General features: G+C 41.5%; 10 protein-coding genes across 13 annotated transcripts; 8 read left to right on the forward strand and 2 right to left on the reverse strand.

Moving 5' to 3' along the window:
• Positions 1-19854: 19854 nt before the first annotated feature.
• On the forward strand, positions 19855-26147 carry ip6k2b (inositol hexakisphosphate kinase 2b). Its single transcript, XM_030051953.1, has 5 exons — positions 19855-20447; positions 23450-23681; positions 23807-23970; positions 24129-24304; positions 24393-26147. The coding sequence occupies exons 1-5, from the start codon at positions 20234-20236 to the stop codon at positions 25011-25013; spliced, it is 1407 nt and encodes a 468-aa protein (XP_029907813.1). The 5' UTR covers positions 19855-20233; the 3' UTR covers positions 25014-26147.
• A 13482-nt stretch (positions 26148-39629) lies between these two features.
• On the forward strand, positions 39630-46513 carry sec61a1a (SEC61 translocon subunit alpha 1a). Its single transcript, XM_030052091.1, has 12 exons — positions 39630-39755; positions 40422-40489; positions 40623-40688; positions 41322-41400; positions 41483-41614; positions 41710-41819; positions 42685-42838; positions 43018-43178; positions 43322-43519; positions 43835-44026; positions 44124-44200; positions 45185-46513. Exons 1-12 carry the CDS (start codon positions 39749-39751, stop codon positions 45369-45371), a joined length of 1431 nt encoding a protein of 476 aa, XP_029907951.1. The 5' UTR covers positions 39630-39748; the 3' UTR covers positions 45372-46513.
• Positions 46514-46911: 398 nt separating this feature from the next.
• Positions 46912-49153, forward strand: LOC115358657 (mitochondrial intermembrane space import and assembly protein 40-B-like). The gene is made up of 3 exons (XM_030050593.1): positions 46912-47149; positions 47607-47705; positions 48076-49153. The coding sequence occupies exons 1-3, from the start codon at positions 47128-47130 to the stop codon at positions 48441-48443; spliced, it is 489 nt and encodes a 162-aa protein (XP_029906453.1). The 5' UTR covers positions 46912-47127; the 3' UTR covers positions 48444-49153.
• A 935-nt stretch (positions 49154-50088) lies between these two features.
• uroc1 (urocanate hydratase 1) lies at positions 50089-56329 on the forward strand. Its single transcript, XM_030052165.1, has 19 exons — positions 50089-50337; positions 51214-51344; positions 51461-51554; positions 51650-51709; positions 51834-51962; positions 52071-52132; positions 52286-52352; positions 52517-52660; positions 52795-52883; positions 53301-53363; positions 53508-53687; positions 53812-53909; positions 54002-54074; positions 54387-54576; positions 54696-54794; positions 54943-55042; positions 55382-55463; positions 55641-55740; positions 55895-56329. The coding sequence occupies exons 1-19, from the start codon at positions 50212-50214 to the stop codon at positions 56033-56035; spliced, it is 2028 nt and encodes a 675-aa protein (XP_029908025.1). The 5' UTR covers positions 50089-50211; the 3' UTR covers positions 56036-56329.
• A 650-nt stretch (positions 56330-56979) lies between these two features.
• Positions 56980-63060, forward strand: LOC115359983 (MAP kinase-activated protein kinase 2-like). Its single transcript, XM_030052697.1, has 10 exons — positions 56980-57664; positions 59845-59984; positions 60208-60272; positions 60383-60462; positions 60593-60719; positions 60985-61060; positions 61195-61319; positions 62001-62086; positions 62413-62493; positions 62615-63060. The coding sequence occupies exons 1-10, from the start codon at positions 57416-57418 to the stop codon at positions 62828-62830; spliced, it is 1245 nt and encodes a 414-aa protein (XP_029908557.1). The 5' UTR covers positions 56980-57415; the 3' UTR covers positions 62831-63060.
• A 1603-nt stretch (positions 63061-64663) lies between these two features.
• Positions 64664-69799, forward strand: LOC115359539 (uncharacterized). 2 transcript variants are annotated; one of them, XM_030052079.1, is made up of 9 exons: positions 64664-64864; positions 66736-66882; positions 67358-67444; positions 67886-67986; positions 68186-68279; positions 68418-68502; positions 68787-68940; positions 69329-69540; positions 69630-69799. In XM_030052079.1, the coding sequence occupies exons 4-9, from the start codon at positions 67914-67916 to the stop codon at positions 69693-69695; spliced, it is 684 nt and encodes a 227-aa protein (XP_029907939.1). In that variant the 5' UTR covers positions 64664-64864; positions 66736-66882; positions 67358-67444; positions 67886-67913; the 3' UTR covers positions 69696-69799. The 2 variants fall into 2 exon arrangements, with proteins under 2 accessions (XP_029907939.1, XP_029907940.1); XM_030052080.1 differs by lacking the exon at positions 64664-64864 and adding an exon at positions 65795-66250.
• A 1070-nt stretch (positions 69800-70869) lies between these two features.
• Positions 70870-89318, forward strand: pfkfb4b (6-phosphofructo-2-kinase/fructose-2,6-biphosphatase 4b). 3 transcript variants are annotated; one of them, XM_030052078.1, is made up of 14 exons: positions 70870-71005; positions 80656-80772; positions 80879-80975; positions 82012-82078; positions 82172-82246; positions 82340-82396; positions 82637-82758; positions 82846-83053; positions 83706-83852; positions 83950-84054; positions 84209-84338; positions 85408-85470; positions 85873-85937; positions 87982-88041. In XM_030052078.1, the coding sequence occupies exons 1-14, from the start codon at positions 70963-70965 to the stop codon at positions 88039-88041; spliced, it is 1356 nt and encodes a 451-aa protein (XP_029907938.1). In that variant the 5' UTR covers positions 70870-70962. The 3 variants fall into 3 exon arrangements, with proteins under 3 accessions (XP_029907938.1, XP_029907935.1, XP_029907936.1); XM_030052075.1 differs by lacking the exon at positions 70870-71005 and adding an exon at positions 78705-78828 and having other exon boundaries at positions 87982-89318; XM_030052076.1 differs by lacking the exons at positions 70870-71005; positions 87982-88041 and adding exons at positions 78705-78828; positions 86288-86467.
• Positions 89319-89659: 341 nt separating this feature from the next.
• On the reverse strand, positions 89660-93913 carry arpc4 (actin related protein 2/3 complex, subunit 4). Its single transcript, XM_030052082.1, has 6 exons — positions 93827-93913; positions 92414-92532; positions 92142-92253; positions 90785-90880; positions 90469-90639; positions 89660-90208 (listed from the first exon to the last, which is right to left on the reverse strand). Exons 1-6 carry the CDS (start codon positions 93827-93829, stop codon positions 90203-90205), a joined length of 507 nt encoding a protein of 168 aa, XP_029907942.1. The 5' UTR covers positions 93830-93913; the 3' UTR covers positions 89660-90202.
• A 1018-nt stretch (positions 93914-94931) lies between these two features.
• On the reverse strand, positions 94932-107148 carry LOC115359540 (ras-related protein rab7-like). Its single transcript, XM_030052081.1, has 6 exons — positions 106774-107148; positions 100537-100599; positions 99915-100041; positions 97868-98086; positions 96561-96689; positions 94932-96372 (listed from the first exon to the last, which is right to left on the reverse strand). Exons 2-6 carry the CDS (start codon positions 100587-100589, stop codon positions 96277-96279), a joined length of 624 nt encoding a protein of 207 aa, XP_029907941.1. The 5' UTR covers positions 100590-100599; positions 106774-107148; the 3' UTR covers positions 94932-96276.
• A 2978-nt stretch (positions 107149-110126) lies between these two features.
• Positions 110127-113116, forward strand: LOC115359263 (fibroleukin). The gene is made up of 6 exons (XM_030051631.1): positions 110127-110408; positions 111181-111376; positions 111740-111817; positions 111924-112036; positions 112162-112424; positions 112774-113116. Exons 1-6 carry the CDS (start codon positions 110127-110129, stop codon positions 113114-113116), a joined length of 1275 nt encoding a protein of 424 aa, XP_029907491.1.
• The last annotated feature ends 621 nt before the right edge of the window (positions 113117-113737 follow it).

A 113737-nucleotide genomic window follows, 5' to 3' on the forward strand; every position in this document is an offset into this window, starting at 1 on the left:
GACTTCTAAGGTACTGAAGCATATTCTGCACATGCTTATGCAACAATTTTGTGATGGACGGAAACGATCATGACTGTTGACTAGAAGTCAAAATAGAACAAGTATGGTCCTGTAACTTCACGCAGCCTTACACAACCTCAGCCCTTTACACATTATTATACCATACAAAGAATTCCTTATCGTGCACCACTGAAGAATTAAATATTAGTTTAAGCCTTTTCGGTCTTTTTTTCTTTCTTTCTTTCTTGAGCCATATGAGAGTCTAGCCACTTGCGATCTGAGAACAAAGGATCCCGCTCTGATTCACTGTGCATACTGTGAGTTGAACTCCTGTAACTTGCAGAGGTGGATCACTTTTCCTGGATCTTATGTAAGCAAAAGGCCACTGTCTGTGGGAAATAGTGACGCCGGCCTGGTGTCATTAGACTTGTGCTTACGTTTGCGCCTTGTGGTGAGGGTTGCAGGAGGCTCCAGGTCACCTAAATTCTGCTGACACGGTGGCTCGCAACGGGAGATGAATAGGAACAACCTGCTCATACACACACACACACACACACACACACACACGCACACACACATTTTTTCAAGTCCATATATTTATTGTCTCTCACTTACAGTATCTTTGGTGTGCTACTGTGAGTGAGTGTAAGGAGAATGTGGGTGTTTTGTCAGTTGTAAGTGGTGACAGGATATCTGACATCTCACTTCTCACATCCATCTTGTGCAAGAGAGAGATGAAAGAACTCAGCACCCACATCTCAGGAGCTCCATTCCTTCCTGTCAGAAGGAAAGTCTGGCATGGAGGGAATGAGGGAAGAGGAGAAGATAGGCACATGTCCTCACATTTGCTCCAGGAATGGGCTTTAAAGCAAACTCTCCCACCTACTGCTTTTGTCTCTTCCACTGTGAGGACAGTTTACTTGAAAGTAATCTGCTTGTTCTCTGTGTTGTCCCATTTTTGCTCCACAAAGTTATGACTTGCTCCTGAATTATTGACAGGTGCCAAAAGTTTTTTGCACATCCCTACTGCATTGCAAAAATATTTATGTTCTTTAGAGTGAATGAATTTTGTTGAATATTCTAGTGGTTGACCCTACAGACGCTCACTTAATATGTCAAAGAGATACTATTCCACTCTCAGACGTTTGTATAATAATTACAGCACATTCCAAGTGGCTCTGCAGTCTTAGGCCATTGGTATAGGTGGAAGCAGGATGAAAAGGCAGAGTGGTGTGTTATAGATCCTGTATCTCACAGCATGACTCAGACATTTAGCTGAGACTGAGCTGGCACACTTGGAGGCAGGGATGGAAAGTTTGCAGAGGAGATGTATGGAGAGCTGCAATAAAGTGAGCTCTAAAGAGCTCTCTCCCTCTCTCTCTCTCTCTCTCTCTCTCTCTCTCTCTCTCTCTCTCTCTCTCTCTCTCTCTCTCTCTCTCTCTCTCTCTCTCTCTCTCTCTCTCCCTCACTGGCTATATTTAAGCTGTTCTCTTTTAACAGTGAACTTGTCCTCTCATTCTCTGGCACAGGGTGTAATTTACCTCTCTTTCTCTCCTATTAAAAGGCTGAGCTGTTTTTAGCTGTGTCTCTGAAGGTTACCTCCACCATCCCTGGCTCACGCTACCAGACCCAAGAAATGTTCTGGGTGGCAGCCTTAATTTCTAACTTTCTCACAGTTTACCTGATGCCTGGAGAGGCCTGTCCCAATTCTCAGTTCTTTTTCTGTGCAAGAACGTCTTATTAAAGACTGTGTTCCCTCAAGGATAATAGATGGGGAGTACTCGCTAACCCATAAAATCCTCTACCTTCTCTATTGCATCATTTTATTATCCTATGTCAATTTAATTCCTGCTGGCTTAATTTTTCACTTGTTCGCTTCAGTCTTACTACCTTTTTCTCACCCGATGTTACTTTGCAAATGTTGGGCACAGTGTTGAAATTTGTTTTCACAGCCTAAGCCTCTCTCTTTCTGGCAAGCCCTCAGTCTGCTGTCCGCAGTGTTCTCACCCAGTCTGTGTTCTCAGAGGAGGGCCAAATGCCCTCCCAAATGCCTGCCAGTCCAACAGCTCTACATCCCTGTTCCCCTCGCTTTCATCCTGTCTCTTCATTCTTCTTTCTGCCCTCCTTTTGTCTGATCCCTTTCTTGATCTCTGGGATTTAGTGGTGGTAGTTGTGCTGGTGGGCTTGGGGGTCAGAGTTATGCAACCCCGGGATTAATCCAGGGGACAAATTGAGTCAGACAGGCTGAAACTATATAGGCCAAATGGCCAGACGCATTCCCGTATCCTGTTGGAGAAAAGAACACACCTATCACTCTCGTGAGATACTGGTAGACAGATCACATGTGTATTGTGCAGTGAATGTCAGATGTGACAATGCTCCATTTGTGTCTTGTGCATGTATAAGATTTCTCTGTCCACTGCATGTTACTTCTAAACCTGTTACTTAACTGCAGGCTTTACGGGCCCCCCTCTCTTCCCTTGTCCTATGGTGCAGCATGCCTCCCCACCCAACAAGGACATATGACTGGCACTTGTGGCATGGCCCGCTGTGGCCCAGATCCCAGCCCCCTAGGGATTCCCACAAAATCTCCTGTGTCACCAAGGCTGACTGGATCTGGTTTCTCTTGGCAGCAGAGAAGAGTGATGGAAAGACAAATGATAGAGGGCATTAGGAAGGAATGACTGAGGTTTGTCACATGTACATCCATGCTGACCGGCCGTCGTTACCCCACCTGACTTTCACGTCCTGCCTGCTCAACTAATTCTGTTAACCTGTGATGTGTGCCTCACCCATCCGCACTCTTGGCCCCTCACCAACATTTGAGATCTGTCCAGTGATTACAGCCTTATCTGGACATATTCACAGGCTGACCTGGGCGGCAAATAATTATAGTAACCTATCCACACAAATACACAAACTCTGAAACTTGATTTCATTACTCAGATTAATGAAATTAAATTTCAGTAGCATTTGTATATACTGCAATTAATTGCTTAGATTTTTCAAACATTTGTAATCTGATGATTGTGTTTTTCACTGCACCTTCAACTGTAGCAGATCACTGATACCATTTTCCAATCAGTCAAAGCTATAGTGCAGATACTACACTTCACTGCTCAGTGATATAGGCAAATGTATTGTTTGTCACTGAGGAAAAGTTTAATTGTTAATGCCCTTCATTTGAACATTTGGACACGGCTGTTTAAAATTATAGTGTGTATGTGCATTTGTGTGTATGTGTGGATGATGACATATACGAGAAAGAGAACAAAGGGTCCTGAACAGGCCTAGCAGTGCAGGAACTGCTGTCACATCCTATACATCACTGGCGGTGACACAGTCCAATGACAAACTGCTTCGAAATACAAACACACTCTCACTCTCCCTTTCTCTGGCCACTATTTACGACGTCAATGCTCTCACACCGTCTCAGTGGGCTGCAGCAAAGCCTGCCCCAGTCATATACCCACTAAATGACCTCAACCACACACACTGACATTCACACAGAGATTCATTCCTGCACAGTCGTCACAATCACACAGCGTCATCAACACATTTCCAGTCACCTCCTCCACCCTCACGCTGAAAATGCTGGAACGTCTGACTATGTCTTTACGATGTTTCCTGTAGATACATTTGGAAGATTAACTGCTCGGTCAGATTCAGTACATTTACACTAAAGGGAATCACAGGACTTTTATTTATTTTTAGTATACTAGGCATCATGCTCAGTAATACTATATGCAATGTGGAATGTCTTTAGAGCTTGAAGGCACAATTGTTGCCTAGTAAATATAGGCTGTGAAAATGAATAAACAAGCAAATTTGTTATTGATTAAATTAAATTCCCTTATTCACTTAGTCAAGCCACCAGGCTAAATATTCAGTATTCAGTATAGTGAGAAAGAGCTTGTGCACATGCAACCCTTTATCTATATCTTGCTGAGAGCTCTAACTCAGTCTCTTTTACTAACTGTCTGTGTTGTCAGTCTGGTATTTTTCCACTGAATTTGTGGAGTGAGAGAGATAGAGTGTCCTTCAGCAGCCTGGCTCAGGTTTGCTGCGGTGTGTGTTAAGTAGCGGTCATCTTCGCCCTGCTTCTTTCTTTCTAATCTTCATTTACGCTATCAGTCCAAGCCCAGGCACTGCAGCGCTCTGCTTGGAAAATTCCACACTGCAGCAGAGAGAGGGGTGGCAGTGGAGAGATGCAGGTGGGATGGGGGAGGGAAGGGATAAAAATATGCCTCTGTGAAAGAGGTAAACGGTGAGATGTGACTTTTTCTATCTTGCACAAAGACAATGTGTGACACTTTGAATGATGCAGAATATGTGAGAGGCGGTTTGCTCATTATGTGTTTTGTGTGTGTATGTGTGTATGTATCTGTGTGTCTGTGTGTCTGTGCAATTATGAATAAGCTCATACGTGGGAGAGTATGAAACGAGACAAGGCTATATGGTTATATTGAAGGGAAAAAATGTGGAGAGATGGAGACATGTATTCAACAGCAAATAGATGGAGAGAAGTGACTGTTCAGGATTCAGCCACAGATTTGGTATTAGGGGCTTTTAAAGCAGCCACTCAACTTTTGGTGCCTCAAAATGGCTCACAAACATGTGAGCCATATGAGTAGGGAGCCTGCCATCACTCCCAGCCAATCAGCATTTAGAGGTGGGGTCACCAGAGGGGCATGCAGCATCAGTGCACCTTACAACTAGTTAGCATCCTACTGAGCACTTGCCATTGGCTGAATATCTCCATCTCACATGCACACCTGTCTATAAATCCAGGGACATTTTTGCACAACCTTCATCTGTTCGCCTGGGTGCAAATGGGAATACATGCTGGAATACATCACCTGAGAGTAAGGCCCTGTTCACACCTGGCATTACATGCATCTCAAGTGACCACTTGTGATCAGATCTCACTTGCCCACTATGCATGCATATCAATATGTGCATCATTTCCGTTTACAAAGACCAAATGAATTGTTGTTTTTAACTGATAGGAGGCAGCTATGCACTTCCCATGCCAAGTCTGCTGGAAATTCATATAGTTTGCAATGAATTATCCATTTTACGTTCCACTGACTCTTCAGCCCAAATGGAAATCAGACAGCGTGTTTCCTTAGCACTCCATCCATGAGAATCGATTTTGCCTGTGGTTGTTGCTTCCTATTGTTGTTTTTGCACTTTAATAAAACACCACTGGCACGTGAATGCACACTTCTAAAAAACATATAGCCAAGGATTGTGGTCTCAGTGATCAGATCTCAATGCATCCTCAATGCATCTTGGGTGCATTCACACCTGTATCTGAGTGATCAGATCACTCAATTCTCAATACTCAAAGATTTTAATGCCAGGTGTGAACAGGGCCTAAGTTCCTTTGCTGCTTGTGGTCTTATTATGTCTATTAGTTAATTATAATTATTGGAGTTAAGTGTGCAGTAATGTTCCACTTAGCATAATGCCATTTCACTTACCCTTTGTCTTATTTATTATTTTTATGGATGGTTCGTTCGCTTATGTTTGAGAATAAAATCCTTCATTTTTGACAAATCTCTGTGCAGTGGTGCTAATAAATACATATCCCCGGCCAGTGTAGGTTTTCCCAACAGTGGATGATAAGAAGATGGGCAGATGTTTCTTTTTGAGGTGTTGAGGTGTTGGTCTTACTCAGGTTTGCAGAAGCATGTGCATCCATGTTCACATGTGCTGGCAGTAGGTGGAAAAACACTGCGGCACCCTACTACTGCTGCTTGGAGCTTGCACCCACATAGACTCACTCATAGAGTTTCAGCCTAGTGCACATGCCCACTCACACACACATATTTAGATGCTTGTTCTTACTCTTGTACACCAGTAGTATTAACATTAATCACATACATATATCTGGAAATGTGTATTTATTATGTACTTGAAAAAAATTAGATGTTGCATTTTACAACAATGATTCTTCCTGTGTTAGTATCTCCAGAGAATATGAAATAGTGCAAATTATAAAGCAGCACACAACTATGAATAATGTACGTTGAAATTCATAAAGAATGCTACAAATAATCAAACGGTAGAGCACAATGAGATATTGACTTGTCCAATATTTGGCATTTATGATCTGAGCAGCACAGCTACTTTGTAGAGTCAACCTGATCAAAATATATACTTAGTCTGCATAAATCATAAAATTAAAAATAGGGTAGAAACTGGATATTTTGCAATATGAGTTCAAACCTACACCATCAAACTATTATCACGGTCAGTGCTGTGTTATTTGAGTTGGTCAAGTGTTCCATGTGCTTACTGCTCTATACAGCACGTGTTTTCATGTAGTGTGATCTTGGTAAAGGAAACGTGAAGCGACCCATTTCTTTTAGTAAGGCTATGTCTGTTACAGCCCTTTACTTAGCCATGTTGGTTTAAACACAAAATTTGCATGATGTGTTATGCAAGCTAACAGTTGTAACAGGTATGATCACCTGGATAAAAAAAAAGGATAATAAAGTAGAGTTTCATTGGCTTCAAAGAGCACATTATACCATAACGTACATATACTCTATCTGCCACAGCTTGTTCTACAACTCTATCAACCCTAACATTGGATTCATATTCATTTATATGAAACGTTGTTATCATGCACTTAACTTAACTGTGGCTCACAGACACTCAAATGGAACAAACGCCAAGGTCATATTGAAACACACTCAGCGTCAAGTGCCACACGAAATTTGTCAGCATGTCACAGATCAATCTGCCTGCCCTCTGGCAAACACACTGACTGATTCAAAACAACTGGCCTAATGCATTATCGATCAGCGTTTGGAAAGTGAGACAGGATCAAGACACGTGAATGGTCCACTTGTGCACCTCATTATATTCACCTCACATTTTTGGCAAATTCTATTTATAATGAGGCTACGTCCTCAGTGCTTCTCATTCTAGTTTCACACACAGCAGTCCATTTTTAGCCCTGTTCAATTTGCATTGCGTGGCTTGTGTGTGTAGCGGTGATGAGGAAGTTCAGTTCTCCTTTTTGAGTCGTTTTGTTCAGGAAATGAACATTTCATGGTAATGGAATTGCCGTTGTGTCTGTATGGGTGCAAAACATTAACAGAGCAAAACACTTTCATGTACAAGTAACAAATTGTATATCATCTCCACGTCTGTGTGTGTGTGTGTGTGTGTGTGTGTGTGTGTGTGTGTGTGTGTGGTCTAGCAGTTTGTGTGCTCATGAGCATCATGGAAATGCTTTTCAACCTCTGGCCTGCAGCTGTGAATTATTCAAACTGAAGTTGCCCTCTGAAATTTAAACAGCCAAGCTCGAGTTACAGTTAACCTTCACAAACCAAACTCGTCTTGTGTGTGTCAGAGGTGCTGGTTAAGGACAGAAGACATGCATGGCTATTGGAGTTAGTGTCTATTGCAACCAGTGGAGGTCTAGTCTGTGGAACCTTTCAGTGCCCTCACACTCTTTTATCATTGGAAATACAGAGATGTTTTAGCAGAGTGGAGTTTGAGGTGGGTTTATAAAGACCCTCTGATACTTTAACACATGTGCATTTACACTGATAACATATAAACTCTGAGGCCTTGACGTGAGGCTGATGACCTCCAGGGCCGCAACAGCATTCCCAGCAATGGAATACCGGGAACTCACTTCAGTTTTGAGATCAGGATCGAATGTTTGGGGAATGTGATAACATCTCTCAAATCACACATGATTTTCTTTCTCTCTCTAATGTAGGTCCAAAACGTGTGTGAGTAATCCCAGGAAGTCATGATACAGGAGTTTTCCTTACTCACCCCAGGTTGCTTTTTAAAGACATGCTGATGTAGATAATATGGCCAGTGAGTCAATAAAAGTCAACAAACTATCTGGACAGTATGTTACAGGAAGTCACTTCTGAGGAACAGTGGTTTCCTTAGAACCAGGGTAGCACTTTAGACACAGAAAGGCCTACACCAAGCCCATATTTTATGGAACAGCAGAGTCAATAGTGGCCTAGTCTACAGCAGTGTCAACAGAGGGAGATATTGATGCAGTCTCACACAACAGCACCAATCAGTCGCTGGTAAACTGGCCATAGGTCAGATGGGAAAAAAAATGAAACTGGTGCGGGGTTGGTTTGGTCCTGTCTGAGTTGCTCTGCCAAAAGGTCATCACATCACACTCATATGGGAACATACAGCTGTGACATCACAGACTGAAGGCTAACTTACACAAGAAGGATTAGTTAAGTACATTTAAAGTTTACTCAAATCCCTGGCGCCAAGGTGAGGGTGAGGATGGGAGATCAGATGGCTACTGACAGTCTGTTTATGGATGTGGAGAACCCTCAGATACTTTACACTCTTACACAAGATCTATGGTTGCAGATGCACTCACTGCCCCACAGTTTGCTAGTTTATAGTATACTTACTCTGCTTAGGCTAGTGGAGACCCTCAAGGCCAACACTGTCAGCCAATTAGCTGTTAGCTGAACTCAGTACCTGACAAAATCAATGCTATCGCTGATACGTTTGCTACATTTATCCCAATTAGGTTTTGCAGCTGCATTGTGACTGTTCAAGTCGGTCAATAACCATTACTCACACTAACAACTCTGCCTACAGTGTTTGCAAAATGTAAATAAGCCTACATCAGAGTACAGAAATGTACTTGTGTAATGTACACAAATACATTGTATAATTTTTGCAAACTATCCAGGTAAAGTCAGGTCACGGTTAAGCTTAAGTTTTTTTCCAACTTCAGTTATAGGGTTAGCTGTCCGCCCCACTCAGTACCATTTGTGATATGATGAGTCAATTAAGGTCCAAAACTTTACCTTTCTTTGTTTGTTAAAATGAGTGGCAAACACCTAGCTGTACTGAATTGGCATCATTACCAGCACCGTAATGTATTATTTATCTCGAACAATACTCATGCAATTAGAAGCTGACACTAAACCCAGTAATTAAAATTAAGCTATGGAGCAGGTAGAGAACATATCTCAAAACACTTTTTGATACGCAATACTTTGAGTACAATCATCATTCTGTGCAAAGACACAGTGACCAATGATTGATCAATCGATGTGTGTGCATACATCCGTTCCTCTGTTCGTCACACAGTGGTGTAACTTCTACACGCATGCTTGGTGGGAGGGTTTGTCATGGGCCAAGGAGGAAGTAGCTGATGTTACCCAGGGGAGGGGGGGTGCCCTATTGGTTGGTGACAACACTTTTACTTGTTTTTGTACTGCGGTATGTCAAATGTTGATATATCCTCTAATCCCAACATCTAGTTAGAAAACTGTTTTCTTTAGCACACCAGAGATGTTTTTTATTTATTTTATTTTATTTATTTATTTAATTAAAAGGGACAGTACATATTAATGAACATTGAATGTAATAACATAACATAATATACAACATAATATGTAATAATATTTACTATAATAATAATAATAATAATAATAATAATAATAATAATAACTGAAATGTAAAAATACTCAGTTTACAGTTTTTTTCAATCGCTTTTTCCAGTATAATGAAACTGGGATCCACTTTGTCATCATCTTCACCTCCAAACCACAGCAGAGGTTTTCTTTTGCAAATGTGTTCATACCTTTTCATAATTGGATTCACACATTTTTCACGCTCTTTTGCACAACACTTTTCATGTGTCATTTACATGGCCCTGACTCTATTGACTTCACTGTGGTAGTCAAAAACAAAACATTTGCTCACAGCTGATAGAAATGACCTGCATCACTGTGAAATCACTAGTGCACCTGCATCACTACTCCACAAATCACCATTCACCAATCAATCTGTATGCACCTTCAAAAAAGGGGCCTATAAATTGTATTCTGTATTTTTTTTTTCAACTCCTTTGAGTTTTTCTGTGTAATACTGTATGTGAATTACAGTATTTCAGTTTTTGCCAACAATACAGTAAAATTTCACTTCAAAGTCTTTCTGAGTTTGGATGCAGTTCTTTACTGTAAGTTCACATTTGAATGTGTAGCTCACAGGAGAACCTTGTTCAAACTGATAGCTGTATTTTGTATTCTGTTGTCAACTGTGTTACAGTACAGTAGAGCTGATTGAAGGAATCTACTCATTTGGGCAGAAGCTGAGTTGTTTGAGGGAAATATTGGCTTTTGCTACTTGCTTTACAATATGTAACCATGTAAATTGTCAAAAAAAATATGACTGCAATACACACAAGAAAAAGTAAGGTTGGACTTGCTCAGACTGAAAAGGGTATGTTGCATTTTGGTGTTGAGTATGAAGTGAGTGAGTGGCTGGATTTACTCACCTGACTGCAAGTTGTATTGGGCGGTGACAAAATGCTGCGTGTTTGAAATGTTTTGTCATGGTAAGAGCCTTTTGCAAACAAAATGTGTTATTTTGGGAAGAGCGCCTCTCATTAGGCCAATGTATTTACTGTTTTGATACCATGGTTTCTGAGTTGACAGAGGAGGTAAAGCGATTGAAAAAAACTGTATAACCTCTCTCAAACGTAACTTTATTTTTAATGTAAAGCTGGAAAAAGTATCTCACCAAAAACACTGTTGCTGGCAAAATATCCAATACAAAATATCACAGTTTGTCCTTTAGTTGACGGTAGTTGCGAAATGGGTTGTGAAACCTTTGCAGCTGTATGTTTTTGTGGTTGCGTATGGGGCTACTACCTCTGAACAGGCTGTACTCCATGTCAGTATAATGTCATGGGGTTTAGATTAGATTGGAATCACTGGGGTGTTACATAATCCAGCTGGAATATACATTGAGCCTACAATCTAGCCATCTTTTCTCTCACTTACACACGCACCTATACACATGTAGACACAGGCTACATACACACATACACACACACACATGCGCACAAAGACATGTGTGCACACTGATATGTGAGGGAACTCCAAATGTCCTCGGGGAGCTCTGCAGCTGAAAACAAAAACACACTCCCTTCTCTCCAGTCAAAAGGGGAGGAGTTTTGGTCCTGACTTTTAACAGATGATGTTTACCCCGTTTGCCTGGAGACGGGAAAGAAAACTGGCATATACCAAACTGCACAGGAATGCAAATGGTCCATGACTGTGTGGGCACTCTGCTCATGACCTTCATACCTACTAAAGCCGACTGTGGCTGCACTTTTCACCAGTTTCAAAGCATAAAAAGAAACACAGCCAGCATTTTTTTTTTTTTTTTTGTCATATTCATTAATCTAAACAATGGGGACAAGCAGGTGTTGTACTTTTTGTCCTACATGGCAAGACTAAAAAACCTGAGTCAACTATTTGTCTAGTTACGAGTTCCTTTAATCATGTGTGATGTTACAAGGTTTGCAGAAAAAAGTCAAAAGCATATTCATCTCCAGTTACAGAAACAAAACTCAGGCTTTCTAGGACTTTGTGTTGTGTTTGTTGAGTTGAGAACATTTTCCAGGGAATGTTGTATGTGTTGTGCCAAGACATGAGTATTTTCATATGAGCTGGACTTCAGCATCGCAGAGGTCCTTGAATGGCTAATGTCTTCTTGCCTTGTTTATTTTGGGCTGGATCTCTTGTGTGTGCATGCTGAGATCAGAAAAAATACTTCATGTGTTTATGTATTGGCCTGTGTGTGTGTGTGTGTGTGTGTGTGTGTGTGAAAAATCAAAATATTTTGAAACACTGGAGTGTGACTAGTTTTTGGCAGTCCTAGGTTCCACGTGACATTGTCTGTTACACGTGGTGCAGCAGGACTGGTTTTGTTTTCATAAATCTCACTCTCTCACTCACTCTCTGCCCATTTAGGTCATATGGAACTCATTAATGTACAGTGAGCTGCAGGGAGAAAGGCAAAGCTGATGGAATAGTTTTGGCTCTCTGTACATTGCTAGTTAAGATCACGTTATGTTGACTTAGTTACTGAGAAGTAGACCACATTCAATCTTTGGCCATGCAAGCTTCATTTGTGACACTGGAGTGTTAAAGGGTCCTCATTGTCGGCATGGAAGTCATAAGCTGATGTATATGCATGTATCATCTTCCTGCAAAGTGTGCAGCTGCTCACGTTTCTTCCAAACAAGGCAATATAGGCCATAAGGTTATAAAGTTTGTTTTCCTTTTTCTCAACAGTCTCCTCCCACCAAGCTTTCCATGCATGCAAGACTGTACTCCATGTTCTCTGTCAGTCCTGGATCTGATCCAAGTTTGGGTAAAACCCACAGCTAAGTTGCATATCATTAAAAAAAAAAGATTAATACTTTCTTTACATTATGAAAGGGTGCGCATCTAACCACCCTGAAACCAAAATTTAGTGTTTGGTCTTGTTTTGCGTTGTGTTGTTGTTTTGTTCTGTTTCTAGTTTTGCAGTGTTGACTAGGCTGAATTGGAGAAGGAGAAGTAAGGACACGGCTTGGGTTTGAAGGAGGTCCTGGGCCTAACGTGAGAGCACTGGTACTGAGAGTCCTGACCACTGGTACTGAATTTGCATGTAGTACACGAATGGGTCTGCATATCAATAAGGTTTTGATTTATCCCTTTTCAGGGAAGTATGGTCCTTTTAAAAATGCGTCTCTGGCTCATCTGTGAAAGTGTTTGGGAGTGATCCATGACTGACCCTCAGCTGTCGTCATCGTGAATGTTAATCTTGTTTTCGAATATTCATGTGGTTATTATATCTAGCCTCAGTTTATCCGTGTCTCTGTGTCTGCCTGAGTGTGCCTGTGTCTGTCTCTCTCAGGAACACTTTCCATATGGTAACTGCAGCCTGCTCTGAGCAGTGGAGGTGTTGAGAGCAAGTTGGCCTGTAGGCACGGTTGGGATATAAGGCTTGTTGATTGAGAAATTACTTTTCTAACTTTGCTCATAAAGTTCCCTGATTAACAGGAGAAAAGTTTCTGACCCCACCTCTCTCTACAGAAACACCTAGACAGACAGGCTTTCTTTACACTGCTAAAAAAAAATAAATAAATAAATAAAAAATGGAATTATCAAATGGAGTTTTCTCACACCACTGTTTGTTTTGAAGAAAATACAGTTTTCAGAGGGACAACTACAATGATAGGTTAAAAATGACTTTTTTTTTTTTTTTTTTACAATGCAATGCTATGTGCAGGGAGGGTTTGAGAGGAGGTGGAAAAGATGGCACCAATTTTTGATATGCTCAGACATTCCCCATAAACTAAGACGTGCCCAGATCCACAAATAAGCAGATCCCATGTAAGCTACACCTATGCTTGCCTTTGACTATAAAGGGATGTGGACGTGCCGGTGGGGCAGGCAGGATGTGGGATATGCAGGCAGGACTGTGGATGAGTATCTGAGGCAGAGCACGTGCAGCAGACTCTGCAGAGTGGTTTGGATAGCATCCAAAGCCCACATACAGTCAGAACCTGACCACCCAGATGCTGGGACAGTGACAGGGAACCTGGCTCAAATTTGCAACCAAATATGGGGGGAGGGGAATCAGCGCTTTGGGAATGTGCGTGAGGTAAGGAGCTGGTATTGTTGTGCATTCCCCTGCAGTGTCGCACTTGAACTTATCCACTGGAGGTCAGAGGTGGGGAGTGGGAGTGGTGTGTGTGTGTGTGTGTGTGTTTTTGTGTCATATGTTGGGATGGGGGTGGTGAGGGGGGGCGTTTGACATGGGCTAAGTGTGTCAACAGAGCTATGACTGATTACTGTATAAGAACAGGTACTATATATGTCAAGCTGTGGCCTGTGAAATCTGTTGTGTATATGTTGTGTGAGATCAAGGAAAGATCATCTGCCTCCAGCACATCATGTGTTCGATGCAAGTGGTAAGAAAAGATGTGTTACACATCATTTGTTGTACACAGATATTATGCTTCGCTTTGGAAACTTTAACCCTCCGCTCCACTAACCAGCACACTTCTGGCTAATAACTCTCCACAAACCAACAAGATCTTGGATCTTTCCTCCCACGCTGCTCACATGCATGCTGTCCTCTTGAGACTGTTCCCATGGTGATGTGAGCGGAGGCACTGATCTATTGGGTGCAGAAACTGAAACTGGGCCACGACATTCACGCAGTCAAAATGTGCCTCATATTTGTTTTCAACACAAGTATGTGATGAGAAGGTCCGCACAATAGACATAAACAAACTGTGTACACTCCCAGGCATTTGTTTGCTCACACACTCAACTAAATCATGATAGAATTTCACCTGAGAAATTCCCCATGCCTCACATTACAGCATGACATACATGTTTACAAACATACTGTGCATCCAGAGGGGCCATACCTTGAACCAGGACCACACACTGCAAACTTACAATCAGTCAGCTGTTGCTGTAAGTGGGTCAGGAACCAGTTGGTTGTTAAGTTGAGGGCTGATATGGGGTGTGTGGTGTTGGCATGGCATCTCCAATAACTTGAATTTAAACCCTACAATCATCTGCTGTCAATCGTCTGGTGACTGCATATATTTACCTCTGTCACTTGGCCTTCCTGACACCTGACAGTGTGCCAAGTATGGCGTGTGCTTGCTAACTGAGCCAGTATACAATGTTGTTCATGTTCTCAACTTTCATTCAAATGTACATGACAAGATGTAGATTCCACAGTCCATTGATGCATACTTAATGTTTTCAAAACAATGTGAGTTAGCTCTTTGTAACAATATTAACTTGCAGGCAGTTTTTCAAGTGTGTGAGGAAAAGGATATTTAGCCAAGATTACATTTACAAGTCTCTCACTGCTTGTAAGTTGGAGGAAGTTCTGAGTTTATAGATCACAGAGGCCAGTCTCTTTCCAACTATGTTTATAGACATGGGCCTGTGCACGGGTATGTGTTAGATTTTAATGGACTAGGTCCAACTTCAAGTACACTCTTGGAATGTGTCAACTGACTTGCTGTATTAACAAGTTGGAGAATATAAGTGATGGAGGGCTGAAAAGTTCCACCAGTGACACAACTAGACCTATTGTACTCACAAAAGTCACCATTTAAGACATTCAGTTGATTTGATTAAAATAGTTGGGCACTTGGGCAGTAGAGTTACTTTCCTGATTCAATGTATATTGCAGTTGGTTTTGTTCTGTTTAAGCTGTTATTATTACAATGAACTCTGTCAACTATCTCTGGCACCCCTGACATTGAAAGGGTGCTGTTTTTAGAAACTATTTATCAGGCTGCCCAAAACCGCCTGTCTGCTTTTCCACCTCTCTCCCCTCTGCCTTCGATAACCCTTCCTTGTGTAAACACTACGGAAACAACTCACCAATAGAGATTTTTGGGTTTGGTTGCTAGGCTGATAAGCAGCACGTGAGAGTTACCTACATACCCTCACTATTGGCTGGAAGAGTGTTTATGGCCAAGCCTTGTGTTTGGATACTCATGAGCAAATACCAGGAAGATCAATGTTCCATCCCGGCACTGGATCACTGATACTGCCTCATATTTCACATTTTATATGGCTGTATTTACTGCGAAATGAAAACAATCTCATTGCCGTCCACGTGCTTATGATCATTCATCATTGTCACTGACTGATAGACACATACATCTGGTATTATTTGTCTGGATTGATGTTTGTCTCTTGAGGCTGGCTATGAAAACATACACCAGATGACAAACAGCTGTTTTGATTGTATTTTTACATTCATAGAGATAGAGGCGCATGATCAGATGATCTGTTTTTTCCATTGCTTAAAGAGGGAAGGAGAGAGGGGATGATATGAGAAGGAGGATGGGGGGATTGGTTCAGGACTAAATATGGCTGCCCTTAACCTGGCATTGGGTCAGTTGCACTCATCACTGTTAACACACTTACATTTGCTGGAACGGCCCATAAGTGAGGTCACATGAGGCTATCCCTCACTGTGGCTCTCTTTATACTCATTTATGTTTATGTTTTTATGCATCACGTTTGGGAGAGGCATGGAGCCAGTGGAATGTCATTTTGGCATTTTCATCATGTTTTCCCCGCACAGGACTGCCAAGACACACCCTGTCTCAGCGCACATTTCACCGTCAGCTCTGCCTGGCTGTGTCATGTCCCCTTGTTTCTTCCTCCAAGGCTCATCCTCTTTCCTCACTTGTTCCTGACTCTGCACATGTACTGCGCATATGTTAGTGTGACATACTGGGAATTGACACATTTTAAGTAAGATAATGCTATCCATTTGTGTGAGACTATCTACTGGTCAGGAGAAGCTATTAAATGCATTGAACTGCAGATGGACAGATGTGTGATGGAACAGAGTGGGTGCTAAGCTCGTGGGGGAAAGAGGCAGATGGGTCATGCTGTCTGGGGCACACTGGCTAATACAGTATGGTGTTGTTTACTCTATGCGGTCATGGAAAATCTTACAAAGCTGTCACATTAAATATTTACATGTAAATCATATAGTTAAATACAGGAAGCTGTGTCATTCAGTCAAGCAACAAAATGTGCAATTAGTTGGTCCACTGCTCTGTATCACAGTGCAAATAAATAGCCTCCTGAATCTTTGTTCTTACTGGGAAGATTGTTCTGCTCATGTAATTGGATTGGTAATTTGTATTCGGTATTCAGCTACACCACATTTTCAAATATTGTAGGATCTGGATCTATCCCACCGCCAGCCTGTCTGGCCACAGAAAAGGCATTAAGCATATGTCAGACAGAGCTGGGTCACTTGGTATTAGAAATGGGCCAGACAAGGCAAGATCAATCAACAGAAGCTAAGCTAGTCACACAAAAGGCTTTGAATAGGCTACCAGGCCTGGTGCAGATAATATACTGGATGTAAAAATACGAATCCTCAGCCACTTACAAACATTTAAAAAAATTATTTTGTAATTGTTCTGCACTTGCATATGCATTTGTGGAGTCTGTGTTTTTAGTAGACTGGATTTCTGGTGACTGCTGTGTTTGTAGAAGACCACACATCATACAATGTGCATGGAGGACGTTGTTAGAGGTTGCATCACTGCTCTGTTTCAGAGCTGGGCTGAAGGCCCTGTGGCACAGCCTGGGCCTTTTGTCCGGGGGCACGAGCGCGTGAGATGAGAGAGGAGGCTGCACTAGGCTGACATAACACTGACGCATCCGTCAGGCCAGGGTGACTTAGCTAAAATGGTTTCAGCTCACATGTGAACTTAGAGTTTCTTCCACCCTTTACACTCACATGGTTATCATGACACAAGCAAAGTGCGTTCCAGGGAACTGTAGTAGATTTCAAAATGTCTTCTCTGAGAGATTTCACTTCCATTGCTGGTACCACACGAGCAGCAGCCCACAACTGCATTTACATTTTTGATAATATATCTAACAACAAAGATTATTATAGAATAAACCTGATGTATGTTTGATTAGGGGTCATTGGTATTCCAAAGTTCTGAAACGCTTGGTCCACCACACACACACACACATGCGCGCACACACACACACACACACACAAACACTTTTACACTTGAGACCATCTATAGACTTTTGCAAGCACACACACAAACACGTCATCCGTGCAGTAATATAACACCGCTGTGCCTTCCTTTCCCGAAAGATGGACTAGCATGATTGAGTCAGCATTGTTCTGTTGATCCTGGGCTGAGCAGGCTCGGGAAACCCTGTGTGTGTACCCCCTGCACACACTCATAGGTACACACACACACACACACACACACACATTGCTATACACACACAGACTCTCCTCCTAGCTTTTGCTTACTGCCACAATTTACACTGACCACTAGGGAGTCCCTGTATCTGGGACCCTGGCCAGAGACGAGCAATGCCCAGTTCAAGTATAGACCACTTAATCCCCTCTCTCACTCTGGTTATTGGATCCTTTCTCAGTGAGCAATTCTTCCCATTTCTAATCCCAGTGCAGAACTGGAACATCGGGGATTAGAGCACGATTAGGCTGTAGTCGTGCACAGTGACCTGCGCCGCGTCCACGTTAGCTCGATCAGACCTGGCACACAAGCCATGTTCACTGGGTCAGCTGCCACTCACAAGGAAAATTCAGGTTTGGTCAGTACTGCTAAAGCTCTTTGGTTGTCTCACTAACACAGGAAAGAGCCTTTACTTCACACTGAAACAGATTATGTGAAGCTATAATGTCAGCCTGTTCACACACCAGACCATGGAGCTTTCACAGTTCCATAACATGTTAACTTCTAATATGTGAACTGTTGTTACAGCTCCCTGCCACGGGTACTTTTGCAATAAATATGTCCTCATAAACCGAGGTTATTTTCTCTTTTCAGTTTGCAGGGTATGATGGCAAAAATGTACTACTACAAATCAGTTTAGGGCTCTACTGTTGAAGAAAAAAACTCCACTGTGAGTAGTGATCCCGGAGGCCTAGTCAGTGGGTTATCTTAGAAAATAGCCGTCTTTGTGTTAATTGCTTAAAATAACCTATAAATTGGTGATCTTTGGGTTTCTCTTGATCTGGTTCTATTTATAGATGACTGAATCGCGGCGTGGAAATTGTTTATCTGCCGCTGACATGCCTGTTTATCTTTGCAAAGGGGTGAGGTTCTAAGAGGTGCTTGCTAATTGATTAGGTGAATGTTGCTTGCTTCTTTGCCTTTATCTTTTGTTTTGCCTCTGGTTGACACACTGCACTGATAGGGGGAGAAATTTGTTTAAACAGTGCTGTGATAATGCAGCATTGTGTGTGCTGTGCAGCCTTTGTTTGTGTTTGGTGTTCTGTACTTCCAGTTGGTGATGAAAGGCATCACAAAGAGTGTCTTAAATGTTCAATACACAGATCATATATATATATATATATATATATATATATATATATATATATATATATATATATATATATTCTTCCAGTGTAAATGCATGACATTAGAATAAGTTAAAGGTATGGATGGATAATACTGATACTGTGATATGAGACTAGATATTACGACTTTGGATACTGTAATATTGCTTATTGTTTGTACAGTAAAGAGATGCAGTTTTCTGAACTTATTAGACTGTTGTAGCTGGTCTATTATTTCCTCTACCTGCTTAGTCATCATTTTCACTTTCCTAATAACTGTTTTTCAAAATCCTGCATGTAAATATCTTAGCACCAAGTTGATCATCCCTACAATATCTTCACAATAGCAAGGTTTTTGGCCAAAGATACCATATTAGATTGTGTCCATAGCCTATAATCAGCTCTGATAAAAGTCCTATGGGAATATAACTTCCAACATGTGACTGAAGAAGCATCACCTCCTTCATGGAGAAGAGAGGAGGTTTTGGGAAATGTGGTATTGCTTTTGGGAAACATCAGCACAAGCCGTATCTTCTCAACCATGTAGTCATTTGTTCATGGTAATTATAAGGCAGAACACAGGTGCACAATACTGATGTTTAGAAATGTTACAAGTAGCACCTTTAAAGTCAGACTTGGGCTATTGACAACCTCTACAGGCTGCTGCTGCCAAACACCCTGCACTCCTTTCAGTTTTATCCCTCTCATTCTTTTACTCACTCGTGAAGCTCAAAGTCAAATATGGGTAAGGAAAGAGAAAGGGGCTGGTGTCAACAATTTCATTTTCTGCCTTGCTTTCAGTTTACACATCATGCAGCACAGTTAGGGCCTGTGTATTAGCCATGAGCCCTATGTTCCGTCTGCAGGGATGATTTCTACACCCGATAAAATATGAGCGTTATTGCAGCATGGGCATTTTGAAGAATGCCTTGAATGTGTGTTTTTGTCTCTTGTACTTTTCCTGTCCCCCTCCCCCCTGTTTGTCTCCTTCCTCTTTGTTTGCTTGATCCGTCTCGTTCTGTCCTAGGTGCCTTGTCTCCTCCCAGCGACAGCCGCGGCTCTCTCATTGGCTGGCTGCGCAGAGGGGCGGGGCTTGGCGACTGCTGTGATCTTTTAGTCGCTCTGAGATCAACGCAGACGTCAGTTTCAGTTACAGCAACGGACGGAGGTAGATCCAAGCACACGACGTTCAAAATCGTTTTATACTGTTTCTATATCTGTGTAAATAACCTTTTTTTGTACATACACGCACGGGGAATATCTCAACCCAAACGGACGACTCTCGTGATATATCCTCGGACAAGGAAAGCAAAGGGAATATAGGATTTTTCTCGCTGTCTCCTCTCCTTCCTGCTCTGTCCTTTGTGTTTTTTTTTTCCACCGCTGCGCTTGAGTAGTCGAGCAGCAGCGCCCCCCTGCGAGCCAGAAGGGAAGAGTCAGAGGACGGAGAGCCACACAAGCGGGCCGAGCCTCTCTCCTCCCGTGCGCCGTGGGTCCCACCAGCTCAACTGTCCGATGCGGAGTGAGGATGAGTCCCGCTCTGGAAGCCCTCATGCAGGCGGACGGGACATCTTATCCCGGAAAGGGGGTGATGCTTGAACCTTTCGTGCACCAGGTGGGAGGCCACTCCTGTGTGCTGCGATTTGGGGAGCAGACGATTTGCAAGCCCCTCATCCCCCGGGAGCACCAATTCTACAAGAGCCTCCCCCAAGAAATGAGGAAGTTTACCCCTCAGTATAAAGGTAAGCGCATCATCCCATCAATTCAGTATGTGTGTTTCTGAGTCATGTTTATTTGGTGCAAATTATTTCTCCGCTGTCCTGTCCTCTCTCTCTCCCCCTCTCCTCATCGTTACGCAGATGTCCATGGAGCGCATCATGCAGTTTTAACATAGGGTTATGGTGCTGCAGCATAAGGATGCTATGTATTTGCTTTTTTGGGGGGGTGGGGTTGGGGAACTGAGTGGACTGTTATAGGGGCCTAAACGACTTGCCACCTCACAGAGCTTGAATGTGTTTTGATAGTTTCCATTCAGCATTGCCCACATGTTGTTCCTTGTGTACAAGTGTCACTTACCTTGGGGCCATTAGTATCACAGGCAGTAGTGAGGCTGTGACCCTCTCATCTGAGGGCGGTGTAAGTGGCCTCCCAGCTGACAATCTGACTACCTGCCAGGATGAGCAGCCAGACGTCCCTGGTTTTAAAAAGGGCTATGGTTTCATATAGGATAGGGTTGCAGGTGGATCAAAAATAAATGGGACCATGACAAGGAGATTTCCATGGCTGTTTTCAGGGCCATCATAGAAACGTAGTTTTGGCTTTATACATTGGGTGGGATATTTTACTCCAGAGAGGACATTGGTGTACTCAGTGTTCTTTTACATTAGCACACAAAAATAATTGCATATAGTACATATTGACACGGTGGGTGTGTGACGGCGATGCGATGCTTTCATGGTAGCTGACTCCTCAGTAATGCAGTGTGTGACTATTAAAAGACTTGAGATGAGGAGTGGGATTTGGAGAACTGGTAGCACTTCTTGTGCCTTAGGAAATGTTCCACATCTTTGACACACCCCTGCCTCTCTCTGTGTACATAAGCTGTGCAGGTGGATTGACAACATGTTTTTGTTAAATAGATGCAAGGTAATTCATGACTTTGTCAATATCTTTTGCTGACTAATTACAACAGCATTGAAAGGTCCCTTGCGCAGCTTATGGTCGCTGTAATTGCCATTAATAAGACTGTCAGAAGATTACACACTGAAAGCACGAAATGTTGAGGTCACTTTCTCTTTTCATCAACTACAGCCATGAAGCAAATCAAGGTAAAAGCCATTATCCCTTGGTGATTTCCTTTCATAAACCATTCACTAAGGAGGAGATGTAAATAAAGAGCAGAGGAGACAGAAGGATTTTTATGTTTTAAGACAACTGAGGTGCAGGTTGTGCAAAAGCGGCTGCATCTCGGTATCAGGAAGATGTTGTATATTGCGTATATTCAGTATATCACACTGCATCTATGCATCTATCATGTTTTATCATTTGCTTTGTATATTTTTCTTTTTTAGTTTTCTTATGAAGGAAATATATTGGAATGTCATCAGTTGCAGAGGGTGAATTTGTTTGGGATTTGGGCCTTGAAGTGAGATTTGAAAGCTTAAATAATCACTCGGTCATTGCTACTGAATCGTATCATTTTGGACTAGTAAAACTCTTACTTAATGCACCTTTAACAGTAATTTGTGAACACCTACTGCAAATAAAATCATGACCTCCAGCAAGTTCCCACACTCACTGACAGTGTGATGACAGTGCAGCTCTCAAAGCAATGCGTGGTCAGGACAGAGTTAAAAGGATCTGCAGGAGACTGACGTCACTGCACATGACATCAGTCAGGGCTGAAGCTGCGGAAGAAAGATGGGTGCTGGGTCCTCAGGGCTGCCATTTAACATGCACATCCACCAAGCTTTTTATTTTATACACAGACTCATCTTATGATTTAGTCTTTTTTTTTTTCTAAGTAAACTCTAATTTGTTGTTTTTGCTGCCATTAGGAGCAGTTGTGTAATGTGAATCTCTTGGAATAGATTTGGACCGCTTGTGTCATTAGTCATGTTTTACATAATGTTCTGAACGGCATGCGGTATTCATATTTCTGCCACTTCCTATCTGGATCTGTTTTCTCTCCATCCCTCCCTCGTCTGTCTGGGGTTTGTCTATATCAGCTCCTGCAGCTGTGATGTTCATTCCCAGTGTGACACCTACCCCACCCCTCACAGACCCGCAGTGCACGGACCCTTGTAGGGACTTTTATTAGATCGAGGGGAGGTTAATGGGGTGCGTGTTTGTGGGTCATATCATAAAATACCAAGGACATTAAGGTGCGGTGTGTGTGCAGTGCTTCTTTAATCGTTGAGACTGTTTTAGAAACATCTGTTACATCCATTGCCCTTTCCCCGGTTTGTTTTTGAATTGTCAAATTTGATTAATAATCCTCATAAATTGGCTATATAAAATTACATGACACACCCGAAAGGAACTGCAGCATGGACTTGATGGACTTGAATGCTGTTTGTGCAAACATGCTTTACTACATTTTGTTGTGTTTGAGGACTGCTTTATTCTCATGTGGGGTTAACAGATTGATAAGTTTATGTATCATGGTATATTTGTGAACATCTGAATTGTGGCTGTGCAACCATTCACAGTTGTATTGGTTTATTTTGCTCTTGTTCCATCTTTGTGGGTTTTGGAAATACTATTTTGTTTTCTCATTATGTCACTTATCACAGTATTGGGAATCTTTCAGTCTGTTTCATTCACTGCTGTGTGGAAGTAGCTTAATAAAGGTCTGGGTCTGTTTCACACATTTGCCTCTTGTGGTATTTTGTGTCTGTTTTTCTTGGTTTATGAGTTACGTACACTCCCTGTGCTCTTATTACTTGACATCTGCTGTTGATGCTTCTGAATGCTCCATTACTTTCTTCTTCCATCTCTTTCTCTCTCTGCTGCTACTTCTCCCACCATACAATATTTGTGTGTGTGTGTGTGTGTGTGTGTGTGTGTGTGTGTGTGTGTGTGTGTGTGTGTGTGTGTGCGCATATGTGTCAGTGGCTGTTAAGGTGTGTCTTTTGGAAACAGTTGTTAAAGGCTGCTCTGAGAGATTTTGGCTAAAAGATGGAGTCGAGAATGTGGCACTAAGAATCTCTGTGTCCTATTTCTCCTTCTTTCCCTCTATTAGGTGTAGTATCTGTCAGTTTTGAAGAGGATGAGGAAGGGAACCTGTGTCTCATTGCCTACCCCCTCCACAACGAACCAGGGGTCCTGGAAAACAAGGACCCCTCAGCAGACTGCGAGCCCAAGAGCAAGATGCTGAAGTGGGGTAATAAGAAACAGTCCTCCTTGCTTTTGGAGAACGACAAATACAGCAAAGACAGATCTCGACAGATCCGCAAGGAAGACAAGATAATGAGGTGAGAAGGCCACACCTACCCTGGCACACTAATGCAAATCATAGACACTGAGACATAAATAAGCTCTGTAAAAGCAGAGCCATCTCTGTATATCTTAAATTTTTCTCTCTGTGCCCCCTGTGCAGCTTGAATCGTGATGAAGTGCAGCAGCAGCAGGCTGAAGTTCTCTACTACAGCTTGGAGAAAGGCAATGTTGTGCCTCAAATCAAACACAACCCCTGGAGTCTCAAATGTCACCAGCAGCACTTACAGAGGATGAAGGAGAATTCAAAGCACCGCAACCAATACAGTATCCTTTCACCGAGCAAATACCAGTAATCAGATTTCACAGTCTGCCTTACAGCGCACATTGGCCGTGTTTACATAACCTATTAATTGATTTATGTACACTGTGTGCTAGTTTATAGTCCTTTTTGTTGTTACTTGACCCTTGACCCTTCATCACAGAATTCATTCTGTTGGAGAACCTGACATGGCGCTATACAGTACCATGTGTCTTGGACCTGAAGATGGGAACACGCCAACACGGGGATGACGCATCAGAGGAAAAGAAAGCCAATCAGATTCGGAAATGCCAACAGAGCACATCTGCTTCAATTGGAGTGCGACTTTGTGGCATGCAGGTACAGCCATTTAGCGCATATCAAATTTAATTTGAGGTGGTTAAATGTTTGGAGCTGCAGTGCTCATGTTTGTGTCTGATTCCTGCAGGTTTACCAGTCGGACTCAGGCCAGCTGATGTTCATGAATAAGTACCATGGCCGTAAGCTGACGCTTGCAGGTTTCAAGGAGGCCCTCTACCAGTTCTTCCACGACGGGTGCCGCCTGCGTCGTGAGCTGCTGTCCCCGGTGCTGCGCAGGCTCAGAGAAATGCAAGCCGCCCTGGAAGCCTGCGAGTCTTACCGCTTCTACTCCAGCTCCCTGCTCATCATCTATGATGGTGACCCCCCCAGAACTCCCACCAGACCCAGACACCATGGTGGAGAAGAGGGTGATGAGGATGAGCCATCAGATGAAGAGGAGGAGGAAGAAGAAGAGGAAGAGGAGGAGGAAGAGGAAGGGGCATTCGGTTTCCCTCGTTCTTCTTCAGCAAGTGGCAGTGCTGGTGTGGCAGGAGGAAGCAGTAACAGCAGCAGCAGTCGCTCATCCCGCAGCACAGGAGAGGCCAGCAGCCCCATGGTAGACGTGCGCATGATTGACTTTGCCCACACCACTTGTCGACACTATGGGGAAGATAGTGTTGTTCATGAGGGCCAGGACAGTGGCTTCATCTTTGGCCTCCAGAACCTGATAACCATCATCTCCCAGCTGGAGGATCATAGTGCTGACTAAGGCTAGACTGGAGCTGCGATGCTCTGAAATGCTCTCAAACCTGGGAATAGCAGGCTGAGCTGAAGCCATGCTTCTCCAAAGGTGCATTGTCCTTATGCCTACATGGTGATCTGATGCTCCTCTGCTTGGAGCAGGACTGGGGCACCTCATGGAAGGATCCATACGGTTGTTCCTGCACTCTCCTTAACCTGCCATGGGACAGGGCCGCCTGTGCTCTTACTTGCACTTTTCCCTGTTTCTGGGACTGCTCTTTTCTTTGTTATCCATGGTAGGAGAAATTTTCTATGAGACGGTCTCTTAACAGACACAGGGACTCCTGTAGCATCTAGAACGCTCCTCTCCCGCTCCTCCTTTGTTACAGACCAGTTTATTTGCTGTAAGTTCTCTCTGAGAGAGAAAGAGTGAGCGCAAAGCAAAGAAGATTTAAGCTCAAGTGTAGTTCTAGGAACTTGGTGCTTTCCCTGTGGAAATGACAAGAGTTTTTTGGGTGAAGTTTGGACTGCCGTTCCCCACAAGCACAGCACATATTAGTGGGGGCTGACTGTACAAGCTGACCTCGGCTGGCTAGGTCAGCGGCCTTGTAGCAACTGACAAGTTAAGTTTCTAATAAGTCAGACGTTTTGAGTTTGTCATGGTGTCTCTGAAGGCCCTAGTAACAACAGTGGTTTGTGTGTCCACTGGGCACTTGGATTTACAGCAGCAACACACTGTGTTGGAAGAACAAGATAATTAGGTGTAGAAGAAGGGATTTGCCTCTTTTCAACCATTTTTTCCCCTGTATTATTTCGCCTCTAAAGGACATTTTGAAAGGGGATTATAAGGGGATAATATCCTTGTTTTGTCACTTTGTTTTGTCTGATTTACTCCTCTTCATTCCTTTAACGGTGACTAAAGAAGAGAATATATTGATAAGAACACTAGATACAAAGACTATATAGAGACTTTATTTATTTGAACTGTTTGTTAAAACAAAAAGAAAGAAATGGAGACAAAGACTACATTCCATTTTACCACTCTTAATGTTCTGTTCTGATATGGACTGATGAATTTTGTTATTGCAAGTGCAGATACCTCTCTTGTATACCTGTGTGTCAACGGTGTCTTGGAAAATAAAGGCATTTGTTTGTGGTAAAATGTACTCTCTTTTTGGTATCCATTTGTATAGTTGGTGTGTGTGTGTGTGTTTTGTTAATGTGGATAAAAGGATGTGTATTTATTAAACCGGAAGTTGTGGATTAATGAAAGTGCCATGATAATCACACATTATGCCTAATAATAAGCACAGGAAATTAAATACAATATTTAATATATTAAGGACGTTTTTTAATCCTACCATTATCTAGTCATTTCACAGAGGCTCCGAGTACCTAACAGAGCATACAGAGTGTATGGAGTCATTTATGTCGCTAACATGTATCTACTATGAGATTTTTTTTTATTATTTTTTTTTTTTTTTTTTTAGCTCCATCAGACCAGTAGACGTAGTGGTCCAAGCATCTGTTTCAAAGTCAAACTGACCCATGATGACATGGATTTTAACCAGGATCTAATTAATTTAAAAGCTACCTTGGAATTTTCTTTATTTACTCAGGCAGCAGAGGAGCGTCCTACTTTCAGTTTTGCTTACAAAAAAGATGGACTCAATTTCAGAGAGAAAACATCATGCTCTCTTGTTGCAAGAAAAAACAATAGAGAAAAGAGACCCATTGAAGAAGACAGTAATGAGAGAAGTAACCTAAGCAATCACTTTAAAGTGCCAAAGGGCTTTTACAGCATAATGCGTGTTTTAAAAGATCCAGTGCAAGGATTCCACCTCAGGAGGGGCTTTCTGTTGATTTCTAACACAAAGAGCATCATTTTATTTACATTTTTGATGGTTAGAGCACTTGTAAGAGTGACGACACCATCTGCTAGACACAAATATTTCAATCTTTTGGGGAACTTCAGTAGCCAGCAACAACAGCGAGAGAGACTTTGGCTGGTATGGCAATTAGCTGTCTGGCTGTTTACACAAGGAATTTGTTTTGCTTATTAAGCAGGAGAGACATGTACTGTGTTAACATTGTATGGCGGACCAGTTTCCAGAGAGACAGAAGGCTAATATGAAGTGACACTCAAAATCACTCTGTGGGCTGGCACAGGTCAGAAGTATCCCACAGTCTTTTGTCCAACACACCTGACACATGTAGTTGACTGTTTTTTATAAAATTGAAATAGAGAACCATTTGGTTCTGAGATGATACTAGCAGTGAATGGGGATCATTTGTTGTGGCACCTATACAGTATTATATGGTTGTTGATTATAAGATCTTATTACAAGGTCTTGTTTATTGTAAGGTCTTATGTTGTGAAAAGAGCCAAATAATACGGACCTGGTTCTGTTTACTCTTTCTGAGTGTGTAATTTGGACGAATGCCTTTGCTAAGAAATAGGCTTTGTTCATTAACGTTCAGAGGTGCTGTATGCTTGAGCCAGAGAGCACATAAAGACCGGAAATCTCACTGTGCGTGCGTCATAGTTACAGAGTTCATTATTAAGCAGTTTAGTTGAGATCTTTGGCCTGTTTGCCGCTCAATGCCGACATCTGTGATTGGCACGCATTTCAGCACTTGCCCCACTTTAGGCTGACCCTGGGCTCTGATTGTAACCTTCAAATATGAAAAACGCCCAGCAGAGCCGTGCAGGGTGCAAAGCAGGAGGCATCATAAGTCAGAGGTGGTGTAGGGGTGGCACTTCCACACAGCAGCTACAGCATGGCAGTTGCCTCAGATGACCATTTAGTTAACATGTCAACCCTGACCTCCGGAGTGAGAACTGTTCAGAAGCGGCAGCTTTGTAGTCAACCCAAATTGGCTCTCCAACAACGGAAAATACGCTGACCTAAGGAGGGCAGGTCCAGGAGGGATTGGCTATGTGGAAAGAATTTCCAGAATGCTGTTTCACTTTTTAACAGCTTGGCTTACCTGCTGCACATGGAAAAGTAGATAAGGGTGGGGTTGAAGTGAGCAGCTTAGGTGTTGATTATATTTATGCCACAGCAAGCTGGTAGGTAAGACATACCCTCTTTCTGCCCTGGGCAGAACTACAAGATGTTTCAAATGGGAGAAGTAAGTACAAAAACCCATTCACAGACAAAGGCCCATTTGTCAGTTTCAGTTCAGGCTTAGGTTAGGCTTTGTGTTTGTTATAATTAAAAGCTGACAGGCTATTGATGAATTTAAATTTATTTAATAGTGAGAAACAATGGCTGGCAACTCTGCAGGTAAAAGAAAGAAAAAGCCTTGTACACCCTAACCCTAAGGACCTCACAATGTAATATGTATCACAATACATGAGTCACAATAGGATTTGTATCACAATACAATGCATTTCTCTGACTTAAAATGTATAAAGGAAAAAACTGACTTGAAATAGATTGATTCAAATTACCATTCCAATTTATCAAACAGATTTAGCACTTGCTTAAAACAGTGTACTAAAGATACATGAATACATTCAGAGTTTAATATATTTTATTTAAAAGAGGCTAGAAAGTTGATACAGTATTATAAATTCAGCTGTCAGTTTTTTCCAGTATAATGTAGGATACATACACAATAAGAATGTAATAGAATGTGATATACAGAGGGCCTCTAGCACTGGATGTCCTGTTAGTATATATATTTATGTGGAATGAGAAGCATTCATTCACAGTGGCATGATGCTTTCACAGTGAATCACTCTTCCTGTGTAGTGCTGCCCAGTAAAGATGCCTGGGGAAGCATCACGCAGCGTCCTGACAGCCACAACCCCCACCCCTGCAGTCCAGTCACAGCTGGTTCAAACAGACTGGCTCAGCCAGAGCCTGCAGATGACTCACACATCCAGACTAACACCTGATTTACTAAAGATTTGCAGTTGCACTAAAGGCACTGCATACATAAAAAGAAACAATTTAGATTTATCACCAGTGCCAGAGTGATTTTGTGAGTGAAACTTAGGGTGGAACACAGGGTGTTTAGGGTATTTATTTAGAGTATTTACATCAACATTTAGAACCTTGGAATTGATAAATATGTATTTTAAGCTGCATCACCCAGAAAGTGCAAAAATTAAGGAGGAGTTTATTAAAATTATTATACTAGCTCTATGCACTAAAGGAAAAATACCTTGTTTAACCCCAAATTGCACACAGTATTTACTACTTGGTGAGAGGATGTTTTAATTTAGGCACAAATATGAAAATTATTTTTAAATCTAGGCCCACCTGCAGCTTCTTTTTCTAAAGTCAAGTTACATGACTTTGCCCATTAATCAGAGGTGAGGATTACATTCCATTTTTATCCGACTGAGATTTCACTTGTTGATAAATACAAAGAGGTTGATGATGAAGGGGATGATGTGGAGCAGGATGAGGATGAGCGTTAAGGCTTGAGCGATAGGAGATTTTTTTCTCTTCACTTTTTCATGGATGGCCTATTCATCACTAGGATTTTAAAAAATAAAATCTAATTTTAATTACTTTGGGCTATCTCTCATTTGGATTTGATTATTCAGAAGCAATAGCGACTCTGTTATTCTGATTGGCTAATTGCGCTGAAATGGCTTGTGAGCTCGTTTAAATGTCAGCTGTTAGTAAATTCCTTGCTAAATTGGTAACAGATATTTATTTATTTTTATTTATTTTTTCAGCACATTCAGTTGGTTTGTGCTTGCCTTGGTAAATCAGGGGGCTAATGTTCATCATGTTTGCCATCAGACAAAGATGCTTTAACAACATTTGAACCTGTGGATCTCCAATATATGTATCTGGGTGGATCAAGCCCTCTATCCAGTAATGGGTAACATAGGTCTCTAAGCAAAATGAACAATACTTCATAGCTTCAGCTGTGTACCAAGCATAAAAGCACAGCCAAGCAGGCTCTGATGTTTTATCACTGTATTGAAAAAAAAATCTTTGTAAGAGTTAAAATATACATGCAGAGTCTTCAATCTTTCTGTCGGGTGTTGCTGGTCAGGTTGGATGATGGGAAGCAACATTGTAACATCAAGGGAAAAAGGGGAGAGTAAGACTGAGACATTAGAGTTAGTTTGGGAGGGATGATAACGTGAGGCACAAGCTGTGAGGGATTATCATTTTCCCTTTTCCGATCTAAAAATAACTGTAAAATCCCTGCGCATCTGGTGGCTGTGACAACAGATTTAGATAAATATATTTTGACTCTGGATTCCAGTTGGATATAAATTATGGCTATTGTTTATTTCTGTATTTTGTATTTGAGCTTTTCATGGAGGTAATTGGCTTTTTTGGAGTGGGGGTAGATGTGTATACTGTGTGTTTGTGAGTGATGGTGTGGGCATAGTCAGTCACCTTGGTGACTGAATTGGCTTTGTAACAGTGATGAATTGCTATGGCAACAGCTGCAGTATTTTTAGCGCTGTTAAGCCAACAAATAAATAAATAAATAAATAAAAATAAAAATAAAAATCAGGAGCTGTTTGGCACTATTCACATAACCTGGATAAAAACACAAAGCAAAGCAAAGAAGAGATCAACAGTATGTTTGGAAACGAAACCACAAGAAACTAGCATAAACCATTTGTTCTCACCATATTAGCTGGCTATGCCTTTACTCTGGCAAAGCCAATTATTCATGTGGCATTGAACTCACAAGTGTCTGATAATCTAAAGTTATAAATCAATCTGGTACATAATCATACTAGAGCTTTCGTAATGAAGGAAAGAAGTAATACTGCCTGACTGGCCTCAATAGGACACGGTGGGTGTAAGGGTTAATGTGAGCAAAACCTCATTCTGACCATAACAGCTGAATGTAGGCTACATGCATGTAGCATGTGTCCAAGAATATATGCATGTGTGCATGTTGCAAGTATGCATAGCACACAAGTGCACATGGAATGGCATTCTTGGCAGCTCGAAGGAAATTCTTGACGTCTGATTGTCTGCTGTCATTCACGTTCACTCAAGACGTGACATATCTACCTACAGAATGATGTCACAGGCTCTTGTGCAACCCTACATTGTTGAACTCTACTCAAGAGACTGATCAGATAAAAACAAGCCTCTACAAGGTCTGGCAGAGTAGAGCTCACACAACCACAGTTGAACATTAGGAGAATTTATGGTGTAATAAACATGAACATACTGTCCTCTGTCCTTACCGCTGCTGCTCTATTTTGATATCAGCAAAGTCATATCACATTTTACTACTATTGCAGTCCCACTGTTGGCAGTGTATCAATGTACTCTACACTAAGGGAGCATATTAAAAAATCACAGCCAATTTGAGGGTCAGATAGGGTCAATATTTATTGAATGCCTTTGATCCAAAGTGATCATTCTGTTGATCAAAATATGTCCTGTCTAAAAATGATGATTCATACACAAATATATGTGTCTTTTTATTAAACAAAACAACAATATCTAAAACCAAACTGATAAGAGTGAGAAATGACATGAAAGGACTCCACTGCATCATTTCATCTTATTGTGTCTGTGAGCCTGCCCTGAACCCTCTCATATGACTAATAGTTATGTCACACGGAATCAAAAATGACCAGATAACTGATATAAGAGAAATCTACACTCATGTATGTTTTTACTCATACATGCACATCAATGGCACACAAATCCAACCAGATGTGAAACTAATAAGTTCATGTTATACCACATGTTAAAACATGCCAAAGTATTTAGAAAAAAAAAATCAAACATCAGAATATAGGCCGGTTGACTTGAAAAGCAACCCCCAGCCTGTCTTGGGGGTTGCTTTTTGGCTTCACGTTGCTTTTGGCTGGCTTGCTAATGAACTAGCTAGCTATTAACAGGCTTGATACAAGCGATCTGCTGGGGTGCTGATCAGCTCGCCAAGAGGAGGAGGGGTCAGGTGGGCACACAGGTTTTTAGTGGTGTGGATATCGCAGGACAATGCAGGGCACATTTGGTGTATCCGGGTTGTGGGCAGTATTAATTTAAATAAAAAATCATCTCACGGGTCGGTTATAATTGTGCCATGAGCCTGATCTGGCCCACAGACCTTGAGTTTGACATATGTGATAGAAGCTCTTAAAGCTGTATCACTGTAGCTTTAAAACACATCAGCTGAAATTTGTAATCATGCAGGGGGGTTGCATGCTACTGTGTGAGTAAGTTTTTATGGGTAGATAATTCAATAGAAAGATAGATAGATACACATGCATGCATATATAGGCTACATGGCAGAGAGGGTTAAGTCCCCCCCAGTGGCAACTGTTGTAAGTGGCACAATTGTACAAGACCGAAGTTCAGAGATAAGTTCTGTAATGGTTCAATGTTCCCTGCAGTTCCTCTGCATGTCGAATACTGGGGTCAAAGGTCAAAAGAGTCATTGCTATGATAAGCTCCTTTAAAACTCAGGCAGGCCAAAGAAGCACAAAAACAGTGCTGTATCTTTTCCTGACATACTCCAACACCACTGATGTGTAGAAATTATCTGTATTTTTGAAGAGGCACGCAATGCGCAGGGGCTCCGCTTGGAGAGTATTTGTTTTCTCTCTGGCCGGGGCAGAATATGTCAGGACTGTCGTTATATAACTGCTCAGTGATTTTACACACACTGTTTAGTTTTATCTTTCATTAGCTGCCACCACCTTGGGCCCAGGCCAGGACAGCAACAGCTGTACTTAACAGTTTTATCCATGTAATCTAGCTGTCATTTACCAGGCCCACACAGCTCTCTTATCTATTGAACAATATGTCACATATTTGTGCATTTTGATTAACAATAAATGGTAAGGGAGTTGGAATCAGTAAATGCCATTTAATGGATTCCCCACCAGACCAAGAAAAGCTGCAGTCAGCAGGGAGAGTAAAAGAAGATTGATGTGCGATGCACAGATAGTTTTCTATCTCTGATCCTGATTCCTGAAGATGTGCAACTGCCAGCAATGACCTGTGCATGGTCAATAATCTAAGGTTATTATTGTGTATTATGTATGGGAATGAAGGAAAGAGTGAGAAAGTGAGTGCAATAGAGCATGATCGTGTGGTTGTATTGGGTGTCACGTCTTATAATAGCAAACCCTCTTAAATAAGATGTGAAAAAAATGTCTTCATAATTGGACAGGCACACTCACCCTGCAGCAACAATGGTGACGCATATGACTATGTGTCCTTAAAAATAACCCAGACGGAACAAGAAAGGCAGGCAGAGCTATGAGTGTGTTTAGTCCAAAATAATCTGGATTAAGCCAGTTAACAGCAGTGTGGTTGAGGAGTGTTAACTCTGCTGGAGATGTATTATAGCTTATCGGCTGCGCTACTTTCTTGCGTCAATGGAATAAGGTGTTGCTTGGCTGTTAATTGTTTTGATTCACTGCTGGTGAAAACATGTTGTTTTGGTCCTCATCACATAAATTGTTTATTTTGTGCATGCCATGACCCCTGGGTCAATCCCAGAACAAACAGAAGAAATAGCAAAGCCCACAAATGGTTTAATGAGTGTTTCAGTGAACAGTGCTCATTGTACTCCCATTCACTGGCTCTACATCGATGATATAATCTAGCTATGGAGAGCAATTAATTATCATTATTGTAGCATACAATGACAAGACTTTCTTGCCATACTGGCCAATTCACTCATGATGCAGAGATTTTTCAGCAGACTGTCTTTTATTTTAATAACTAATAATATTAAGGTCTGCTGTGATTTTATGTGGCATTGTCATACAGTGGTGCACTTTGGAGTGCTACATTGTCTTGTTTAACGTTCTATAAATGTTCTGTTTGTCACATGTGCCTTATATTTTCAACCAATTTGTATGACCCTTAGACCCAGTCTTTGCCTTGTTCGATGTGAGTCTGAAACAGGGCTACCCAGGCTACGCATTTCCAACGGGATCTTCTCTTTTCCCTGTCCTGTCTGCGTTTATACAGAGTGGTTGGGGAACCTTTTGCATTAGTTACATAAGACATTGATGGCTATGCTGAGCACAGCTGTTATGGTGAGATTAGCAGGACAACAGCACAAACAGTGTATACCCCTCCCTGCTGCCCCACTCTACACTTTCAAGGTGATATTTACAGAGCCTTATCTCTGACAGAGAATCCCTTACCCCATCTGTTTTTCTTGAAGTCCACCTCCTATTTTCACTCGCTCTCTATCTACACAGATAGCGACATGCTAATTAATGTTTTGGCTCCATAGCTGATACCAATTCTGTGTGTGATTCTTGAAACCTGATTCAATACCATGCCATGGCAAAAACAGATATCACATTCAGCACACACTTCTTCATCTGTGTACATATACACGTATATATATATATATATATACACACACACACACACACACACACACACACGCACACACACACGCACACACATATATGTGTGTATGAGTATATGTGTGTCTGTGTGTATAGATAGACAGATAGATGAAGAACAAGTAAACAACAGAAACAGAAACTTGATACTTACATGTAGTTCCTAGACTAAGACTGAGTTACTAGTGCAACATCGGCCTCTATCCTTCAAATAGAAAACAAACTGGCTCAACAAAATACTACCTGAACTGTATGAAGTGCCCTGCTGTAACAATAAATACAATGGCATGAGGTATCATGTTAACTAAAACAGCAGTATTAAAAACACTAGCACTGGTATTGTTTTCAAATTATTGATATTGCCTTGTTTCCTTTTTGATTCTTGTGACATCCCTATTGTATTCATTGATTTGGTCATGAGCTAATACAACAACTCTAGGTGTAATGTGCAGATGTCCAGGTTTACTTTGAGGGAATTCTGTGCCATTTGAAAAAATACACCTGTGGTTGTTCACTGTTGCCCCACATAGCCACTTGGAGCAGATGAGTCAAGCTGCCTTTCAATAATGCTCTAATGCCGTGTGAGAAACAACGGGAGACATAGTGAGGGGTCTTTGATCTGTTAGATGTTTATGTAACCCTGGAGCATTAGGTCGAGGACACCATGTTCCTCTGGCTGCCAGATCACTGCTGTGGATTATGTGGACAACTAAAGCTTTCATTTTAAACTGTACCAACCTTGACCCCTGACCCTGAGTCTAACAGATACATGATTATCGTGATGAAATGAGGCAGGAATTGTGGGTCACTATGGGATCAAAATAACTGATTACTACAGAAATGTCTCACTCAGACATGTGAAGCCTGTTCAGACAACAGAACACCATAAGCTGGTAATCATTCATCTGCCACTGTACATAAACAACTCTGGCTGTCAGGCAAATTTGTACTCAAACAAAGCTCATTTTGTATTTGAGTTAGACAGTAACTTAAGGGTGATAATAATGGGTTTTTATATTATCATATCTTATTTTGACAAAGTATTTATCCATCTGCATTTTATTGGGTTGATATTATAAACAAGGTGGAGTGTATCATTTACATAATATGATACAGAATTTAATACAGTACACCATCTCAAATCTGAAAACACGCAGGTTAAAGAATTCAAACTACCATCTGCGTAAGTCATAATAAGTCTATGGGGCCAAAACCTATCAATCATCTTTCAGTGCAAAAACATATTACTAAATACTGCTAAAGACGGTGCACTATATAACAATGAGCAGTAGTTTACAGTAACTGTTGCTCCAAAATTGCCTCTTTGTTAGGATAATTTGTACAGAGCAGGAATACCTCCATGTAAGGCCTGCCGACTTGTTGTTAAGGAAGTTATTATAGCACTGTGCCAATTATCCTAATAAAAAAAGCAACAGTGACTATAAACTACCATTCGATTTTGTCAAGTTAACCTTCTGTAGCACCATATTGTCTTTGCTTGCAAAATACAGTGGGTTTCGAATTGACAGGTGAGTAATGTGTTTTTGCCCCACAGACTTGAACTGAGCTGCACTTTTTGAGCTTGCATTATGCACGAAAATGTAACCTCCATTGCCCTCCATTGCCCTGTGACTGAAATAAAAGTAATAGACTCCAACAAAGCACGAATTCACCATAGCTGCAACCAGGTACGCGCATGCATTCACGTGTGCATGCATTCACACACACACAAACTCACAAACACTTGACTTTCTTGTCTTCTTGACTTTGCAAATTTCAGCCTTATAGGTGGAACGTTGCTAAGAGTGAGCACGACTTCATGAACGATTGAACAAGGAACCGCTGCTGAGTCCAGTGATGCCCCCCACAAGAGTCCATGACAAATTATATGTAAGTTATAACAGGAGGCGTGGTCTAAAGTATAGGGGCGGGGCTAAACAACCCCAAAGAAAAAGGGACTCTACTGAGCGCAATGATGCTTCACACAAGTGTCTATGAGCAGCGGCTCATGAGTTATGAAAGGGGGCGTGGCTAAAGTCCAGCGGCAGGGCAAGTGATGACCAATTAAAGTGCCTGTGTGTCTGTCTATCTGGCTGTGTGTGTGTGTGTGTGTGTGTGTGTGTGTGTGTGTGTGTGTGTGTGTGTCTACAAAGTTTAGCCATGGTCCGTGAAATCATTTAGAAGTTATGTGTCTTTTTGCGATAGGCCGCTCTCATTGCCACACCCCCTTTTAGCCAATTGGCATGGACACAAACACTCACCTTCACCCACACACACACGCACACACAAACACACACTTGACCTCTGTGTCAAATTTCAGCCTCCTAGGGTGAAATTGTGGCTGTCAAAGTGTGAGTACATTTTTGTGGACCGACGAACCAACCCACTGACTGAGCGAGCTGTAGAGCTGCTGGTCACAGCTAATGAAAACCCAAATTTAACAGTCATCGTTTGGAAGTCTTAAGAGACAGAAAGAAATCTATCAGAGTTGGCTCACCATGGTTCTCCCACTAGCAGCAGACAGAAACTAGGAGAAGCAGAATAGCACAGCTGAGCCGGCAGTGACTCACACTGCTCAGTCTCATGGCGGTCTTGTGACTTGTGGTTTCACACTGCCTCTTCTCTCATGCTCATGGTGCTCCCGCCCCTCCACTAAGCACACACACACACAGCACAGGCGGTGGTGGCACATGGGGCTGAAGGTAGCATCATTGTGTCACTGCCAACATCAACATGGCCTTTACATTCCCCCTGACATCTGCTGTCACCTCGCCTCTTCAGTGGGCATTTTTCCCATTCCAATCATCTTTCGAGTGCTGCTGCTGATGTAATAGAGAGCTGTGCATGCACAAACAAGTGCCCAAACACACCTAGACATGTACACACAAAAACACACACACATTAAACATCTGTAATTTGAGGTGAATGTAAGCCTCTTGATCTCAACACTAGAAACAGAAAGACATTGTTATGTGCTGTGAGTGACCTGGTTCAGATGGAGAGCGGATTGATTGATTTGGGTGAGAAGTGTGTGAAATGACGTCATTTATGTCAGAGCAATTGACAATTAAAAGGAATAATAAACATTAGAAAACAGCAGGAATCAAAGGAATAAAAGAACAATAGCAAGAGAATAAAAAATGCATGACCCACATTCCTTCCATAGTCAAACACCATTATGTAATCAAGGTGTAGAACAAATGCCTTTTGGGTGTGCGTGTTTGTGTTTGTGTGTGTGTGTGTGTGTGTGTGTGTGTGTGTGTGTGTGTGTGTGTGTGTGTGTGTGTGTGACCTACTGACACCACTGCAATTGCAAACAAGACACACACAAAAACAAGACTATCATAAACTTTGAAATAATGCTGTTGTAAAATGATGTTTTGCAGCCTTATTTGGACTCAGAGGCTTTCACACAGCTAAGCACAAATATGAGCTAGATAACCCCAGACACTGCATCTAAGCTTTGAATGTATTAAAACCAAATGCACAGGAGCTATTTAAGGTGAGACGCTATAATAGTACCCGAGCTTGGGTGTTAGAGAGGTGTGACGTGGGATGGGGGGTGTCACTGGTGTGATTAAGTGATGGCTTCAAGAGGCTTAACAGAAAATTTAGTCACACAACTCATATGTTAAGATTTACAAAGTTAAGTGAGGATGAATGTAAAAGCAGTTTGTTTATTGTTTCTTAATACTTGCAGTTAATCTTATTTAAAGCCAGCAAAATGAGAAAACAGAGTGATAATGCAAGTCTCCTCCACAGGGACCAGGGAGAAATAAAGCCTGCTGCTGGATGCTGAGGTGGTGGTGGGAGTCAAGGAAAAATGCACAGGCCGGGCAGTGACTGAACAGCAGTGCTTGCAGTAGGAAGACAGCAACAGAATGGTATACTTGTACATATAAGCCACGTTGCTGTTGAGAGGAGACCTCATGGGCAGGAGGGACATTGCCAGACGGTGATGTAGTGCCACTCAATTTGTCCGCCAGAAGGCTTCGCTTCATCCCTGGTGTCTAATCCTGCCTCCTCCATGCCCAAGCTCAACAACAATCATGGCTGCCTTCAATTTGAATTTTTATATTGAACACATAAATGTCAGGTCTTGAAACATTTCTGGTTGAATGTAATTGGGTCTCTGCACTTATTACTTACTGATATGGTCATACATAACTAAGGTGTGTGTGTGTGTGTGTGTGTGTGTGTGTGTGTGTGTGTGTGTGTGTGTGTGTGTGTGTGTGTGTGTGTGTGTGTGTGTGTGTGTGTGCGTCTACCTCTGCGTTCATGTTGACAGTCAATATGGCATGAGAGGAGCTCTGTTTCAGCTTCCAACTGTTTATCACGTTTTTGATCTTTGAGATCATTTTCAAGCTACTGCTGCCCTCTGGTGGATAAATCTTCATATGTGAAGGAACAGCATCACCTACATATGTGAAGGAACAGCATCACCTACATAAGTGAAGGAACAGCATCACCTACTGGTCAGAGTGGTTTTGTTGTCCTCTCGTGTTGAAAATGCACTTGGTGCATTATTTGATTTTTAGAAAGATGCTCATGCATGCATGTAGACAATTCAGCGGCTAATAAAAAACCTGTTTCCCATTATTCTGAGTTTCTGAGATTCCCAACATAGTGAAATAAACTACATGCGTAATTAACACTGGAGGCTGTATAGGTCAGTGAGCAGTCAAGTTGTTTTACTGTATGGGAATGAGAAGTGAGGTTTGGACCAGACTGGCTTTATAAACCTACACAAGTTTAACATTTGCATTTTTATTATTTGACCATCAAACGTGATCACTCCAAATCCACATTTGTAGGGGAAAAATAAAACACAGAAAAAGTGAAATGCACCTCCTAACATTTTAACATAAGAACTGATACTATAGCTGAAAATAAGTAAAAGTCTAGCTGAAGATATTATCATCCTCATTTAGTAGTAGCCTTGTAGCTACTGGAACCGTAGTAGCAGTGGCAGCCCTGCAGCAGTACTAGTGGTAGTTGTACCATCATCATCATCATCATCATCATCATCAACATCAACACCATGAAGCAGTTTTGTTAGTTATCAGCTAACAAACTGATGAGTGGAAACGTGATTCAGTGATTCAGTGGAAACGAATGAAAAAGAGTAGGGCGGGGTGAACAGGCTATGTCAGGGTATCTAACGTCATTTACCATATGAATGAATTAATGTATGAACGAATGAATAACATTATATTATATTATATTATATTATATTATATTATATTATATTATATTATATTATATTGGTACGGGAGTGTAGGGTCACGTCACATAAGCTTGTGTAGTGGTGACGTGTCTTTAAAGTTTCTCCTCCTCCTCCTCCTCCTCCTCCTCCTCCTCCCTCCCTCCCCGGTGGCACAGAGCTGCTCTGGTCTTGTCCTCGTAGTAAAGGAGTACACACTTGGAACATCATGGGGAGTGAGTATTACCTTTGACACATGTGTTATACGAAGCTGCTATGCGGAGCCTATTTAATAAGACCGGAAATTTTTGTTTTTTTTATTGTTTGTTGCAACTTAGCTCGGCAGTGGCGTGAGGTATTACCGTTAGCTTTAACGGTAGGCTAGCTTAACGCTGTTAGCTAGCCAGCGTTAGTTGCTAGTTTGTTCTGTCGTGTGAGTGTGTGTATCAAGAAAAGTGGCGGTGACTGAAAATCCATACTTAAGTCAACATGTTAAAAGCTGTGTTTCTCACTTGTTGTGCGTTTATGGAGGGTCTCGTGTCGTTGGTGTTTGCTGGGAGAACCGTCTTGTAAGCTAACGTGTTAGCCATTCATTCAAAGACTCACTGATAGTCTAGTGATGACGATGCATAGCAGCCCCGGCGTTTTGTTGACCCCGCTTTTCCTAAACCACGTACCTACTGATAGAGGGGAACATGTGACCGTGAAAAATGTTGCTGTCTGTGAGATACACTGGCATAAAAGATGCTTTCTCCCCTCTACAAGTGTATTTGGTGTCCATAATAACGCTAAGTTCATTTGAGTCCGCCCCCATTCAATGCCACGTCCTACTAGCCAGTGGTGAGCCCATGTTGAACAGCCACCAGTAACTAACTTGTATGTACCTGTTTGCTTGTTTCCAGTCAAATTCCTGGAGGTGATAAAGCCCTTTTGTGCAGTATTACCCGAAATCCAGAAACCTGAAAGAAAGGTGTGTATTACATGAACGTGCATCCTCGCTCTGTATTACAAAATCTGTATTTGCGACTAAGTTAGCCCTCAGTGGCTACATCTTTGCTTGAGCTACCTATTAATAAACTTTCACTAATGTGTTTGAACACCAGATTCAGTTCAGAGAGAAAGTACTATGGACAGCAATCACCCTCTTCATATTCCTGGTGTGCTGCCAGGTAAGTGTTGGCAATATTATTGTTTTCACACATTTACTGGTTTGTTAAGTTATGCTGCAATCAGCGTTGTGGTGCCAGATATATTTGAAACTATGTTTTCAGTCAGGAAAACAGGAATACTTCAACAAGGTGATGAAATTGGGGGACTGTTATAACAAAACACTTACAAGACAAATGCAAATCCATAGCCTTCCACTTATTATTTAACATTTGTCCTTTAATTTCACTATACAACCTGTTGTATAATGACAAATAAACTTCCTTGTATCCTTTATGAAAACCCAGGCCCCTAATGAACTACACACCCCGTGTTTAGTGTCAGTAGTACTACCTTTGACCGTATCGGAGGATCCAGGTTTCACTGCCTACAGTAAAATTAACACAGTGATAGGACTATGTAGCCTGTTAACCATGTGTTTTAATACAGTTACCACAAACTGAAATGTTATTGATTTGCAGTACGTTTTTAATTTGGCTACCTTTCGTTTTAACTATCCTCCAGTGAGTTGTTTACATTTTTGTGTCTGAAGGACTTAAAATAGGGTGTAAACATGCTTTTCAGTACTTAGCAATTTATAGGAGCGTAAGTGTGAAAATCTTAACCTCTTTCACTGTATTAAACCTTTTCCCCAGATCCCACTCTTTGGCATCATGTCGTCAGACTCTGCAGATCCATTCTACTGGATGAGAGTAATTCTGGCTTCAAACAGAGGTACTTATTCAACTACTATTAGTGGTAAGAAATACATGTCTCCTGTCCCCTGGTATTTCCTAATTTCAGACTCTCTCTCCAGGTACTCTGATGGAGCTGGGTATCTCACCCATTGTCACCTCAGGCCTCATAATGCAGTTGCTTGCTGGAGCTAAGATCATCGAAGTTGGAGACACCCCCAAGGACAGAGCCCTCTTCAACGGAGCTCAGAAATGTAAGGAAACTCTCGCTGAGTGGTGCTTTGTGAATGTCTTTCTAGATTGTTTGGTAATCTCCATAGGCTGTCTAACCCTTGATAATGGTTTTCAGTGTTTGGTATGATCATCACCATCGGCCAGGCCATTGTGTATGTGATGACTGGCATGTATGGAGACCCCTCGGAGATGGGTGCCGGGATCTGTCTGCTCATCATCATTCAGGTGAGAACAATAATGGTTTCCTTTTGTCTAAACTTTGAGATTTGAAGTATGGAATTGGGACACATGGGTTTGTGAAACTGGCTCTTACTAAGCTTTGCAGATTCAAAGTATTAGGATGTGACAACAGAAGGAAGTACTGGATATTGATTCCAGCTACATCTTTGCATTTTTGGCAGGTGGTATAGGCAGTTTCCTGATTTGAGCTTAATTTATGTTGTAGGATAAAGAAACATCAAGTAAAACAGAGCCACTTAAATCATTGGCAGTTCCTCCTCATTCTCCTTTCTTGTTTTTTTCCATTTTCTCTGACTTTCTTTTCACACTTTAATTTTTCTCTCTTTCACTATTGTCATTTTCTCTGTCGTGACTGTAGCATAACTACTAAAATTATCAGTACAATTAATATCCATCTGGAATTGGAAAGTCTGGACCAGAGTTACCAGTTCAGTGGAATCACCCATTGTGTGACTGGGGAAACCTGATTTAACAATCAAAATTGTGAATATTGATTTCTCTACTAGTGTTTCTTTCTTTTGCATCTTTATTTCTCTCTTGACTGCAGCTACCCCTCAAAACATTCCAGTGCAAAATAAAGAACCATAGACTGATGCCATTCTGCAGCTAAAATCCCACAGCAAAATACAAGAAGTGCATGTAGACCTTATCAGAGAATCTCAATGGAAGTTCTGCAAATGTAACTCTTAATTTTTCAGTCAGAAATGTAAAGTCATTAAGTACACAGTCGATTTTAAAAAAAGTTTCACATGACTGTCTCAGTACTTTCCCAGCTGACTGTACGTGTGAATTCCTGAACTTATCTCTCATCTGTTTTGTTGTTGTTCTTGTTGTATTTTTTTTTAAATAGCTGTTTGTGGCTGGGCTGATTGTGCTGCTGCTGGATGAGTTGCTCCAAAAGGGCTACGGTCTTGGTTCTGGGATCTCCCTGTTCATTGCTACCAACATCTGTGAAACCATCGTCTGGAAAGCCTTTAGCCCCACCACTGTCAACACTGGCAGAGGTAAGAGACTGCAGAGTGGCCTCAGAGAATCTTGAGTTGGGATTGAGTTGAAAAAGTTTGAAGATGCATCCTTGAGCACTGCCATGCATGGCGTGTATATTTATAGATGAAAGTATGTTCCATAGCCTCTGCACACATCACAGGAATATGACTGATTCTTGTGACTTTGTTATCTCCAGGCACAGAATTTGAGGGAGCAGTCATCGCTCTTTTCCATCTGTTGGCCACAAGGACAGACAAAGTGCGAGCTCTGAGAGAGGCCTTCTACAGACAGAACCTGCCCAACCTCATGAATCTCATTGCCACAGTGTTTGTCTTTGCTGTTGTCATATACTTTCAGGTTAGTTTCTGTCCCCTCTTAACATGCATCTTTGCTCAAAACTGCAGGGGTTTCAAATAGTTGCTAATGGAGGACATGATGAGATGTGAGGTAATACACACGGCTAAGCTGAATTTTAAACAGCTGTGCATGTGTTTTTACAGGGCTTCAGGGTGGATCTGCCCATCAAGTCAGCTCGCTACCGTGGCCAGTATAACACCTACCCTATCAAGCTCTTCTACACCTCCAACATTCCCATCATCCTGCAGTCTGCCCTGGTCTCCAACTTGTACGTTATCTCCCAGATGCTCTCCACACGCTTCAGTGGCAATTTCCTGGTCAACCTGCTTGGGACCTGGTCTGTAAGTATAAATCTAACCAGAGCTTTTCCCACAAAACTTTTTTAAACCCAGTTTCTGTAGCCACAGCCTATGAATGGGTTTCCATAAACACTTGCTTCATATTCATATAATCAGAATTGTTGTGCCATTCATTAAGGCACCATTTTTCTTCCTGTGCTAAGCATCTGTCCGGGTTCATTTCTAGTTTGATGGCTTTTGGGTCTGAGCCTTCAAATTTTGCTTGACTGGTATAGAGGAAAGTAGAAAAATCATAATTTGGTCAGTCAAATAAAATTTTCATGCCTCTTGAGGTTTATGTTTTTTACCCTCCTGTAGGATACATCATCTGGAGGCCCAGCCCGTGCCTACCCTGTGGGTGGACTCTGTTACTACCTCTCTCCTCCAGAGTCATTTGGGTCTGTCCTAGAGGATCCAGTCCACGCCCTCATCTATATTGTGTTCATGCTTGGATCATGTGCCTTTTTCTCCAAGACATGGATTGAAGTCTCAGGCTCTTCTGCTAAAGATGTAAGTCTTAACTCTTCAATCCAAGCCATCAAGCTCTGTTCCCTGCTTCTTTCAAAGGGACCAGTGTTTTAAGAGCTCTGTTGTCTCAATCCTCCAGGTGGCGAAACAGCTGAAAGAGCAGCAGATGGTGATGAGGGGACACAGAGAGACCTCAATGGTCCATGAACTTAACAGGTACACAACACCCTTTCTCATTTATTGGTCATTAGTGTACAGGAGTCATGGATGTACACGTCATTAGTTTTTCTTTATACTTCATCTCAACCACACAAACCATAAACGACAAAGTACATTGATACATAAGCATGTGAGAAACTAAGGCATAGCAAATCGCATGCTCCAGAGATTAAACAATTGTCAAATTTGTGCAAGAGAAATGTTTCACTGTTTGACCTTTTTCTGGGTATAAAAAGGTTATAAGCTTTTGTACACTGAGTCAGTCAGAGATTCCCTCTTAAAACACACATTTGACTTATCAAATGCACAGCACAATTGGACTAATTAGAGAAGGATTTTGTGTATAGGTTACATGAGACACAAGGTGTGGAAGAGGTGTTTAAACAATTGGTTGTATGAAGCTTGAACTTGCTTGTACTTCTTCCGCTTGCCGAATGCATGTGGAGAAACTTCAGTTGGGAATCTGCCTCGGCACAATGGACCCGCGCTTAGGACTCTATGTAGGAAGGAGGGAGAAAGAGAAAGGAGAAAGAAGAGAAATAGGCAGGAGGGGTGCAATATACAAGAGCTAAAGAGGAGGTGTGGTCCTGCTCCTGAAACTCAGCTGGAAAGCTTCAATATAAACATTATTTAGTTGAGGTGTTTTCCATAAATGAGTGAAGAGGTACCACTTCTTTTTTACTGCCTGAGGAAGTGTCATGACTTTAAAATGCATCACCTAAAGTCTGAAAATGCTGTGTAGGTATCTGTAATATTCCACAGCTCATGTATACAGTTTTAACTTGGGGACTGTATTGGCTTGAATAAATTTATGTTCTTTTGGATTAGAGGTGCTTCTCCTCCCTTTACTTTGCTGGTATTAAGCCTTGGACACTCCTCCCATCAACCAGGCTGACATTTTAAATATTTCTATTGAATGAGCTTAAGCTGAAATTCTGTGGACAAATATTTATTTCTGTCTTTCCCTATTGTGTGTTTTAGGTACATCCCTACTGCTGCTGCTTTTGGCGGACTCTGTATTGGCGGTCTGTCGGTGATGGCTGACTTCCTAGGGGCCATCGGCTCTGGCACTGGTATCCTGCTGGCCGTCACCATCATCTATCAGTACTTTGAGATCTTTGTCAAAGAGCAGAGTGAAGTGGGCAGCATGGGGGCCCTGCTCTTCTAGGCAAGCCAATGTCCTCCCACCTCCGTTTAATACACATGGGCGAGCACCAACCCAAGCCTCACCAAACTTGCTGTTATTTTACATCTTTGTCAAACACCTGCATATTTGGCTCTCCAGTTTCGGGATGTTTCTGGGAATCTCCCGTTCAATGGTCTTCAGGAATCGCAGCTGAAGCAGGATGTAGCAACGTGGTGCGACTACATCTTGACATTAACCACCGCTTGCTCCCTCCTTAACTTTCAAAATAACACTTAGCCCGACATCTCCGTTTATACTTGATCAGTTGTTTTTTTTTTTAACTGATTTGAAATCGATTAAGCTCCCAAAGATTCACTCAAGAGCTTCATTTGTGTATGAATCTGACGATGTTAACGGCAAGTGATTGAAACAAAGCGGGAGCCAGACCAACAAGAGAGCTCTTCAGTATGCAGGCATACTAGACTTGGACGAGGGCGGACCGCCTCCCTCTGTGTGCATACAAGCATTTGATTTTCTGCTTGTAAAACATGATCACCCATGCTTGGTGTTAAATAATTTTAGTTTATACCCTTACTGTACCTTTTCAACTCTTATCTCTTTTTTTTTTTTTTTTTTTTGGATCAGTTAACCTGCATATCAGGGGTAGGTGTTGACCAGAAACTGAACTGTCATGAACTGAATTTTTCTGAATTGTGACTCTGTTTTCCGATTGTTTGAACCGAGTCTGTAAGTAAAGGACATGGGGTTCACATTAGAGCCCACCTGTCAAATAAATTGTTTACTTTATTTTGTGAATGTGTACAATGCTACAGTCCTCCAGCGAAGCACTGCAAACAAGGGTGCTCACTTGTTTTGAAATGTGGCATTCCCATGGAGAGACAGTATTAACTAGCATATGCCGCATTTATTCTCGTTACCCACTTTGTAAGATTGAGTGAGGTTACTATTTTTTATTATTATTATTAATGGTCTGCTTTAAGCATAATTGCAACGATCACTTTTTTCACACCCCATACATTCTGTTTTTCTGTATATAGGCCATGCATTAATGAATTCCACTGAAGTGTAAGATATGTCTTTTGAATATGTAAAAAGAAGAAATGCAGTTCTGAACAAACTTATTCTAGAAAAACATTCTCAATAAAACCTCATTTTGGGAAAAATGTCTGTCATTTGATTGTTGTGCCTACTCATAATGGTTGAAATGAAACTTCTGTACACTGTAGGCTGCACAGTGACACTGATAAGACGTGCGTACCACCACACACACTTATTCTATGCTTCAGTGCTTTTTAATTGGTGCTGCAAATTACAGAACAGCGCTGCTGGGATTATTTCTCGTAGCGAAGGCAAAGGCAACATGTCAATTTGTTTATTTTAATGTCCTGCGCAGGGACAGGACTCACTTTTTTAAACTAGTTTATTTCGGCTACAACAGATGCGCTCTAACACCAGTCCCCTCTAAGGAGAATATTAGATTTCACCAGAGTACATTAGATTTTATTGGAACATTAAATTTCCTCTTTCTCCCGGCGACATCTCCGATCAGGAAACGAGAAGGACGTCTAATGGGTCCGTCGTACGCGCTGACGTCACGCCTCCAATCCAACGTGGGTTGAATGATACCAGAAAGGATAGTTGTGAAACAGGCTGTGGCTGGATTAAACTAACCTTTTCGGCCTTCGTGCTGGGTTTACTAAAACGTGACATCTTTTGTGCTTTGGCGACGGTCGCGGTCTGTCGGAGGGAGGAATTTGATCCGCCACAAGCTGAGGAAATGTCGTCGGTCAGGGATGAAGGTAACTAAACTGCACTAGCATGCTATCTCACATGGCTAGCACTGAAGTTTGCTTGTTTTAGTTTGAATGAAAAATAAAACTGCCGGTGGACCAAGAGTCAGTCGTTGAAGTGGATTAACACGCCTTTTTTGACAGAACCAGATAATAACTTGCTCCATTGACAGTGAATGGAAATCTGACCTATGGGCTCACATCATTTGACCTTTTGCTTTTGCAACTAAAGGTTATTTTAGGCTGTATCGGTCATTGTGTGTTATGTGAAAACCCGCCCATATCCCTAAAGATAACAGCGTGTTGCTACTGGATCTGTGTCTTCTTGCTCCTAAAATAATTCAAAACTTGTCTCTTGTTTTCCACAGGGAAATGGTCATATTCACAAGTCTCAGCTCATTAGTTCATAATCATAGCAATAACACGTTAATGTCTGAACATCATACTACCACATGTTTCCCATCAGGTAAAGACCGAATCATCTTTGTAACCAAAGAGGATCATGCAACACCCAGCAGCGCTGAGCTTGTAGAGGAGGATCCCAATGACCCTTACGAGGAGCGAGGTGAGGAGCAGCCTACAGCAAGCAGCTGTATTTTGTATCTCTATAATTCAGGATTTTATGTCTTTTGACCTTTACAGCTCCACTAACATAGTACACAGCTAACAACAGAATAAGAAATCTGACAACAATATTCAAATGATGAAACAACTTCCATAGCTGAAAAATCTGATTTCTCCTGGAGGAACAACAAAGTACAATAAAGTGACTCATCTTAATCCCTGACCATTAGTAATGTAGTACTAATATCAGTAGTGCGAAGGTTAGCCATTGAAGACTAAGGAAAGTTGTGGCTATCATAACATGCAACCCTTCATCTCAACATGACTGTCAACATGACAAAAGGAATACTCAGCCTCATGTCTTGTCTTAGGTTTGATTCTTCCCAATGGTGAGATCAACTGGAACTGCCCCTGCCTCGGTGGGATGGCCAGCGGCCCCTGTGGGACTGAATTTAAGGACGCCTTCTCCTGCTTCCACTACAGTAAGGAGGAGGTGAAGGGCTCAGACTGCCTGGAGCAGTTCAGGGCCATGCAGGAGTGTATGCAGCGTTACCCTGAGCTCTACCCACAAGAAGACGAGAAGGAGAAGCAAGAGACCTCACCTGAAACTGACTCTGTCACTGCAGAAACATCAACTCCTGACCAAACCTCTGCCCCTGTGCAAGACTCTAATCCCACCACTCCACCAGCCCCGGACGAGCCCACGCTGCCCCCTACAGAGACCTCAGTGGAAAGCTAATAATGACTATCATCACCCTTTCAGCAGCAGTGTGATTAACATGTTATTTATGGATGTGTTGTGTTGATATTTTTTTAAAAAAACTTTTTCATGTGAATAATACAAAAGTGGACTGTCTTCAGTGTCACAGTACAGGCCCTTCAGTCCTGCCTTTGAGCACTGGGGAGTGTGTAAGAGCAGATGAGTCTTGCATATGGTCAAGGGCTGAGAGGACCAAGTTTAATATACATATGTGTACACATATACATATGAGTAGCGTGCAGGCTCTTCCTTTGATAAACAATCCATAAAAGCCCTGAACTGTACTGTACGTTTACAGTGAAAACCATTTTTATGCTTCATAATCAAATCATATTTCATTGATTTACATTTTTATTCCCTCAGTCATCTGTGAGGTGTTGTTCATTACAGATAGTTGCTATATTCACAGAAGCCTGAGGGATGAACTGCAGCTGAGCATACTCTGCAACTTTGTGTTGAGGACTCAAATCCTGAATAGTTTGTTCCCACAGTCGCCCTCTGCCCTATGGGATTTGATTTCTCCTGCTAATTTTTGACTAGGGCTCAAGACTTACCTCAACTAAACTCAACATATCTTGAAGACATCTGTGGATTTGATTATTATTTGTATGCAAAAAAGACTGATCAAAACACCATAACCTAATGTGCATAATGTTAAAATTTTTTATAATAAATGTTATTATACCTCATCTTTTCTTGTGAGACAGTGTTGTTAAAAGCCCTCTTTAGCTGATAGGACTAACCTTGCAATGAATGACCTTATAATGACCTTACACTGTACTGAGGTTATTGTAAGTTTACTTAACCTAGAATAGCAATTGCATCATTACAACTCATGAGCACTGTCAAGGTAACTAAGTTGACTGCGTGAGTGGTTACATATGAAACTCTGGACATTATTGCAACATCATCCATTGGCAACCGCATTTGTAGAAGCTAATGGGGATCCATCAAATCAATCTGTGTTAAGAAAAGAGGCTCACACTCAGGAGAAAAATCATGCCACAGGATCATTTTTCTGACATAACACAAAACATGTTCCGCTATCCGGCTTTTATCAGTGTGTATAAATGCAAAGGTGGTACAGTCCCTGCTCCGTTCGCATTCAATCCCTCCCTAAGAGTTGTATCTGCATTTGTATATACTTATGAAGGCTGGATGGCCAAAAAACTAATGGTTTTATATCACACAAATGATCCAACAAATCTATGGCATGATTTAGATACATGCATCTAAGATAATGCACCAGTCAGTCATAGCACAATGGTAACCCTACAAAGAGGATCCATCAAATAAACAAATCAGTCCCCCCACTGTTTCTGGTTCCAATTTCAGTTTTTGAATTTCATTGTTATGAAGGGAAACGCTGACCCGGCCAAAGGTTCTGAAATGCGTTTTTTGTTTAACTGAGTTACATGTCTAAGCATCAGAGGTCAGAGGTTTGTGGCGGTGTTTGTCCACTGAAGCATGTGCCACATCAAGCTCACTCAGGGATCAATAATTACCAAACACCCTTTTCTGTCTGTGATTTACCATTGGTGGACTATGAAGGGTAAAGAAGGCCAAAGAGCCAATGAGGCAACAAGGACATGAGTGATCGCCCTCAAACTGTCACACACCGCTGCCACACAGTCTTTCTGGTTAAAGACTGTCCTCTGCAGTGAGGGTTAGAGCTTCCTGCCCATCTCCACTGTGATCTCTGTCTCTCCAAGTCTCTGCTCAAGTGTGACAGCACATATTCAGCAGGATGTCTAGTTTAAAGGAGATATGCAGTGGTTTGCCCCTGAACCCCTTGCCCCCTAACCGAGGAAGAGATTCCAGAGTGCCACACGCACCTGTCCGGACCCCCAACCTCACAGCAGAGGAGGAGCGGGTGAGTTTACACAATAAATTGACTATGTATTACAAGTGACATAATTTTATTTACTCAAAACTGTGTAAATATGTAATGGCATAGATACAGTATGAAAATTTCATCCACTTAGATTTAAGACTTTCTTAAAAAGCCAGATAAAATGAGAATTAGTAGTGTTTCATTACTGAAAAATATGAGAAAATAGACACTTGGCATTGACAAGGTTAAAGTCTCACCTGAGGAGCAGCACACCAAGACATCACAATATTTTTATGACTCCAAAAACCGAATTTAAGACTCAAAATGCTAGATTAAACTGTATTCCAGAAAATTGGCCTTGAATTTTGTCAAAATTTAAGACCCTGATAACAGATGCATCCCATTATCTTTTTATGTGCACTACAGTCATGCCCAGTGCTTCATGTTGAATTCAGAATCGCTGATCTGCAGTGAAAATCTAACCATCCAAAGGGAAAATGACAGCATATCCAGCTACATGTGTACATTATCATAAAACATAACAGCGATCAAAAGTGGCTTAAAAACACAAAAGAATGTCACAAAATTACTTTTAGGTCTCAGTCACGTGTGGAAGCACGATTGATATTATGTCATGCTAGATCTTGGTTATGGTGTTACTGTTGGCTCATGTGCTGTCCCAAAAAAAAAAAAAAAAAAAAAAAAAAAAGATTTTGTCAGGTTCCCAACTGTTTGCCCAGTCTCAGAGCAAAGGCTGCAGTCAATAATTAAGAGAGATAAGGGGAGTGCTCTTACAGCTGTGCTTTTAGGGAAAACAAAACAAAAAAAAAGTAAAAGATCTACTCACGAGCTTCTTGCATTTTCAAAACATTTAGGCACATTATGTTCACTAACCCAAATTTCTCTTCCTTCTAGCTGGCCTTGAGAAATGCCTTACGTTATTTCCCCCCTTCCCATCATGCAACACTAGCACCTGAATTTGCTCAAGAGCTGCGGCAGTATGGGCACATCTACATGTACCGCTTCTGCCCCGTGTTACCCATGAGGTGAGACAACCTGGATGTATATTGTGAATGCCAACTTGGTCTTTGTATCCTCTCCTGCTGGCGTCCAGTGTCTGTGTTTCACAACAGTGGTGATGTGTGTTCACTTGCCTCCTCAGAGCTTACCCCATAGATCAGTATCCATGTCGCACTCGTCAAGCAGCCTCCATCATGCTCATGATCATGAATAACCTGGACCCAGCCGTTGCGCAGGTAAGCATGTATCACAGCTCCCTGAACACCTAAGTGAAGTCCTCTGTATAATTTACCGTTTCTGTGACGACAGCTTCATTATCTTCGACCTTCAGTTTCCACAGGAGCTCGTCACCTATGGAGGAAATGGGCAGGTGTTTAGTAACTGGGCCCAGGTAAGCCCTGAGCTACTATGTGGTTCATGTAATACCTTTGGTAATGATTTGGAGACTAAAGAGTCAAAAAATAATATGTATATATAAAAAATGTGTGTGTGTGTGTGTGTGGCTGTGACTGCAGTTCCGACTAGTGATGCATTACCTCAGTGAGATGACGGAGGAGCAAACTCTGGTCATGTACAGCGGTCATCCCATGGGCCTGTTCCCCAGCCTCCCGTCCTCGCCCCGTGCCATCATCACCAATGGCATGGTAGGTACACAACACACATCTGACTTGAGAAAGTGAAAGTTAAGTACATATGTGTCCCACTTTGATCACACTTTCACTTGGTTTGTCCTGTTTTTATGCTTTACACAGGTTATTCCAAATTATTCCTCCAGAGATCAGTATGAAAAGATGTTTGCTCTTGGTGTATCAATGTAAGTCTCTGAGGTGTTTTTATGAAGTCGTTCAGCTTCTCCATTGATGATGAATCCTGCAGTGCTGAATAGACAGGACAGTGTTGCTGTCCTACTATCTGCTAATGAAATCTTTTTTTTTGTTTTTTTTTTTAATTGTATGTCCATGTCCAGGTACGGTCAAATGACTGCAGGAAGCTACTGCTACATTGGGCCTCAAGGGATTGTTCATGGCACTATGGTTTGTCAAAAACAAAAACAAATGTGTTGTAGTGTTTCCTTATGGTTTGTGCACCATTTGGGCGACCTTACATTTTGATAATTAGTCAGCAATATCTGTCAGATGTAATTACTTTCATTAAATAGTTGTTTGTTTCATCTATTTGAATGTCTTTTTCTACACAGCTGACTGTGCTGAATGCGGGCCGGAGGTACTTGGGCACTGATGACTTGAGGGGCCGTGTCTTTGTGACCTCCGGGCTTGGGGGCATGAGCGGAGCCCAGGCTAAAGCTGCCGTCATCGCTGGTTGTGTGGGAGTCATTGCAGAGGCTAGTTGTTTTCAAGTCCTGTCCCACTAATACATGTTGCTGAACAAAAACTATTTCATTAATGATATGTAGATCAATGCTAGACAGATGGTGGGAGCAAGTCAATGTGATTGTGTGAATTTGATCCTCTGTAGGTGGATGAAGCTCCTCTTAGAAAGAGACATGAGCAGGGCTGGCTAATGGAGGTCACTAGCAGCATGGACCACTGCATTAAGCGCATCAGGTAAAAAAGTAAAAGTGCATGCATATCTATGTACATTAACACTATGATTCTCAAACTAATTACAAATCATTACCACTTTGTTCATTTGCTCTTCATTTTAATGATAGCAATTATGATGACCTTTTTGTCTAAATGTGTGTGTAGGTGAGATATCATGTTGTTAGTTGTACCCAATAAAAGTTTGGGCATTAATAACAGTGCTGAGATTAAGTGGCCACCGTGCCAGCTAGACACAGCCCTGCCCCAAGGGATTCAATGCCACTTAATCTTTTTCATTTTCCGTTTGGCATCTTAGCACTGATTCATATTTCAGGAAAAAGGCTCTGAATCCCTGTGAGGATACAGCAGGAATTATCCCTTAATAAAGCTTGGCCAGTGCTATGAGAACTAACTGTTTTTGTGCCTTTGTGTATTCAGAGAGGCCAAGAGCACCAAGACTCCTCTTAGTCTGGGTTACCATGGCAACATTGTAGACCTATGGTGAGTGAAATATGAAAACTTTCTGCAACCCAGACCCATCCCAGTCTGTAGCTACAATGACAAAGGCACTCTTTCCTATGTGTTTGCCAGTCGTGTTACTCTCGCGCTGCTTTCCTAACCTCTGTTTGTGTGTCTGTCTGTCAGGGAGAGGCTGCTCTTAGAATATGAGAGGACAGGAGAGCTCCTGGTGGATTTGGGTTCAGACCAGACCTCCCTTCACAACCCGTTCAGCGGGGGCTACTACCCGGTCCAGCTCAGCTTCCGCCAGGCCAACCAGCTCATGAGCACCGATCCCAGCCGCTTCCGCACCGTGGTCCACGAAAGGTCAGAAATATGACACAGAAATATATATATATATATATATATATATATATATATATACACACATATTTTTTTTGGTTCAAATTTTACCCAGATAAAACAATGTGTGATTCATGTACTGTTACAGCCTCCGTAGACAGGTAAAAGCCATTAATAAGCTGTCTGAAGCAGGCATGTTCTTCTGGGACTACGGCAATGCCTTTCTCCTGGAGGCTCAGAGAGCTGGTACGTAAATGCACACACACACACACACACACACACACACACACACCATGCCAGTGAGAAAACAGGCTTGTGCTTCATTTTTCTTTCCACAGGAGCAGATGTAGAGAAGATGGGTGGCGGAGCGACTGAGTTCCGCTACCCGTCTTATGTCCAGCACATTATGGGGTGAGTTATGAGTTTTATGATTTGGCTGAAGGGAATGGCACCAAAATACAGTAATAACATTTAGCCCTATGAGGGTTAAACACTGAGAGATATTCACATCATCCCTAAAGAGTTTATTTAACTGTATATTTTATGGGTTGCTGTGTCTTTTTTTGTGTGTGCGTCTGTCTGTGTGAATGCTGCTGCTGTGACACATCAGTTTCCTTTATGGATTAATAAAGTATCTTGACTTACATCAGCAACTTGTGATCAAATGTTTTCCTCTTTTAATGAATTGTTCATGATCCCCTTCTCTTGCTGCCTGTTCTGCAGGGACATTTTTTCACTGGGCTTTGGGCCTTTTCGCTGGGTGTGCACCTCTGGTGACCCCCAAGACCTTGCAACAACTGATGATATTGCTACTACTGTCCTGGAGGAGATTAGCGCCAATGTGACTGAACATATCAGACAGCAGTACAGCGACAACATCCGCTGGATCAAAGAGGCTGGAAAACACAAGATGGCCAGTGACTTTCTAAAGAGCTTATCCCTGCATTGACTACCGATACAAATCACGCTGGCAAACAGACAGATACATCCTCTTCTCTCATTGCCATTTGCCTTGGTTTACTTTGTGTTCAGGTGGTGGGATCCCAAGCCAGAATCCTCTACTCTGACCAGAGAGGCAGAGTCCGCATTGCCCTGGCTATCAACCAAGCTGTTGCTGATGGAAGAGTTTCAGTAAGAGGAAGCATTGTCTCTTAGGAAAATTGTTTAATATTGACATGCTAGAGTTGTTTGCATGTTTGCCAGTTTTCACTAAGGGTTCAGCTCATAGGGGCATGTGGCTTTTTCAGTGACAGTGAGTTGTTGTGTTTGTCTCGCTCAGGCGCCTGTGGTTATCAGCAGAGACCATCATGATGTCAGTGGCACAGACAGCCCCTTCAGAGAGACCTCCAATGTGTATGACGGATCTGCCTTCTGTGCAGGTACACACAGAACATTCAGTATTTCTGCTCCCAATCTATTATTAATTACCACTGACTGCTATGGAAAAAGCTGTGTGTGTGTGTGTGTGTGTGTGTGTGTGAGACATCAAAAGAGCTTAAAGTGGAAGTTGTGTTTGGTGTCCTGGCAGCTTAGTGGGACATAAGCCCACCATGGACACGCAACAATGTGGGTTAAGTCACAAGCTTGGAACGCTGATCTCCTTTTTTCTGCTTCCAAGCTTGCCTGTCACTCTCTGTATACTTTCTTATAAAACAGAAACACTGTAAGAATAATCTGAAAAAGTCAAAGTGACAGCTCACCATGTCTCCCCCTCACAGACATGGCAGTCCAGAACTTTGTTGGTGATGCATTCAGGGGTGCCACATGGGTAGCCCTGCACAATGGTGGAGGAGTTGGCTGGTAAGGTGATATATCAAAAAGTAGCTTTTGGTCAGTTGCTATGAGTAATCAGGATGGTTTATTGAGTAACATCCCTATTCAGGACAGGGCTTTGTCCATTGTGTTTATATTTAGTCTAATCATCTTGTGCTCTACTTAAGTAAAATGTTTTCCTGTTTTAACCTTTGCTTTGCCTAGGGGTGAGGTGATGAACGGAGGCTTTGGCCTGCTGCTGGATGGCTCTGAGGAGGCAGCAAAGAGAGCCAGTCTGATGCTCAACTGGGACGTCTCCAATGGGGTGAGAGAGTAGAGAGAGAGGAGGAATTTGTGGGTTTGCAGCTTCAGTGATGACAAACATCACTGATGTCAAAGATCATGTCACTCAGGTTGTAGATGATGTTTACCTCAACCCTGCTGATGAGTTGTGACATCTCGGTTCCTATGCTCTGCAGGTGGCTCGTCGCTGCTGGTCTGGGAACTCAAACGCCTATGAGACCATCCAACGCACTATGGAGGAAAACAGACAGCTTCGCGTCACCATGCCCTTCCCTGTGCAGGATGAGCATGTGTTGGACCGGGCCCTGCAGGGCTAGCCATGCCCTCAGTATACTGTGATAACCACTACTGCCTCACAGCAAAGGAAATCTATAGCTGTAATCATCTCACTAGATATATCTGAACTGGGCACTATCCTACAAAAGTATACACTAAAAACAGCTATGTGAAATCATTTGCTGCATTTACTCAAAAAAAAAAAAAAAAATCATTTTGAAAATGGGGCTACAAGTTAATAGTTTCATAGCACTGATGTCAAATATGAATTCATACAAGGCAGAGTATAAAGATAAACTGTCACTTGGCTGTTGTATCGGTTTGATCTGTTAGAAGCTGACAGATATTCTTTGTTGTGTTGTGCCAAATTAAACTGCAAGCTTGTATAAACTGAATTATATGAGTCATTTTTATGTCAAAATTGTATGAGGAAGAGTTCATTCCATATTGTCTGTGAGAAATTCAGACAAATGTAGTTCTATCTACATTAACAAGGGAAGCAGTGGGATGTCAGATCTGGTTGTGCAGACCCGTGGCACAGCTCAGTGGTCTATCCATGTGCAAATACGCCTGACTCAGAAATTTTTAATGATTTCTTGGCACAATCCGTGCGCCCTTGCACGACATACCATTCTCTGAGATGGTCTCATTCAAGCTTGAGCACATGTCACTGTTTAGTTGTGGAATATCCAAATTCCTTTATTTCACATTTCATTGTGGGACTGAGATCTACTGAAAATGGATGTAAGACATATTGAACGGCTTCATACTGAGCCAAACTCAAAATCAGTTTATAATAATTTTACATATCCATAATGTTATATAATGTTACTTTCACAATTCACAACCTCACGTGTGCATCCTGTGAGAAGCCACATGTCGCGCTCACAGGAGACGGCGCAGTGGGGCGCGCGGTGCCTCACAGACTGCATCCGGCCTCTGGTGTCTTGCTCCCCGTTGCGCATTGCCGTGCGTCTCTACGCGCGGTGGTTCCTTTAAGAAAAGCGTGAATGGTGAATGAATTTGAGCCGCTCCGCACTGACGTAAACGGCTTGGAGAGGTTTGGTTTCCCCAGCAGGAAGAGGCAGCCAGATAACGGTGATGAGAACCAGGCTTATTGCGGGAGGGGCATCAGAGCTGTTTCCCACATCATTTTTGTGTTTTACTGCCTAAACGTCCCGTGTGTGACTGGAATCTTACGACGTTTTATTTTCCAGTAATGCACGATTTCTTGCCGCCGCCTTTTTGCGCGCACATCCTATAGGCTATTTACTGCACATCACTGTGCATTAGACAGTTCAAAGTGTGTGGAAATGCCCCAGCGGAAGCAGCTTTCCTTGGGACATACGCGGCTCGACTAGGATTGCACAGCACGGACTGATGACCATTGCCCCGCACCACTACCGGTCTCTTAGGGAAACATGCATCATAACGAAAGGGAACAGTCTGTGAATTCCTCTCCTGAGAAACAAGGGACAGCGCAGGGGAGTGACTTCCAGAGCCTGGGGAGCACCACAGACTTCCAGCAACCTGCTCAGCCTAAACTTGAGTTCAGACGAAACGCAGTCACCGACGACTACAAGATCACCGCTCAGGTTCTCGGCCTGGGAATCAATGGCAGAGTGCTGGAATGTTACTGCAAGAAGACAGGGGAGAAATGTGCTCTCAAGGTGTGTGTGTGTGTGTGTGTGTGTGTGTGTGTGTGTGTGTGTGTGTGTGTGTGTGTGTGTGTGTGTGTGTGTGTGCGCGCGCGCGCGCGCATGTTTGCTGGTCAATATCTTTATCCCTTATGATCTAAATCGTGCTCTTGAGGCTATCTGTTTCTGATGATGGAAAGAAAGAGAGCATCCATCAATTATTCATCCTCACTCTCCTCGGTTTCTACTCTGTCTCACGGCTGTGTAGGACCCCTCACTGACAATCTGAGTACAATGAGTTGTTTATTCTGGATGATTTTCACTTTTGAGTCCACAGGTTTGACGTCAAGTAATAGTTTCAGACTGATGGGTGTTACTGATGAGACCAAATGCCACAGATCAGGTGTCCATTTAGCAATGAAAGAGCAGTGGGCTAATCTTAATCTGTCACCCAGACAGTAGATGTGTCTGGAGGGAGTGATGTGCTGTCTGGGACACTTCACACACAATGTCCCGTCTGCTGTGAGGGTTTGTTGTGTGGACAAAGATACTCTCTGTTGATGCTTTACACAATGATCCATGCCTCTTACATCTAAGGTGTGATTCTACATGACCAAACTGACAAAAGTGACACTGTCACTTTTCATACTCATGATATGTAATATGGTAATTTTAGAAAGGCAACAAGGAAAATGCTGAGCTGAGGTAAATTCAGAGGTGGTGAGTCAGTAAAATGTTACACAGCAAAGTAAGAAAATAAGAACAGGAAGCGAAACCCCATGAGCGCCTCCTCATGTTTTATTTGGAATAGTTGTTAGGTGGTTAACCAGAGCGGTAAAGACAGAATGACTGTGAAGAGGTTGATTCATTTGTGCACATGTACTTTTATGTAACTCTGTCCTATGTGAGTGTTGATGGTGTGTATTGTACTATGGCCACAGTGGCTTTGGAGGACAATTACTTGAAGATTCCTCTCTAAACATTTTCCTCTCAGCCAAGAATGCACCGCTGTGGTTCAGGAGGGTTGGACTTTGGGGTTTGTATATCTTGGAAAATGATTGCCTTTCCATTCTTTCATCTAATCCCAGGGTTGAGTGGACAAAATGAAATAGAACAATATCTTTCACTGAATACTCTGATATCGATGCTGTGACAATATTGGTGCTTTTGTAACATGCTTATAAACAAGAGATTTTTGATGAACAAACATTAGTAATGTGGATACAGGTAGAAGCGAATAATAAAACAGATAAAACAGTGTAATAAGTACAAAAAAGGCGTCCCTTTACTTTAATGCAGCCTTTAAAACAGGAACAGTTGATGCTTATACCATATCACAATATTACAACATACACATCTCAGACAATATTGAGTCTCCTCACAATATCAGTATAATATTAATATGTAAGCCAACCCTAAACCCACTGCAGCATTGTCTCTTTAAAGAGCGGTTGCACTATCCTCAAAGCTAAATACACTCTTAGAAACAGAATATTCATCTGTGATGTTTTTACTAAAGTGAATATGGATTAGCTGGCTTAATAGTGACAGTCAGTGACAGTGCTGTGAATGGTGAGTGACTTGACAATGCAGCTTATGGCTTTTCTATCTTCATGTGTCAAAATCTATTTGGTTGCAAATTATGATTTGTGTGTGTGTGTGTGTGTGGGGGTGGGTGGGTGTGGCAGTTTTTATATTGAAATGCTGACCATGGATCAATATTTTGTCTATGCTCAGACATCATTTTATTTTATTCGAGATGGAGAAAATGTTCCTGCTTAGAATCCTACAGATGGCCACATGGCATATTCAAATAAGGCAAAGTTGTTGTTATAAAAAAAATTGTCTAGTATTTTAAGAAAAAAATGCAAACAAACAAACAAACAAACAAACAAACAAAAAACAGGTAATCCAAAATTGCTAGAAATTCTAATATCCAGTCTCAATTCTCACAGAATTACAGTACAAATTGACACTCAGAATTGACACTCAGGTGCTGTGAATCATGTTGTGCTTCCTGACAACTCCCATCCTTCATGTGAAACATGAAACAAAGCTTTAAACATGACTATTTGTGTCTTTAGGGTATGTTACTGTTGATGATCTTGAGACATGAGGTATACTGAAAGAAAAACCTAAGGCTAAGTAATAGAAACATGCAAATCATGTGTTTTCCTCTCTGTTATGTTCTTTTTGTCCTCTTGCCGGGACAGATTCTGTATGACACGCCTAAAGCCAGACGGGAGGTTGAGCTGCACTGGCGTGTGTCTGGAGGGCCCTATATTGTTGGGATCCTCAGCCTGTATGAAAATATACACCAGGGGAAGAAATGTCTCCTCATCGTAATGGAGTGGTGAGCATCCGCGAGACTGCATAACCTTTCCTTCTTAATCTCTCTCAGCTCTTGCCAGTAATGCCAGTTTGTAGTGGTTCAGAGGACGGGACCCATCTGAACAGTAATTGCTGAGGCACAATGACTTGTTTTGTTGTCAAATGATGATGTAGCGTTGGAGGGTGCTGGTTGCATGCCAAGAGCGCACTAGCTGTCCCAACTCTCTTTGTTAATCTTCTCTCAGTATGGAAGGAGGGGAACTGTTCAGTCGCATCCAGGCCAGAGGGGACCAGGCGTTCACAGAGAGAGGTGGGTCAGGCCAGTGCTTGATTAACAGACACTGGTTTGAAATACTGCTAAGATTTATGATTTTCTACATTGTGGCCTGTGATATGAAATCTGTCATGTCTGTCCATCAGAGGCATCTGAAATCATGCGGGACATTGGCACAGCGATTGAGTACCTTCACCACATGGACATTGCCCACAGAGATGTGAAGGTAGAGCGCTGTTGTCAAGAATAAGTTTTCACAAAGCAAGTGAGAAAGGATCCAAATTTATATTTGCAGTGGTTATGTTCAGTTCCTCTCACTGTTTGCCTTCTCTCTCTTCCATGCACAAACAAAAAAGCCCGAAAATTTACTCTACACCACCAAGGAGAGTAATGCCACATTAAAACTGACGGACTTTGGCTTTGCAAAGGAGACAACGTTGCACAACTCGCTCCAAACTCCCTGTTACACTCCATATTACGTTGGTGAGTGTTGCTGTAATAGAAGAGTGTTAGTGTTAGTCAGCACGGTACATTTGCGTCAGTAACATAAATATGTAATGGTAAGCATGGTTTGAGTTATAACACTGTTATAGGGCTGCGGTCACTCATTCTCCTCATGTTGTCCCAATTGTCTGTGTATTGATGTGACTGTGTGAGTGTGCGCTTATGTTTGTGGGTGTGTGTTTGTGCAGTCATGCATGCTTCAGACCGTTGTGTTTGTGATTACTTTATCTGTTTGTCCATTCAGCCCCAGAAGTACTTGGGCCAGAGAAATATGACAAATCATGTGACATGTGGTCTCTGGGCGTAATCATGTATATTCTGTGAGTATCACATGTGTCTGTCAACTTTATCAGCTGTTGCCCTGCTATACATTTTAGCTCAACACTGTGCACTGATAAAAGCAGACAGCAACATGGAATAACACTCTGTGCTGCTCTGTCCTGTTCTGTTTTAGGCTGTGTGGGTTTCCTCCGTTCTACTCGAACACAGGCCAGGCCATCTCTCCAGGCATGAAACAGAGGATCAGGTTGGGACAATATGAATTCCCCAACCCCGAGTGGGCTGAGGTTTCTGAGGAAGGTCAGAGTCTAGAGATAAAATTTTGAAATTTACAGAAAAAAGAGTTTTCTAAACCGTGAACATGTTCAGATCATGCACGTTTCCATTATATGCCCAGTGCTTAGTTTGTTTGAAAATAACAAGAGTAGAACAAATTCATCAGATAATAGTCACAATTGAAATTAATGCTCTACTTTAACCCAAGCATGCTGCACCAACCCAATGACACACTGAAGGAGAGTAATTTGCACAAAGTCTGCATGTGAGGGAACATGTAAGCAGGCACAAGGAATTACAGTTTTGTTTGAAGAAGTCTAACCAAAAAGCTGGTGGTTTATTTGTTTATCTGTTTAATGTTGTGTGTGCATGGTGACTGTAAACGTGCATAAAGCTAAGCCACTTGCCTGTGTGGCAGCAAGGGCGGCCATCACTCCACACTTAAGACAAAGTAGACTACAACATAGATTACAAAATTTTAGATGTTCAATGCATTTAATGGTTCATGTCTTTTTTTTTCTTTTGTTTCTGAGGGGGTTCATTGGTTTGTGTGAAGCACTTTGTGTTACATGAATTTGTATGAAAAGTGGTATATAAATAAAGTCTGATTGATTGGTTGACTGATTGATTGGTTGATTGATTGAAATTATGAGGCGGTGTGTAATCTTGTTTTATTTTTACATCCTTTGGACTCATCCTCTTTAGCTAAACAGCTCATCATCCAGTTACTGAAGACTGACCCCAATGAGAGGATGACCATCGGACAGTTTATGAACCATCCCTGGATCAGTGTAAGTATCTCTGTTGAGGTGTGTGTAACTCCTGTAAAGTTAGAAGCTGGAAGCAATGAAGCTACATCACATTCATATTGGATGAAATATTCAATCCATGATGCCACTGTATTATGGCTGCACCATTACATCAAACAGAAATTTAAAATGAATTTCTAAGGGTTTGAACAAAGCTTGGAGCATGCATTTGTAATGAAGAACCCATTAATAGGACCTGCAGAGTTTAAGAGGTTAACTGCTGTCTCCCAAGCTGACAGGGAGGCAGACTCTTTTTTTTTTTTTTTTTACCCGTGTATTTCATGCATGTTTGTATTTTCATTCCACAGCAGTTGATGGTGGTCCCTCCAACACCCCTCCATACCTCGCGTGTTTTGACAGAGGACAAAGAGCTGTGGGACGATGTAAAGGTGAGACTCTGTAATGACGCTGTGATGCACTGACTGAAGATCTGAGTTCACTGTGAAAGTGGCCACAAGGTGGCTGCAAAGCACCAAGTTTACAGTGCAAAGTGTCTTGCTCTCAAAACAGGAGGAAATGACCAGTGCTCTGGCTACCATGCGTGTGGACTATGACCAGGTGAGGATCAAAGACTTGGACACCTCCAACAACCCTCTGCTGAACAAGAGACGCAAGAAGCCGATGTCTGGTGGAGCTGAACAGGGAGGAGAGGCTGATGCAGCAGAGGGTGGCAGAGGAGATGGTGATGCAGGAGTTGGGGGAGGAGTCGTTTGTAACAGTCACTGACATGTTAAATTCCCTGAAAGCATGGGAAAATGATTATTGGTCAAAAGGAGTGTTATACAACTATGTGAGCCTGAATGAGCAATATTTTTCTGTCCACAAAGCACTTGTTATTTTTCTTTACTCTTTTTCTCATTCTTTGTACCACCAGCACATAATAGTGTAATGAATGTTATTCATTTTGATTGCCACTGTTCTAACGTTTTAAATAAATTCTTTTGTTTTATATGTTGTATATCGGCATTGTGCCACTTTTATCCATAAAATATATATATTTTTGTATCTCCCTATGAGAACTGACAACCCAGCTATTGATTGCTCTCATCACTCCCACTTAAAAATCAATTAGGAAGTTCACTACTACATATATATAAAAAAAATTCTAAGGTGTTTATCTGACAAGAGTGCAGAAAATTAACAGCTGATCTTGAGGGTTTTTTGACCACATGCCAAAACATGACAAGACAGATATCAAGAAAACATTAAAAAAAAATGTTTCTTGCAGTCAGCCTACCCAAAATCAGGTGTGTATAAAGATGCAGAGATTGTAGAAGCCACACTCTTTGTTAGACCACATGTAAAAGTTTAACACTGCTTCACTCTTGCCTTTAAAAATAGGTATTTGTTCTCCTGTCCTTCATCAAGGTACAAAGAGCAACATAGAAACCTGTAGCCCGAGGGACATGTGGTTTGTTCTACATTATGCCTCCACACCTCTGTTTTTGTCCATTTGAGAGGGAACAAGTCAATGCTGATGGAGGAAAGCTGCACAACAGAGGAGTTCTGTGAAATCTAGCACTGAGGGTATTATAACTCATAGTTTGGGAACATTAAAGCCATGTGGGGTCAAGTTGTTGACGTATTTGTTGCACACAATACAATAACTGTCTGACATTTGAGATCCAATGACCTTACCAGACATTTCCGCCTGTTCTTAAATACTTTCCTCTGAGAGCCTCTGGCAAATCATTAATGCTGCCTGTTGTATCTCAATGAGTTTTTGTGTTTCACTCAACCAGTAACCCTCATACTGCCATGCTCCAGCTTTGTTTTGGTTTTTTTATGATTGTTAATATTTTTATTGAAGCAAGTCATATATACAGCATATAACATATGTGGTACATGTATACATACATAATGGGGGTCATGATATGGAAACAACTCCCACTTGCTGCAATGTAGACACAACATGGTATTCATGTGGCATGAATCAAACAATCTAATTCCCCCAAAACAAATACTGTAATATATATTCAAAACACAATAAACACACACACACCACATACATCCACACAGATAATGGAATACATAATATGTTCCAGTATGTATTGGATCATTTTAGCAGGGGGCAGCTTTCATCTGCACCGCTACTACACTTAACTAAAAGTATAATGGTGAGAGGGTGAGGAATTTTTTGCCAACTGTGTAACTGTGTATATTAATGGGTTACAAAATACAAGCACTTACTGTACATTTACATTGTAAGTATAATGGATAAAAAATACTCCAATAGATACATTATCTATGTCCACTTGAAACTGGAGAAAAAAGGTATTATGTTTCAAATGAAAAGCTCCACATCAATAGTGCTAACTGGCACATTAAACATATTCACCAGGAATTTTTGACAGAATCAATCAATTTCTTATCACTGTGCTGATGCTTTTGTCCTTGACTGTATATACAGGAAGTCATTTGCTGACTGTAAACCTGTCACTGTTTCTGCGGTGAATGTACAGTGAGTCAAATAGATTTACATGAAGAGCTGCTGTATTGGAAACTGTACTATGCAAAATGAAAAGTGCCATTCAAATCAGTTGGGATGTGGACTGAACACGCTCAGGTTGACAAGGTTCGGCGGATGCATTAAGAGAGAACGAACGGGCAAGATAGAGACAGTAGAAATAAAAAATAGAGGGTAAAAAGGAGGGTGGTGAGATGGCATCCCATCTGGATTCTGGATGTCAGGTGCTGAGTGATTTGTTGTCTGTCCGTGAGAAAGGTGTCCTCTGCGCTCTGCTGGGATCCAGGTGTAAGGTCAGTTATGTTCATCACAGTCACATAACTGCACTGATGATGCTCACATGCGGTCTAATATTAATGACACGTTTACTCTTATTCCAAATAAACCGACCTTGTTTAATTTGCACCAATTTGACTGAAACCTCAAGGTGATTTTCCCCAACATGTATGAACTCATAATTCAGTGTATTAGCCTGACTATTTTCAGTCATATTACAGTAGATGTCCAGATGAGGCCTGTGTGCAGCTATAGTGTGAGTCTGTCTCCCATTGCACTCAGTAAGTGAAGCTGGTTTTTCCTGAAGTTGTTATCAGCTGCAGTGATCTCGTCATAGAGGCAGGGTGGATGAAAGGACTATCTGTGAGGGGCTGTTTTGTTTGTGGTTAATACTTGACGTTTGTTTTGGCCAGCACTAGGAACACACGCCTTGTTACTGAAGAAGCTGCAAATATAATAAGAGATATAATGATATATAATATTGTGCTTTACAAAATACTATCGCAAAACACTTTACAAAGAAATTTTTAAAAGCCATAAGATAAAAGCAATGAAAGCAGAGGAATAGCAGAAAAACATGATAACAATAAATAATTTGGTGTCAATACATAAAAGATACTAATTAAAAAATCCATTTTCAGAGGTCATTTTGAACATGATACAGATTTAGTCAGCCTGAGGGCTTCATCCTCCAGTGTGGCTCATTTAGGGTGACAAGGTCTGTGATATGGCTTGGTGCCAGACCCGTTCATGCCTTAAATGTGATCAATATAGTATTTGGTTTTTAAGTAAGAAACCTAGCAATTATCTTTTGTACAAGTTGGAGATGAAAGAAAGAGACATTTGACTGTGGCAGAAACACACAGATTTGCAGTAATTCAGTCAGAAAGAGATATAAAAATGATTTTTTTTTTTTTTTTTTTTTTTTGAAAAGTGATTAAAAATGGATTAATTTTGGACAGTGCAACTTAGTTCAAAGTAACTAATTCGGAGAACCTAATTGTTGTTAAGTGCTCTGAAACTGGACCGGAGTTTGTCAAAGATTATTTGAATAGAAAAAAAAAAACATCAGCTGGGTTGAAACAGGCTCTTATCCATCCATTTTGCATATCCAATTATTCCTGATTAGGGTCACTGTGTGCTAGAACCCTAACCCAGCCTGCATTCGGACGGTAGGAAAAGAAACACCTTGGACATGTCACCAGTCCATCACAGGGCCAGCGCACAAGACAAACACACAGACACACCTTGACACCCAGGGGCAGGTAGAGTTTCCAGCTCACCCGACCTGCAAGACTTTGGCCTCGGTGATTAGCCAAAGGAAGAGAATTCACCATCTGCTGCGGGCTGATCTTTGGTGCTAGTGACAACACCTGGCACCATCAGGTTTTACACAGATTTAGGTGAGGCGTCCATTTGTTCTTTAAGGGTGAGTTAAACCACTGCATAGGTGTTTAAACCTGGAAAGAAAAAAATCTCAGAGGCCAGAGAGAAGCAGATAAAATGCTTGCACTACCTGAATTAAAGTCAAGGGAGCAGCCGGAGGGATTATCAGATCTCTTCCATCCATTTTTATCTAATCTTCACACTGAAGTGATAACCAGTAACATTTCTGGATACAACACATCAATCTATCTGTTTTTCACTATAAAGAAGAAGGGTGGCAGCTCCATTCACTTTTATGCTTTTAGACAGGGAAGGAGGCAAGGGAGATAAAACAGGGAAGAGAACTCTCAAACATGTAGTTAAAGAGGCAGGAACCATGTGGCACAATTCTGCGTATTATCCCATAATTCAGAATACATGTTTATATTTAGAAAAATTGTTATCATATAATTAATTACAGTATACAGTATTATATTGTCTTATGACTACGGTTGCTTTTCAGCTTGTTGCGTCTGCAGTTGCGCAGGTGCTCGTGGCCAAAAAGACACCGGGTGGGAAACTGGGCTGGAGTTATTTGGGTTGTGGAGTGGTGAGTCTCGTTGAAGATTACTCCGTGCACTCCCACTTCCTACGTCTCTACAATGTCAAGGTAAGAGGAACTATGTGATCTTCCTGTTTTAACGCCCTGCTCACTCACATGAACACACACATGCAAACAGCCTCCCTCAGTGGGATAAATAAAAAACCTGATAATGTTTCATACCCCGCTCTCATTTTGTTATCATGAACAAATGAAGTTGGCCACAGCCTCCCAGTGCAAACTCTTCCTCACCTTGTTGCTCTTTGATTATGTTTGTGTGTACGTGTGTACGTGTGTGTGTGTGTGTGTGTGTGTGTGTGTGCTCCTGTGTGCACGTGTATCACTGCACTGAGAGGATGGCTGGTCTGTGCCTGTAGTGTTTTCCTTTATCTTCACCACTGTGTGTGACTTTGCAGTTTCCTTGAAAAACAATAGTGAGTTTTGTCTTGATGGGTGTGCCAATATTTTTCCTGACGCAACCGCTGCAACAAACAACCGTACGAGTGTTATAATTAACCCTTTCCTTTCATTTCTTTACACACAGCAAGCCAAGTTACTCTGGGAGCAGGAGCTGTACAGTCCGTTCAAGTACACAGCAACTTGCACGTACTTCCACACTTTCCCTTCAGATGTAAGTGAGCCTATGTAAACATATCTATCTGTCATTTTGTCATTTTTCAGACAGGATCATAAATAAACAAAAAGATCAAATTCATATTGACATTATTATAGTAATTTCCCCTATGTTTTTAAAAGAAAAAACTCACTTTATCTGACAATTCTGGCATTCATATTTCCTTGCAGGTTTTTCAGGTTCCTTGCCTGAAATGATGTCCATTGGTTGTTAATATTTTCTATTTCTATATTTTCAAAATCATATATATCACTTATGACCAAATTTAAGTAGCAGGGCTAAGCTGGTATGTTTTTTGTCTGTTTGCAGTGTTTAGTAACTCTTACAATCCCGTCAATGGGCAGATTGCTCAGTTTGGAAATGTCAGTGTATGAAATGTGTATGCACATCAAATTGTTGTTCTGAGTTGTTTTGGGTAAATTTGCAATGTTTGTACAGGATCACCAGGCAGGCCTGAACTTTGCAGATGAGATGGAGGCAGAGGGAATTTCATGTGGCGGTGGAGAGTATCCAAAGAAACCAAGGGATGGAGAAACAACGTATGTATATATTTATACCTTTCTGCAAACAAGCAGGCCAGAGGCTAAATTGTCACTGCTGCTCTCTTCTTTTGGCCGTACTATCTCTCCGTTATTCTCTGTCACCACTGTCATTTCTCAATAATTCTCTCACATCTCCTTATAAACCTTTCTCTCTTGCTTTTTCTGCCTCCTGTCCACTTTTCACTTCCTTCCTCAGAGAAGAGTGGGTGGATTAAGACGACATACTCTAGCTCTACTCTCAACAGACCAGACCAAGACACACCTGAGACAAGTGACACACCTGAGTCAGGGTCAGGAAGACATCACTACATTCATGTTTGACAATGTTTGGGGTCTCTGCTGCTGATTGTACCATAATATCGACATAAAGAGGGGGAGAGAGCGGACAGTTAATGCAATGGATAAATCTGTGTTTCTCTTCTGCTTAGGATCAAACCACTGGAGTGCTTGGACCAAGAGAAACATTTCAGCATGCACACAGCGTCCATTACAGTTGCACCAACAACTCATTTAGTGAGCCCATCGCACATAAAAATCCACCGCATGCGTAGTCAAACAACTGCCCATTGACATAAACCCCCACTTAAATTAAAATTCCCTTTATTTCTTTTTAAAATATTCCAAAAGCTCTACTTTGCAGTTTGTTTAACTGGAATATGAAGGCATTCTTTAAATATTTTAAAGAAAAGAGGGTTTCAGAGAGTTAAATATGACAAACTTAGATGTCCATTGTGAAACTGTCACAGATATCATTAGAGCGTGTTGAGTTAACCTTATTCTCTGCTGTACATGTGCAGTTTAGCGAGCTAGACCCTGCTCTGCGGAAGCTGCTGAGCCTGGCAGGACGCAGCGAGGCCGACCTGCAGGACAGAGACCCTGCTGAGCTCATTTATGGCATCATCAACAGGCTGGGGGGACTGGAGGCTGTGCGGAGGGAGATGAAGAACAGAGGTGCTCCATCTTGAGAAATGTTATCCTGTGTACATGTTTGTTTGTGTTTTAAGTGACTTGTTTGCGTTCAGAACCTGGGCGGTCGAGGCAGATGGCCGCCCACCCAGAGTCCAGTTCTGCTTGAGGTTTTTTCTCTGTTAAAAGTTTTTTTTTTTTTTTTTTTTTTCCCTTGCCACTGTCACCATGTGATGAGCAAAAATCTGTTGGGTTTCTGTAAAGCGCCTTGAGATCGCTTTTGCTATGGTTTGATGCTATACGAATAAAACTGAACTGAAAACTGAACTGAACCAGCCGTGACCCCAGGGCAGCATTTTATAGTTGAATCATGTTCAATAAGACGTAATAACAGGTTTTCCTGGATGGTCTCTTTGTGTGGCCCATCTAACAGGGGTAGCCTCTAAGACATTGTCAAGGGCTACAGGGGCATCCTCCACCCTCGGTTTAAGGAAAGGACCCTTGCCACCTGTCCCATCCATCAGCCCCCAGCATGCTTCTACAGCCAAGAAAACACTAAGTCTCCCCCCTTGGATCCCCCCTCCTCCATCGGTGCCTCCCCCACCTGCACCAGAAAGGATCAAAAAGAGTGCCAGTTTCAAACCAGTAAGAGGGCTGGGGCATTATATCACTAGTTTTGCAGACATCAGTGTGATAAAGTGTGGATTTAATATTGCAATTTTAACTTTTCTTAGGTGGGCTCAGCATCGGCTGCAGAATCAGACCTCATTCTCACCGCACTGAGAGATGCATTCAGATAGAAGCAGCAGCTCCTGCCTCGCACAAGTGTAAATGGATGTCAGGTGGAGCAGGATGACAACCCGGTGCAGCTGTAAAATCCTCCACCAGATGGATAACAAGGCTGTCACAGGGCTATGATATACAATAAACTCATTTAAACACTGAGCTGTCTGAGGTTTCTTCCGTTTTCACAGTTAAACCCAGAGGTAGGAAGTAACAAAATAACTGCTCATAATAACTGTATTTAAGTGTAATTTTATGTATTTATTTTTAAAATTTATTATTAGCACTCAAGTACTGTACTTAAGTGTAATTTTATTTATTTATCTGTTTTCTTCTTTTGTAATATTTTTGAGACACTGGCAGTTTACATGAGTATTTACATTTTGTGAGACTTTATAGTTTAGTTTATAGTATGGCTTACAGTTTTACTCCACTATTATTCAGAATAAAATATTTTTTAATTTTTTAAATTTATTTATTTATTTTTTTTTTTTTTAATTTTTTTTAAACCATGCTATAGCAGCAGTTATTTAGATGGCAATATTAGAATACTTATAGCTTAATACAGGGCAATACAATCATTCTTAACAATGACTGCATTTGTGTTCATATTTAATTAGCCTGCATTTTACTGTTAATATTTCTAGTGTTACTTAAGTGCAGACTATGCAGTTTCAAAGGGAACAGTACCCCACCTTGTCATGATGTGATAACGAATGATGCATTCAGTCACTCATATCTAGGCTGTAACTAAGAAACTGTATGCATTTAAAAGTGACACATTAATTCCACAGGTTATTATTCTTGGCATGAACCTGAGAGGTTTTATCTCAACCTCATCTTTAACATTTGTAAACAAAGTGGTGTGCCCTCCCATTTGGAGCTGCATAGTCTGTCTTTAAGTATACTTTTTACTGGGGTATTGTTTTTCATTAGGCTGCTGTATTGCTGCTTTTTGCCAAGAGGATTTGTATTTTTATCAACCACTGGTCAAAACAAAGGTAAAGTCGGACAGATCTTCATGCAGGTGCGCTCACCTGGTCCTGACACCTCTCTCTCTCTCTCTCTCTTTCTGCTACGCTCACGGAAATTTCCTACTACACAATCTAAATAAAAACAATGCATTCGCGAGTGTGCGTGCAAGTGTGCGCGTGCGTGTTGACAGAGACCTGAGTGCGCCTCTCTCCAGATTGCACTTCATTCATTCCTGCCTGCCTGTGCGCAGAGGACGGCGGAGAGACGCGCTCCTCCACAAGCTGGGAAGAACGGCTCCACACCGGGACGATGAGGGGCTCCTGCCGCCCGAGGAACACGCGGGACCGGGCAGGTAGGGTGTAAGCTCCGGCAGAGCTGACACTGTGGTTTTTGACACTTGCCAGCTGATATTGTGTGCGATGAGGGAGTTGGAAGTGAGATGGGGCAGCGCAGCTCCAGTGTGGGCTAGCAGGCGGATGAAGTAAACAAGCTTGTCACGTAGGCATGCTCCAGAGCTGACCAGGCTTTCTCACCAAGAGAGACAGACATACTGTTGCAGCCGCTCGTAATATCGGAAAGACAGGGAGTAAACCAGTTTTATGTAGAAAAAAATTTAGTTTACTTTGTAAATGCCAAGGATGCTAGGTTAGTTAGCATCTGCGTTTAGCATTGCTGCAGCTGCGGGCTAGCTAGCCAGTAGCTAGCTGGTGGAGTGACTGATGTGAGTGACATCCAGCCAGTGCAGTGGATGTCAGCAGCACTGTCCCTGTTTACAAACAGCACAGCGTTTAAGGACAAGGGCCCTTCACATCATTTGTATCAAGGACTCTTAAATAGATTTGACCCTGTTTCCCCATTAAATTGGGTTGTGAACCAAAGAGTCCTATCTGAGAGGATTTTACTAGAATTGCATACTGTAAGTGTCCACACTATGCAGGACACTGATTTTCATCTTATCCATAGTCCCTGTGGGCTTATCTCTGAGCTTATTTTGCTGGGGACCCATCGCCCCTCCTCATGGAGCCCTGTGGGTCCCCAGTGCCCACTTTGAGGACCACTGATTCACCCAGTGGTTATCCATCTCACAATAACAAGGCAGTTTCAGTGGGAAAAAAGCCATTAGCTGTTGGTCTATCAAGGCTGTGTTTAGTATTTCTCAAATTACTGTATTTTCATAAATGGGTTGCAGCCATGTCCTTAAATGCCTTTTGTTGTCTCAGTGCCAGTAGTTGTTATAGTAACCTACTCTGGTAGACACAAAACATGTTTTATTTTCAATCAGTGTTTCCTTTATTTTGAGCAATAAGTTTACTGCTTATTCTTGTCCAGAGTGCCAAATTTCCTTGATCTTTTTCTTGTGGGTCCTCACATGACAGTAGTAGCAACGGGCTATATTATTCATGAGCCTGGGCCTGAGGCCAGTTAAAAGGGGTTGTTTTTTCATAAAGTTGAACGTCCTGATTTGATATTCTTCTGTGCAATGTTTTTGTTTCAACATGCTCAGCCACCACAGTGATAAAGAAGGTTAAATGCATATTAATCTTATCTGACTAATACTACGCACCGTGTAATCTAACCACTCATTTATTATAGAATACGATTAGCCTATTATGTAACTCCGTCAGTCAGGGAGTCTGGAGGCCCTTTTAATCTTAAAGTCTTACAATTACTGTCTTCATCAGTAAATACTATACAGAGAGGAGAAATTCAGGCAGGGTCTGACTGATAGACTCTTGGACACAGTGCTGTTTCCTGTAGGAATAAGGTCACCATAATGTACATGTGTGCAGGTTCAGCTGTTGTGTGACAGATGTATGAGGGATGAACAGAGCTCAGGCCATATTGGTGACTCGGAGCTGTTCCCTGGCTCTGCATCTGTGCCTACACATACATACTGAGGCGGGGCCAGCCAGAAAACAAACAGGAGAAATATGCCACCAAGTTGCATATTTGTCTCTTGCTTGTACACGCTCATTATCCAAACCATGTATTTTAAGATTGCTTTTGACCCAAATATAAATCTCCGTTTTGTGTTTTTGCTGCTGAATCGTGATGTTAGCCATGCTGACTTCTGACTGTCTCTGCTGTCAGATGTAATGTAAATACAATGCAAAGGACAAACTGTTAGGACCATTATTGAGTGAGCTCTGCCATCGAGTCCCCAGATGGCCCTGTGTGTTTATATCTGCAGAGGGAGTGGGGCTTGCTTTTCTGGATGCAGCAGACTTGAGACAGGATTATATTCCTGTGTGAGCGCAATGGTGGCGGTACACCCCACAGGATATTCATCTTCACGTCTGAAAAGCTGCCTGGATCTCTGTCAGCTGCAGTAATTCTGCCATCCACTCCTTCCCTCTTTCCCTCTCTCCTTCCCCCTGTATTTTTCTGGTCCTCGTTTTCTTTTTTTATCTCCCCCACTCTGAATAATCGCTGTAAACCAGCCTCTCTCATTCGCGCTCACTGCCTCGCTCCCTCTCTGCCTCTCCCTCACTGTGTCAGCGCGCTATCTAGGTGAAAGTTCAGCTGCACATTCAGAATCCCATTAAAGGCTCCAGGCACAGATTTGGCCTGTTTTGTGTATTACAAACATGCAGTGTTTTTTGTTTCCACTTCAATCGATCTTGCTGATATGTTACATGTGGGAACAATCAAGTACAAGATAACAACTTGATTTTTGAGTGTGTGTGCGTGTGTTTGTGCATAAACACCAAGGTTTCTGTGGGTTGGTGACATTTTGTTGCTTGTTCAGACACCAGTAAGACTGCTTCTGTTGTCTGCACGAACCAGAATTGTCTGGTTAACGTCCTTATGCTGTGATAGCATGGTGTGCGAGCCGAAATCAATATTAGTGAGACCAGTCTCAAAATGGCATTTTCTCTTCCTCCTCTGCAGACTGTATGAAAGAGCATAGCCTAATGGAGATGACATTGCAGCTCAGGCCAGGTGATGCTGAAAAAAATAAAGACAGGCCTATTAGATATTAGATTGTTGCACCTTAATCCCCCGCCTAGCACTGCTGAGGGTCTGGAAGCAGGTTGGATCTGGAGTGTAGGTCACATCTTCTAGATATCTGGATGACGATGAACGAGGATTTGAATGGGCTAGCATGAATAGAAGTTATTTTTTTTTCCATCTTTTGGGCTCAGTTGAATAAATAAGCTTTCTGTATGTAGAATGTGGCCTTCAGAAAACACAAAAAATGGATATTTTTTGCAAGGACTGATTTTGAAAATTGCTACTGTTTTGTTGTACTTGTTTCATGCTGTCTGAAGACAAAAACAAATAGTTGAACTGGGACATTTGGCTATGCAGTCATTTCCCTGCATAATTGTTCACTCAAAAAAATCATTTCTGTCTTTATTTAAAATTTATTGCAAATTTATATTGCAAATAAAATGTTTTTTGCTGGGCTGATGTTCATGAAATTCAGAGGGCACATATATATTTGCTGGAGCATGCACCCTGTTTATTTTGGTAATCCTATGACCTTTCCTGTAGTGCCACCTTTTGTCAAAACCTAGAATTTGGTAATTTAAAATCTATTGCACAGCTTGCCATGAAATTCATGATACCCAGAGCCCTGTCAAATTTGGTGATGTCATGAGCTTGACTCTTGCACCACCCTCAGGTCAAACATTGTCTTGATTCCACCTATTTTTATTTATAGTGAGTGGATTGCCATGCAGTTCGCTGAGTGGCTTCCCAGAGAATGAATCCTATCGATTTTGGTGAGCCCATGTCCCAGTCCTCCACTGCATGTTATTAAAACACAACATTTAGTAACAGCATTCAGGTTCTCACAAAGAGAGCAGTGACACACACCCCATTTCTCTCACCTTGTCAGTTTTGGTAACCTTACATTTCCTCTGGCAGACCAAATATCTCTTTCTCCCACAACATGCCTCCTCCCATCATACACCACAGCAGTGGGGCACCAGCAACGAAACCTGTGCTGGTTTTATCACAGATTTAAAGAATAATTCTTATTTTTCCTTTTACCAGAGAGTACTCTAAAAGCCAGTGTACGCTGAGTCCCTGTTTTTTTTTTTGCCGCACAAAACTCAGCATCATTTTGCCAACTGCACTGGCATACAAGCTAGCAAATGCAATACGATTTGGTTGTGCTTTTGTTTCATATATTTACTCGTAATAGGAATTCTAAGTGACATAGTCGTATGCCGTATTTGTCAAAATACCTTATATAAGCTGTTTTAAAGTCTCTCTTCTGACTAGTAATCCAAGTGTTGTGCAGTTGTTTATCTGAAGAATTAGTTGTATGAAAACAGTTTGAGTTTGACATTTTGATGTTGCTCTTTACTGGCTGGTAAACAGGAAATGTTTTGCTGTGTAGTTTGTTGGTTTGTTTGTTTGTTTGCAGAGTTCAGAACCGTGTTTACATGTTGTCAAGTGTGTGCTTTGGCATGTGTTGACAGCTAAAGTAATGTAGGAAGACAAGGTAACCCCTTGTGTGTGTGTGTGTGTGTGTGTGTGTGTGTGGGTGGGTGGGCGCGCGCGCGTGCATATTAATGAGGGTTTACTAGAGGCTGTGTAGTAGAGTGTCTAGCAGCTGATGGGATTAGTCTTGCTGACATGCTGACTGGTCTGGTGCTGTCTTGGCTGTGGTTGGTGTTGAGAAAAGCTGAACTGAAAGCCTGAATTTATAAAAGGTCAAAATTTTGCAAGATACCCACACCCAGCAGCTTGAATGGCCTGTGTTGAGTGTGAGTTGTTTACAGCTGGTGTACAGTGCCACCTGCTGTCTGAAGTTTGACACTGCCATAAGCCCCATACAAGGCAGGTCTCAAGTTTCATGACTGAAGATTTAATTCTGTATCATTATGGTGTTTAATTGGCATGACTGGATCATTATTTTGAATTTAAACTTGATTAGCAGTGAGATATTGATAGTGGTTGAGTTGATAACAGCCACAGTGCAGTATAATGTACTTCTCTTTTGTTGATGCAGGAGCCAGTATTTTCATGTCTACTGTATTTGGGTTAAATTTGGCCTGTTTTCATCTGTGTTTGTATTTATGTCATCAGTGCTGTTTCTTTCATCTGACTTGCTTCATGACATCCTCAGCAACAGATAGACCCTAGACAGGTCAAATGTGACCCACTGTGGAAAACTGATGAGTGAGACTAAAATAAACAGGAAATAATATCAAGTCAGATTAGTGTGGTTTTGAAAAAGTCCTGTTTATATAGCCACTGATGTTCTTTCCTTCATTCTCATACACGCACACACACATGTACTGAAACCCACATACAGCTGCACACACCCTTGAAAGACTTTGGTTATTATCAATCTGTGATAATCTGCATAGTTCCCCTTGGTATTTGCTATAATCAGCCTAATACTACTCAAAACAATTGATATGTTTCACGTACAATTTGTACTTTGGACCATACATTTGATAGATTTCAAAAAGACACACACATCTTATATCAATAAATAAGAATTAAGTTGGTAATCAGGTGTAACACAGATGAAACTTTGATTTGTATGTTTGCCTTTTACAGGGCCGCTGTCCCAGGCAGTGCTTAGATTAATTAAGGAGCAGATATTGATCCGGAGTAGCTGTCATTGTTTAAAAAGTGTCTTTCTACAATAAAATTTAACTAGAAATTAGTTACTTCTGGATCACGGAGTCCTTGTTGATGGTTAACAAGATATGAGGAGAAAATCAGCCAAATTCATATTTTACTTGGTTTTTAGCGGCCTCATGTGGTGAGAAGTGGTGACTGCTTTGGTGTTTTGCAAGTAGTTTAGGCACTTGCTCAATTCAATAATAACGACATTTTGTAGACTGCTCTTCAGCCACTTAAATATCTTCTATTATCTCACATTTATTACAAACAGGCTTCTGTTGATGATTCTATTAAACATTTCTCTCCCCAGTGCAGCACAGGATTTTTTTCTAACAAAGAGCCCCAACAGAGGAGTTTAGAATAGGCAATATAAAAACCGTCTGTATCTATAGGTTAATTCCCTGTTGTATGGTGTCTGTTGGCGGCAGGGAGTAGCAAAATGACCATTTGTTTATTTGAAAGGATGGGTATTATTGGTTTAATTTTTCAGCATGTGTTAGTCTGTATTAGTTAGAGTGGGTGGACACACTTTGGATTGATGATGCTCGTGAAACCCTGAATACATCAAAACAAGCCCAGAATTGTGAGGAAACAAAGGAGAAAAAGCGGATGGACAGTGTGTCTCCTCTGATCAATCTGAAGTTGCACCTGCTTTCTTGAAGGTTTTATTTAAATCCTCATTTAGTCCTGGATTGACACTAATCTTCCCTCTTAAAATCTTATAAATTGAAACTAGATGAAACCAAACAAAGGGCTATTTTTCTGCAACACAAAAAGTAAATTATTTTTAACCCAGTTCAAAAATGGCATTTTACGGTGGGATTAGTATTAAACACAGTCCGGGAAACCAGCCCTTAGAGTTACAACTAGTTTGTTGGCTTTGCTGCTCTGTATACATCGGTGTAGAGTGTAGAGGAGAAAAATAATGTAGGTGTGTAGGTATTTCTGGTGTACTTGAACACAAGCCTCTAAAGAGATAATATTCATTTATTTTCCAAGCTGCTTATTGTAATCAGGGTTATGCCAGCGCTCATTGGGCAGAGGGTGGGGCTACTAGTGAACCTAATATAACAAAACATATAGCTGACGTGAAACTCTTAACCCTAAATTTGGCAGAGGGGAACAAGTGTCTGTTTATTGTTATTGCTTATTATTAATAAGCAAACATTTCAGTCTCCAGTGACTTATTTTTGATGTCGATATATTAGTAATCTTTCTAAAGTGATATGGCCACCCCGGGAGAAAACAAAGCCACAGAGGAGCATGTGACACCTACATTGGCAGAAATGATTCATGACCCAAAGTAAAACATGAAATTGAGTAATGGCTTGTTTTTCAGGTACAGCAGGTTTACGCTTTCACTTACCGGATACACTGTGTAGTATGTTTTTGAGATACTGAATGATGAATTGGAGGAAATAGCATGAGCTTCAAAATAGATTACGTAGCCTTTTGCCGTACAGCTGTTCACGTGAAAACTGATCACAAGTGCCATGTCTGCCCCACTGAAAAGGCTCCCTTCCTCCTTGCACTGTGAACTGTCTTGGGTTCATAATACTTAGCATGAGGTTTTTGATAGTGTTTATCTTTTCCCCCAGCAGTCAGCACACCCTCCAGGTCCGCGGCTCTGCTCTCTCATTGGGCAGAGAGGCTCCCTGTCTCTTTTTCTATTGGTTCCCGTCCTAGCAACATTCACTGCCCATGTGTGCTGCATGTGAACAGCTGAAGGCTTGTTTTCCTTATGTCTGCTTTCCCCTTGCCCTGAATATTGTGCTTGGGTCATTACGGTAAGATTTTTATAGGTCTCTTCTAAGAAGGAGCTGCTGTCCTGCACTCCTTTACCCACAGTGTTTTCAACAGATGGTTATGAAACTATAGGTACAAGTGCCAAATAAAATATGAAACTCTATGTTTGTACGTTTTTTATGTGAAAATCTCTTGGACATTGTTGTTAATTTACGTTTTTAAAAATATGCTTCTGTATGTTAAATGACCACATTGTGATAAGAGCAGGTGTGTAGAACACAAGTAACTAATCATTTATTTGACAACAGAGCAATATTAGGTTCGTTGAATGTTTCTGCTTTTTACCATTCCACATTTTTAATACAAATCTGTGGACTGAAGTATTTATATTCCCAATTTCTATTTCTATTTATTTTATTAGATAACTTACATTTGTCGTTACTGAGGCACATCTCTATCACTAACTGGGTCTTTCTAAATGCATTTGTAATAATACGAGTAGCTTACAGAGAGAGGGGGATACCAAATGCTGTTATGTTTGTGTCTCGTCCTCCACTATCTCTTGCGCGTACTTTTCTGGCGTTACGGTAATGAGATGCTGATGTTTCTCAGCTGATATGACATCCATCCCCCTGCAGCTTGGTGAATCAGACAGGCAGTTTTCAAGCTCGCTGCATCATCCAGATGGTAACAGGCATGGTCCAGCCACCAGGATGATGAATAACGAAGAAGTAATCGTGGAAACGTTTCCACGGGAGCTCACCCAGAACCCGCTGAGGAAAATTTGGATGCCGTGTAAAAACGGGCGACCTGAAAAGCACATTTCTCAGAGAAGGGGTAAGATGCCCGGCATGTGCCGCAAAGGCTGTGCCAGGGATGTAGGCAGCCAAGGATTTTTTCCCCGTACCTTTTCTGCATTATATACCCTTAGTTCCCGACCGCACTCTGTATGGAAACTTTTGAAATGGCTTTAGATGAACTGGATTTACGCACGACTCTTAGCAATGTTGCGCACTAGTAAGGTGTCTCGTGTTCTTTGCTTTTTGGGGTCGGCGGTGTTGCATCATTTTCAGCTTGTCTCGGTCGGTCCGTCGTAATTAGTAATGCAGGGCCTGTTGAAAACGACACATGATGTACGGAGGTAAAATTTGAACCACATCGCGGGGGCGCACGCATTAGAAACGCATCGTTTTCCCAGAACCGCTAACCTGTCCATTAGATGCGAGGTGTTCAGTGCGTGTTCTTCAATCAACCAGGCGCTCACGAGTGAAAGGCTGATGAACACTTGAAGGCAATTCGCCGACCTTTCTGTTGGGAGGTTGTTGCTTAGGTAATCGCCTGATTGCAGCCCGGCTGGATCGAGAAGGGGCTGACAAACTCTCAGCAAAAGCCGCTGTTCAGCACGCCGGGGCCGCGCAGTGGCGAGACAAACCGGGGAAGAACTCACAGGATCTCACAGTGCCATGCAGATTTATTCCGGTCAGGTTCTCCATTAGGACAATGAACTTCTGAGCTTGCTTATAAGACGGGTGTCAAAGAGAGGGAAATAGCCGTGTAGGAAGCAGCAGTCTGGGTTGTTCTCGTGCTGTGGTGCATCTCCGGAGGTCAGCTCCTTTTTTTTCTGCTGAGTCAAGCTCTGCATGCTTCGAAGCTGTTGCCTGTTCTTTTATTTGCCCAGTGCCCTGTGAGCCTTTGTAAAGCAGAATTTGCATTTGGACTCAAGATGCAAAAGCAAATGCTCTAATGAGTTTGCGTACACACAAATGTGAATCCCCTTGTCCCATCCAGGACATAGGACAGAGTATTCCAAGGAGGGTGGTTCCTTGGACAGAGCTGGCTACCAGAGTTTTTATAGGCTACAGGGGAAGTACTCAGGGCTGTTGTGACCAGTCAGGGCTTTTATTGCATTACTGTGGTGCATTTAAAGAGTCTTTCAGCTTTGGACAAGTACACTTTGAAACAGCAATAAATTCAAAATATAAAATAGTTTAAAAAAAAAAAAAAAGCCAAGACTTTATATCTCAGTTTCACAAAATTGAAAATATAATTATTTTGTCTGTGGCATTCCCATATGCATAGTTAAAGGGCAAAACTCAGTTCACAGAGCTCTAGCTGTTGACCACTGGTTAATTTTCAGAAAAAAAAGATTAACTTAGTTACAATTAAATATTGAAAATGCAAAGGATAATCATTTTAAAGTTGCAAAACAAAAGTTAAAAGCACCTTAGGTTCCAGATCGTATTACCAACCTTTTAACTAACAAATTTGACAGCTGCACTGAGTCCTTTGTGTAGGAGCCCATTGAGGCCCTGGGCTGCCAGCTGCCCATCACTGACATAGGCTACACATAGCTAGACACATGGAATTAAAACTGATAGCTGCCTCGTGTATTGTGAGTTTTTGCCATAACAGACTCAGAACCTGAGAGATCTGTGCAGTAGTCGCCTTGCATCACACTCTGTTTAATTAACCCTGCAAAATAAGCTGAAACCTTTCCAGGACGATGCTTGCACAGCATCAAGTGTAATTATGAGCAACTCTCAAGAGTAATTAGGTTCCTCATGCCTTGGACAATTCTAGCTGGGCCATTCTCAGCCCATGCTTGTGTGAGAAGGGACAGTCAACGCATTTAAATGATGTGAAATGTTTTTCTCTCTCCTGCAGTTTGTACAACCAACTGCCCGACCCTCATTGTGACAGTAGGACTACCAGCCAGAGGGAAGACTTACATCTCAAAGAAGCTAACTCGCTACCTTAACTGGATAGGCGTGCCAACCAAAGGTACTAGCACACACTCGCACACACACACTGACAGAGTTATTTACATAGTACTTTATAGTACAGTGCAGTTATGCCATGTGTTAAAATAAGTTCATGTGTGTAACAGAGTTCAACGTGGGCCAGTACCGGAGAGAGTGTGTGAAGATCTACAAGTCCTTTGAGTTTTTCCGTCCAGATAACGAAGAAGGCCTCAAAATTAGACGGTGAGTCTTACACTACTTTTAGACCTTTAATGGTAAGAAACTATTCAGAAAAGAGGAATAAAACTGTTAAACCATAGTTTTTATCAGCCTTTCATTACCTGTTTTTGGAGCCATCAAGTGTTGAGAAATTAGAAATGCTGTCAGATATACTAGAGACAGATAATACATGCAGCTGTATGCTGACACAGCTCTTAGAGTTTGAAAGATCTAGTGTCATGAATTGAATTGAGACTTAACTGAATCTGGCAATTCATACTCAAAATCCCGTCTCTTGCATGAATCTAGCAAAGTGTTCTATTCAGCCAACAAAGGCTGAATGAAACACTTGCGTGGGATTGTTTTAGCCCAGTGTCAGATAACAGCTTACGCATTTGTTTGTGTAATAGTAATTTTGATACGTGCATGACAAGTTTGCATAGTCCACGGTCAATGCACCCACTAGATTTGTGTAGTTGATCCTACGATCTCACTCCAACCGGGATTCAATACACTATCGCATTTCATTTTGAAAGCATGAGTCACATTTTTTTGTGGCTAAACAGACTATGTCGTATTCTCTTGCTAAAAGACATTGTCAAGACATCATTCCTGAACACCTGATAAGTATTTCAGTTGAAAATTTGACTTGGTTAAACAGGTCAGCTCTTGGGGCTACATTTTTTAAATAATGTAATGCAGCGTTCTGTAAAACTGTGTTACCAGGGAGAGGCTGCTTATCATTTTTGAGCCTCGGGCCTATTGTGTGCAACATGTCTGTATCTTTAGGAAACTTTACTACTCAAATTGCTTTTATTTGTGTAAACCCTCGTTAATTCAAGATCGTGTCGTATCATTTTTCACATCTGTGGTAGGGTGAATGTGGGCTTAAAAAATACATTGTCAAAAGATATGGTGGGAATTTCAAACAGCTTGGCTGCCAAAATGAAAAGGCAACAGCAAGTGTAGCTAACTAATAAACTTTATGTTAAAAATATCTTTGACTTGGTTGTAGTAAACTAACCTAATAAACTAACCCATGTGTCTTATTTGTCTACAGTCAGTGTGCACTGGCAGCTCTGAACGATGTTCGCCAGTATCTGAGTGTCGAGGGAGGACAGGTGGCGGTGAGTGGACCTAAGACTGCTCCTGTGTTCAACGTGACAGATAATTTTCACATGAATAAGTATTATAGTGTTTGTTATTCCCTTTTGCTTCAGGTCTTTGATGCTACAAACACAACAAGGGAAAGAAGAGCGACCATCATCAAGTTTGCAGAGCAGAATGGGTTCAAGGTATCTTAACCAGGGCTGGACTTGAGCCAGTTTAATCAGTCACCGTGACTTCATGACCGAAACTTTTATTATACGTGTCTGTCAATTCCCTAGGTATTTTTTGTGGAGTCCGTATGTGAGGACCCAGACGTCATTGCAGAGAATATAGTGGTAAGCAGCGTCTCTTTTCTTTATTTTATCCAGAAAAAAATTCCAAAAACAAAAGAAGCCAGTAACAAAGCTGTTTATGTGTGTTGGAAGGACTACCAGTGATAGTCTTACAGCAAACTGACAAATTCATTCTTCCTTCATTCTGTGAAGATGACACTGCACAGTTTAAAAAATGTGAAACAATGTCAGATAAATTAACTTCCTCCCTCTCTGCTCACATCCTCTCACTGTATGTTTCAGCAAGTGAAGCTAGGTAGCCCCGACTACATACACTGTAACACAGAGGACGCCGTGGAGGACTTCATGAAGAGGATCAAGTGTTACGAGACATCTTACCAGCCTCTGGACGAGGTTCTCGACAGGTCAGGGCGCACACTCGCTCAACAGATTAAACAAAATCCACAAGAACACAAAAGATGATTGTTATCCCTCTGGCTGCCTCGCTGCAGGGATCTGTCCTACATTAAGATCATGGACGTGGGGCGGCGTTACCTGGTGAACCGCGTCGTTGACCACATCCAAAGCCGGATCGTCTACTACCTGATGAACATCCACATCACACCACGCTCCATCTACCTGTGCCGCCACGGGGAGAGTGACCTCAACACCAAGGGACGCATCGGAGGCGACGCTGCACTATCTGCCAGGGGCAAGGAGGTGCGTGTTTGTGCCTTTGTGTTTTTGTCCTACTACATGACCTGTGTACTAAATTAAAAGTAAATGTAGTACTAACAACAGGCTGTCGCCAGGCAGTTATAAACAGTTTTAAGATATCTTAAATTGTACAAATACTAAGTTTACTAAATTTGGATTGCATCAAATATTTTATGTGATTATACTATCCATATATTTATCTTTGTTAAAATTAGTTTTGCATCAGCATCAATATGTGCGATATTACAAAACTCTTAAGCCTATTCCTGAACACAGCACTGCCTTTATGCCAACTGTAGATGAACCCAACTCAGTTTATACTTAACTGTAGAAAGAAAACTAATAAAATCATTGTAATGTCATGTCCCAAGTTCTGTGGAAAAAGGAAGTGGTTAACTATATAAAGTAGCCTACGCAGTCCCTTTCCTTGTTATCCGACCTATTTCTACCAAGTACTTACATGGACCCAATAAAGAGATGATTTGTCGAAAGGCAGTCTTAGAAATTGCCAATAGCTTTTCAATACTGAACAAGTGCAGCTGTAGTCGGCTGAGAGTTGTACACATACACTATCAATATGGATGTCTAAAAAAGAAAATTGTGTTTTCATAGTAACTGCTAAAATTTATTTTTGCAATGTGGTCTTTTATCTCAGTTTGCCAAGCATCTGAGGAAATTCATCCAGGACCAGAACATTAAAGATCTGAAAGTGTGGACGAGCCAGATGAAGAGAACGATCCAGACTGCAGAGGCTCTGGGCGCGCCATACGAACAGTGGAAGTCTCTCAACGAGATCGACGCAGTATGTCTCTTACTGTGTTTGTCAACGGGAATATAAGAGCATTTCTAAGTGTTTGCCATCTAAAGATGAACACATCTTCTCCTCTGTCTTGTCCAAGGGTGTGTGTGAAGAAATGATGTACGAAGAGATCCAGGAGCATTTCCCTCTGGAGTTTGCCCTGCGAGACCAAGACAAATACCGCTACCGTTATCCTAAAGGAGAGGTGAGAGCACAACACTTCAAAATGTTTTTTTTTTTTTTGTTGTTGTTTTTTTTGTTCTTACTTTCTGTAGAAGCGAGCAGGACATGTCTGCGTCCTCTTTATGACTTTTGAAAACTGTGTGTGTGTGTCTAATGGGTCTGTGGTTCTCCATCAGTCATATGAGGACCTGGTGCAGCGATTGGAGCCTGTGATCATGGAGCTGGAGAGACAGGAGAACGTACTTGTCATCTGTCACCAGGCCGTCATGCGCTGCCTCCTCGCATATTTTCTGGACAAGACGGCAGGTATGAAGAATTAGGGTCAGGTGATTTGGACAAAATGTCATACCATTTCTCATTGTTTTCAAATAGTTACATGTTTCTGGGTATGATCAGTATTTTTTTTTTTTTTTATCTTACTTTTTTGAGGCAGTTTAATGAAATATAGAATTGTACACCATGTTCATCTTTAAGGATTAGTGTGGCAACCTAGAAAAAAACATTTGAAATTTGAATTTACTCTGTGCATCAAAAAGAAGAACTTAATTGGCTCACTGGGATCAGCGGTCATTTTTCAGATCCATTTTAGTGAATTCTAGTTTTATGAGCAGGCTGAAACCCTCATTTATCATTTGATAAACAATACAGCACCCTCATTACCTGGCATCACCTTAGCATCCACTTTTCATATCAAGTCCCTCAAATACTTGGCAAGCAGTGTCTAATGCTTTAGATACCATAAGATTTTTGAAGTCATAAATACAACTCGTTGCACTTTTGTTTGGAAGAAAATAACAAAATAGATGTTGGAACAAAGGTTGTTTTATGGTTTGATCTGTTTTGATTTTAAAAATCAAGAGGCACAGAGCAACTTTGTGTCGCATCAGCAGAATGAAAGGGGGGAAAATTTTCATTGTACATTAATTTGAATAAATTGGACCTAAAAGAGACAAAACACATAAATCACATAGCAATACTTGTTATTTAAATAGTCAAACAGTACAACTGAATGAATTATATCACTTTTACCATCATTTGTTAACATGGCTTTTATGTGCTCTAACCCCATTCCAACAGTTCTCCTTCAAAGCACTTGAGAAATGTTGAGCCATGCAGCGTTAAGATTGAAAATTAGCACAGCTACTGTGGATTATATGTGTGTAAAAAAATAGGGATTCACATCACAACACCCATAATCCCTTTGAAAGTAAATCATGGCAAAATTTCTGTAATTAAGACCCTAATTTAGAGGCCACTTTGCCCCTCCTGTTGCCTATAATTATCACATTAGCACAGACTCCTGAGCCATGACGAGAGCACAGATGCTATAACCTGGAACCTAAAATAGATTTCTCATGTTGTCCTGTTTGTGCAGATGAATTGCCTTACCTAAAGTGCCCCTTGCACACCGTGTTGAAGTTGACGCCTGTGGCTTACGGTGAGTATTCTTGACTAATAAGCTCAGTAGTATTGACTAGTAGCATCATCCCATCACATTAAACCAGCCAGAAGGAATAATAACAATAAACTTTACTTGTGTAGCACCTTTCCTACAAGAAATGCAGCTCAAAGTGCTTTACAGAAACTGTATGCTCGGAGCGCTTCACATGTTAATGGGAATAGAGTGAGCATGAAAACATGGATAGAGTGCCATAAGTAAAGTAACATAAGATGGAAAATCAGCTTTCTTTTCTTCAATAGTGTATCCTCATTTATCAACAATGAAGAACGAGACATCTGTTACTATATTGTCACAATTTCATCTCCAGTGCCCGTGGCTTGTCAAAGGATTCGGCATATCATACCTCTAATAATTCTCTCCTCTCTGCCGTTACTTCAGGCTGTAAGGTGGAGTCTGTATGTCTGGGTGTGGAGGCGGTGAACACACACAGGGACAGACCAGAGGTGGGTATCCCAGGTACACAGAAATGACCCTAGGCCTCCCTCAGTGGAGCGTCCAGCCACCCAGCTAACCTCGTCTCTGCACTGGGACTCATTCAGGAGGAGGTCTCGTGTCTTACAGTCTGTTGTATGCATGTAGCAGAGGTGGAAAAAACTAAGTATATTTACTCATGTCACTGTAATCGAGTAGCTTTTCTGTGTACTTACTTAAGTAGCAGTTCGTTGTCTCTTCTTTCCACCAGTGGCTCACAGACCACACGAGTCTGTTTGTTCATGTCGTCTGTAGTCTGGCCCCTCCTGAGCCCGGCTCTCGTGCTCAGTGCTGATCCCTTCCCTCTCTTCTTATTGCACAGAGAATATAAACTTTTCACACACGGCAGAGGAAGCCGTGTTCACAGTGCCGCCCAGCCGTGACCCCTGACCGCCAGCAAGACAACTGTGACTTCACTTACCACTGACACCCCTACTCCCACCCTGTCAGCTGTCAGCGACTGATCTGTCCTCTCCTTTCTAATCTCTCAGAGGGAGCAGAAATGGGGGACGCTGTGATGTTTTTTTTTTTTTTTTTCCCCTTCAGGTCTTTTGTTCAGTTTGTTCCAACCTTGTCTATTCTTTATCCAGCGATGAAGGAGCTTGACGACTGGAATCCAGTTCAGGGGTGATTCACCCCGCTGTGTGTGTGTGTGTGTGTGTGTGTGTGTGTGTGTGAGAGAGAGAGAGAGAGAGAGAGAGAGTGGGTGTATAAATGAATGAGTGGATATGTTAAATAAGCATAGTAGATTACTGTTGTTTTAAAGTCTTTTGCAGTTTTGGGTTTAAATCAAATGTAGAGCAAAATGCATTTGTGCCTAATAATGAATGTTGTCCTCATGTTTTTTTTTTTTTTTGCATTGTTTTAAAGCTATAAACCTGTAAACCTAGCTTTTGTTGTTTTTGTATTTACCAATTATGTACAAGACTGATTTCTCGAACCTAAGAGCATACTTTTTTTGTGAAGCTATTTTCTTTGCACAATATCATAAACATTCCAGTATTTTTTTTAATACTCGACAGAAGATTTTCTCTGTGCCAAGAGCTGTTCTCCATGGAATCCCTCTCTCTTAGCTGATCACTGTTTACATGTGAAGAGTAATTTGAGATACACACTAAAATCCTGTGAATTGTTAACCAGTACCACTACTGGATGTGCTGTGATGCCGTGTCTACAATCATCAGTACTGATGTGACGCTGTTGGATAACACACATATTTTAATACCCGTCCTAACATTTTTTCATGTTTGTTGTGTATATATTTGAATGTGAAAAGATTGACCGAATGTAAATATCAAAATCCAGATCAAAAAATAAATGTTGTGACGTTTCTCATTTATTTTCTTCTGATTAAAAAACATCAGTGATCAGATACACTGGCAAAAAGGTCAGAGCATGGCTTTAATGTGCAGTTCAGTTCGTTCAGTGCACCTCAACAGGACACTTTAATCACAGGAGCTTGAACAGGATAAACTGAATGACTCATAAAAGCTGCACGAAATAAATGAACTCTAGTCACTGATGATGTGCTTATAAAGTACTTCCTCTGACACCGGCAAGAGAAATACTTATTTTTGTGATAATTGAAGGTCCATGACATAGCCCTCGCATTTGATAATCTGAATCATAGTCACAGTAACACTATGACAAATTTAGATTGTTTTTTTGGTCCAAGAGCACTGAATGTGAACCATAAGCCATGTGTGGCGTGTTCAATAACTCTTCGACAAACCACCGAAACACAGGATCATCACACCTCAATTTAAGTTATTTTTCTTGCTCCAACAATTCCTTTTCCCTATTGTGTCTTACTTTTCTCACACAAAGGAACCGGAAAACCAAATGAAAGCAGGAAGCTTTTGCTAGATTGAATATATTTTGATCATTTGTCTGATACGTGACAATGAAGAGGGTTCTTTCTGATGACTGGATGTCAATTCGAGAATGTCAAACAGGAACTGTGGGATTATAAAAGGCCTGAGCACTCAGTCCTTTCTTCTCTTATTGCTGTTTCAGAATGTCAGTGTGCAGCGCACCACAGAAGATGCTCTGCAAACAGTCCCAGCTCACTTCTAATCCCCTGCACTTCGGCTCCAGTGGAGACTTTGTTCGGACCTCTGAACAGCACAGGCGTGAGATCGATATGGGAATGATCCAGTTTGAACGGCCTGCCACGAGAGCTTCATGACTGATCCAAGCTGCCAATCTTCCCAGACCCAACTAGTAAAGCACTTTCACTAAATGTAATGCATTTTTATACACTGTCTGTTGTGAAGTGTACTGTACTGTTGCTGTCCATCATATCCCAGTAATGCACACTAAAGGAAAACGCCATTGTTTTTGACATGGGTCTAGTGTTGTTCTTGCATGGTTAGAGTGGAAAACTTTAAACATGCAGCATCTTTTTTTTTTCCATATTTACATTTGATGTGGTCTGTTTTGTGTGCTAAGTGAACACTGCCATACAGTTCCAGCATTTCTTGAGATTTGTTTGTCCGTTTTGTATAGATCAAATCTATCGTGAACTTAAGGGAGACTGTGAGTAAGGCTGTCCCAATCCCCAGCGTCTTCTATTGATGTGCCCTTGAGCAAGGTGTTAAGTTGAAGCTGCTAAGTAGACATGAGAAAGAGTACAAAATTGTTGTGCCAGGTGTGATGACAGTGTGTAAGGGAAACTGATGTTGGTTGCTGCCTAAAAAGAGCCTTTGTGTTTGGTGTACCTGTTTTGGGTAAAAAATATATTTATTAAAAAGTGGATTTCTGACATTCCATGGGTAAAGATAAAATTCAGATGAAAATGCCACTATAGTCAAATGACCCCCCACCACCGACCCCCTGCGCTGCAATTTAAGCAGGACGTCTTCCTCAGTGACTATTGTGGGACCGCAGTGCAAATTTCCAGACAAAAACGACACAATTTAGCATTATATCTGCTTCAGTTGTGCATTTTTGGTTGGTTTTCAATGTTTGTTGAAATACTACGTCAAGTATTCAGTTATTATAAAATGTCTCCAGAATATCTAAGTTATGGATAAATGAGCCAAAATCCAAGGCAGTGTTTTGATTTTTATCGTGTAAACCAATTCTGTCTTTTAAGTGAACTCCTGTAATTATTTGGGTGTATAAAGAAAGGTGCTGTGCAAACTGTACATGTAGGTTTGACGTACGTTATATGTGCATAATTGTCTTGTGTGCATTGTACAGTGTGTCGTTTTTGAAGAATTCTGTATACAATTTGTGTACTGTCGCACCTTTGATATTATACATGACTGTACGGGAAATGTAAATCTAAATGCCTTGTTCCTCTTCAGTTCTCACATTTCAATAAACATTGAATTCTTGGGAGAAATGAAGTCTTGAGGTGTTCTGCTGTTTATTTTCAGTGCTTTAGCGGGTAGATGTCAAGTGGACAGCAAAACTTGTTAAACCTCACTGGTCCAGGACCTCTGTTGTAGCCATTTTCATTCAATATGCTAAATTAAGATTTGAGTTTTGAGGTATGGCCTTGGATAATAATGATTTATGATTCTGAATAATTTATGCGCCTAACATTGTGTTTTAAGCCACATTTGAGGTCAAAGGTTATATGATGCAAGGCAGCTGTAAAGTATGCCAAAGTCTGTTATCCTCCAGATTTAAAAATACATTTAAAAACAAAAATAACACTAAACAAATAAATAAATGAACGCTGAAATAAAAACAAGCAATAAGGTTTTTATTTATCTCCACTGCCAGCACTTATAATTATTTTCCATCTACAATAGGGTCTACTCTGTGTACTAAGACATGAAACGTGCACCAATTCATTGCCCTCGTGGTTTAAGGTCTGTCGTAACAAAAACATAGCAAAAATTAATTTTATGTGCATATATTTATCATTTAAAAAAACAAAAACAAAAACAAATGTTTAAATTATCTGAAAAATTCTCCATGTTGCCCTGTGCTCGTTAATATTGATTTGCGACTTCACTACAAAGGACCTGCCATGATTTTCTTCTACAGGCAGAAATGAAATGAAGGCTGTCAACAGTCATTATGTACAGACACCAATATTCCTGAGCACAGGGACACCTTAATGATGAAGGGCAAAAGCCCCGTGGGTCAGTACAGCTTTACTTTTTATGTTTCAGCTTCTCTCTGCTCATAATATGCTCTCTCATCTCTCTGCCCTGCGATGTGAACTCTCCACAGTGACGGCCAAGATCAGCAAAAGGAACGTATGCGAAGGAAATCTCTCTCAGAACTGCAAAAACGAAACAAAAAGAACGTCAAATCTACAATAAATCAAAGCAGAAATATATTAAATCACATTGCATTGTTATGTGTCACGATTATTTTACTGAAACAGCCAAGGGAATATTTCTATTGACTCTAATAGTAGTAAACTACATGACAAATTTCTGGGAAAGCCTACTGTAGAAAAATGATGCAAAACCTAAGTTTGCAAATAAAGATGGGATGATGCAGATAAACAGACAATAATGTCGTAAAACCATGACTCACATTTTTGAGAAACTCCTCGGCAACAATTCGGGCCCTAGCATTGACGGACAGCTTCATCTCACTAATCTCCTTGTCAATTTCCTCCATGAAATGAATGACAAAATCCACCAACTTGTGCTTGTACATCTGCTCTGTGTGGAAGTTGGTGATTAGAAAACTGATGTCATAGCCCTGCCGAGGAAAGAGGGACGAGAGCAGCGTGTTAAAGATCTTTTAATCCCACGCACCTCTTTGGGGCCAAATACAATAAACCTTCTGTAACATCAAATGACACAGATGTGTAAAGTGATGGGACACGTTTTCAACACCTCCTCACCTCCACAGGTTTCCTCCTGAGGATGAAAAAGTTCTCTGCTCTCATCATCATGAAGCGCATGAATTTATGGCACAGGATCTTCTCAATCTCATCCGCCTGCATGGGCAGATTATGTACAGTCAACAGTTTTCAGGATTAGTACTCTAACTGACCCAATTCAAATCTACATCAGTCCTTTCTACTGGAGATGTCATAAGAATCTATACTCGAGTAGCAAATCAATACAAAAATTCTGAAATCAATACCAATACTAGCATTTTTCAAACAACAGGACGATCCAGACACACAATGAGCAAGGAAATATTAAAGAGCCTTTACTTTAGTGGCTAAATCATTAAAAATCCAGCATGTTTCGACCACTGTAGGTCTTCATCAGGGCTTTAGAAACCAATGCTGGGGTTTTTAGTATTGGTGGTATCAATACAACTTGATACCTCACCCTGTAACTCAGTGCTCTTGCTGTACTTTGGCCTCAGCCTGTATGATTTACAGGACTGCAAATCAAAATAAGAGCTCATAATCCTATCATTTATTACAGCAGGAGACGTCATACAGTTCCTCTAATCTGAATTAGTATTTTATAGGGCAAGGACCTTGTTAAACAATAAATATTACAGTGCAAAGGTTGCAACATGATTTTTTAAAATCACAATACACTGTAATATTCACTACACAGAACTGACTGAAAATGCATAAATAGACCTTAAACTATAACCTACTGCATAACACCTGGCAGCCCAATAAAATAAACCACATGTAAATTTAAAAATCCCATTCCACTTCATTAAAGCAGAATCAGTACTATGCACTTAAATAAAACTACACTAAAATGTAGATGTCATGACATCACATGGAAATGTGTAAAAAAAAAAAAAAAAAAGTGTGTAAACAACACACGACTGATACAAGCTGCTGGAAAATCAGTACAGTATTGAGGAAAAAAATGATATTGCAACACTTTGCTGTATTTTATTTTTTGTTATTGCACTGGTATAATATTTTGTTCCGGTTGTTTTGTTTTCTGTTTCAACACTACAGGCCAATGTTGCTCTTGTAATTCAGTGCTCTTATTCTAATGCAGCTGAAATGCACTTCAAACTCGGGAGTTTCTGTGTACTGTGTTCATGTTTCTACAGTTATTTTTTTAAATAAAGGAGTGAGTGCAAAATGGGATTTCTGTTTTTGATGTGGTATCAAATTATTGCGAATTGATGATATTCACTGCCACTGGCACCAACTACCAAATTTCAGGCATTGTGAAATTCCTAACATCTAACACCAATAACTATGTAATGGATTGTTGTGAGTCAGTTTCAAACCACATAAGCATCAGCAGGCAGACGGCCGCTCGACTGACCTGTTTGACAGCAATGCTGACTCTGACAGAATTGATGGAGCCCTCGATCAGGACCTTCTCCTTGTCATTACGGCTGATGATAACAGGTTGGAGAAGCAATTCTTTACTACTCCTGGAGGGGACAGAAAACACACACACACACACACACACACACACACATACTTCAATGCCCCAGTTTATATACAAGGTTTAGCTCAGCCTGGTCCTTCTGCTTAGTCCAAATTGCCTTACAGTTAAAGTGCCTATTACAGTTGCTGCAGTGTGAGACTCACCGTACTTCCACCTCCGGCTTGTTGTGTCGCTCCACCACTTGGGAGGAGAAGTTCTCCAGGCAGAGGGCGGCCTGCAGGGTGGCACGCACGGCGTTGAGATACGGGCGCAAGGTTGCCGTCTGAGGAACAGCACAAGCAAGATTAGAATGTTTTTTATTTCGAGAAAGCAACTCTGACTACTGACAGTGCACAGGTGAAAAGTCTTGCCTCAAGATGTTTAATGTACACACACGCCCATATGTGGTTTCACTTCACTGGTTATTAACCTTGTGTAAAGCGGAGCTCAGTGTTTCAGAAACAGGACCAAAAGGTATGTTGTCAGGATCAAATTGCTTATAAGTTTGTGTCTGGCTGACACCAGAAAAACCACAATGTATTTAGCCTTTTCCTTTTTTGGCAATTTGTCAAACTCAAGTGACACACACGTGTGTCTCAAACCAGAGTGTCAGTGTGAAACTGCCACAACACAGGAAGGATATTGTTTCATTGATGCAACTTGAGCAAAAAATAAATGCACAAAGGAGCACTGCCATATCCAGTCAAAACCTCAGATGTATTGTGTCCCAGATTACCCCTCTCTTCCCTATAAATCAAACACACTCTCAACTAAAACCAAAAATAATGCTGAAAAAACAGCCACTGTGATTTTCACAGCAGTAAAATTAGAGTACCCTTCAACTGGAGTACTCGGTATTGGCTGCTTCAGTATCTTGAGTGATAATTTAGCTCCCTACCAGCTCCAGAGGTGCTGTTCTGAAACTGAGTCTGACCTCTGACCCCTGGAGGAGCTCAATGAAAAGACAATATCCCTATGGAGATCAATATAAGCATCCATACAAAGCTGGAAGGTTGTAGCTAACAGGTGGAGAGGTGACGCAAATCAATGAAAACTTGAAGTCTCGGGTATTTTTGTTAGTGCTGCTACATTTCGCCGAGCTGCAGAGTGTAATAAAGACATACAGATGTAAAGATGTGAGTGACTGAGCGGCTCCAGAGGAGAGAGGGCAGCAGCAGCAGCAGCAGCAGCGACGGCAGGAGCCAGATGTGTCTCCCCTGCCCATCAGCACAGGGCTGGAGCTACCTACACAGCCTCCAGCAACAGTACTATAACCAGCCTCACCTGTCACAATAATACACATCAACCTGTGGTAATCAAATCGTTACCTGGGAGGGATGCTAATATCTTTGACAATTTTCCCTTTAGCTCCAAAGACGACCAGCTAACATTAGCTAGCAAGCTAACTAGCTAGCCGCTTAGCTATTCCAAATGAAACCGGCGAAAAAAACCGTAAAGCTCTGCACATAAAGACGCTTTTAGGTGAGAGGTGACGACAGTGTAATAGCGAAAAGGTTGAAAGTATATGGCTGTTAAACGGTGTGTGTTTGTCGGCACAGCTGTGTGATTTATCTTACCATTTCTGTGTGTGCGGCGGAGAGGCGGCTAAAGACGGAAGTAACTGCACTTGTCGGAGCTTTTCCGCGAACATACCGGAACCGAGCCTCCTCCGCTGGGTCAGAGGCTTTCACCGTCAGCTGTGAATTATTATTTGTTTAACGTGTCTGCTTTAATTGTTTAACCTGGTATGAGGATAATTTAACGGGAATAACACTCTCATGTACCGAGTATGTTTTGTGTTATGCTCCCGCAACTGCTTTATGAGAGGAGACTTAACACTAGTGCAAAAATAACCCTTTACAATAACATATAGTGTGCTAGTCTACCAGCAAGTGGTATTTAGTATACCATGCCAATATCTTTGTTTTCGACGATTTTAACTGGGTATTATTACACACACACACACACACACAGTGATTTCATATGCTGCTCACATCCACTGTCAAAAATGTGAACTGTGCCTTTAGAAGAGGAACAGTTTCTGCATGATTTTGAGGTAGGACACATGCTTTCATCCAGTTTTCCTGGAATTCCTTTATGTTTGTGTGCCATAATTACTTTCCTGAACAGTAATGTTGACACAGCCAAAGTGGTGCAAGTCATTTTTATTCTAGTTTGGATGGTTTTAATTCCTGTTAAAAAAAAAAATCCACCGTCCAGCTAGTCTACATTTACATTTGAGTGTGGAAATGTTTTATTAAGTCATTTATCTGACTCATCTCTCCAGGGCAACTTACATGAGTGAGCAGATATGGATTCAGTGTGTTGCTCAAGGGCATTCACAGGGTGTTAAGGCTGCTGAGGATTAAATCTGGGATTTTCCAGGTATGGGACAGTCTCTCCAAAGTCTGGGCTGCCATGGTGCTGGGTGGCAGTATCATAGTGGTGTAATGCACCATTCTTGCCCAGCTCAAACTACAGTTTATCTAAACATGGCCAAAAAAACAACCTCTACATTTGATATTAGTTGAAAGAAAAGACCATGCAGATTAGGTAAGTTGTGTTCTAACACACCTGAGCTCTACCATCAGCCCATCAGATCCAGAAATGCACAAGTGGCTTGAAGAGGAAAAAAAACAACAAAACAAAACAGAAATCGAGACTCCATATAATGCTAGACAATTGATATATTCAAGAACTTTATTATTTGACATCCCAATTTTTCTTGACAACATCATTGGCATCGCAGTGATTTTGAAGGAAAAGGAGTAATACCAGGGCAAAAAGTCTGATCGTTTCTTTAGATGGAAAGAAAGAACATCCACTTCAGTTTGATCCATCAGCCTTTCACCTGTACCATCTATACACCATAATACACAATCTGATAAAAAGTAATATTAAGTACTTAGCCGACCTGAGCTACAAGCAGATAGAGAGAGAACAGCAATAACAGACATATGATGGTTGACAGGTGTATGCCATGTCAGTGACGTTGTAATTTGAGAGCATTGAAGAAAGATATCTGACAAAGGACAGAACACATACAGCAGTAAATAGTAGCAGTACAAGTAATGTTACATAAAAGGCAGATAGTATTAATATCTCAGGGAATTAATACATGTTTTACACCGTGACTGCATTATCAGCTTTTCTTATTAATGTCTACTTAGGAATAGTTCTTCTGCAGTGTAAGGTTGATATAAACCCATAAACAAAAAACTCTGAAGGGGCACGGCAATACAATCACCGAGGTGTGCAATAGATATTCGGGGGGATTAATAGGGAGGGAGAGTGAGGAAGTGTAATTTGAAGCTAACCAAATGGTGTGCAGTAGTAGATATTGCCCAAAATCAGCCATCCCTCTAAGTTTATAACATTTAAAGGCAAAAAAAAGAGAAAAAACATAAAACAAAAGTGCAAAAACAAGTATGTGTTTCAGATTGGCTCGAGAAATAACATCAGCAGCCAATTAAAAATATATATAGTTCGACTTGATTCTTTTATTTGACAGATAGGCGATAGAAAGTAGACATTTCTGGAGGAACAAAAAATAGGAACAGAGAATAAAATACTTGGGATGCTGACCTTAGCCAACATCATCTCACATTACAGAGCATCAGCCAGTCCATCTCGAGTTCCCAACTGCACTCTTTGAACATGGCTCCATCTTGCCCCCTCAGTGTGAGAGACAGGGGCCACAGTCAGACATACGGGTGGGCAGGATTGGAGATCACTCGCTATCAAGTCAGGGACTGTGAGGTCAGAAGGGGTGTCGCTCTTCTCTCGTGTGATCTTTGGGCACTGGATTTCTCAGCATATTTAGGAGAGTATGCTAGTGTATTAATGTGTGTACTAAGTGTGGGGATACATCCATGTGCAGCATACTGTGTGGAGGGTTGTGTTGATGGAATGGATGGTGGCGTGAAGGAGGAAGACCAGTAGGGAAGTCCCTTCCCTGGGAGGGTGGTGCGGGTGATGTGACAGGGTGTTCCAGAAAGCCAAGAGAGAAGATGGTCCAAGTTGTCCCTCAGCAGCTGCAGCTTTCTGCTGAAGGTTTAGCTCTGTCATTCCTTTCCAGTTTTATGGGCTCCGGGAATTCATTATACAACTCCACCTCTGTCTCCTGGGAGGAATTAAGACAAAGAGGTTAGTGTGCAATGCAATGTCAGGCAAAGTTAAAACAACAGTGATACAGGAATTGGAAGTTACATAAATGCACTTGTACTGTTGCACACACATTAGAACAAAATATGCACGCATCACACATCTCTGTTGTCTTCAACATTTTGGCTGCAATGGCCTGTGACCCACCTGTTTAAGGGCGTTACGTGCAATAGTCTGGAATGCCTGTTCTACATTTATGGCTTCTTTGGCACTGGTCTCAAAGTAGGGGATGTTGTTCTTACTCTGACACCATGCCTGAGCCCTTTTGGTGGTTACCTGCACACATGAAGAGGAAGACATTATTGACCATGATGAGTACAACTGGGTCAGGGCAGATTCACGGTTGTGTCCAGAGGATATGGGCAGTTGAATTCAGAAATGCATTTACAGAAAAAACAAACAAACAAACATCTGAGCACCAAAGCTAATTATTCAATCTAAACTGCATACTACCAGATGTATCAGTTCCTATAGATACTTTTATAATCCCACCTTCCCAAAATATATCACAGTTTTAATGAAAAGTATTACTTTAAAAGGTGTAGCTACAACTTATGAATAGACAGGGCAAGCACAACCAAACTAGAAAAACAGACATAATGACATTCACATTGTTTGCAAAATACTCTGAGTTTACTCTCACACTTTGAGGAGGCAGGGTTATTAAATACTTGTAATTATCATTTTGTTTGGGGAGCGCAGTGACTATTTAATTTCTGGGCACTGAATTCTGAATTTAGTGTTAGTAGTAAAGCAAAGTTTTATTGTTATTTATAGGACAACGTTTCAGGCTACTTAGGCCTTCCTCAGGTCTAGACCAGCTGTAAAAACTGTAAACTTAGTATAAGCCAAGGAAATTAAACATTAGCTGACTGTTGTACTTCCATAATTCAATTCAGTGTGTGGGTACAGACACACCATGACTCAAAGGAGGACATGCCATGTCATAGGTGCCAAGGATTATGGTGACTGTATTTCACTAATACCAGCATTTGACAGAACTGAATTGATTGATTATTTGAAACTTACACTGACAAAAAAAAAAAAAAAAAAAAAAAAAAAAAACGACTTCATGTGTCATAGTACCCACAATAAATAAAAAACAAAAATGCAAATGTCACTCTGTCAATTTACCTGGGCAAGTCACCTAAAGATGAATCCTGAATGGGAAATACATTCAAACTGTAAAGCAGTAGAAGGCCACAGACTGCAAAATTCCAAAGTTATTTTGCACAGCTGTTTTTTGAGTAAAGTGCCTAAGTTAATCATAACCACAAATTAACATAATCTTGACATGGTGCATAAAGACGGCAGCATCATGGGTTTCTTCTGGGTCACCACAGAGTGCACACAGCGCAACACACACTTGATGTTTTATGCACTGCACTGTGGAATGAATCATGATGCAAAACTGGGAGAATATAGCATTACCCCGATTGGCCACTGCTACCAACCTGTCTATTCTCCAAGTCAATCTTGTTGCCTAGCACCACAAAGGGGAAGTTCTCAGGGTCTCGAGGGCTGGCCTGGATCAGGAACTCATCCCTCCAGCTGTCGAGAGTCTTGAAGGTGTTCGGTGCAGTCACATCAAACACCAGCACACAGCAATCTGCTCCACGGTAGAACGCAACACCCAAGGACTGGAACCTTTCCTGGCCAGCTGTGTCCCAGATCTAGCCAGCCACAAGAGGAGATACAAAAGTGGACAGGATGAGATAAGAAGAAAGTGAGAGAAAATAGCAACTACTGGGGATAAGTCAGTGTGTGTGGTCCTACAAATTTCAATGGATTTTCCACTGACATGGGGGTAAACAGATGACACATTTTTTAGTTTGGGCTTAAATATTTCTTTAAAGCTATGATGCCTGAATACTGGTCAACTGCCTTGACTGTTGTGGCCCTTGCTAGTATGTAATATACAAATAACAAAGTAGTTAGAAAGTCTTGGTAGCCATCTTTGGAGCTCCATGATGTCTTAGTAGTGTGATTACATTGGAAAGATCGTGGAAATACCTCTACCTAGCCTTAAAGATGAGTTCAAAAGGTAAGGTAAAGAAAGGTACATGTGGAAATGACTGACAGTCAAAAGATCTAAACAGGAGTGTGGAAAGCAAAAGAAGCTGTTCAGCAGGCACAATAATTGCTCAGGTAAAGACAATGCCGGACAGGTGTCGTAAGGGCAGTGTAGACTTAAGTTTGGTTCATGCTTCCTACAGACCCGGACACAACTGGGAGATGTATGACCCCTTTGACGTCTGACTGACCAGAGAAGCGGGAAGGATGTGGGTGGGGAGGCGGAAATGAAGTGGAGGACTCTGCCAAGGAGTCGCTTACTTTGGAAAGAAGAAAGAGAGAAAGCGGTGAAAAGAGCATCGATGCTCAAGACTTGCAGACGTGGCTCATCCAAGTCCTCAGGAAGCATGAAGCAGCTAGGCACAGGGCAGTCTCTATGGAGTGGGACAACTCCATTGTTTAAAGAGGAATGGTTTTAGAGCAAATACTATTTGGCAGGGTGAAGCATCAAGGTGTGATATGTTTAGGTACAACTTTCTGTGAAGATTTAAACTGAGTCTGTTCCAAGGATGATACATCTGCTCACATACTGATTTGGCAAAGTGCCAAACAGGAGCAACTGTTAGAACGTAATTCATTAGTTGACAGGAAGGTAGATACAACAACAGGTTAGGTCCATGAGGGAGAAAAGACTAGGAGTTAAGTATTTTTGGGCAGGCATATTATAGTCCCACGAGGCAGAGGCTGAAAAATAGCTGTAAATTTGGGGAACCACCTGATAATCCCATAGAAAAGAGTTAGCACTACTTTAAGGCCAGGCAACTTGTTGTGGTCAAAGGTAGAACAGATTGTGTGTTTTGTGGAGGTCGTAATGCAGAGTGAGGATGTGGTGCAGGGGCATATGAAAGGAAAATGCTGAGGTATACTGAGTTTGCAGCGGAGGTGGAAACCTAAACAACACCCTGTGGAGGCTGGATGATGAGAGTCAACCTTAGCAGCAACAGAGTGAACTAAGCATTCATGGGCGGTGGCATTTGTTTGTACTGTGGTAGTTGATATATTGTTTGTTTGTGGTATGACTGCCCAAGCTGAAAAGAAAGGATTTCAACTGTACTCCAGAATCTGAACATTTATGGGCCTTGTTCAGACTGTGGAGTGTTTTATGCCTGAAATCTGCACTGAAACTCCCAAAGACTTGTTTTTGCAATGAAACTGAATAGGGGGTAGAGCAGAGATGGGCGCTGTATCCACTCTGTATAAACTTTTGTCAGTTCAATCCATGCGGAAATGACTTTCCATAGTTAATTTTTTTTAATCCAAAAAATGCTGCAATCTGAATAGCCCTGAAGACAGAAATACCATAGCAGTTGAAAGTTGTCCTCAACTTTTTGTGTAATTCCTGGCTGGTTTGGCTGGAAGATGTACAACTTTTATTTTTATTAAAGAAAAAAAAAAAAAGGAATTTCCACTGCTGTAGTTGTGCTGCACCTGCATTGTGACAAGCCGGTCGTCCACCATCACCTCCTTGGTCAAGAAGTCCGCTCCTATTGTCGCTTTGTACTGGTTACTAAACTTCTTATTCACATACTGGTTCATCAGGGAGGTTTTCCCAACACTGTCACGGAAACAAAGAACAGATGGTTGATGAAACACAGATGAAAATAAAAAGGTTTTACAGGTTACCTGATGGGTGGTGTACTACATAATTACTACTGCTATAATTAAGTCCAACTCAAAACCCATGCAGTACTGAGCAATTGAGCATGCAGGCAAACTTCAGTAACAAAGTATTAATTCTAATGAGAGTGTGGCAGGAAAACAGTAGGGCTGTGCTTATAAGCCTGGGTTTTCCAGTAAGAGTTCAGTAAGTCTGCCTGGAGACAGCTTATGTCATGGTTAAAACCCAGGTTACAATAAAGTCAAACTAAAACAAAAGTGAAAATGAAGTCAAATCAAAACGGCAAAAATATGTGACAAGCTTTCAAAGCAACCTAAGCTAATTCAGAGTTTTTGTCCATCAAAGTTTAAGCAGAACTGGATGTTGATCATTTCCTTCCCCACACTGCTGTGGTTAACATCCAGGAGAGGAACGGGTTATTGTATGACTCACCCAGAATCTCCCAGAATGATGACTTTCAAGAGCACTTTCTTCCTGGATGTCATTTTGCCAAAGCTGCACAAAGACAACAAAAAGACAAGAGAGTCAGGAGCTCTACTCTGCGATCCACACCCCTCATAACTTATCCACTACAAGTCACAACCTAATCACCACTTTTTTTATTGCTGTGGAACAGTAAAATTCACATACAAGTAAATTTGTTTCTATATGGACCAGACCATTAGAAACATTTGTGTGTGGAGCTCCATGTCACTGGACCAATCAGGTTTGAACGCCATTCATTCCAGTCATGTGCTCTCTAAGCTGTTAGCCAAATCACGAGGAACACATCATTCTTTCTCTTTCTCTCTCTCACACGCACATACAGGAAGTTAAGTGTGAGGAAAGGCCACTTCTTTACCTCCTCCATTACATATTGGATTAACTCTTCCTTTGTTCTGTCTTGTCCTCATTTTCACATAAATCTTATGTATTCAAATGCATTAAAAAAAAAAAAAAAAAAAGAAAGAAAGAAATCAACACTGGTGATGACGGTCCACACCGGGATGAATAAAGTATCTGCGGGATGAATATATATATGAATCTACCTACCTACCTACCTACCTACACAGGCCACTTCAATAGTCTGACATATCAACTCAGTCTTGTATCTGTCCCTATTTAAGCATGATCTTATGTATTTCTACATAAAAAAAGCTAAAAAAAAAAAAAAAAAAAAAAAGATTAAAATTATAAAAAGGTTTTAAAAAAGTCCTAACTATTTTCGTGCTTGTTTTGATTACTCAGATATTTGGATGTGTTCAGAATTAGGCTATACTCAAATTATTACATATTGAAATGTCATCTGAAACTTCTGCAAATTTCCTAAGCTGTACATCGTTTTGAAACGTTCCATGGTGGTGGTGGTGGGGTGGGGTCTGTTCCTCTCCCACACTACCACCAGTCAGCTTAGTTCTCCTTCTCCTTTTGTGTTTTGTATGGTGAACAGCCTGTACTGCTGACCCCAAGGAGACAATATTATCTGGATACAAAATAAGCTGAAGTGTGGTTTAAATGACAAAAACAAAAAATGCAAGTGAAAATGTTGTGCATTCCTTTGTCAGATTGGATCTTTATGTAATCTAAACCTATATATATTTTTTGAACTGATTTCAATGAGTAACCAAAACTCTGACCCTGTTACTTGAAGGCAACATTCACCTGAAATGATGCCAAATAAATTGAAATTTCAATAATGCACATTTCTACACAATACTATTCGATTCCAATACCATTAAATATCATTCAATTATCTGTAAAATGTGAAAGTTGTGAGGATGAACAAATATGCTCTTGTGTGATTTTCAATATCATTCACAAATCATCTTTGATTGATAACAATTCATTATTTAGAAAACATTTTCCGAAAATATTGTTCCAATAAATAGTCACCATTCAGGACCTTAAATGAACCTTTATTTCTTGTAAATTACTTGGAATTCAGGACCAAGTCTCCTGATTTATTCATACAGTGAAGACGTTAAAGAATGTATTCAAAGAAAATTGACCCATCCTGACACAGACGGAATGACTGGACTGCAAACCCTGTGAAGCATCTGCCATTTAGCCTCATATCTCACTGTCAGCAAGCAGAAGCCAAATGCAGCTAATTTTGCTCCAGCATGCAAATGATGATGCAATACAACTGTGTGGGGGGATAATCAAACTACTTCATTAGTCAATTATATAATATACCAGAGAGGTGTGGAGAAAACTGTTGAAAATTTTATTTTGGGGTCTGTGCTTTCCATGTGACTAGTACCATGCAAATGATATCTAATTCAAACAGAAACTGAAAACAACACATGACTTTATGTCAGGTATATGAATTTCTAGTACTAAAACTTTTTTTTTTTGTGATGGTGCATATGTATTTACAATCTTCAAACAGTTGAAATGAAGTAATAATACCAAAAATGAGACAGCACAATGGAGCAAATAAAGGAAACTCAGTCTATATAAAAATAAACTGTGGGCCAGTGAAAACCTATTCCATGCACAGGTAACACTCTTTTGGAAACAAAATAGACACAACTGATACAAACCCACATTTCACAACAGGCTGCTTTATCTCTTTATATGCAGACTTTGCCTTACCTGTCATAAATAAACAGTCAAGTATCTCGCCATTAAAAACATCTAAAAACTCAAGTTAGTCCATTGCAGATGAACAGTGCATGGTTCTCATTCAAATAGACATGCACTACAACAGTAGAAACAATTCTACAATTTGATTACAAAACTCATTATTTTCTTAAATCATTATTGGAACATGTGTTCGATGGTTTATTTATTAGGTTATAGGAAGCATATCAAAAAGCTTTTTCATGTCCTGTGCATGTTACCATGAGGCAGTAGTTTCTTCCAACAGAGCACGTGGACTATGGAAGGAACATATAAAGCAAGACTTATGGCTACTTGGAGATAGAAAAAGCTTTTGACAGCTTTTCTTCAGAGCTGCAGAGCAATAACCTGTTAGATAACTATTACTAGATAACTTGACCACTTCTCATTAAGTCAACATAAATCACATACAAATCACAGAGAATCTTGCAGACATGGCAATCCACAAACACAAACAGGTTTTTCATTCTGTGGTGTAGCGCATTTATGGTGGGAACAGTCTGAATAAACACGACATGGCAAATGATATCTTCAAGACCGGAGCACGACAAACCATGACTCTGAGTCAATGGATATGGATATTGAATCATGCAGCCCTCAAACAGCCTCCAACTTACCAAACTGCACAAGTTAACCAATCCTACACAAAGTCCTCAACAGTCATCGAGAGCTGGACAAGTACACTTGGGATTCTTTGTGAATACAACCGTCTTTCCCCTGACTTCAAGCATGACACTCCAGTGACTACCATACTGTGAAGCACAGATTAGCTGACAGAGGCACAGACAACAACACATCACTGTACTCTTAGGCCTGCTCAAACCACAGTCACATGATTACAGACAACTCAGCTCAGACCTTCAACCTCTGACAGAAGCAGAAACAGTGATTCATAAACACTGACTATGATCATGTAAGCACTCTGACTGCGGGCTGAGACTTAAATGAGGTAGATCATTTTCTTCCACCAAAAATAATTATCTCATTGTGCTTTGCTGGGTTTATCTATGCCCAAAGAGATATATCAAAACACAATCATTAATAGGCAGATTCTTGAAAGTAGCTAGCATCATCACACCAATGAACCAACCGCACGAGAGCCTAGCAATGTTCATAAAACTGTAAGCCTTGCTTAAAATTAACAGAAGCACTTGACAGTTTTGATGCACTGACTTTCTTCACTTAGCTGCACAAGTACTGATGTTTCAGCAGATAGTCTTCTGCTTTTGGCAGATATTGGTCTAGCAGAGGCATCAGGATCAATATTGGTATTTCATAGGTAAGGCAACAAGAACAAAATAGTGTAGGGAAATTTTAACTCAGTCACGTGCACACTGGATTGACTATGCCTGAGATAAGAAAGAAATGTTAGGAATGTATTTGTATTCTTTTCATGATTACAAAAAGGTGATTTCCACTTCTAAAAAAAGTTCTAATGCTAAAAATAGCCCTAAAACATTGCTATAAAAGAATTAACTATTGTTGTGTCTGGACTAATATCTTTCTTCTGTGTTGAGAAATGAGTGGTGCTGCTTTAAAGCAGCCTGTGTGTCCTGCAGGGATGGGTTCATCAACTTGAATGCAGCCTGCCTTCCAAATAAATACTGTATGCAAGCTAAACACCAAACATGTTTTCTCCTGGATGGGTTGCTGAAATATGGAACATATGTTAAATCTATCAGACTTGATTTAAAATTTAGGTGAAAAAAACACACACACTGAGTTTCACATTAACAGATGTCCATAATTATTCACTTGTCTACTTTCAATGCGCTGAAACCCACTACACTCATATGTACAAATAAACATTTAAATGTACTTAAAGACAAGTATACCCCAAATCTGTAAATATATTACATATTACAATAGTTTAAAAAACTAATGAGTAATCTGCTCACTGCTGTGGTGGTCAGAAATTACGCCAATGTGCAATGTTTACCACAATGCTTTGTTGAGAATTTGTTTAAAATATCTTAAATGCTTTTATTATAATATAGTCTTTTTAAAGTGCAACATTGCTGCTTATTGTTCTTCAACAGATGTGTGAACCTAGTAGTGCAGATAAAAGCAGAGGTAAAATGCTTTTCCATTAATGTGTATTTGTATCTTTTGCCCATACTACCAGCTTTGATGCTGACAACACATGTGCTGCTTGGAACAGATGTAACTGTAGAGCCCTGAAACTTGTCATCATCAGCTTGATATGTAGTTGCTCCATAAGGGCCATAAAACGTGTAAAATTGGTATCATGGGATCAACATTTATAAAGCATTTTCGCTCGCCATCTTCACGGGGACTTTCAACTGCTTTGACAGAAACATCAGACATCAAACATCAGAGCTGGTTAATGTAGCCTACTTCTGGCAATGTAAACAATCTAAGTGGCATTTCATGTTCAAAATAACACTTGGGCTGGTATTGATGTGAAGCTGACTTAGGTATTGTTAAAACACCAACAAGGAGAAAATATATTGTAAAATTTGTTTCAAAAAGTACTATATAAATAGGAGGTTACTGAACTGGCTAGTGTTGGAGTTAGAGTCTGACTGTTCATGGGTTTGTAATGAGGAAATAAACAAGCACTAGACCAAAGTAAAATAATACCTTTGTCCTGGCATGTTTTGCACTGACAACACACCCATGGAAGAAGCAGCTCGAGTTCACAGGTCACTTTCTCATGGGGATTTTGCGTGCACAGTCAAAAAGACATAAACAAACTCAGGACTAAATATAGGCTTGGTAGTGCAGTTAACATGTTGCTCAATACTCGACCCATCTCATCGTGTCAACTTAGTCTATCTCCGTGCTGCCAGGCTGACAGCACAACGCACATGAGTGTGTGTGTGTGATGCACAGCTGCTTCAGAGGTCCCAGGCTCATTAACAGAAGGAAATCAATCACACAAGGAATACTGTAAACCCAAAATATTACAACACTGGATGAAAGTAACACCTGCAGCATTTGATAGTGCAAAATTAGCAAAACTGCTTTGGACAATATGGATGGTTGCTTAATGTGTGACGCCACCCTGTTTTAGGGCCCAGATGGTTTACTGCAAGCACGGGATGATCAAGTAAACACTGCCATGTAGATGCTGCAATATAAAATGGGAAGAATATATTTAGGTCACACTACTTAGTGCAAAATGTCATGCCTATGAACAGTTAGTGCTGCAGTCACATTACTTGTAGGATCTGAGATTATTACAACCAGAAATGGAGCAGGTGACAATTTAGGTGACAATTATCCATCACTCATCTGTCAGGTGCCCTTTATGTGACGTTTGCATCACATAAAAAGGATTCCTGCGTGACGTTTGTCTTGAAGAAAAAAAAAATAATAATAAATGTGACTGTGATGATTAGGAAATGACAGGACTGCACATCATCCTCTCAAGACAGCCTGTTGCACAACTACTAGGTTAGTTTATCGACACCACCATCGTGCATAGGAGCCGTAATCACCGAGAAAGCAAAACTCGTAACCTGAGTAACAATCGGTGCCCGAGGTATAATCGAAACAAAAACACTAAAAATACAAGACACTGCCGGGCCCCCGCTCCTATCAGCCTCACCACAAAGTTATTCATCATTTCCATCATATAGCGCACTGACAACTGACAACTCGACTTGGCAAACACGACAAATTAACAACATCAATTCGGGAGTTTGGCTTTCCTTTAGAGACGATCCACAAACAGGTAGTTTGGACTGGGATCAACGAGTGTGCGCCCCGCATTTTTTTCCGCTTCTCCGTGTGTATCCAACACGAATGCCAACAAAACCCGAAGCTTTTTAAGATCATTAATAATGCCTCTGTCGAAAGATGACTACAAGAGGGTAATTTTGGGGATGCCGTGATCGACCGACCTCGGCTCCACGGTTCTCCTTGCTTGTTGGAGTCGACCCAGGAGCTACAGGCCGTCCTTGATTTCGCCAACCAGCTTCTCGAGGAAAGCACTGCACCACCGGCGGCAGCATAAATATGACACTGACTGCGTTAAGTTAAGAAAAATTAACACATATCACGCCATATGAATAAACTGTTGCTGATTTAAGAACTTACTTTCAAGTTGCAACACACGGGAACGGCGACTTCTTGACGTGGATCGCTTTGATTGCTAGCTAACTAGCTGTTATTGTTCAGGACAGCTAGTGGCTAACCAGGCGTAACGTTAGCTATGCTAGCTAGCTCGCTGGCACTGAACTCGTTAGCTGGCGTTAATCGGCAATGCCTCGCTTTTATAATCCTTAGAAAAGTAAGCTGCCCTTTCCTCGGACACCTACAAAACAGTACATAAAAATCTCCGAGGCAGCTATCTGCACCTGGTTTGAGAATTTGGCACTTGACTTGGAAGCTTACTTGCCAGCGAGCTAGCTATTTGCTATCCTCAGCTCTCTTTCCCTTCCCCTTTCACTTCCCTCTCCAAAACAACGTCTGTGTCCTACGTGTGACGCAACCAGCCAGTGGCCCCGCCCACTTTAAAGACGTCTCCTTTATTTCATTTCACCACACGCAAAACTTCTTGCCCTGTCTCTTAATAGCCTGCTTGCTACTCTTGCGCTTTACAGTTTCAGCGACTTGCATGCTCTTTATTCATTCATCCATTCATCCATCCACTGAATTCTTAAACACTCACTCACTTACCAACCATCTGACCAGCTAGGCAGCCAATCAGGTGTCTAGGTGTGGACTGGAGCTGGTGAGTGTATTTAGGGCTTCATCACTGACAGGGAGAGAGGTGTGATAAACCACCACTAGAGGACAGTGTCAACTCACTCCAAATCAATGAGCCAAGTGAGCTGGGAGTCCCAACATATTAGCCTACATTTCTGTTTTTCTTTTTTCTTTTTCTTTTTTTCTTTTTTTTTGGAGCAGTGCAGAGGAGCGGAGCACAGATGTAGGGTCAAAGATAGCTGACTGATCTGCTTCTGTGATTCGCTGCTTTAACCCTCCAAACCTTTTTTATTATTATTTGGCCCCAGACATTTAAACCTCCAGATGATGATTATTTAAAAAAAAAAATGTTACTTATGTGTTGCATACTTTATGTTTCTTGTTGACACCCTAAAGAGCCCTTTAAATAAAACATGCTTGAGAGGTTAAGTGTGTGTGTGTGAGTGAATGAGAGACAGACAGCGAGAAGGAGAAAGAAACATGATAAAGAAAAGTGTGTGTGCTGGGTGGGGGGTTGACAAACGGGGGTCGCTAATAGTGTATCTTAAAAAAAAAAAACTCAGGATATCACAAAAAATAAGAAACTGACAACTGTCAGCTAGGCTATACTTAAAATTTTACCTCTATCTTAGTTTTTCATTGAGCTCTCCTTGAGTAAGTCTTTTATAAGAGGAAGTAATGGAAACATGAACAGATTCGTCTTTTACCTCAAACAACCATTATAATAAAACAATGAGTTTTAGAGGGATATCATGGAAGGATATCATATCAATATTACAGCCAACCTGTGAGTCACTTGAGGACCTGAAATGTGTTTCCTAAAAGTTGTGCAACTCGTGAAGTAATGCAATCTTATCACTTCATGCCAGAATTTCATGTATTTCTCCAGATCTATCTTTACAGGAATACAATGAGCAGTCAGAGAAAATACTAATAAGATGGACAAAAACATCACAAGCATAAATGATATTCCGTTTTATGTGATAGTAACACTTCATTTCAAACTTACCTTATGAGTTATAAAAGTATGCACCAATAAAGAAGAGTGGATTTAAGCAAAACTGCCATAAACAAGAATAAATAATAACTTAAACAAACCTTAATTATACTGAACAAATCACTTTTTTGTTGTTGTTGTTTCCAAGGAGAAATGTAGACATATATATGAATATGGAGCAATTGTAGACATCTCATTGTTTTGCCATATTTCTCAGATAATTCTCATTTTAAAGTTTCCACTAAGAATTATCCATCCCTCCTGAAACAGTGTGACATTAAACAAGGATCAATATTCTTGAGTATTAGTTGATTCTTCTTTAAAATCTTCATCTAAATTAACATTTTCACTGATTTCTTTTTTTTTTTTTTTTCTTCCAGATAGTGGAGTTACTGCATGACACCAGTTTGAGATTGTGAGCTTTTTTTCTCCTGAGTGAGTGTAAGTGAGATCTATTCTTGAGTTGTACTCGCCCAAGTGTGTGTGTGTGTGTGTGTGTGTGTGTGTGTGTGTGTGTGTGTGTGTGCGTGTGTGTTTGTGCGCCTTGTTAGCTGGAGTGTGCCTCTGCAGAATCCTGATGACTGGGATGACTCTGGTGTTTATAGAGGAATTCCTGCCTTCTCACACCTATTAAATGGCTTGCTTTTATTGCCTCTTTGGAACTCAGTTTGTAAACACAAACACTGCTAAACAAAAGCTCGTGGGTGAGAAAAGGGGACACAGTAGCGGAAGACACGGTGGATTGCACATACCTGAAGCATCTGCAGCATATTCATCTCCGCAAACATTGCTGTGCAGGCACACCGATGGGTAAGAGTGAGAGACAGATGACATCTGGGCCTTGAGAGGAAGAAAAACTTGACTCCAGCATGAGCGAAATGTGTAATGCAGAGAACATTGCAGAGGAAGCTGAAGGGCTTGTCTGGCCTTTTAATGTGTGAAAGACTGGTTTATATATCCATAAACTGTGCATAATGTTACACACTGCATGTCAGCGCAAGACAGAGTGGGATCCCTATTCAGATTCTGTGTGCATGAGTGTGTGTGTGTGTGTGTGTGTGTGTGTGTGAGAGAGAGAGAGAGAGAGAGAGAGAGAGAGAGAGAATGAGATGAGTCAAGGAGATGCATGGATTGTGTGTGTGTGTGTGTGCGCACGCGCGTGTGCATGTGTGTGTCTGTGTGTGTATCAGGGGGGTGGGTGCATTAGTCCGTGTCAGACAGCAAAGAGTGCCGCAGTTATCTAGGAATCTGAGCCAAAGCAACCTCACTAACACACAGAGAGAGAAGGAGATAGGCTGGGACAGGGAGAGAGATGAAGTAAGGCAAGAAAGGGAGAAGTGGATGAAAGAAGTGTGCAGAGTGGAAGACAAGAAAGAAAAGAGCAACAACAGATAGAGCGAAGCACAAAGGAAAGGCCAGCCTACATGCTGAAAACTTGAATTAGGCACTTTGCATAGATTTAAATAGGTAAGTAAAAGAGACACACCTACACTGAATGGTGTGTGTAGGCAGGAAACTGCCCGATCAGCTGCACAGATCCAGAAGTTTCCTGGGAATCATCTTCAGCAACTAAAGGACCAATCAAGAGGATCATTTACGGGTCACAGAAGGGAGGCTTTGCTCTTGGATGACAAGGTGATCTGGTGATTCAGCGCAAAGCCCAAATCAAGAGGAAAGCGCACAGGGACAAAGGTTAGGTCAAGCCTGCAGTTGTGTTAAATTCTGCATCAGTAATTTTTTTCCCATGATTCCATTTGGTCCTCTTGGAATGCTTCCTCTGCTGTCACTGTGCATGGGAGCTCTGCTGTCCGCAGACACATCCCTGGCCTGCCCACACCCTCCCTGCAGGGACAGTCTGGTGGCTGCACCACCCGCACAACCTGGGATGGGAGCAGGAACGGGTACTGGGGCCTGCGAGGGTCAAACTGGGATGTCAGGCTGTCGAGTGGCAGCCACGTTCCCAGTCATCTCTGATGCTGCTCTGAGGGTGGAGCACAGGCAGGATCTTCACCAGGTTCAGTCTAAGGTGAGTGACATCACCTGTAGTTCAGCGTGAGGTAAAGTGTTGTGAGAGATTTTGCACCTGTGATGTACACCTTTAAATGTCATCTTCAGTATAGATCTCTAAAACCATCTCAGGGTATGTCTTTACACATCACATTGTTCTACCATGTAAGAGCGAGATGGTTCAGCATGAAGAAATCGTGATGGCATGACTTCAGTCAACATGTCAGAGTAGAGCTGAAGCCCAATCTGTTGATTCAAGTGTGTCAAGGAGACTGAGCAGCCTGCTCGCTGTCATGGGGCAGCAGGTCCCCTCACTTGGGGACTGTGGGCACGCTAAAGTTGGCACCACCTAGCAGCCATGGAGAGGTGACGGCAATCAAAGGGGGGATAAAATTAGATCTGCTTTAAAAATGTCCTCATCATATGGCTGTGCTGAGCTCATGCAGCAACAGGTGTGCGAGGGACATTATTACAATGGGTGATGTAAGTGTAAATGACTGATTGAGTGTGCCACCACACATTACCCCGGAGTTATTGTGTCGGAGGATTAGCATGAGTGATGTGGTCATATAAACTCATGCGTGTATGACAACGTACATGCATTGCTTCATAAATTTTACTTAAATACTGACAGTACTGTTTAATTCAACTGAATTCCATATATATGTAACTGCATTGGAGAATAAAGTTGATTCTGAAATGTTTAATCATGAATTAATTGTTGATTTGATTTCTGGTATGTTTTACCATTGCTCCAAATAAAAGAAAACCAATGGGTTTTGTCTATCCAGACTGGAGATGTCAAAGAGCGTCTAGTTCAGCTGCAGCGCTGCATGCACTCCCTCCAGGAAACTAGGGGGCCCGGGAGCCAGGGGGGCCAGGAAAGTAACTCACTGGGGGCCATCCTGGCACTAATGGCAGCTGTGCTGACAGAGTGTGACCTCCACTGTCACAGCCAGGCCCTCAGGGCGATGGCCAAACGACTGGGTGAGTTGTTTGTACCCCTGCAAACACACACATGCACACACACGTATACATATACCTGCCATCTCACCCCTCCTCCACACACACATTGTAAACAGAACCTCAATGAGCACTGCTAGGTCTCGGTCAGAGGTGAATGCATTGGAATCTCAGTGCTCAGAGGAAAGTTCTGTGTCCATAACACACACACACACACACACACACACACACACACACACACACACACACACACCCCCCATGATATGTGGAACCTTGAAAGGACTATCATACAAAATAAACTCCATTTGCAGGAGAGCAGACATCTCTCTACACCACTAACAACAGAGTGACATGTCTTGTTTATAACCTCCTTGTTTGGATGCACAGAAAGTGCCGCAGTGGGAAGAGAGGGGGAGAAAGATCTGCTGCTTTTACTGAAGAGCATCACACAGAATCCACCTACAGGTGAGGGCATCAGGAATCATCTTGTTTTTCACATACAGAGTGAGAAAATGATATCTGACTTGGTGATTCATTAGCTGATTAAACATGCACTGTGTGTGGGTCTCAGTCGCACCCTTGGCAAGGTTACATCCCCAGGACTGTGCAGAGATCTACAAGCTGGGGATCCATGAGAATGGGATCTACACCATCCAGCCTGATGTGCACAGGCCAGCTGTGGAGGTATTTCAGATACAAAACACAGACAAAACACACAGCCAGCCCTGTTTGATACATGTCAAGTGTCTGCTATCCACAGATAATAAGTATTTAGGCTTTGCGGTATCAAAGTCTTTGTCTTCACTCAGGCTAAATGTGACATGGAGGTGGCGGGTGGTGGGTGGACAGTGTTCCAGAATCGGCAGGACGGCTCCTTGAATTTCAACAGGACATGGCAGGAATACCGGGAAGGCTTCGGCACTCCACAGGGAGAGCACTGGCTGGGGAACGCAGCGCTGCATGCCCTTACCTCCACTGGACAACATCAACTCCGCATTGAGCTGGAGGATTGGCACCAACAGAGACGTCATGCTACCTATAGCAACTTCAAAGTGGCCTCGGAGGCGCAGAGGTGAAGCATACACAAAGGCACAAACACTCCTTACTAAGTTGGTGTTGGTAACTCACCGTCACCATATCAAATGATGACGGTGCATGCACTCTTCCTTCTTGTGTTGTCATTGCCCGTAATCAAGGCAAATGACCCCTAATTGCTCTGTATTATCTTTGCAACTGTCCCTCCACAGCATATGGGATGAATAAGAATGGATAATAAGAATACTTATAAGAATGCTTGGTCAGCTTGCCTGGTAAACCTGCTAAGGATGAAAACACTCACCCAACCCGCACGGCTCACCCACCCCAGCCTCTTGGCTAAATATCAATGTTTTTGGTTCTTATGTTCTCCCTCTTTGTCCCAGGTATCGCCTGACAGTACGAGAGTACTCTGGTGATGCAGGCAATGCCTTGAGCTACAGCAAACGCTACAACCATGATGGCAGAGCTTTCAGCACCACCGACCGAGACCATGACCGCTACACAGCCGGCAACTGTGCTCAGTACTACGGTGCAGGCTGGTGGTTTGATGCCTGCCTCGCAGCTAACCTGAATGGGCGGTATTATCGTGGGCGCTACAGCGGGCTGACTAATGGTATCTACTGGGGAACATGGTACATCCTGACAGACAGCCGGTCTGGAGAGCGCTACTCCTTTAAGAGTGTGGAGATGAAGACAAGGCCTCGGAACTTTTTAGGACAGGCCTAAAATCCAGATGAAACAGAGCACTGATGATGACAAGTCTCCCTGGAGCATGTGCTGCGCGGCACTATAATACACATGTCAAACCTGCTTTACATTGGTATTCCTTTGGTAGAGGTTTTAGTTACTGTATGGACATCACTCCATTGAGAGAAGCTGTCACGTCACGTGTTTACCATCTGTAAACGACAACAAAGAGAGGACAGAAAAACTTTGTGCTAAAATCATGTTTTTCTTACAAACGAAATCTCCTGCAGCTTGTTTGGAGCTAAAGCTATAGAGTCTACACTGTTTTGTTGCTTATTAGGCAGCTGCTCAATTGCACACAAATTGTACTGTATTTGTGAAAAGTGTCAATGTGTCAATAAAACTCAAAACAAATAAATACATACTGGAAATGCCTATAGACGTTATTGTTCAAGTAAATTCCCAACATCTTTATTGTGCATTTTCGATGAATGTGATATTTCTGTTTTGTCACGAGGATGCCTGCTGAGAAATGTGCTCATACAGCATCCAGGTCTTATTTTCACAAATAAACACACAGTCACCATTTACATGTCACATGATTTGAGGTGAGGTGGAATTCCTCACACTCACACCTAGAACGTGATAATGATGAAAGCA

Source organism: Myripristis murdjan, chromosome 5 (assembly GCF_902150065.1).
Source record: "Myripristis murdjan chromosome 5, fMyrMur1.1, whole genome shotgun sequence".
NCBI classification, from domain to species: Eukaryota; Metazoa; Chordata; class Actinopteri; order Holocentriformes; family Holocentridae; genus Myripristis; species Myripristis murdjan.

Bases quoted from the DNA above. Each gene is read 5' to 3' on its own strand.
- pfkfb4b (XM_030052075.1), top strand. From the start codon at position 78,705: ATGATGAATAACGAAGAAGTAATCGTGGAAACGTTTCCACGGGAGCTC. The intron at 82,079-82,171 runs GTGAGTGGACCT...CTTTTGCTTCAG, and splicing joins TCGAGGGAGGACAGGTGGCG to GTCTTTGATGCTACAAACAC. The intron at 82,759-82,845 runs GTCAGGGCGCAC...GCCTCGCTGCAG, and splicing joins CTGGACGAGGTTCTCGACAG to GGATCTGTCCTACATTAAGA.
- uroc1 (XM_030052165.1), top strand. From the start codon at position 50,212: ATGTCTAGTTTAAAGGAGATATGCAGTGGTTTGCCCCTGAACCCCTTG. The intron at 53,364-53,507 runs GTGAGTGAAATA...TCTGTCTGTCAG, and splicing joins GGCAACATTGTAGACCTATG to GGAGAGGCTGCTCTTAGAAT. The intron at 55,043-55,381 runs GTACACACAGAA...TCCCCCTCACAG, and splicing joins CGGATCTGCCTTCTGTGCAG to ACATGGCAGTCCAGAACTTT.
- LOC115359983 (XM_030052697.1), top strand. From the start codon at position 57,416: ATGCATCATAACGAAAGGGAACAGTCTGTGAATTCCTCTCCTGAGAAA. The intron at 60,273-60,382 runs GTGGGTCAGGCC...TCTGTCCATCAG, and splicing joins CCAGGCGTTCACAGAGAGAG to AGGCATCTGAAATCATGCGG. The intron at 60,463-60,592 runs GTAGAGCGCTGT...CAAACAAAAAAG, and splicing joins TTGCCCACAGAGATGTGAAG to CCCGAAAATTTACTCTACAC.
- LOC115359263 (XM_030051631.1), top strand. From the start codon at position 110,127: ATGATTCCATTTGGTCCTCTTGGAATGCTTCCTCTGCTGTCACTGTGC. The intron at 110,409-111,180 runs GTGAGTGACATC...TTGTCTATCCAG, and splicing joins TTCACCAGGTTCAGTCTAAG to ACTGGAGATGTCAAAGAGCG. The intron at 111,377-111,739 runs GTGAGTTGTTTG...TTGGATGCACAG, and splicing joins GGCGATGGCCAAACGACTGG to AAAGTGCCGCAGTGGGAAGA.
- LOC115359539 (XM_030052079.1), top strand. From the start codon at position 67,914: ATGAGATGGAGGCAGAGGGAATTTCATGTGGCGGTGGAGAGTATCCAA. The intron at 68,503-68,786 runs GTGAGCCCATCG...GTACATGTGCAG, and splicing joins TTGCACCAACAACTCATTTA to TTTAGCGAGCTAGACCCTGC. The intron at 68,941-69,328 runs GTGCTCCATCTT...CCCATCTAACAG, and splicing joins GAGGGAGATGAAGAACAGAG to GGGTAGCCTCTAAGACATTG.
- LOC115359540 (XM_030052081.1), bottom strand. From the start codon at position 100,589: ATGACATCCAGGAAGAAAGTGCTCTTGAAAGTCATCATTCTGGGAGAT. The intron at 98,087-99,914 runs GTGCAGCACAAC...GTGGCTGGCTAG, and splicing joins ACCGGCTTGTCACAATGCAG to ATCTGGGACACAGCTGGCCA. The intron at 96,690-97,867 runs GTTGGTAGCAGT...TCATGTGTGCAG, and splicing joins TTGACTTGGAGAATAGACAG to GTAACCACCAAAAGGGCTCA.
- sec61a1a (XM_030052091.1), top strand. The intron at 43,520-43,834 runs GTAAGTATAAAT...ACCCTCCTGTAG, and splicing joins ACCTGCTTGGGACCTGGTCT to GATACATCATCTGGAGGCCC. The intron at 44,027-44,123 runs GTAAGTCTTAAC...TCAATCCTCCAG, and splicing joins CAGGCTCTTCTGCTAAAGAT to GTGGCGAAACAGCTGAAAGA.
- ip6k2b (XM_030051953.1), top strand. From the start codon at position 20,234: ATGAGTCCCGCTCTGGAAGCCCTCATGCAGGCGGACGGGACATCTTAT. The intron at 23,971-24,128 runs GTATCCTTTCAC...CCTTCATCACAG, and splicing joins AAAGCACCGCAACCAATACA to AATTCATTCTGTTGGAGAAC. The intron at 24,305-24,392 runs GTACAGCCATTT...TGATTCCTGCAG, and splicing joins TGCGACTTTGTGGCATGCAG to GTTTACCAGTCGGACTCAGG.
- LOC115358657 (XM_030050593.1), top strand. From the start codon at position 47,128: ATGTCGTCGGTCAGGGATGAAG. The intron at 47,150-47,606 runs GTAACTAAACTG...GTTTCCCATCAG, and splicing joins GTCGTCGGTCAGGGATGAAG to GTAAAGACCGAATCATCTTT. The intron at 47,706-48,075 runs GTGAGGAGCAGC...GTCTTGTCTTAG, and splicing joins TGACCCTTACGAGGAGCGAG to GTTTGATTCTTCCCAATGGT.
- arpc4 (XM_030052082.1), bottom strand. The intron at 92,254-92,413 runs GTGAGTCTCACA...TGTCCCCTCCAG, and splicing joins AAGCCGGAGGTGGAAGTACG to GAGTAGTAAAGAATTGCTTC. The intron at 90,881-92,141 runs GTCAGTCGAGCG...CTGCCCATGCAG, and splicing joins TCAGCATTGCTGTCAAACAG to GCGGATGAGATTGAGAAGAT.